Below are 143,380 nucleotides of genomic sequence, written 5' to 3' on the forward strand. Positions count from 1 at the left end.
CTTGGGAGCCCTCTGGGCTGAGAACTAACAGGATGGTGAAGAGCGCAAGCCCCTTTCTCCAGCCTCCTGAATCTGCTCCTGGTTCGGTATTACCAAGCCCTGACGGAATCCGGGAGCTGCCTCTCCAGGGGACAAACATAAATGAATCGTGTTCTGCCGGATGACAGTGTGAAGAGTGACAAGCCGGATCTCCTTGGAGTAACCTCCTGAGGACTGAATAGAAATGAAACCACTCAGTTGTGTTCTGAGGTGAAGCTGGGCCAAAAGAAGGCTCAGCCAGGACCTGTCACACCCTGCTGACAGCTCAGTTGGGGCTCTGCGAGGATTGAGCCGCCCTGTCAGACACAAGCTTCCAGTCAGGCCATGGGCAGGACATGCTGGTCCTGTTGGTGTTCAGAGTTTGAGGAAGGGAGGCGAGGAGAAGGGCACATGGGGCGAGTGGTGCTGAACCTCCCTTGCTCCTGTGGCCCGCTTCTCAGTGGCCCCTCAGAAGGAGGATGACACGGCCTCCATTGAGAGAGCAAACCCCACTTCGAGCCTGCCAATCCTGTCAAAGTGCCTGGAAGCCATGTTCTTCTCACACTTCCTGCCCATTGTGGGGCCTCATCCTGGGACTGTGCTTGCTTTGATGACTGTCACAGTCCCTGAAGCAGGATGACAAACAGGCAACAAGAGCCATAATTGGTATGGAACCTGCAAGGGGCAGTGATGACAATGGCGATGGTGACAATGGCTGAAATTAACCGAGTGCCTCTCTACACCCGGCACAATTGCAGGTCCTTTACATCACTTGCAATTCACTCTGCTCTCAACACCCTTGCGTGGTAGTCCCGCGATCTTGTCGATTTCACAGATGTGGGGACAGGGGCACAGATTAAGCCAAACATGTCTGAGACCACAAAACTAGAGCTCAGATTTGAACCCCAGTGTTCATTTCACTCCTCCGGTTGAGAGCCCACTTTGTCAAGTGCCAAATGATTTCCATTTCTTTGAATAAAACAGGAATCTTTACAAGGGCCTCAGCTTTGGCTTGGGAAGTCATCGGCTTCTGAGAATTTGCTACATGTCTATGCTGGACCTACAGATCTAGGCAGGAAGGCCTTGGTGATTGCTGGAGAATGTGAGGGGCTGGCAGGTTAGAGTTTTGGGCTCAGTGGCTTGGTGTGGAGAGAACTCTGACCCATGCAGGAATCCTCCGAGGAGGTGCAGGTTGACTGGGTTGAGCACACTTCTCTGGCCATTGCTCTGGTTTCTGAAGGAAGCAGGAAGGGCCTGGTCCTCACTGCCTGTTCACTTCTGAACCCAGCACTCGGGAGGACTGAGTAGCCAGCAGGGACTTCCAGGCCACCTCGGGCAGAGGTAACACAGCAGAGTTCCCTTCTGTCCTGTAATGTGGAGCCAAGAGGGAGCCCTGAAGCAAAGTGGAGAGAATAACACAAGGGGGGCAAGGGGAAGTGCAGGAAAGAGAGTGGTGGCAGGGGAACCGGGCAAGGAGGGAGAGGAGAGATGTGGGCTCTGCCGTGTGGATTCCTGCCAAGGAGAAGAGTTGCCTTGGATGAAGCCCAGGGAGTGCAGCCCTGGGGCCCAGGCAGAGGAGGGACTTGCCCAGGACCAGGCCTGGAGGAACACCTTCATATCTGCGAGTGCTTCAGGCTGGCGCCTAGAGGGCTGGCTATTGGCTGCCAGGCCAGGAAGCAGGAGGCTGGGCTGACCTCCACCAGGCCTCCTCCTCCAGGAAGCAGGTGGGTTCTTTGGTTGTGTCCTGCCTGTGTGCAGCTCTAATTTATTTCAAGATTTTCCTTGTCTGAATCAGAGATGGTTTTTCTTGGCAGATTGCAACTTTTTCGGAAAGCAAAAATGCAGTCTCCTCGTAGTCTGGGTCAGTGTAATCCCTTGTTTGTTTATGCAGGCTCAGTGTGTTTGAGGCCAGAGCCAGAGTCAGTCAGGGGTGAGGGTCTGGCCCAGCCTAGACAGCTTTATAGCTGGATTTGTAAACTGCAGTAGACTCCAGCTCTGGATCCTTCTGATCCTTGGGATAGGGTGGCCGGGTGCTGGGGCTCCCTGTGTGCCCTTGCTTTGGAGTTATTCTTTGGTGAGCTCTTTTTCTGCTTCCTGGGATCTTTATTTCAGAATATGAGTGAAATAAAAGCCTGACTCAGATATCAATTTGTGAGAAAATCTAGATCAATCCAGAATTCCTCTATCTTCATTTTTTTTCCCCAATGAATGGGCCCATCTGAGTAGAGTTTTTTAGTATCACATATCTTCTGAGGCTGAATAGTTAAATCATGTGATTTATGTTTGTTCTTATTTTCTACCTTTATCATAAGTTCTCTGAAGGTGAGTCAGGAAAATGTGCCTCTCCAACCCCCAGGTATCAGACAGAGGGGGCCAGGAGATGGAGTGGACAGCAGATGGAGTCTCTGCACCAGAGGGACGAGCCTTGGGAGCCCTCAAGAAGACCTCTCCTGGGAACTGGGGCAGCAAGCTCATGAAGGGCACAGGAAGAGACCCTCTTAAGGTAGCGTCTCCTGGCTTTGTGGAGATTGGGTAGAATCTGCCACATGGGAGGCCCCCTTGAGATTCCATGCTGATCTGTTCCAGGAAGCATGGGGGAGGCCAGATGGGGCTTGCTGAATATTTCCTCTTCCCTCTGCTGCCCCATCCCATTTTAGTTTGAGTACTGTGGAGCAGCTCTAATATACATGGCTGCCGTTTACTAGGTGTTAACAATGCATCGGGCACTGTGCTAAGTGGACTATAGACATCTCTCCCCAGCCCTCACGACCAGTCCATAGAAGGACATTATTCTTTTTTTTTTTTTTTCCCCCCCACAGATGAGGAAACTGAAGCTCAGAAAGATTGGGTGACTTGCTTAAGTTCACACAACAAATAAGTAGTAGGGCTGGGATTTGAAATTCTAGTCTATCTGATGCTAAAAGACTTGTTCATAAATATTGTTTGGCCACAGAGATGTCTGAGAAACTGAGTGCTTTCCAGGACATTGGGGTATTTATTTTAGACAGATATTCTGGAAGCCGTGTGAGAGAAAGGCCGGGGACCAAGGAAGCCGGAGGATTGAATCTTGGAGACTCTTTGGGAATCTGTACAAGTCAGGGAAGAGCGTCTTGAATCTGGATTACACACAGGTGGGACTGGGAACTCGGACGGGCCTGTGTCTTAGTGGGGATGTGGAAACAGCATCCTGAGGTGTCAGGCTGGTGAAGGAGGAGAGAAGCCGTCTTACAAGGAGGCCTCTTTCTGGCTTCTGGGCTAGGCTGAGCCCAGTGCCTTTTCTGGTAGTTCAGGCTGGGTCTCACACAGAACCTGATAAATTCGGCTCCTCACCGGTGGAGACGCTACTCCTATGGAGATGGGGACAAGGCCAGCAGGAGCGGCCTTGAACTGCAGATCTACCGTGGGGACAGCCTGCAAGCCCCATGCGTGCTTCTGTGGACTGTTTCTGGATCATTCCTTGCTCTGTTCCATCCTTAGCTTGCATTTTCCCTCATCTCGGTGAATGTACCTGACGTGTCCCTGCAGTAGGAGACACTCCTGATGTCCATCCTTTCTACGCCTTGGGGCCCTTGAATCAGTACCGGATCCCTCACTTGAGAGGTCCGTGGACTAGTTGGCTGTGCCCAATCCATTTCTGAGGCCAGAAGGATGTGCTTTTGGGGCAAAGTGAGGTACTGGCTCCTCTCTTGTGGGACATGGCGTTCAAATCACCTGAATCTGTATCAAACTGGCTGTGGGGAAGGCCTCTTTTTCTCCTTGGCACATGAGTGGGTGCAGGGTCACACGGCCAGTTCCAGCTGCTTTTTCTGCGTGGGTGACAGCAGCCTGGTCCCGGGCTGGATTTTTGGGCACCCCTGGGGACATTAGAGAAAGGATGAGGGAGCAAGGGTTGCTGAGTCCCTGGGTCTGAGATGGCCTGAGAGGAGCCCGCCTCCAGAGAGCAACCCCTGAGACTCATTCCCTAGGCAAGGACTCTTCTCCCCAGGGCCTGAACTGCACTCAGCCCTGAGTGGGAACTCAGGAGGCGACGCAATTCCGTCAAATTTACTGAAACAGGCTGGAACCGCGTGACATTTGTTCTTTTCCTCTAAACCATCTCCTACACTGATGCTTTCTTTCCCTTGCCGCTGCTGCGGGGAGTGCAGGTCCATCAGCATTTTGTGTTTGGAGTTGGGCCAGCACCTCTTCACTGTCTGTTTTGTGCTTCTTCTTTTCCCCTTCCAGCCAGTTTTATCCCTGTGTCCAGAGTAAGTAGCAGAAAACACCAGTTTTGTGAAGTGGCTTCCTACTCTGACCTCCCTAGGAGGCTGCTGTCTTGAGGGGCGCTGCTGACAGACATGGCGCAGTCACGCTGACCTCCCTGCAGCTCCCTGGGCACGCAGGCCACTTTGCGTGAGGTGATCTCCCCTCTCACACTCTGTCCTCTCCACGAAGAACCCACGGCAGCTCTCCCTCCAGGAGCCGTTCCCATGCCACTCCTTCCTGCTGGCTGCTCAGCCTCAGCACCGCCTTCTCCAAGACTTAAAACCTCCTGGGCCTTTGGGCAGCTGCATGATGTGGCGGGCAGCTCATGGCTCCAGGGCGTTGGGTCTTTCCTCCTTGACCAGAGCATTGGCTTCTGGAAGGAAGCGGCCAGGTCATGTTTTTGGCAGCCAGGCCAGGACCTGGGTCAGACCTCGTGGGTACTCAAGAAAAAATTGTTGAAATGGTCGACAAGAAATAAACTTAAATTTCAGTATGGAGAACTTACATGAGATGCAGGGAAAGATTTGTAGCGAGTACTCGGCTGTTAGAAGGGACCACTGTGGCAGTGCTAGGTTTTGTGTTGCTTGTGAAGATCAGGTCCAGTTCTCCTGAGCAGTGCTACCAGGGGTCAGGACAACAGTGGGGGAGGCAGATGGTTTATGAGGAAAGGTGGGGGAAGGAGAGAAAGAACTGGCTGAATTCTGACATCTAGTTTAAGGACTCCAGATTTTCAGCTGGAATCTGCCTTTCTACTGGTGATTCTTTTCATTGGTGCAGGGTGTTCTCTTCTTTTTTCTCTTGTTATGAAGCTTAAATCAGGCTAAAAGCCAGGGGTGGGAAGAGAGAGGAAACATGGGTCAAGGGGCAGCCTTATCAGGGCCTTAGCCATGGAGCCATTGCCCCGTTCTGGAAGGCCCCAACTGGAGTGGCTCTGCCATCCCGTTACCTAAAACCTCAGCTGTTCCTCAGCTCACTGGTAGCTGCAGTGGGCTGTGGGAGACTGCTCAAAGACTGTAAACATGCTTCCCACAGGCGTGGTGGTGCCGGCCTGTAATCCCCACTGCTCTGGAGGCTGATCCAGAAGGATGCATGTTGAAGGGCATCCTGGGAAACATTGCAGTAGAGCTCTTACCTAGCACGCACGAGGCCCTGTGTTCAATCCCTAAAATTGCAAACAGTGACAGCCGCAGCAATAAAACAAGTTCATCAGATGTGTGCCTAGAGATGGGGAGCCCAGGTGTACCTTTTGAGCAGGCCCAGCTGCCCAAAGGGCCCACTGCAGGGAGCGGTGGACCCGTGGTTTGTTGGTAAGTGCAGGTGTGCTTTGCAGTGGAAGGCATGCTGGTGACACCCAGGCGAGGGCCCCTCGCTGTCCCGCGTACTTCCACAGATTTTCTGAGCAGCCCCACCTACCTTCGCCGTCTTCCTGGAGGTGGGAATGTGAGTGAAGGGGGCGAAAGGGGCGGTAGAAGTGGGGAGCAAAGACCTCACAAAGGAGTTCCGAGGACAGGGGGCAGTGGAGCCAGAGGGACCTGGCGGTGCCCATTTGGGTTTCAGATGTGGCATTGTTCCTCTAGGTGCAGCCCTGTCCCCTGCTCAATGGCCGGATTAGGCACATTCAGTCTTTGTTCTGACACCACAGCAGAGGCTCTTGCTCTATTCATTCAAAGGCGGCTTTGTGGGCCTGGGGATCACCCTATGATGGAAGAGGGAGAGACACAGGCGGGACAGTGGCAGCCTCTCCCCCTCCCGGCAACCGCTTCCTGTGATGGGCTGAGTGGGAGCCAGGGAGCAGAGGCTGCACTGCAGGGCTGAAAGTATTTGGAGGATGGTGGCACCAAGTCTTCCTCTGTCACCTCCAGCCACCCCATGAGTCCTAACTGAGCAATTTTGAGATAAGATATACAAGGCTAAACCAGCTTAGGGCAGAAGTTATCAAACTTCTTGAAGATATGGTACCCTTCTGATGTCAAATCAAATTTAATTCTCAGAGATGAGACACTGGAAGGGTTTTAATGATTAGTAGGAGTGCCAGGTGTGGTGAAGCACGCCTGAAATCCCAGCACTGAAGAAGCTGAGGCAGGAGGATGCTGGCAGTTTGAGGCCAGCATGGGGTTAAGTTCAAGGCCAGCCTGAACTATACAATGAGACCCTGTCTCAAAAGCAAACAAACAAAAAAAGATTAATGGGTGTCAGGTGACCCACACATTATGGTACGCAAAGCAAAACTTTTGAGATGGTTTTCTAGGTTTTACCCATAGCATAGCACGGGTTAGAGGGGTAAAATTTTGTTGTAAAATTCATTGTTAAGATACAATTTTTGTATTGTTTTTTTTTACTTTAAGCCAATGACACACATTAAAAAAATCAGCATTTAAGGTAGTAATAGGTACTTACTATAAGATTTGGTTGGCAATTATAGAGCTGAAATGAGGTGGTTTTTCCACTTAAAAAGTCATTATTATCATCTCTGCAAAACAAAAGCTGTTTTTCACTATAGTCAGTAACGATTGTACTTATAAAAATTTAAAATCTTTTGGAACTTAAAATATTTTCCACTTCTTTTTGCATGGTTCTTCATATTGCTGTGGGTAGAAAAAAACCACTGTCCTATGAATTAGAAAGAAATGCACTCACGTAAATGTGAAATGCCATACAAAGAAAACTAGATATTTCACGATATAACCAATGTTCAGCCTTGTTGGCAAACCAATTCCTAGAATCTCTGCTGTCTTCAGTGAGACTGTGTTGAATGACTGAACAGTTTGAAGAACTCCATTTAGTTGACAACAGTGATAATAATACAGTAACAGCTAAGATTTATCAGACACTTGTGATGTGCCAACCTACTCTTTTGTCTTCAGAACTACCATCCATGCTAGAACTGCTATACTTCTTTGCCTTAATGGGCGAGGAAACTGAGGCTCATAAGGGGAAGTGCCCTGGTCAAGGTCCACTGGCTAAGGACCCGATCCCAGTCTGCCTCACTAAAACTCATGCTTTCAACACCTGCCTAGCATGTTCTGCCCAGCACAGAGGACATTGCCGAGCCCTGCTGCATTCTCTGCTGTATCCTGTCAAAGGATCAGATCTGGTTTCTATTAACTATGGTGTAGCACATTGACAATTGGGCATGGAATTAGTCTGCTCCCACCCCATTGATACATGAGGGCAGTCCTTTCCCTAGCCTGGGAAACAGAGTGGCAGATTGGATTCTGAACTTTGCTACCTGTGTTCTCACCTTGCCGTCTTCAGGGAGCGGGGAGATCCCAGCCAGGCAGGGTAAGGAGGGTGGAGAGGAGCTGAGTCACAGGGCCAGAGTGTTGGGGTCTTGGAAAGTTACTTGGAAAGTTAAAGCTTCTATGGCCCAAGGACTCAGAATTGTTTTCATCACGTTCTTTCTCCACTGTCACCCCCTTTTTGTACTAGGGATTGAACCAAGGGCTTTTACTAAAGCTATATCCCTTACATCCCCATCCCTTTTAAAACTATTTTATTTTGAGAGGTTCTCATTAAGTCACTAAGTTGCCCAGACTGGGCTCAAACTTGTGATCCTCCTACCTCAGCCTCCAAGAGTGCTAGGATTATAGGAATGTGCCACTGTACCCAGATTTTGTTCCATCTTTTTAAAGAGGATGACTGGGAGGAAGTGAGAATGTGGTTGGTAGGGTTATTAGGAATCAACCATTTCTTTACTCAATTTTTCAAGAACAGCCACATCAGACTGAAGTTTTTCACTTGCTGAGCCTTACATAGTCCCAGGCTGGGCTATGGGTTCATCTCTTTTGAATTCACGTGATTCTTTGGTCCTTGATATCATGTTATAATGGGGTCATAGATCTCTCTTTAACTCCTCTGAGCCTCACTCTTTCCATCTGCAAAGTGAGATATAAAATATTATCTTATGGGTTCTTGTCAGTACCTGTTGCATTATTTATTGAAAATATCCAGCCCCGGGCCTGGCATATAGAAACCATACTGTAAAAGGGAACCTCCTGAACGTTTATTTCTACTGTGGCCCTTTCCTTTCTAACTCTCTTCAAGAATGCTTTGAAAGTTTAAAAGTGCAATCAGTTGTTTTATAATCTAGGCCAGATAAATACAGTATCCTTTCTAGGAGCTTCTGCATTGAAATATAATGATATGGGCAGATTTCTGCTGGATGATGAGACCCCCATGGTTTGAGATCTGGCACGCAGAGTCTACTCCTATTAAAGCCAAGCACAATCTATTTTAAGCATCATCTTCAGGGATGCTTTGAAGTGCATCAGGCCTAGGGAGGGAGGATGTATTCTATTGAGTCAAAAGAAGCATTTTTAAGACGGTCTTTTCTGTTTTGCTAGAAGGATAGTTTCTTATACAAGGCCAAGTGCTCCAGCACACATTACCTGGAGCCCTGCCAGGGCTGCAGTGGGAGGTGGTCAGCCCTGTCTCTCAACACAGCCTCAGGACTCTGATGAGCCTGAGCAACCCTTGGAGTTGTCCCCAACCCCCAGCATTACCTCCAACCATTTTTGTCGGTTCTCTTTAGAACCCATCTGTTCTTTTGGTAGGGATGGTTGGGTGTGGGAAGAGCTGTGTGCTAAGTAAGACCTAGAAAGACCTGTCCCAGGGAGTTTGCTATGCATGGGTGCTGCTGACTCTGTAGCTTAGTGGCATCAAGGACCCAGGACAAGGTCTTCTGCATGTGAAATATGATGTGAGGATTATGCAGACTTGTTACAGCTCTTGAGGCCTTGAGGGCTCCTGGCCGGGCAGCTGGTACCCAGCACAGCTCCTGGCCTGCAAGGGGAGCTTAAGAAATATTTATTAAATGAATGAATGGAGAAAATTGTAGAGTTAGGATGTGAAATTACCTTGCAGATTTTGGATTATTTTGTAAGGAAGTAAATGCAAGGGAATTTTTATTCCAAGGGTGTCTTTCAGGAGTGGTGGGGAGCAGATAGCCCTCTGCTTCTCTCCCATTCTGGGGGCTGGAGCTGCTTATCCTCTGAGGTCTTGATTTTCATTATCCCCTCATTCCCTTGGTTGATGACATTTTCACAACACGTCACCACCCTGTAGTCTGACAGCAGATACCAGGCACCTGTGCGAGGCTGCCTATTGTAACACTGCTCTGGACCAGGCAGTTAGAAGCTGTCCTGACTGAGACTCAGAGATGCTCCTGAGGGGACCTTGTGGGGAAGAGCTTGTGCCTGGACAAATGCTGCCCGATGGAGCACCTGGGCCCACAGAGCTCACTTGGGAGAGGTGCGGTGTGTCTGTGCCAACTTCATGAGAGCTCTGTGTGTGATGCACTAGAGCAGGAAACAGGCTCAGACTTCTGGAGATGCATCCTTCCAGCCCACTTCACATTTGGAAAGCATCTTCCAGTCCCTGGACTTGGCTGTGATCCTGATGAGGTGACACCAGATTTTAGGGTTGAACTTTGGGTGTGACCTTGCTTTAGATGCTAGTCTGGGTCATTCAGTTTGGAGTTTTTTGTGTGGGCCCCTCACCTTCATCTTTTTACAGCCGACAAAGTATAGGAAACTAAAGAAAAGTACAAAGAAAAATGCCAAGTCCGTCTATCATCCATTTGTATTCTTACCAGGTAGAGATAGGACTGTTAACATTTGCGTGTATCCCCTATCTTTAGTCTTTCTCTGTCCCTGGCTGGGAAGGGAGACATACATGTGAATATATGTGTACTTACATGCATGTTTCATGTAAGTATATATCTTATATGTACGATATTCTGCTTTTGTTTTGATACTTTAAGCCGTGGGCATTTCTGTGGCCAGTAGAGAATCTTGAGAACCCCTTTGGAGGCTGGGCTGAGAGCCTTTCACACTCAGCTTTTGAGACACTGCACTGGTTTCAGGAACCTGTGGATTCTGGGTGAGGGAATTCTTGTTCCTGGGAGTGGGCAGCCTTGCTTGGTGTCCCCACGGGGCCTCCTGAGCAGCTTCAGCCCACCCTTGTCATCCCTGCTTGACAGATGGGACCTGCTAAGTGCGGAGCGAAGTATCCTTTCTTTCTTTTCTTTTAAATTTTGGTACCGGGATCAAACTCAGGACCTTACGCTCGTGAGACAGGTGTGGTGCCAATGAGCTAAGTCCCCGGCCCAGGTATCCTTTCTATCAGATCACCTAATCCCATATTTGAGGGCATCCTGAACCTCAGGCTTAGAAATGTCTGCACTAAGAAAAAAAGATCCTTAAAAATCAAATATATCATCTTCAAGGAAAGATGATCCCTCTGCTTAGGAACTAAAAGGGTTAGAACATGGAAGAATCATTCTTTTTCTCCCCCAAGAGTGGATTTGCTTTGGTTTTTCCCCTGGTCTTCTATTCCTGCCTGTAGAATTTGAGGTGGTTTTATTTACTTTTCCTTGGCTCTGCTTGGGTCAACAGGGTTCTCTCCTACTCAGAACAGCCTTGCAGTTGTGTAAAGGAGCCGAGCCTGGGCTCTGGACCTAATCAATCCTTGTCTGAGTAACGCAGTGGGAGTTTTGAGTCAGAGACAGTCCGAGAGCATAGGTTTTCTGTGGCAAACGCAGTTCCACACAGGCCAAACTATTTCTTCTCTTGTCTCTAAGTGGCTTGGAAGGCACTTTGGGTGTTTGTGTGTGCATGTGTGCATGCTCACGTGTATGTACGTACATGCTTGTGTTTGGCAACCCGAAGTCAGGCAGTAGTACAGCAAGATCTTGAGGTGACAGTGGTAATTGCAATAAAAGGAAACACATGATTTAAACACACATGGCCCCAACAGAATGCCATGATATGGCAAGACTGGGATTTCCTCTCCTGATTGTTTTCATCTGCACTTGCTCAGGGCTCAGGGCTGTAAGGGAGTGGATTTCCTCAAGTGCTGTGGATAAAGCATTTCCTCCTCTGTTATCTCCCTTGTAGGTGGAAATTGCTCCACTGTGCAAATGAACCAAAGATGAGCTTCTCCATGTACCATAGCTCTTGTCTGAGTGAGAGGGGCATGCACATTGAGAGCATACCAGCTTTTCTGTGTTGTTATTTTAGGGCTGTAGAATCATTTCTGGGAACTGGGAGGGTGCACCACTTTCTGCCTTTCACTACTTTCTCTGTTTGGAGTTTGTCTTTTACCGTGGGTGGGCAATGGTGAGGCCACGTTGGGCCCCTTTGAATGGGTAAGGAGGACTGTAAGCCTTAGAAACAGGAGCATTCCCCACATGGCACATGAGGGCAAAGATATTTTCCAAGGCCAGAAAGCTTAACAACAGCACCGCCAAGAATCTCAAGAAGCAAACTTGCGAGGGCTAAAAGCTGTCCTTTGGCAGGGTGAGAAAGGAGGTTCAGGCAGGTGAATGCCCATCTCTCCGTGTGAATGGCTCAGATCTGAGGGGCCTGTTGGGTCTCTCTCCTGCTCAGGAGGTTGTCAAATTGTGGCTGTGTTGGGGGCTCACCTGGCTTCCTGAAGGAGAGACTAGAAGTGTCCAGGGCTTCTGTGGCTGGTGGGAGGTTTCACTAGGTAGGGTCTGCACTCACCTCCCTGGGGGACCAGATGGCAATATTAAATACACAGCACACAGACAAGAGGAGAGGAAAGCAGAGACTTCCAGGGCCTCTATTTTTGCAAGCATCTTGGTCTCTCCAAAGATTATTTCCTAAGGGCTCTGCAGAGCTGGCTCTTCTGAATGTGTGCCTGCGTACGTGTCACCCATGCCCAGCTCATGAACAGGTTCGGCAGACTGATCCTTGAATACGGAGAACTATCCAACACCCACTGCCTCCCAACTTTCCCCTTGACTCTGGACCAAGTGTTATTAGCTTGATTTTAGCCCCACTGTGAGTTAGAGGCATTTTGTGGACCAGCCTGGGAGCCTAAAACTGTTTCCAGCATAGTCCTAATGGAAAGTCAGTTTCTGTATCCACAACTGCCTCTGCAAGTTCTCTCCAAGTCCAAGGCTGCCTATTTGACCCCCACAGCTGCTGAGGACCTGGCTCCCAATAACTGGCTCTTATAGCTACCTGCCACTTCCATGCATTTTCTCTCTGTGGTTCCAAGATGATGCCATTTACATTTGCTCCCAGGTTACAGTGTCTGTAAGACCCTCATCTGTCCTAGCAGTAATCCCCCAGTCCCTACTTTGGGGTGCCTTAAACAATTCCACAAATTAGTCACATGTTTACCCTGTGCCCGAGGAAACTCGGTGCTGGCAGTGTCTGCATGAGAGAGAGAGAGAGAGAGAGAGAGAGAGAGGGAGAGAGAGGGAGAGAGAGTGCATGCAGGTCTGGGCCCCAGGCAGCTGCCTCCAGCTGCTGCCAAAGCTGTCAGTCCAGGTGCCAGAGTAGGGCTGGGCTCTGCCTCATTTGTGTGTGTGTCTTTGTCGTCCACACCCTGAAATAACTCTCCGCGAGTTCGTAGAATCTCTCAGAGGGGTCTTGAATCTCTTGACTACCCTTTTGGTTTCTACACCTTCCGTTTTGCCCAGAATCTTATCAAGTTTCCCGTGAAATCAATCCCGTCTCTTTCAGGAGTGCGTCTTTCCAAGCAGAGGGGCTGTCACTGCCCAGGAGCCAGCTGGACTGGGACCAACCCCAGTCACGCCCACCATAGTTGTTACTCATGACTAGCCATCCCCTTTTGTCCCCCACTTGTGGGAAAACATCACATGTCACTGGGAGCAAAATGCTGCTAGTGATGGTGGGACAGACTATGGAAGAGCAGGGACAGATGGTGCAGACTGGCATCTGGGTCCTGCAGCCATCCGCCAGGATGCTCAGAGAAATGTTACTCATTTCTGTCTTAGGAGTGCTTAGAGAAATCTTGGAGCATGGTGCTGGGCAGAGCTGGCAGGCATGTGTGGGAGCGCTTTGTAAGGAGCACTAGCCTTGGCTGAATATGTTGCTCCTGCCAGTCAGAGAGACAGTGCCATTTTAGCTGTCCCTCCTTACCAGGCATGTATGTCGTGGAAACAGTAGGTGGGGCATCGAGAACCAAACGGCCATGCTGAAGCAACTCCTCTGCCCTCTGTCTCTGCATACTCACAGGTCCAAGGCCTCACTTATGCCATCCACAGTCTCTTAGATGCATCCAGGTACACGACCCCTTTGTTGCTCCTTGGTCTGATCATCACCTTTACCTTTATTTCCCCCAGTGCTAGTGGACAGTGAAGATTGGAAGAATTTAGGGCCTGAGTTCTGGAGATCCTTGTGTTTTCTGATCTGGAGTGAGAGGAGTTTTAGCTCACACTGGTGGGGAGAGTTTGAGAATGCGGGGTGGGGGTGGGAGGGTACATGGCTTTCCCCCAGCTCTTGCTTCCTGACTTTTGTTGACTATTTAGTGACTGGGGCAAGCAGGAAATAAACAAAACAAACATACCTGCTTCCACCTGTGGTTGAAAGGTTTGCTATCCTGTGGATGCTTGCAGATATTAAAGGATATTTGAGCTGCGGGACTCTGCTCCTTCAATGAGATGGATGCTTACTGACATTCTAGCTTTTCCTTCCTGTTATTTGGGAACCCTCACGAGGCTGTGATGGCACATCTTCTATGGGGCAGCAGTCCCATTTCCTACGGGGTCAGCTGTTTGTTTCTTTGTGCTCTTAGTTCATGTGGTGGATTCATACTCTACCTGGTGCATTTGCTTTTTGGCCTGGGATAACCAGCTCCCGTAGAGAAGGTAGGGTTTCAGGTGAAGGAATGCAACGTGCATCAGGCCTCAGTTGTCACTTCCCTGTGGTGCGGCTGCAGCTCTTGGGGCAGCTGGTGGGTTTTGGTTTGCTAAACTCATGGCCTACAGTGCGGCCATGCTTTTTACCTGGGACACAGCCACTTCCTTTGTCCAACACTACCCCTGTTTTCCTTTCTTCTGCTTCCTTATTCAGGCGTAGGATACTTCTACTCCGCAATTCTGTTGTCTTTCATGTTTCTGCTGGAGATTTCTAGAGCTCAGGTCTGCCCTTGTTCTTTACTTCCTACACTGGCTGCCAATTCTTTAAAAAGCAAAACAAAACAACAACAAAACAGCTGTGGGGTTTTCAAAATGCTTCGTAATCCCACCTGCAACCTGGCTCCAGAGCCTTAGTTCTTGCATACATGGTCACGTCTAAAGTCTACTTTGAAATTGGTCCATTCTTCTACTTCTGTGTTCTTGTTACTACAGTCTATAATTCCCTTTAGACATCTCTTTCTGCTTGTAGAAATCTTTCATGGTTCAGCTTATGGCTCCTTCCTTGAGAAATACTCCTACTTAGAATTAGCCTCTTGCTCTGACCCTCAGAAAACGGTCAGCCACCATGTCCCCAGCACTCTTCACAACCCTGGGCCATAACAGGTGCTCGGCGGTACCTTGCTAAGTAGATGCCTGCTTTCCTCCTTGTCCCTCCCTTCCATCCTCATTCTTTGGAAGAGTTCCCTGTGCACATCTTACCTCTCAGACTTTCTAACAACCCATTTTCACATCTTCTATCCTTTCACGTGTTCGAGACTTAGGCGTTGCTTCCTGGTTGTCGGTTTCAAGAGTGCAGTCCGCATGGTGTTAGCTGCACCCGCGTCGGTCTTTGCAACTAGATCAGCTTTGGGGGAGAAGCCTGAGGTTTTGTTTATTTTCATAGTCCTCAATACACCTAGCATGATGCTATGTAATTGAAGGCAATAGAGGAAAAGATCTCTTAAAACCTCTCTGAATGCCTTTGGGGAATCTGATGGGCCCTTCAAAACAAACATTCTTGGGAAGTATTGTTATTCTTTTTTAGTTTTGTGTTTTGTTTTTCACTTTTCTGTCTATTGAGATATAATTTAGATACAGTACTGTTCCCTATTTTAGGTATGCACTTTTGTGAATTTTAACAATTTTATAGCGCTTGAATAACCACTGCCACAATCAAGGTATAGAGTATTTCCATTACCCCCAAACATTTTCTCATGCCTCCCCTACTTTCAGTCCCTGGTGACCTCTGATCTGAGTTCTCTTTGTTTAGTTTGGACTTTTCTAGAATGTCATAGAAATGGAATCATTTACCATAGTTTTCTGAGGCTGGCTTCTTTCACTTAGAAGAATGCTTCATTTTTTGTTTTCCTGGGCTCTGGCCCATACTTTATGTTCATCCGCCTTTCTAGAAGGCTGGCATGGGGTTAGGTTTGAGGGTAGAGTCATGGTCAGTGTAAATTCCTTTGTGTTTTTCTTTTTTTTCCTTTTTTTGTGTCAGGGATCGAACTCAGGACCTTGGGCTTGCAAGGCAGGCACAACATCACTGAACTAAATCCTCAGCCCTGGTCAGTGTAAATTAAAGCATGGGGTCTCTTTAGACTTAGGGTCTCAGCTACTTTCTCAAACTCCCTGGGCCCCTCGCCTTCCCCACAGTGGCACCTGGTAAAAGACAACCTTTACTCCTGGGTTTTGACCAGTCACTCCCATGCTGGGCGGGGGTGCGCGCCTTGTTGGAGGGAAGCTGGCTGGGTGGGTGAAGTGACCACTAAATTCCTCCCCTGGAGAGGGAGGTGATGGGGTGAGGAAGGTCAGGCCTCTCCTGGCTAAAACAACAGAAGTAGTTCCAGCTGCCCCACAGCTGGGGCGGGTGTCTGCTTTCTCTCAGCAGTGTGAAAAGCCCTTTAATTGGGGTGTGCTGCTGTCAGGCAACAGTGGAGGTGCGCAGAGGAAGAGCAGACGCAGGGCTGCCAGGCCCCCTTCCCTTTGACCTCCTTATCTCCCCTCCTCCATCTCTGAGTCCTACTCTGAAGCCGCCGGCTGAGGCCTCCTCTGCACCTGTGTAAATGCAGTGACCTCGGGGTCAGGGAAGGGTGAGTGAGAGCTGGCCCCAGTGGGTATGTGGATTTTCAGTGGGGATGATGGATTTGACGACAGTGGATGGGTAAGTGATGTTTTCATGAAAAACTGCTCTTTGGTCCCAAAGATGTGGCCTAGGAGAGAAGGGCCGAGGTCTGCCATTGTAGATGGTACAATAAAGCTAGAGGCAAGACGTGGACAAGTCTTGTGCCGGTGGCTGAGCTGCAGCCAGATGTCTGGAATGCTGCGCTCCACCTTTTGGTGCAGGCATTGGCTAGGGAAGGGCCATTTTCCCCTTTCAATAGTGGATTTGCCCCCCGGAAAGGCAAACTTGCGTTAGACTTTAAGAAAACAACCCCTGTCTTTGCTTCTGGAGCCCTTCTCTTCTCCTGGTGACCTGAGGGGACACTGTCAGGGATCCCAGCAACTGTTTCCAGAGCTATGAGCAAAGTGCCCTGGCCCTTAGCTACCCTCTGGGTCTCAGGGCTTGATGTCCCCACGTGGAGGGAGGCAGGAGTGTGGTAGGAAGAATTGGGGCCTAATGTCGCGCCTAGAGTGCTCCACCCCGAAGTGGCTTGACCTTGCCAAGCCTTGGCTGGCTTTCTCCTCGGTCATCTGAGCCAGAAGTGTTTATGAAGATGCACTTTAGGCACGACCTCTGCTGGCCACCGAGTGTCCAACAGCGTCACACCCAGATCTTGGGTCCTGTCCACAGGGAGCTTTCGGCCTAGAGGGGAGGATGGGAAGGGAATATTTAACTAATCAGTTGCTCACTTAGTCATGATTGTGGCATTGGCCACAGGGGAAGGTAAGAGGATGCAATGGGGCCTCTCCACGGGGCCCCCAACCTTCTTGGATAGTCAGATGCCCCCAGGAAGCATGGACTTAAAATAGGAGTCTGTGAGCTGGAAGTGTATTTCAGGAGAGCAGCCAGCACATGCAGAGTTCTGGGCAGGAGGGAGCAGCTGGACGGGGCTAAGATTCTACTGTGCTTCTTACTCACCCAGCTGGTAAGTGGGTAGGGAATTGTTTACTTTCCTTTTCTTCCAAGTAGGCATTTACAGATTGGGTGTTTGCAGGTGTAAAAAACACACTGTTATTTACAACAATGAATCTGTGGGAAAAATGAATTCAGGATGTCAAAAAACTGACTTATACTTGACTCCATTTCATCACCTGGCTGCTGTTCTCACTCAAGTGCACGCATTTGGTAGCTGCTGGGGAAGGCAGAGTGCTAATCGCATTGGCTGTTCAACGGTTAGAGTTTTGGGCTTTGACATGCACGTTTCAGGCTAGAGGCCGAGGTGTTTCAGATACTGCCTGACTACTGGGTGAGGTGCCTCTTCTTCCAGGGGTGGTAAGCTTCCTGCGGGGCCATGTGAAGCCGCTAAAGCCAGGCTAACCAAGAACAAATTCCACCATCACCTAGTTACAAGCAACCTAGGTGGATGGGTTCTGTCTCAGCCACACTGGCTCCTTTTCAGTGACTTGGGTTTTGTTTTTGTTTTTGTTCTTTTCCTTTAATTCAAGGGGAAAACACTGCATTTGGTGCATGATATTCCTCATCTAACAGATGTTCTTTAAAGGAAGAGAAAGGTGCAAACAAATTCTGTCACACTGTACATTTGAGAACTTTAAGCTTTCGATGATGGTTGAATAAAGACCACCCCTTTTCACAGTAAGTGATAGAAAAGCAACAGAAAAAGGATCTGTTCATCCATTGTATGTGTTAGGAGTGGTCTTCATACCCATTTAGTCATTTTTCACATTTGTGCTCCACAACTGCTTTGGGTTGTTAACTGTGTTAAGCACTATGTATATAAAAAGGAATAGGATACAGTCTTTTATAGACATGAAAACATACATAATCATGCTGTATGTTGAGGGTTTTGATAGAACTATGAACACAACAAGGAAGCTAATGGTGGTATTTAAATAGGAAAGCATTTGCTTTTAGGATGATAACCTCAGTCAGTGGCAATGTGGAATTTGAACTTGGATGGGGAGGAAAGTCAGGTGGCAAAGAATCAAACATTTGGGGGAGTAGGGGAGGGAAATGAGGAGAGAGAAGTAAATGAAATCATTGTGGATGAGAGAGGAGAGCCAACTGGAGACAAAGGCCCAGTGGGCCCTCAGCCATCCTGGCCACCCCGACTGAAACATGACAGTGAAATCACAGCACCGGTCAAGCTCCTGGCTGAATGCAGGCAAATGTGTTACCCCAGCCACCACCTCGTGGGGCAGAAGAGCCTCCAGCTGAGCCTTACCAGCCCACAGAATTATGAGAAATGACAAGTCGCCATTAAAAGCCAGTAAGCTTAGAAGTGGCTTGCTTTGCAGCCATAGACTAGTGAAACAGAGGTCAAGTGACTACTTAAAGGTGTGTTGCCTGTGAATTTTTCAACAAAAATCTACAAGTTTGTTTGAGTTTGGCCTGTACTCTGAGTATGATATTGTAAAGAGTTCTTGCTGTGAACTTCACTCTTCAAGATGCTGACTGGGTTGGCTCTTGTCCCTTCTTCTATACCTGGGAGAAAGAGCAAGCTGTGGATATTAGCAGAAACACACTGGTGTAGAGTTTTAGCTCCTAGTTAAATCAGCATGGTGCTAACAGGTGGAAGTAAAGTTAGAACAGCTCTTTATTAGAAAGAATTGAACATCTTCCAGATGGAGTTTAGGCTGGCTCTGTTGTTCCTTCATTGTCACGGAAACTTGGCAGCTCATCAAGCCCGATAAAACTTGTGGTGTTGGGGTGGTCTCCCTGGGCAAGAGCTTTGGCAGGGTTTGCTTTCTACTCTGCTGGAGGCTGAAGGGCAGGAACCAATGTGTATGTATTTCAGATGGAGGGCATTATTGGTCTATCCTTGATTTTGTTTACCCTGATCTCTCCCATGGCTCAGGCAGCCCCTGTTTAGTAGCTTAATTTCCCAATAAGAAGGATAACTTGTTTATATGCAATCAACTGTCTGTCATACTTCACCAGGGTGAGCACAACACAAAATGTTTGGAGTCATCTCCCCAGGGAGGAGGGGTGGGAGAGACAACTGCAGATGCACAGTGATCCCAGCCCCTTTGGTCTGGTTTTCATATTAGACAGTCATTTAATGTTATTATTTTATTGTCTTTTAGGAAGAGGAAGGAAATCTATGTGAGAATTTCTGTGAACATGAAATTTGGGAAATGGCTCAGCACTGACTTGTGAGGGAGACTACTTGCCTCTGCCCAACACCAAAAATTTCTGTCAATCATGATCATTCTCGAGGCCACAGCCATGAACTCATTCCCCCAGGGGTTTATGTCCCAGTGGTGTGACTCTAATTCTTTGAGTTTTGTATGTGTGGTGAAAGAACTGACCACAGCCATAGCCTCATACTGAGGACTTCTAGCCTGTATGTCTAGTCCTCTGCAAAAAGAAAAGAAAGAGCCACCCTAATGACTTCATTTGTACTGTGACAAATTCCCAGGATATCCTAGCAGTTGACCCATAAATAGTGAACTGATTTACTGTCTCATTTCCAGATGTAGAGATTATTCTCAGAATCTGCCTCTTTTTTCCTTTTGTCCAATCAGTCAGCCTGGATCAACTAGGAAAAGTTTAATTGAGAACCACCATCTCTCCCCTCTTGGTTTGTATACTTTACAGATGGGGTTTGCATGTGGTAGCCACTAGCCATATGTGGCTATTTAAATTAAAATCAACAGAAATTAAACACAAGTAAATGTTTGGTTCCTCAGGTGCATTTGATTTATTTCAGTGCTTAATGTGGTCAGTGGCTACCATATGGGACAGAGTGGCTATAGACCATTTCCATCCACAGGGAAATTTCTATCGAATAGTGTGGCTTTGTCCTGTTGCAGAGTCCCTAGGATCCTGTCCTCTCTTAGCACCTCTGTGGTTTCCTGCTGACATGCTGTGTGGCATCTGCATGCTTCATGTGTCTACCTTAGAAGGTGAGCTAATGGAGGACAGGGACCACTCTGGCTGTGTGTTGCTTCCTAAGACTGGGCAGGTCTGGCTCCCTGTTGTTGCTCGCTTGTTGGGTACCAAGTCCATGAGTAGATGGGTGGACAGATTGGAGGACTGCATTGTCCTCGGTGTCTGCGGACCTAGAGTCATCTCTTGATGAGTGCATAGTCACTCTATTAAAGCCCCATCTTATAGACCCCATTGCCTAGTTTTAAAAATAATCACAAATACACACAGACCCAAACAGATGAAAATGAAACACTCCCGTTAGTTGAAAATGCTCTTTAGCCATGCCCCTGTGTTGTCTTACAATGTGTTACAGAGCCCAATGGCCCAGAAATCCTTCAGGAGCTCTTCTGAAGCGGAGAACTATCTCTGTGGTTTGGGCTAGATGGGGCTTGGGAGGCTCTTTAACTTCATGTTTGCAGACAGTGTTCCTCTTGTTGTTAAGCAGGTCTTGGGCACAGCCTCTATGGTGTCTCTGTTGGTATGGAGAAAACCGTTTCCAAACTGAACGTGTAACCTGGAGTTCATTGCTACCTGTGATGCCTGTAGCTCCTCACTTTTGTGAGCTGCAGACCAGAAGCAACCTCTGTAGGTTTGAAAAAACAAAAACAAAAGCAAAACCTTGTCTTTCTCCCTCTTTTCTTGGAGTGGTCTCTTAAAAAAAAAAAAAAAAAAAAAAAAAAAAAAAAAAAAAAAAAAAAAAAAAAAAAAAAAAAAAAAAAAAAAGAAAGAAAAGAAGAAAGAAAACAGCAATAACAAAAAATCATTCTCCCATTTAAATTCCAAAGGAAGAAGATGGGCAAGAACTTACACATAACTTACGAAATGTTGACTAGTCGGAGCTCCTTCACAATAGCCCTACGAGGCAGGGTATATTAGTACCCTTGTTTTGCAGACGAGAAGACTAAAGCCTGGGGAAACCAGGCAACCTCGCCAAGATGACACAACATGTAGTTCTGCGCAGGGGTCCATACCAAGGCCTCTGTGCAGAGCCATGTTTCCCACTGCTGCCCCTCATTGTCTTTCATCACGGCAGAGCCACACTATGAGCGGGAACACTGAACAGCTGTGAAAGCGAATCCACAAAGTCAGAAGCTGTTTGCTGGGAGCCCACTGCCTCCCACACACCAAAGGAGGACCCTCCAGGCGCTTCAGGCCCTCCGTGAGACACTGCTGATGGCTGTTCCTGTTCTGAGGTGTGCAGGAACGGGAAGCTCAGCTACCTCTGCCTACGGAGCCATGCAGTAGGGCCGGTGGAGGGGAGGACATAGCTGGAGAAGGGCACTGGAGGAAAGGACGGCCCAGGGACGCCCTAGGAAGGCAGGAGCCTGGGAGATGAAATGTTATCCTCCCTGAGAGCCCATTGTTAACCAAACTGCACAAATTAATTCATCAGCACAAACTGTGAAAAGCCATTAAGAAAGAATGAGCTGTGAGAAAGGATTCCAGGGACCCATCCTCTCCTGTGAGGATCCAGGGAAAATTCCTAGAAGAGGAATTGGTTATAAACCCAAATCTGGAGTGGGGTGAGGGGGACTGAAGGAGGAATAGTGCGTCTGAGGACCTGGGCAGCTACGTGGAGAGATGGAAAGCAGGCTGGAGTGGTGACTGACTGTCAGAGAGCAAGGGAGGCAGAGAAGTCAGAACAGAGGCCTGGGAGGGGACCCTGGGTCAGATTCTACTGGGGGGGGCACTGTGTGATGGTCCCAGGAGCAGTGGCACACCACTCAAGGGTTTTAAGCAGGGGCAGCTGGAGGGGAGTTGAAACCAAGGAGATGTGCGGGGGTCATTGGGTTGTTGCCCATCTGTCTGTGTGGTAACTGGGAAGGCTGTGGGCTGCCTTTGCGTCTGACTTCCTAGTCACTTTCTTTTAACTGCAGAACCCTAGTCTCTATCCAATGCTGTGCTCGTGAGACATGCTCAGGATATTTTGCTTTGTGCTTTGGTGGGACTCAGGGCTAACCTGTGAGCATGATGAGAGTGCCCAACTGCATGGTCCGTCCTGGCAAAGGCCCATGCTGTGGGCTGAGCCTTCACCTACTGCCTCTCTGTGGTGAGCAGCCAGCGCCCAGGCATGAGGTCAAGGTAGCAGGTGGGACCACACCACACTTCAGTGGAGTGCTCCCTACCCCGACCCAAGTACTCTGTTGAAAAGTGTAGTATGGTGCGACCTTTGGATCTTTCTGTACTATTGTGGAAAGGGATCAACAACTTCTCATCTATTTGTGTCACACTGTGACACAAAGTACAGCTGAAGCAGGGCTGTAGTCATACCTCTCCTATACCTCTGAGCCAGATGTGATTATAAAGTCAGCTCCAGCATCAATGAGGGCCACAGGTGCACTTGTGACATTGCAAGGTGTCACTGTCCAGCCCTGCCGAGTGGCCTTCAGTGTCCCCAGGGCTCTACTGTAAGGAATAGATGAGAGCAGACCTCAGGTTCACTCACAAAGAGGTTCATGTTCAATAGGTTTGGAAGCTGTATCATCATACATGTGTCTTGACCTGATCATTGGTTGCTGTGCAGCTTGTGAGCACAAAACTTAATGCAGTAGATCAGTATTATCCCTCACAGTTCTCTGGGCTGACTGGGCTCTGCTGGGTGATTCTTGCCAGGGGGTCTGCATGCCATTACTTATTTTCTTTGCTATAAGTTGCATTTAGTTGACAGGTGGGCTGGATTCATCTGAAGGCTTCTTCACGCTCACGTCTCTGCTGGAGTTGGTTGGGCATTTCTCTGTCTGGGTGGTTTTGACCCATGCTGTTATGGCTTTCCTCATAGTGTGCTGGTTTCAGGGTTGTCAGGCATCTTACATGGTGGCTGGTCCCCCCCACCCCAAGTGAGTACTTCAAGAAAGATGCTACAAAGCTCCTCTGACCTTCCTCAGAAGCACACCCCCCCAATGTCATGTCCACAGCATTGTACTGATCAAGCAGGTTCCTGAGGCTGTCCCACATTTAGGTTTGGCTCCATAGCTCAGTGGGAGAAGTGGCAAATAATCTACAGCTATCTTTATTGTACTATGCCTCTTGAAGCATCACTGTGTGTAAGAGTGCATCAAAAAGATGTCTGAGAATTCCTGTGCTAAGTGAATCTGTTTAAGTCAGCATTTCCCAAGCTGATTATCACTGCTATTTTTGCTTTGTTTTGTTTTTGGTGCTGGGGATTGAACTCAGCCTTGTGCTTACGAGGCAGGTGCAGTGCCACTGTGCTAAATCCCCAGCCCATCACTGCTATTTTTAAAAATCAGGAAATACCTTTCTCATAGAAAATCACTTGTATTCTGTCGGAGAGCAGTGGGAAGAAATGGAAGGATGGTAGATTTGGGGCTCAATGTTAATATCTAAGAGAGAAAACTTTCTAAAGATGGAATTTGGAGATTGATCAGTGTCTTAATTACTTTTCTCATCACTGAGACAAAATACCTGACACCCAAAGTTATTTTTTTTAATTTAAATTTAAATTTTTTTTCTCATTGAGTTCATTGGGATCTTGTACCTTTATATGACAGGTCTTGGTTCTCATTTTTTCCCCTTGTCCCTGCCCTCCCTTCACCCCCACCCTCCTCTTCCCATTTACAAACATTTTATTTCCATTTTTTCATTTTCTGCTATTTTTTTCCTTTCCCTTATTACCTTTCCCCTACCCTTCCCACTTTCTCTACACTTTTAGCCCTTTCTGACACCCAAAGTTAAAGGAGAGATGGTTTATTTAGCTCACAGTTAATAGAAGTTTCAGTCCATAATTGGCTGCTTGCAAGGCAAGGTGGCATCACAAAGGAGAAACAGTTCATGGTGGGCGGAAGGTAGCAAAGCAACAAGGGATGGACCACAGCTGTGTCTATCCCGTGTATCTTATCCGGGCTACTTAGGACAGATAGCACTCACACTGTTAGTCCTAGTACCCTTGATTCTAGCATTGCACCATGAATCAGTTCTAGCATCACACACTCTCGATCCAGTCATCTGTGAAAAAGCCCCACCTATGACCACATGAGGCTTTGAGGGGACATCTAGACACAAGCCATGGCCATCAGTTCTTCATTTGAGGAAATAATCAAATAGAGGTTGCACAGTCATCTATATGGATGCAGAGACCAAACGTCCTAGAGAGTGAAGCTTTGATTTTATTTCCAGCAGATACAAATTCGGATTCATCTTCTCCTCTTTTTTTTTTCAGCTTTAATTGAGTTTATTGGTACATTTTAGGGATACAGCACAGTTACATTCATTGTTGGGATCTTGTACCTTTACATGACAAGTCTTGGTTCTCACATCTTCTCTTCTTTACAGCTCTGTGACATTGTACCTGTAACTCTCTGGGCTTCAATGTCCTTATCTACAAAATAGACAGTTTCTGTTACACAGAGTTGCTGTGCTGACTAGTGAGATCCTACCAGTGGATTCCATGGTACTGTTCCTGCTCATAGTCAGTAAATATTAAATATCACTGCTCTTATGTATGGAGGAAGCCTTCTTCATTAGACTTGCTTTTGTCCAGTTCCCTTCACTTCTAGGGTTTTATAACTGCTTTTGTTTGAGACTTGCCTATCAAGGCAAACCAGTACTGCAAGTCATAAACTTTCTCCCACTTTTCTTACAAAAGTAACCTCTTCATCCTTTCACTTTCCCCCCCAATCTAGTTTCTCATAAGTGACCGGGACCCCCAGTGTAACCTCCACTGCTCCAGGACTCAGCCCAAGCCCATCTGCGCCTCTGATGGGAGGTCTTACGAGTCCATGTGTGAGTTCCAGCAAGCCAAGTGCCGAGACCCACCCCTGAGTGTGGTCCATCGAGGTCGATGCAAAGGTGAGTGTAAGTCTGTGCCCAGCCCAGGGCAGGCTGCTGGGATACCAGCTCCCTGCACGGTACAGTTACCACAGGGCACTCAGTACGCGTCTGTTCAGTTGGGGTGCTGTCCCGTCTCTGTATTCATTCTGTTGCGTTTATGGGAAGGGGGGCTGATCTACCTGAAGGTATGTGCACTTCCTTGACTTCTGAAAGCCTCCACCAGCCTAGGCCTTAGATGTGCTGCTCTCTGGCTAGTGCTTTGTCATTTGCTTTGGCTTTTGTTTTAAAATAGAGATGGGGCTGGAGATTTAGCTCGGTGGTTCGACGCCTGCCTTGAAAGTGCAAGGTCCCAAGTTCAATCCCTGGTACCCCAAAACAAAAAGCAAAACAAAATAAAAAAACTAAAGTTGTATTTATATAAAAAAATAAAATAAAATAGGGATGCAAGGGACTGTTGCTGGCCCCTAAATAGGGATTCCAAATTGTTGGCCAACAGATGTGTTTGGTTTAATCTGCTATAACACATTAAAAACATTTGATACAATGTTTAAAAACTGATAAAATTCAACGTAAAAATCTGTCTTTGGAACTTTTCTCCCCAAATTGTGAGTTCCTGCCCTCTTTGTTCTCTATTCCTGCAAAACAGCACATGGCAAGAGCAGAGTAGCCTCTGACCCTACAGGTGAGTCTGTTTTCCAGTTTGCCACAGTCCTCAGTGCTCCCTATGGGCTCTCAGGATGGAATACCATTCTTCATGAACAGGTGATCTCACTTGCCCAAGTCATGTAGATATTTGAGTTTGAGATCAGGAATTGCAGAAGGCTGAGCAGGCTGCTTTAGAACCCTTGATTTTCTAAATAGAGTACTAGTGACTCTTGAACCCTAAGGCTGCTGATCTGCTGTCACTAGCCGCTGTCCTCTGGATAGACAGTTTGGTTGTATGTGTGGCTCCCTGAGTGAAGGGGGTTTCTCTCAGCATTCTTGCCTCTGGGCAGCCATTTTGTACCCTGGCTTCCATGAGGAATTCAAGTAAAATACAAAATATGCTCCTCTCCCCTTTTAGATGCTGGCCAGAGCAAGTGTCGCCTGGAGCGGGCCCAAGCCCTGGAGCAAGCCAAGAAGCCTCAGGAAGCAGTGTTTGTTCCAGAGTGTGGCGAGGATGGCTCCTTTACCCAGGTGAGGGCTTGGACTTTTCTCTCGGGCTGCTTATTGAACTGAGGCAGCGGGAGGTGTCTGCAGAGGGTGAGAGCCGCTGGACACCTTCACTGTCTGGGAAAGAGCCAGTGCATGGCTCTTTGACTCCTCTCTGTGCTGCCTTCCCCATCTGGAGTCCTCTGAAACACCTCTTGCCAACTGGCAGTGGGCCCTGACAAGATGCATGGAAGTCCAAGCCAGGAGACTGGTATGGCTTGGTCCTATCCTCCCCGCTGGCCGTCTCTGCTAAGGGCCAGACCTGTGTTTTTCTATTCTGTCCAAAGTGGGCTGATTACTTTTTTTATCCTTGCCAGTTTCCATAGGCAACCTCTGCATTCCCTTCATTGTTTAGTGCTGCCCCTCTGCACCCCCTACCCTTATCCTTGAACAAAGCAGACCAGTCTTGGAGCATGAAGTATGCATGGCTCTTGGAGTTTGTGTGCACGTGCGTGCCTGGGTGTGTGTGCACTCGGATTTTATAATCTTTTTAGGCCATTCCACCTGTCTCATACCCTGCGTGGCCTTCTGATTAGTGCTTTGTGTAAAGATAATGGTGACTGTGTTGGTGTTGGCGCAGACTGTTTCTGGATCACACCGGGGTAAAGGGACAATAAGGCACTCCTTAGGGAAATTTCCAGGTTCCCTCCTACTGCGTTTGTACAGGGACCTGGGGTGAGAGGCAGCAGGCTTCTTTGAGTCAGGATGCCACACAGGAATTGGTACACAGGGTTACCTTGATGAGTTCAGCAAGGACCTGGACAGGGCGAGTGTGGCCTGGTTGGGGATGGTCCCGTGCCTGTGACTTTTCTTGTCCAGTAGAACAGCATTAGGTTGAATCTGTTGTTTCAGCATAGGGAGCAGAGGCTTAGGGAGTTTAAAACCCTCTCTGTAGTTCTGGATTGACAGGGCAGACAGTATAAGCTGAACTTTGGTCCATGGAGTTGCAGGTTTCACTCCTGGGCTGGGTGTAGGAGATTGCTGCTTTCAGACTGACTGCAGGTGGGTAGAAACATGGAAGTATTGTTGGGTAGGGGTTGGTTGTCCATGTTTTAAAAGTTTCCTTGTTGATTTTAACATACACCCAGGCTCAAGAGCATTGGGATGAACTGGACTTGGCTGCTGGCCTGGGGAAGGTGCTTTTTCTTTATATTTTTGGTTTAAATTTTACCACAGGCCCAGAGGTAGGTGTCATTATCCCCATTTACAAATGATGCAGCAGCGTCAGTATGTGCAGACTCCCCCAGAGTCCTCTGCTGTTCAAACGAGGCTCGGAGGGGAGCCCTGGCCGAGGTGGTCTGAATCTGTGGTTAGCAGGCTGTTTCTGGAGCCAGATGGCCTGGGCGCAAGGACAGCCCCACCACTGAGCTTCTTGGGGTCACAGTTTCCTTATCTGAAAAATGTAGGCGATTATCTCCATTATGAGTATATGGTATACGCATGTTGAATGTTAGTATTAACACTGTGTCATATATGTCACACATTACTCATGATACAGTATGATTTACTGCTGTTATCAGCATCACTAGTAGTAATGATGATGATTACTATAGCTTCCTCGTCAGGTTGTGATGAACGTTGAATGAGGGAACATGTGCATTGCTGTTATCAGCATCACTAGTAGTAATGATGATGATGATTACTATAGCTTCCTCGTCAGGTTGTGATGAACGTTGAATGAGGGAACATGTGCAGAACAGCTAGAACATTTGAAGTAAATGTTTGTCACTATCATCACCATGACTCCTGTCCCTCCTGTGATTCTACTGCTGGGATCTCCTTAAGATTTTATGGATGATACCACTGAAGGGAAAACAATCAAAACAAAACAACCCAAAACCTTTTGCTAAAACTCCCCAAGTTTAGAAATTGATTGATGAGCTTTCTCATCGATTTACTATTTATTTTAGTAAAACAAAAGTGGGTGATCTTTGTGCACATTTGACACGGTATTGCTTAGCATCCTGGGGGAAGAAATCAAACCTTTCTCGTATTAGTTTGGGGCTGAGACAGGATAAAGCTGATGGAGGGGAGGGCAGAGTGAACAGAGGTAGTTTTTTCCCCTCCTTGGTGCTTGTGTAATCTGGGTGTGTTGCTTATGAAGATAAAGGACCCCTGTCCTCCCGATTCTGAAGTGCTTGCGGCCTCGTGATGGGCAGCCCACCAGTCAGATTTTGTTTCGGTGAGGCCAGGCTGGGCCAGGTGGCATTTTTTGAAGGAACGGAGCTCACAGATGAGTCCAGGCTGTGTGCTAAGTGAGCGTGCCTCCCCCACCCCCCAAGCTCAGCAGAGGCGGTACCGACAGGCACTCCTCGCTCCTCTGACACTCTAAGCACCGCCGTGTACACGCAGGCTCAGGTGGGCTCACCCTTGTGGGCAGCCAGACAGCCAGACAGCAGCACATCCTGGCTCAAGTGATTGAAATGGACGTGCTTTTCCCTTGATCAAAGATACTGCAGTAACTTTCCCAAATGAGCCTGCCTCTTTGAGTGAGCCTCAGTTACACTGACAGGCTGCTAGAATGCCCAGACAAGGCGCTTGCTTCCTCCTGCCTTCCTCCATCATTACTTAGTGGGACTTTATTTTTCCCCCAAGACCAAAATACACTGCTTTAATATTTCTTAGAATATTGTCATGTAGGTATCCTGGTGCTAATAACATATCTTAGCCCTGGGAATTATTACCCACCCTCTTGAAGTTTGTGGAGGGATGATGGCGCTCTAATGGGATTGGGCTTGTCTGGTATGGGACACAGCTTGAGGCCACATGACTGAGCTGGCTTTAATATGGTTCATGTGCGACTCAATGGCTTCTGTTCTCTTCCTTTTCTTTCCTCCCAAACACATCCATTCTCTGCCACCCTCTTTTCCTTCTCCCAGACCCATGGAGCTCTAAAAGATACAGCCTCTGGGTTCTACTTCCAGAATTTGATCGACTGCTTTGAGATACAGTGTGGGTATCAATGCTAAGAAATCTAACATGGTCTAATATGCAACTTTCGTGTCACTGCTGTGGAAGGAGGTTGAGCCTGTGTGAGTGTGTGAGACAGAGGGGGTGTCGGATGCCACCGTCAGGAAGTGCTGGCTGGGGCTTGTGCCTTACTGGACAACAACGACTCTGTATTGAGTGCTGCCAGGGACTGGCTGGGCAATGACTTTTATAGCCATCATTTGCCATTACAACCTTTTTAATATAGTTACTAATGATATTTCTCTATGTAAAAGAAAACCAAGCTTCAGGGAGGATGAACAGCATTGTGAGATGCCTGAGCTAGAAGGATTTGTACTCAAGAACTCATTCCAGGCCAGTGCTCTGAATGTTTTGTGCTACAAAGTGGCCTTGATGCATATGTATTCCATTTGCATCACCATTGCTGTCCCAGAAGTTCCCTCTCTTGTTGCCCAATCAAATACACATTAAAGAGCCTTTTGACTATGAAAAAATTTAAAAACACAAAAAGTAGGCATAATAATGTAATGAACTCCTTGTACCCATCTCTGGCTTCCACAGTGACTGACACGTGGCCAGTTTTGTTTCATCTTTCCCCGTTTTCATCTCCATCCCAAAATGAATTGCTTCAAAGCAAATCCGCAGACACAATATCTTTTTATCCCAAACAGATGCTTTTGAGTTCCACTGTGTTCTGGGCTGGTTGCTATGGGGGATTTAAAAATGTCATGACCTTCGCCTTCAAGGAATAGTGCTGCTCGGGGAAACTTCCTATAGGAAGATATTAAGACAGAGGATAAAGTAACTATATAAGAGATAATATGTGCATGATTAATATACATATTTTAAAAAACCTATTCCCAAGTCACTTATACAGAGTTCAGAAATGCTCATAGTTATCAAGAAAATGTACAGATTTCAACTTTCTGCTCATAAACACCTTAAAACAAATGAAAACCAAATGGTACACATGAGCCTTGGTGAGAAAGAATTAATCTTATACAAATCACTGCTGCCATTTCAAAAGAATAAGAACCTAGTAGAACAGTGGGCAGGAGATGTCCATAAGTAGATCACACAGTAATAAATTTCCATTAACTGAATATGAATGGTGTTATCTTCCCTGGTAACTAAAGAAATGTAAGTAAAAATGATGATGGATCATTTTGCTTACCAATTTGATAAAGACTGGAAAAGATGGTGATTTTCAGGGTGGGATGGAAGGAAAAATCTACTTCTATCTTATAGTTGGAAAATAAATTGGCCCTGATTTTTCTAATGGGGTAATTTTGTAATATTGTTCAAAAGTCCTCACTGGGCTCACATTTTTGGGCCTGCAATTTCATTTCTAGGAATTTATTTTAAGGAAACAATCTGAAATATGTGAAAATATTTCACAAGAATTTGCATCTAAGTTCTGCTTACAGTAACAAAATATTTGGAAACAATTTATATATCTAACAAGAGACAGTCATTTAAACAAATTATGACAAAGCCACACTAGGCAGCTCCTAAAATGATATATTGTGGAGATTTATGTTACATATGTATGTATGTTTGTACATTAGGGACTTAGGTATCCAAATAATTAAAAGAAAAATATTTTCTTCTTTTCTAATAGAAAAATCTATCACTCTGTAAAAGTAAATTTCAGGTAATATAAAATTATATATGGCAGAAAGATAAAAGTGATTTCATCTTCCTGAGATAACAACAATTAAGTCTACCATGTTCCAGATTTTTTTTCCTTGTGTGTAATTATTATTTGGGATAAAACAGTATAATATAATTTAGTTTTATAGCATTTTAACTATTATATTTTGGGATTGTGGCTTGGTTTTAGGTAAATTACATATAGCTCTACTTCATTAATAAAACATGGCTACATTGTTTTCTATTGGATGAACCCATCACGGATCCTATAAATTTCTAGAAGGCATTATAAAAATGCTTCTAGAAGGCATGTACTTGGTCAAAGGGACATGTTTTTTTTTTTTTAGACAGGGTCTCACTATGTAGTTGAGACTTACCTGAAACTCACTATGTAGTCCAGGGTGGTCTCGAACTCACAGTGATCCTCCTGCCTCAGCCTCCTGAGTGCTGGGATTACAGGCGTGTGCCACCACTCCCAGTTTAGGAACATGTATTTTTTGAAGTATTTGACACACATCTCCAAATTGCTTTCCATAAATGCTGAGCAACAGTGTGGTTGATTGTAGTTGTTATAAGACATATATTTGCAAGGCATTTTAACTTTTTGTGTAGATGGATTATAGTTCCAATAATATAGAACATGAAACTTTCATTATGTAACATCTATGTGAAAAATATGACATTTCTCATCTTTGACCCCCATATTCTAGGAAAAATCTTCATATAGTTCTACAGGTAAACTAACAACTTTTCCCACTTTTACTTATTCTAAACACTGCTTTACATGCACACATTTTTATTTCCTGAAGTCATCTGGTTGCATATAGGGGTCGTGGGAACTGTCCTTTCTTTTTGATGGTGCTTTGTTCTGAAGTTGGAAGCTCAAAAAAACAAAACAAAACAAAACAGTGTGTGTGTGTGTGTGTGTGTGTGTGTGTGTGTGAAAAAGCAGTGGCTCCTTTACCATTTCTCTAATTCTTACCGTTGTATTTCCTAAAATCTGGGAAGATCCAGCGCTTATTTTCTGAGTGCCTGAAGTCAGGCTAAAAATTAGGTCTTGTTCCTTTCGAGCTTTCCCCGACTCACTCCCATAGTACTGAATTGTTCTTCCGGATGTCACCCTATAGACCTGAGTTCTTGTGAGCAGCTCATCTTGGAAGCATCTGGTTTACCATCTAGTTGCCCCCTTCCAGAATCTCAGAAGGACTGAAGGTATCAATGTGTTATATTACAAATGAGCTGTGGTTTGTGTTGACCTAGGCTGATTAAACATTGCACTCTCATAGCGTGGAATGGATTTGTCCAATCTTTGATGAGCCTAGAGGTCTAAGAAGAGTTCAGAGGCAGTGGTCTTGGTTTTGGTCTTAATGTGGAGAAATCTTGCCTAGAGCAATAGTGTGGATCTCTCCTCAGTGTAGAGGACTCTCTAGGTAAAGTACTAAGACCCGGCTTGCATCTGTAAGCTAGGATGTTCGTTAGCTTCTCCTACCTACGTGGTCCCTTTGGATGTCCCAAATAAAATGAATCCTTGTGTTTTAGTGAATGGTGCCCGATGGAGACCTCAGCCTCCTGGGCCATATGCTATGCTAGCTCCCTTCCTCCCTCCGTCCTTCCCTTCTTACCCCTTCCTTTTCCTCTCTCTCCTTCTGTCTTTCCCTCCCTCCGTCCTTCCCTCCTCCCTTCCTTAAGGAGTCATACTTTTGTGCATTTCAGCTCGTCCTTCATGTATAAATGGTACACTGGTCAACAGACTCACTATTGGGCAAGTTGTGCCTTTGCTTTTTCTTTTTTGTTAATTATTCAATAAATATATCATTACTATTCCAATTTGGATACCTGCTATGTTTGGTGCATCTTACTACTTGTTTTACATTTCGTGTAAAATGTATTTTTGTAAATTTGTAAATACAAATGTATTTTTGTGCTTTTCACTGAATACTTTTTGTTTTAAATAGCCGGTTATCACACATGGATAATGTGTACAAAAGTGCTCTTTATTTAGTACAGTTTCTGTTCAATGAATGTGAGGCCTTCTCTCTTTAGGTTTCAGTTTGCTCAACTGTACTATGGGAGAATTGGATTAGCCCAGAGGTTGGCAAGCTGTGGTCCATGGGCTCACTGCCTGTTTTTGTTCTTTAAAAATAAGAGCCCTACTGAGGTATAATTTGCACAGCACATTAAGTGCCCCTTTTAAGTGCCCTAGTGAGCTCACAGAGTTGGAGCACCATCACCACTCTCTAGTGCCAGAACATTTTCATTACCCCAGAAAGAATCCTGTACCCATTAGCAGTCACTCGCCATTATCCCTCTCTTTGGCCCTGGACAGCCACTAATTTACTTTCTATTTCTATGATTTTCTTATTTTGGATATTTCATATAAATGGAATCATGACATGGTCTTTGGGGACTGGCTTTTTAAATTCAGTGCAGGGCTTTCAAGGTTCATCCTTGTAGCATGAATCAGTATCTCATTTTCTTTTTATTCCCCCAAACTATTCCATTTTATGGGTATACCCCATTTTGTTTATCCATTTATCAGCTGACGGATATTTAGTTATTTCCAGGGTTTTTTTTTTTTTTACCATAAGTAATGCTATTGTGAACAATTTAGTGTAGACATATTTTCAGTTCTCTTGGGATAGTTTTAGAAGTAGAACCACTAGGTCATGCAGTAACCTCATGTTTAAGATTTTGAGAAGGTGACAGGCTGTTATTCAAGGTGATTGTACCACTCTGTGTTTCCACCACCAATGAAGGTTCCAGCTTCTCTACCTGTTTGCCGACAGTGGTTATCACCTGCCTTCATTATTATAGCCTTCCTAATGAGCGTGGAATGGTATTTTGTGGTTTTGATTGCATTTCACTAAGGACCAGTGAATAATGTTAAGCATCTTTTCATGTACCTTTTCGCTATTTATATATCTTTGGAGAAATGTCCATTCAAATTGTTTGCCCATTTTAAATTCAGTTATTTGTCTTTTTATTATTGAATTGTAAGAGCGCTTTATATATTCTAGATAGAAGATTCTTATCAGATATATGGTTTACAAATAGTTTCTCCCATCCTTTGAGTTGTTTTTTTCACTTTTTTGACAGTGTTCTTTAAGACTCAAAGGTTTTAATTTTCCTCATTGAGTTTATTGATACTAAGTATACAGTACAGTCACATTCATCATTGGGATCTTGTACCTTTACATGACAGGTCTTGGTTCTCATTTTTTTCCCTTACCCCTGCCCTCCCTTCACCCCTCCCCTTCCCCTATTTACAAAGACTTTATTTCCATTTTTTCCTTTTCTCATATTTTTTTCTTTTCCCTTCTTGCCTTTCCCCTACCATTTCCACTTCCCCTAACCTTTAGCCCTTGACTTCCTATTTCACATTATCAATTATACAATTTGAACCTTATTTACACTTTTAGTTTTTCATACCAGAGAAACTATTCGGTATTTACACAAGTGTCGTATTTATTTCACTTAGGAGTATGGCCTCAATATGCATCCATTTTCCTATGAATGACTCCAGTTTCTTATTCTTTATGGCTGAGTAGTACTCCGTTTTATAGAAAAAACACATCTTCTTTATCCAGTCTCCAACTGATGGGCAATTGGGCTGTTTCCAAGTTTTAGCTATTACAAACTGTGCCACTATAAACATGGGTGCGCATGTATCACCGTGGTATGATTCTTTTAATTCTTTTGGAAAGATATCCAGCAGAGGGATGGCTGGGGCAAATGGAACCTCTAGTCCTAGTTCTTTGAGGTATCTCCATATTGATTTCCACAGTGGGTGCACCAGTCTGCACTCCCACCAATGATGGAGAAGGGTTCCTTTCTCCCCATAGTCCCACCAACATTTGTTATTGGTTGATTTCTTGATAGCAGCCATTCTTTGTGGGGTGAGGTGAAATCTCAGTGTTGTTTTCTTCTGCATCTCTTGAATGACCAGTGATATTGAACATTTTTTCATGTATTTACTTGCTGCTTTTACTTCTTTGTCTGGGAAATATCTGTTCATTTCAGATGCCCATTTTTGAATCGGGTCTTTATATTTGGGGGATCTGAATTTTTTGAGTTCTTTATATATTCTAGATAATAGTCCTTTGTCTGAGGAGCAGCTGGTAAAAATTTTTTCTCACATTCTAGGTTGTCTCTTAGCTCTGTTGATGTTTTCTTTTGCAGTGCGGAAGCTTTTTAATAAGATGAAATCGCAGTTATTGATTCTTTGTGCTAGTTCCTGTGCTACTGAGGATTTGTTCATAAAGTCTTTTCTTATCCCGATACCTTTGAGAGTTCTGCCTAACTTATCTTCAAGCAAGTTTAGTGTTTCTGTTTTAATATTTAAATCTTTAATCCACTTTGATTTTAGTTTAATGCATAGTGAAAGATAGGGGTCTAGTCTTAATCTTTGCCAGGTTGAAGTCCAGTTTTTCCAACATCAAAGGTTTTAATTTGGAGATCTGATTATTTTTTCTTACTACTTATGGTTTTGTTGTCATACCTTAAAATCCATTTCCTAATCCAAGGTAACTGTATTTATTTCTGTATTTTCTTCTAAGAGTTTTAGGATTTTGCCTCTTACATTTCCATCTTTTGTCATCATAAGAGGTAGGGGGTCCAGTTTTTCTCTTTCGCATGTATATAGCCAATTATCTCAGTGTTACTTGTTGAAAAGACAACAGATCGTGCTTGAATTGCCATGGTGCCCTTGTAGAAAATCAGTTGACAGTAAAGGCAAGAGCTTATTTTTGGACTTTCAACTCTATTCTGTTGGTCTCCAGGTCTAGTCTTGTACCAGTGCCACTCTGTCTTGAGTGCCACCATACTTTTGTAGTGAATTTTGAGATCTCCTTCTTTTTCAATAAACACTGAGGTCAGTATTAGTCTGCATCAATATGTGGGGTTGCCAGCAGCTCCTCTCGCAGGGCAGTGCCTCTAGGAGGGGGAATGTCCAGGAACCTGTAGCCTGTGCTGTCATCTGAGGTTTCTTTTTTCTTTTTTTTTTGACAATATCAGTGTCCTTGATTTGATATTTGAAAGGGAAGGAAAGGGAAAGTAGAAAGAGAGGGGTGCAGTTTAGGGGTGGGAAGCTCTAGAATCACCAAATATGAGACTTGTATATTTTCAAGGGTGCTCAATCTTGGACAGGCTAATATTTCTTCTTTGAATCTATGTGCAGAGAAGGGATTTCCTTTTTGCAAATTAGGAAGTGTGTGTCGCAGCGGGCCTTGATGCACTAGAGGAGATCGGTTGTGGCCTGTTCCAGGAGAGTGCTGGGTTTGCACTTGCTTCTCTCCCCTCACACCACACCCTCCGTGCTCTCCAAACTTCCCAGCACACTGGGATCTGCGAGGCTTCGCTCTCTGTCTTCCTATGAGGTCCAGGGGGCACATGATTTGTAATGAGTAAGTAATCAATGCAGCTGCGGAAGCTAATCTTTAATTTGTAAATGATGGTAGGAACAGGGCCTGATCCATGTGTACGGGGAGAACTTGTCTCATCTCTTGCAGGTGGCAGCAGTCACCATGCTCACCTTTTCGGGGGGAGCGTTGGTCCTCCCTGCTCACCGGCCAGGTGCAGGGATGTCCCAAGAGATGCGGGTGACTCTGCGCTCAGACACTATGCTCATTGTCCTCCGTGCCCTCTGCTCTGTCCTGTGCGTCTGTAGCTGGTATCTGTCTGAATGGCCACCGTCCACCTCTCTCAGACTGGCTGGTGTCACTTGCTTTGGAGTAAGAACACAGGCTCTGGGTGCTCCCAACTGGGCATGGGAGCTCCCTGTGGCCCTTGGCTATTCTGTCCCTACCATTTGTTGATTGTGGATATGAAACCAGCGGGCTTCTGTAAGGGGTTGTCTTGGGAGGGAGGGAAAGTGGAAACTGCTTCTCTGGCCTCTCTGCTGCCTGTGGGAGGGAGGAGGCTTTGTGGTGGGAGGTCTCAATTATTCTCTGTGCCATTCTTTTCTTCTCCAGATAATTACAGTCTTAACAGCTGTCACCAGCAGCACCGCTTTCTTACATATCTAGCATTTACAATGTGTCACGCTGTTTTATATGTGCCTGACATACATACACTTATTTACGCCTCATTACAACCTATGAAGCAGGCACTGTTACAGCCTTATTTTATAGATGAGAAAACAAAGCACAGAGAGGCTGAGTAGGTTGCACCGAGTCACCCAGCCTGTAAGAGGTAGATTCGGGATTCAAACCTAAGCAGTCCAACTCTTGAGTTCTCAGTACCAGCCATTGTCATATTGCCTCTCTAATGGACACTGCCATCTTTTAAGGTGGTGTTGCCAAACTAGGGCACGGCCAGGTGGGTGATGGAGCAGCCAGGGAGTCTTGTCACATGAGGAATATTCAGTGGGATAGTCAGAGATATTTGTTATGCAGGTGAGAGGAACAAAGGATGGGGGAAAAGACATGAGTAAAAGGACAGAAGAAAGCCATCATCGCACCCTTTTTTGTGAATAGTAATAGCCTTTTTCCATTTAGCTCTCTGACCTGACCCAGGATCACTGAGTAAAATGTAAAAAGATGAGGATTCTGACGTTAAATAGGGAAGACCTCTCTAGAAGCAAAGCAGTCTACAGGTGGACAACTGACTCAAAGCAGACTTTACTTCCCATCTCGGGGAGTGGACAAGCAGGGACCAAATGGACATCCGCAGGACACAGGGCACCGTGGCGGGCTGGGGAAGTGCTGGAATCGATGACCTGATGAGAAAAGTGCCTCATGTTTTAGGGTTTCTTGAGACAGTAGCTAACATTTGATCAAATATCTAGGCACTCGGTAAGCCTACAGCCAGCATTTATTCAGGAACCTTCCAGGCAGAGCTGCTAGTACCCACACATCTAGGGCCATGGCCATGCCACTGTGGTGCATGACATGCTAGATGGTCAATTAACCCCTTTACAAAACAGAGGGATCCAAAAAATTCATTTTCTATGTTAAAATAGAAAGAAGTCATAGAAATAGAGGTGTGGGGTAGGAAGACAGGGAAACTTAATTAAAAATGAAGTCAGACATGGGAGGAGAAAAAGCACTCTCACTCTTGCAGGTCCCTATGTCCCACCAGCAGCTAGGTTTCTCACAGTTCTGATCCAAACAAAGTTCCTACACACAAGGGACTTTTCAATTGAGTGTTTTGCAAACATGAAAACATATTTGATATTTCTCCAAAAAGGAAAAGTAAGTGAACAAAAGGCACCATACTTGTCATTTACAAATCTAGACATTTCTAGGCATCATTAGAGGGACAGAACTCGAGAAAATTAGGTTCTTTCAGTTGCTGAACCTCCAAGGCTCTGTTTTTTTTTTTTTTTAAAGAATATTTTCTGTGTATGTTGAGGGGGATGCTGTTGAACCTTTTAGGGGAAAAAAAGCTCTTCATCACAGATTAGGATAATCTTAACACTGACAATTGGGTACTAATTTATAAATCTTCACCTTTCTGTTAAGCAACAGAAGCCCAACTCATGGCAGGGTTGTAGAAGTATAGATCTTCTGAGTTAAAGGGGGACTTTATCTTCTTCTCCCTAAATGCCCCAATGCAGGGTCAGGTTCCATTCATAATTGCTTACCAAGCAGTCATCCACCTTCTGTTTGATGGCCACCAGAGACAGGAAACTTCTTCACACAATAGCAAAATCTATAAGGCATTTTAGAACTGTTTTGTTGGAAGACCTTTTTCACACTTATTTGAGATCTGTCTTCCTATGCTTTCTAATAGGTGATTTCATTTTTAGCTATGGGACTTATAGAACCCATAGAAATTTACTTTTTATGGCAAGAGTTGAAGATGGACAACATTCATCTTTGTGAAATCTTCTCTTTTAGCCAACAATGATTTCTTTAGGCCCTGGCCAAAATTCTTAGTTTTGTGGCTTATTCCCATATCATAGGGATTTATGTCTCTTTCTTCTTCCTGCCTTTTTTCTTCTAATGCCAGTTTTCCAAGGGCCTTGGTATAAAGCCCTGTTCCCCAAGCTGGACTCTAGCTATCACATGTGCTCATAAATGGCCTAGGATGGATGGAGTTGTCTAACTAATGTCTACAGCCAGCTATACCATCATCAACTCATAAAAAATGAAGTTGACAAAAGATCCCCATACCTAAGAGGATTTGAAATTAAGGGTCATCTCCTTCTCCTCATCCCCTCTTAAATTCTGAAGAAAAACGTAATTACTCTAAAAGGAAAATTCCTCATTCCCCAACAGACAATCCTCCCTAGACCTGTCATACAGGGACCATGTCTTCAGCCACCGAGAACGGCAGTGCTTTGAGCCTGCGGCATATGTCTTCGCCACAAAAGGGGAGAAAAAAGGGCAGGGACCCAACACTACATAAATGCTTTACGCATCTTACCTCTGTCTTAGTGATGTTCAAAGTGGTGGCTTTATCCCTATTTCATAGATAGGCTCAGAGAAGTCAAGTGCTAAGGAATTTGGACCAACAGACAGATTAAAAAGAAAGAAAACAGTTTCATACTCCCACTGTCAAGAGAGAAGAGAGTTAGGCAAATATTTGCCTGCCTTCTGCTTCTAGTTTAGCTTTTTTCTGTGGGCACGAGTTAGAGTCACTTCCTTACATGCTTGGTGGTTGCTACTGAGAATAACAAATCAAGCCTGTGCCTTTGCATATGGTTCATGTGTTCTGTTTTTACGAAGGAGGTACAAAGGATAGATGGGGGAAATCAGGCCACTGGGTGAGGGGATTCTGTGTGTTGGAGGAGATCCCGATTGTCTTAAGCACTTTCTCATTGCTGGGACACAATACCTGACACCCACAGCTGAGGAGGATGGTTTATTTTGGCATGCTTCTTAATAGTTTCAGTCCATAATCTGCTGGCTCCGAGGAAGGACAGCATGGCAGAAGGGTATAGTCAAAGAAAAGCTGCTCCTGTCATGGCAGCCAGGAAGCAGAGAGTCAAGGAGGAGCATGGAAGAGATGTCCATCACCTCTGACCATGCCTTCCAATGACAAGCCAGCGATGGTGCTTCCATTATCCGATCGCTTTCCAAATGCATGAGCCTTTGGGGCTGTATTTTTGTATGTGTGTATGTATTTGAGAAAGGGTCTTATTGTGTAGTTCACACTGACCTTGATCTCACTCCGGATCCCAGGGTGGCCTAGAACTCTTGGCAGCCCTCTTGCCTCAGCCTCCCAAGTTCTGAGACCACAGGTGTGTGCTACGATGCCTTGCTCTGGGGGTCATTTTAGATCTAAACCTTGATACCAGTTCTCCTTGAGGGTCTGAGGTAATCCAAGATAGATTTCTTAACAGAGATATGGCTTGAAAAATCCTGACAAAAAGAGAGGAGGTGTTGTCCCTGGAGGGTAGTTATTCCAAGCATACAGAACTAGTGAGTGAATTCCTGTCATCTAGACTGTTAGAAAGTAGGACTTGGGCATAGTGAAGAAATAAAGCAAAGCTTGCAGTTCATTATCATCCAGCCCCCGAGTGCATGGCTGACAATACTAGTGCCATCAAGTGTTCCCCACACAAAAATTCAAGGAAATTCCTCTGTTTAAGAAGTTTTCGACTTGCTGCAAATAGGATCTCCCTTTTTAAAAATAAAATCACCTACATCTAGGAGTTCTGCAGTGAGGAAATCGTTTGACTTGGTTGAACCCAGTCTTTCCAGAATTACTTGGCCAGACAACACCACGGTCCCTGGTAATTCCTATTCGTGCCTCAAGGAGAGCAGCTGCCTCAGGCTGAGGTCACCAGGCAGGAGCACAGAGGACACAGAGGGAAGCGGGCATGCCAGGAGATAGTTTCCACCTGGGGATCCCTGGGGAGGTGGGTGCTCAGTAGATCGGAGAAGAGAGCAAAAGGAGAAACACCAGAGAGGCTGCTTTGGGAGGGGAAGTCTGGTGCTGTCAGAGAAACCCCCAAGGAACAGCAAAGGGAGAGCACCTAGCCAGTGAGTGTGGTGGAGGCTCCCAAGCTATTTTACCTAAACCACTCCAAAAAGGCCTCTGGTTTGCACTTGGCAAAAGGTTCTCTTCCAGCTCCTCCTCCGTGAGACTGTTTGCCCCCCTCCCCTTCCCCCAGAAGAGTTCTGTATGATGGAGGCACGAAGACTCGGGCAGTTCCCTCTGACAACAGCACTCAGAACTGCTCCCTTTCTCCTTCTCCCTTGGAGGGTGAGAGGTTTCCATCTGCCAGGACTATGGCCCTGGGTCCATGCTGTTTCTCTGTGTCTGGGCCTCCGTTTCCTCACTTATAAAAACGTTTGGTTAGACTGGTGCTCTCTAAAGCTTTCCTGGCCCTTTGTCAGTTCTAAAATGTTAGAAGCATTTGAATATCAGGATTTTAATTTCTTGGATGTTTATTAACTACCTGTGACGTTTGAATCAATAATGCTGCCCGTCCTGTCCTATAAAGGACTTACACACAAGGTGACTTTGAGCCCTACATGAGGCAATGCAGAGATCATCGAAGGAGATTGAGAAACCATGGTCAAGGTAGAGGGTGGTGTTTTCCGTTTTGGTCATGGCCCTATGGGTGATGTAAACCTTTGGGATTATATGTACAATCTCTCTGCCCCTCTCTTTTTCTTGATACGTTCCAATATTTGTCCCCTGTGAGCTGGTATTTTCTCAGGGCTTCTCTGCTCCCTAGTCACTTGTCCTCCTTTGTTGGGGTGCTGGTCTCCCACATTCTCCTAGGTAGCCAGGGGTTGAGCTAATGTTGAAGGTTAGCAGACTTACAATGATTTCACATTTGTCTTAATTTAGACAGTGGTTGAACTGCAGTATACAACTGGGCTGTTTATGGAAAGGGCCTCTTGCCAATAGTATCCGAGTGTGTGAGTCACAGATGGAACTTCCTTATCTAAGAACAAACTGTTTTACAGTACCCTTAGGAACATCAGTTATATCCAACAGGATAGTTGCAACATAAGAGAGGGTAACCTCACTTGGGTTGGTTAATATGCAAACACACTGTGTCTCTAAAAGAGGACCTGTCCGTTGACACTTTAGCCTTGCTAGGATGTGCCAGTGTGGGTTAGGAACCAGTTCCTTGGTTTGCAATAGTACCTTTCTGAGGCTGGAAAACAGAATTTTGAGAACTGCTCAGCAAGATATTAGAAGTGGCTTCATCAGTTCCTCATTCCTATAGATTAAAGGTGAGAACTGATTCATTGGCTCTGAGGCAACAAAAGGTATTACTTGCTAATTTGAAAGAATCAATTTGGGTAGGAGAAGGATGAACCAGGAAGAATTACATTTTGATTATATATCAACTCTGTAGAATTTCTACCCCAATTGCTCTTCTGCAGGAAGCTTTGCCTCTCTTCTCTGAGAATAATACTACCATTCCTATATAAAAACAAACTTCCTCTTCCTCCTCCCAAACCTTTTCACACATTTTTCTTGTTTCAGACTGCTCTTTTCTGGTCAGAATAGGATGTTCTTTTGTTTCTATCAGATAATCTGGCTCTGGCCTTTTTGAGTGTACAGTTAGTTTGCTACAAAAAAAAAAAATAATGATGACAATAAAAATAAATTGTTAAAATTAACTGGGAACTTATCCTATGAGCTAAGTGCTTTATTTACATTATCTAATTGAACTCTCCCAACAACTGAAATAGTTACTATCATTATCATCATCATCATCTTCCCTTTTAAAATAAATGCAGAGTCCGAGACTTAGTCTGATCAAGAAACTTTCTGAGGCTGCAGTGTGTCTCTAGGTCAGTTCTTTTCTGCAAGAAGACACCTTGAAACCCCGGGTCAATTAAAAAAACACTTCTCAGCTGGGCATGGTAGCGCACATCGGTAATCCCTACACTTGGGAACCTGAGGCACAAGGATCACTATGAGTTTGAGGCCAGCCTGCACTGCAAAATGAGGCCCTATCTCAGAACAGCAACAACAAAAACAAAAACTAAAACGATAACCCAACCGCTCTATTGAGAAGCATGGGCTATATCCATGAAGGGTCCTTCAGGAATGGGGTTTTTTCTTGGTTGCTTCTGCAGTCTGAGAGCCTCCTGGGGTCTCTGTGACTTCACTTGCTCCCAGCTGCCCCCTCCCTTGCAGCACATCTGGGGCAGGTATGCCGCTGCTGTGTACCCCCAGCCTCAGGAACATGACAGCAGTTCCTCAATCAGTTTCAGTTTTGTGGAATTTGGAAGGAGGTCCCAGCCCAATGACTTTGTAATCTGGGGTCTGTTCCTTGGAGGGAAGATGGGGAAATTGCTGAGGGCCCTGGGGAGAAAGGAGCTGTGTTTGGGCCTGTGGGCCAGGCTGGGGGCTGGGAGGCAATGCTCATGCGCCTGCAGGGATACAATGGGCCCACTCAGGGAGAAAGTGGCCCCTGGGACCCACTGATCCCTTAGGTCAGATTATATCCCCTGAAACAAAGCTTTGGGCTCTGCCTTTTCCTTACGAATTTAGTTCTGTCCCCAGTAACCTCAGCTGGACTCTGTGCATGCCCCACTGGAGGAGGCTTTCACATAGGCCAGGTCTTTGCAGCCTGCCTGACTACAGTGCCTGGCACCGTCAGTGCATCCCTGAGCAGAGGCACAGCCACGGGTGTGGCTTGGGGCACAGGCCTTGTGCAGAAAGAGGCCTTCCTTGACCATGGAAGCCAAGGAGCCTGGGAGTGAGTCAGCATGGCTGCCCAGACCCTGGGCTGAGTCCCCAGAGGTGATTATTGGCCAGTGAGGAGATTGTGGCCAGCCAGATCCCATTAAAATGCTGTCCCTGGCTGGGACTTGTGTCTAGAAAATACCCGCTGCAGGGCCAGTGGAATCTGCAGAGGTTGGCTCCAAGTTTCCAACTGCATTTCCCACCCATGCCTTCGGGGAGTACTAGGAGAGCTCTGGCCTAGGAGGAGCCCAATGGTCAGAGCATTCATCAGTCATCACCACAGCTACTCTATCTGGACTTCACCACGTGTGAGGCATTGCACTGCCTCATCAGATCCTCTAGGCTGGACGTTGCTACCAAACACCATCATTTCTCCCAAGACAAGGTGTTTCACCATAATCCTACCCTCAGTTTGGTGTATGGAGGGAGGTCCAAGAGCTCTTACCTGGCTTCCAACTGGCTGGACCAGGATTAAACCCTATTCTGTCTGGAATTTTTCCAGCTCATAATTAGGCCTCCTTAGAAGGTAGCACAACCCAACCTGAGTTGTTGATTTTGAGTACCACAGGTACCACCTGTGGCCAGGGAATATCAACCATAACCATGAATTGAAGTGGGAGTGGAATGTGGTTCTGGGATCAAGGCATTGTATACAACCTCCTTGCAGAAATTGGAGAAGCAAGGGCCTCATTTTGATAGCAGTCATCTTGCTGGTAGGAGCGAGGGGCCCTCTATCTTGTCTTCCCCTGATTTCTGTGGATAGGCTTGTGACGGAACAACTTGTCTTGGGGGAAATTATGATGCCTGGTACCTAAGCAAGAGCAAAAGCGTTTCTGTAGATTTTTCTACCTTAGTGATAACATCTGGGTCTCAGCCTGTCAGATTGCTCTTTTCACTCTGTCTCCTTCTACAACTCCCTACTCAATTTGTATGCAATTACTGTCTAATATCAATTTCAATGTCCTTGGTCCCAAGAGGCACACTTTTTTTTTCCATACTTTAATATCATTGCATTTGGCACACATCTTGTCACTGAGATCTGCGTTTAATGTGGTGCAGCTGTATTGATGTTGCATTTTTAGAATTGATGGAGACTAGGAATTGAGGAAACATGAGAATTCATGCCTTTATGCAAGCCATCAATCGCCTACAATAAAATGTTAGATGTTAATGCTCTACCCTGGGAATGTAAAAATGGCTGTCATGTGTCCTTGAGGTCTAAAGCAGGGAGATGGAGCAGCCAAATCCATAGCTAGAGCTCATGGTGATAAGGGTTCTGCTTTGGGGAAGGATCAGAGGAAGGAGGCAGGGCTGGGAGTTGTGCTAAGAGAGGAGAAGGTGAATGATAAAGGATGGTGGAATGTAGAGAGATTAGGAAAGTGTTGGGAATAGGCTAAAGAATGGTGTTCCAGACAAATTGAATAGCTGCAGCGAATTGAGATTCAGAGTCATGGGAAACTAGGGTGTGTTTGGGACCATCAAAGAGTTCATTGTGGCCAGAGTAGAGGGTGTGTGTGGAGCCGTGGGTGTAGAATGACACTGCAGGAATAGATGGGGTGGGGGGATCTTGACCTTGAGTGCCATGCAAATTAGTTTAATCTCTATCCCAAGTCCAAAGGTGAATCACTGAAGGATCTTAAAGCCAGCGGGATCTGCCTATCTGTGTGTTTAGGAATACCAAAGAGAAAACAAAGGGATGAAGATAATAGGGTGGGAGGAGGTGGGCAGAGTGATAGCTATTGAAAGAGAAAAAAAGTCACTCAGAAGAATGCAAAACAAAAAACAAAAAACCAACACTTGTTGACTATTCTTAGACCTGTTCTTAGAGCTTGAGGAAGATCACCCAGTGGTACAGCTGGGTGTCCTGAAATAGAACCTGCAGGCATAAGGTGCTTTGATCTTGCCTTCACCTCATGATGGGTCCCCTTTTGTCAGGAGAGCCATGTGGTCAATAGATAACGTGACCCGTGAACCAATGCCTGGAGAAGCTGGAACAAGAAGGAAAACTTACTGTTTACTTCTACTTGTTAAAGAAATGTGATGTCAGTCTATAGTGGTGACATTCCAACTTGTACTTGACAAATCAGTTTACTCTTCAGAATCTTCTACAATTGGATGGGAGCATATAATAGCCTTTAGAGAAAAAATACCGGTATTGGGAGGCCTACTGATGCAGGAAAATCACAGTGGACGTGTCTCCGCTTGATATCAGATATTAAATTTTTGGAGTCAAAGAAAGCAGATAAATTGTGGTTGGGTATGTGGGTCATATAGCAAATGTCCTGATGCTGTTGGCTGACTGGTCCACTTGTGAGAGTCACTCTGGAGCAAGGGGTAGGGTGAGAGGTACAAGGAGCACTTCCACTGACTGATGCTTGAAAAGGGGTGAGAGATGACTCTTGATACGGTGACCTAAGACTCCTGATTCTTTTCCTTTCCCACTTCTCTGAACAGGTTCAGTGCCATACCTACACAGGGTACTGCTGGTGTGTCACCCCGGATGGGAAGCCTATCAGTGGTTCTTCTGTGCAGAACAAAACTCCTGTATGTTCAGGTACCGTAGGGAGGGGCGGGAAGAACAAAAGGGGTTGGAGAAAGGTCCCTAGGGGGATCATCTTGTGGGGGAACCTTTGAAAGGTTGGTGGTGGCTATGAGGTCTTTCCTGGTCAGGGAGGACTGCATAGCAACAGACTTGCTCATAGCCAGCTGGGTGAGAAGGGTCAGTATATACCTGTATGTATATGTTTAGCTTTCTGGTTCAATGCTCTTTTCCTAAGCATTGAATGAAACTCCTAGAGCTGGGATAGCGTTTAAATGTGTAGCTTATATGCTGACGGATTGCTATTGAAGTGTGTTATTGGAATGGACTTTGAGACTACATGGATGTTCCACATCAAAGGCCACAGTGATCAATGAGTGATAGCTTTCGTGTGTGCAGGAGAGGACAGTGGTGGCCTCTGTACCATAGATTTGCCTCCCTTGAACAATATAAAGTTGAATAATGGACAGTTTTCCTAACAGTGGCCCTTAAATCTGGCTGATCCTCAGAAGTACATGGGTAATTAAGAAGAACCTAGATGTCGAGGCTTCTTCTTATACATTCTGATCCTGTACATTTGGAGTGAGACTTGCCGTCCTTATTTTTATGATGCTTCTCCTGTGGTTCTGATGATTAGGCAAGTTAGGAACTACTGCTCAATGGTGAGTTGGTGAGTTAGTCCATGGCAGAAATTAAGTCATTACTGTTTCCAACTTGATAAGCACAGAGGAATTCTGTTGTTAGGTCAATTTCATGGGATCATGGATGATGGATTTACACAAGCCCCATGCTGTCTATTTCCATTAATTGGTAAGGAACTCATGAGCCACTCTTAAATTCACCATGTAGCTTAGCCCTTACTAAAAAAAGGCCTGGCTTACCCATCAGCTGCTTTATATTTCCTCTGTATGGAAATGGTTTTATTATTTTTAATTATTTGTGCAAAAAGTATAAATATTTATGGTAAAAACCTATGTGGAATGCTAGCAGTCTTATCTTTAAAAATTTTTTCTTTACAAAATATCTATTTTTCTAAAAGCTTTTCTATACAAAGGGAAAAATAAATGGGAAGGGCAGTAAGACTATGTTAGAATATCAAAATTTGTATACTAAATGGAAGTTTACTTTATTTGTGGTTTATAGGGAAACCAGAAACCTTAAGGTTGAGGTGAGGAGGGGCAGGAATTAGCCTTCTTTGCAAACAACCTGTCAAGTTTCATATAAAGCAAACAAAGGCACTAAAAACAAGCCATGTGGGTCAATATAACAGAAAAACACAAAGCTAGCATTTAGAGAAGGGAATGATACCAATTATAAAAACATAGATTTTCTCTTGTCTTTTGCTGGTGGGACCTCCATGGATTCCTTTCTGTGATGAATGTTTATGCTCTATGTGTACAAAATTGGGAATCATGGAAAACACAGGTGCCATGGGGTTAGGCCTGGAGGATAGGTGTGCATGGCTTCCTAGGATATGTGGGGCAAATGTTTGGACAAATACACGTTACCCCTCCTTGAGGAACAGGAAAATTGTTTCCATGCCTCAGACTATTTTGGCCCATTCAGTACAATTGGACCAACAATTTTCTACTTAATGCAGATGGAAAATCACCAATTTCCTGCCCTAACCAGCAAGGGATGTCAATCATTGCATTTGCAGTAAGAAGGGTCTCTTTTCAGTTGGTTCTGCTGACTTGATATGGGTCAGACATGGAGTCCGTGAGAAGTGGGGGACATGGATATGAATTCAAGGGGCAGGTATTGAAATGGAGAGTTATGCAGATGTGGAATTTCATAAAAACCTAGTCAAGACTAATGCTGGGGAACCTAGAAATCATAGTTCACCTCAAAGCAGTGCTGGGTTATCAGTGACATTGATGTTAAACAAACCACACTCACTGTGTGACTTTGTATATTTGTATATTGTGTCCCCAGATGTGATATATATATATGTATGTGTGTGTGTGTGTGTGTGTGTGTATAAATCTCCATATGCTCATAGCATTGGGCTTTGCCAACTCTTTGAAAGAAACCAAGCGCAGTGCATCTGAATGCCAATGTTTTTGTTTCCCCTCTCATTCAAGGTTCAGTCACCGATAAGCCCTTGAGCCAGGTTAACTCAGGAAAGAAAGGTGAGTAGAGTTTTATGCTTTCTCTAAATGTTTGCATCTCACACTGGCCCATGGAGTTCTTGGATGAGATAGGAGGAGCCTGGGGTGAAAGCTGAAAGTGGCCTACAGAAAGTCTCCTCCATTCTCATTGCCCATTTCCTCCCAGAGGTGTGGAGGTAAGGCACATGTGGCGGTGGCTAACAAGATCCCAGAACTTTCAAAGGTAGTAGAGAGAGAGAATCACAGAGCTGACGGAGACGTTTGTGTGAGCCCTGATAATCTTGGCACCCGAGAAATTCAGTTGATCAGCTACCAGAGAGGCTGGTGTTTCGTCGAAGAGGTTGAGAAAACTGTGTCAATGTCTGTCTTTGGATGTCCTTGTTTTATAAACCTATTTGGGTATTTTTCTCCCTCCTGATTCTCTTTAATCATGAGTTCCAGCACATCTAGACTTCCCTCCTTGAGGCTGGGCTGGCTCCATGGATGTGTGACCTGTGCAGTCGTTCTCTTAAAATTCTGAATAATTGTGTCTTGGGTCTGAAAGAACAGTGACACAGGGCCCATGAGCAGAGAAGATGCACCATGAGCATCGGGTGCTGGGCCTTGTCACCACGGTAGTGCACAGCTCTTGTGACACATGCTGACCTGTTTCTACAGCAGACTTGAGGTTTGAATTTTTCTTTACCTGGTGCAACACTAAATAGCAAATTAAAAACCATCATGCCAAAGTCAAAAGAGAGAGACTACAGAAGAAAGGGTGAAGCTTTACATCTTAGTACCTTTAATGTCTCTTTTCCTGGTTTTTGTACAGGGGGCCATGCAGTGTCCTTTCACATGAGTTACATAGCTGGCATTTGTGTGAATGCTGTATGATGGACCCGCTGGCATGAGGAGTAGCCCTGGGATGTGCCGACCACAGTTTCCAGGGTCAAGGACAGTTTGAGGCCTAAAGTTCACTGCTACCGATTTCCCAGATAGCACACACAAGGAGCTGCTGGTGGCTTGGGAAGCAAGTATCCATTTCATTGAATGTGTGAGCACTGCAGAGCTCCCATATAGCTAGACTTAAGGCTTCGTACCGTATCCAGACCTCAGAGCTGACATGCTCCTAAGCTCCCACATGGAGAGCTGGAGTTGCTGACATTTGGTGGAAGTTCTCAGGCTTGTGCTGTACACGTAGTTAGTGGGAGATCAAGGCCAGGCCCTAGCCCCTGCCCCAGGTGCTTATGCCATGGGGATGGGAAGCAGAGGTAAAGCCACCTGCCCTGAATACAGGAGATAAGAACCCGGAGACCCCACTTCCCTGAACGCAGGTGCTCCAAGACGTGGAAGTGGCACATGGTGCTCCCACCACCCACAGGAAACATGGGTCCGTGGACCAGTTGGGCAACTCCTTTTACCCTGGGCTGGAGTGTGTAAGTGAGTTAAAAGAAGGACACAAGCACTGTTCCAGGTCCTTCTCAGAGTGGGGGAGACAGCCCTGGGTGCAGGTGTTCCTTCCCAGGTGGGCAAATGGAAAGAGGGGAGAAAAGTAGGTCTCAAGATCTGAAGTCACCAGTGCTGCCAGTGGCATGTGTCTGCAGGGTTTGGAAATGGGAGGTGCCTTTAGTTTTGCTTGTTGCAGCTGAAATCTTCATTCTTATTTCTGGGCAGAGGTTGCAGTAGAAGAGGGGAAAATGGCAATCGCGCAAACCTACTGCTCGGATTTTCCCCACCTGGAGCAGATATAATATCTGCACCAGGAAAGGCCAGCTGTGGGATTAGAACCCTTAAACTGAAGAGAGACCTGTTCTCCAGGTTGATGTGGCTTTGCACCCTGGCAGCACCTTTTGTCACATCTTAGTCTTAGGGTGTGCTGCAGAGGAGCCATAGCCTCCAGGGGTGACACAGGGAACAGGGTAGAACCTAAAGCCTCCTCTCAGAGGGAAAGATCGCTGCCAGCTCCCAGCTCTGCTTTCTGCTCTACATGGGTTCCTCCCTCCCAGATAGTTCTTGAAGAGGTTTCTTTGGGGTACAGGTCAGGACAAGAGTGTGTGTGTGTGTGTGTGTGTGTGTGTGTGTGTGTGTGCACGCGCACTGGGGCTCCTCCCCCATGGGGACTCAAATTCTGCCCTGTGGTCTTTCCTTCCCTCTCCTTGGAGGATCAAATTAGGCACTGAATCCTCTTCTCTTTGTGTGTCATGGGCCGAGCCATGAAGAGCAGGTTCAGGCCACCTGTAGGAAGGGCCACCTGAAGTAACACCTGTCCAGGAAGCTGGAGTTTGAATGGGGACAGGGTGCAAGAGAAAGGGCATTCGTAATATCCTGTGTCGACCTGCCAAGGTTCCTCTTTCAGCTGCCACTTAAGAATGGAATGTGCTCTGCAGGGCAGCAGGTGGGAAGACACAAAGGCCCCTTGTCTGAGCTTGTGCCCACACGTGGCTGCCCCGCAGCGTCTCCCTAGAGCCGATTGTCCAGTCTTAGGCAAGCGCAAAGCCATGCTGGCCCAGGCTGCGTGCAAGCTGAGGGTATGGCTGGAAAGGTGAAGCTAGAGGTCTGTGGTGTGTGTGTGTGGGGTGCAGGGTCAGGATGGGACCGAGCCTTCTCTTTCTCTGCCCTCCTGCCTTTTTGAATCTGTCCCACTGACAGGGCTGGGAGGGATCAGTTCTCTTTGCCTGGAAGGAATGAAAAGACGCATTGTGTGACAGCAGAGAGTCTGGTTGCCAGCCAGGAATCAGTCCTCTGAAGGATAGGAGGAGAAAGGCAGAGTGCTAGAAGCTGGGGGAGGAAGCCCAGAGAGATAGCAGGAAGCGGGCAGGCAGGAGGGGGAGGCTGGGTAGTAGCAGGTCTCAGCCGTGTGGCCCGGGCTGGGAGGCCTGGGTTGCTGCTGTCCCTGGGTCCGCAGGTGTGGGGCCCCAAGGGAAGGAGCGGGGAAGGAGGGGGGACTGTTATCTTCCCCAGATGCACGTGCTGCTGCAGGGGAGGAGGGTCAGAACTTCAGACTGTTTACTTAATCCCTTGGAATGTCCTTTTCTCTCTGTTCTTTGGGCGCCTGTGCTTAACGGACTCCTTTACGGGCACATGTGCGGTAATTAACACTTGCAGGGTAGGTCCAGGGCCATGTGCTTGAGTTTCAAATATCCATTGATCTGGGGGATCCCATCCCAACAGCCCCTCCCCTTCTCCTCTGGTCCTCGAGGAGAGCCCAGAAGGGGGATGTGTGCTGGGGCAGTGAGCACATGCACTTCTGTGTTTCATTGATGTGACCAAGGCGTATCTGAAGAGAGAACTCCAGCTCTGAAAAAGTGCCGTAAAAGCAGCTGAAGGCTGCAGAAGGTGAGAGAGAGAGAGAGAGAGAGAGAGAGAGAGAGAGAGAGATATTCATTTGAGGTTTTCTCTGAAGTGGTCTGTGGGAAAGTGGCTGCAAACAAACTGGGTGGCAAGGTGATTAGCTTCCCCTGGGGCTTTGCCTGGCTGTGCCAAGGCCCAGGGCTTTTTCTGAGATGCCTTTTGGTGGAGGTCTTGATGCTAATGCACATAGGTGCGCTTCAGGGGATGGGTCTGGCCTTCTTTCCTTGTGAGGTGCCAGAGGGAAGTCCTCAGCCTCTGAAGGGTGAGAGAATGTGGGAGAGCACTTGGAAGATGATTTCTGGCAGTGCCCTGGGAGCATCTTCCGTGTGAGTGCCCAGAATTACAGGCCCTCAGGCCCATGGTGTGATAAATGGCAAGTGAAAGTTTAAGGTCATCTGGTGTTTTCTGCAATTTACTTAATTTCCCTGTAAGAGAGACAAATGAAAACATTAACAAATGCTGTTTATGTTTTTCTGCCTGGGCTTCTGTATTTATTAAGGCAGTCTTAGAGAAGGGCAGAATTTCCGAAATCCAATCCTCCTTTAATATGCAGAGACTAAAAAAAAAAAAAAAAAAATCCCCCACTGGCTGCTCCACAGTACATGTTCCAAGTAAGGAGTGAGTCACATTCATGTCCCTGAGGTCCCTGTCTGCATCTCTATTTTTAGAATCTCTCCCAGCATGGTCTACAGGTTGTGCCAACTTGGAGACCTTGTCCCCCCAAGTAATGGCTCAAGTGGCCCTGAGGGATGTGCTTTGGGCAGGGTAACAGGACTGATAGATGGAAGGGCCTCAGATAAAGGAGGCTGTGTGTCCTCCAGCCTCACTCTCAGAGGAGGCTAGCGCACCAAAGGGAGGTGTGCCGCTGTGCTCCTAGCCTGCTGACGTGTGCCAGGCTGGCTGTTGAAGGACGTTCCGCATATGGAACATCACCCCTGCTCACCTGGATTTAACCTCTTCCAAGCTGTTTCTCTCTTTTTCCTCCTACCCCAGCACCCAGAGGCAGGATCGGGGGAGGCTGGATCAGTACTGATGCTCTGCCAGCCTGGGCTCCCATCGCTTTTCTTCATAGAGAACCATGCATTCTGATACGTGCCTGATGAAACAGACCTGTGCCCAAGCAGCTCCAAACCCACAGGAGACCGCTCTTTGACTCAGTGTGCCCATTGCTGCTACTTTCTGGTACTCTGACCCACCATGACGAAGCCTGGCACATGTGTACACCAGCTTTGCAGAGGTCACTTTCAGATGGGTATGCGTGAGTGTGCTGGAGCTCTCGGGCACACACCATGCACACATGATGTCTCCCTCCTTCCCATAGTTAATTGTTCCTCAAGCTTGGCTCCCTTCCCAGTCCCCTCCTCTTCACCTTGGCCCTTGTTCCGGATCTCTGCAGGACAGTTTATGTGCGAAGGGTACTAGACTAAGAGGTTGAATCCCTGCCATATCCCCTTCTCTAAGGATTGGAGAGGAAATGGGATTTAGGCATCTGGAAAGGCCATCTAGTCAGATTTATTTGAGTCCCTGGTGGTATTAGTAACCATTTGTGTTTTATAGTTGGTTCTTTTATTCAATAAATATTTATACAGAACTTACTAAGTGCTATGCTTGTTATAGTCACTGAGGATCCAGTGATGAGTGAAACCGACAAGAGCCCTGGCTTCGCCTCCTGGAGCTCACATCCTAATGGTTCTCAGCATTTATTATGGAGGGCTTCAGGTGCATGTGAAGCCTTCTGGGGGAGCAGTAGTTTTCAGGATCCTTGGAAGTTGCCACCTTTGCAGGTGCTTATGAGAAGCATGGCCCATCACCAAGTTCTTACGCACTCTGGCTGGTACCTTCATGGAGCTTCTGAACTCCAGATGAGAGGGCTCAGAGCTATCAGGCCAAATATTGTCAGGCCAAGGGAATATTTGTTCGTTCACTGTTCCTTGCCTGAGTTCAGTTCCCAGTGAGGTACAGCAACTTAGAGAGAATCAGGGGTGTGGACACCTGCATGCACAGCCTCGGCCCACTCTGACCCTTCATCTGTAGGGCCACGGCCTGAGGCCCATGTAGTTCCTGTGTGAAGAAGAGGAACTCTCAGGTCCCATCACATGGCTTCTGTGTCTATAGAAAGAAAGATGTGAGATTCAGGGTCAGTTATTTCTATGGAAAGGCAATGAAACCACAATAACTAAACTAATTTTTTAAGAGAAAAAGAAAATGCAGTATTAGTGCAAGAACAGACACACAAATCAGTGGAGAACAGAGAACCTCAAAACAAACCCAATGGACCTTTGACAAAGAAGCAACAGCATTTCAGTGGAGGAAGGATAGTTCTTCTTAGTAATGCTTCTGTAACAACTGGGCATCTGGAGGACAAACAAGACCAATGAATAAATCCCCAAACCCTCAATCTGAGCCTCACAACTCATGCAAAAATTAAATTGCAAAATGATTATTTCTCTTAGAAGAAAATCTCATTACCAAAAACCTGAGACTTTAAGACCTGGTCTACAAAATATTCTGTTAAGGCAATGAAAAAATTACAGACTGAAAGAAATATTTTAAAAACTGTGTATCTGATATAGGACTTGTACCTAGATTATATGAATTTTGAAAAACTGTTCAGCTAAAAAAATGGGCAAACTATAGGAACATACTTTTCAAGAAGAAGATAAATAGAGGACAAACAAGCATTCTAAAAGTAATTCAACATCATTGGCCACAGAAAATGCAAATGAAGTCCATGATAAGATCCTACTAATAGAATAGCTAAAAAAATTATTTCAATTCCAAATGTTGGTGAGGCTGCATAGAAACTGAATCTCTTATGCATTGATGGTAAGAATATAACATAGTACAGCCCCATGGAAAATACTTTGGGCAGTTTCTTTTAAAAACTGATCATACATGTAACCATAATCTAGCAGTTGTACTCCTGAACATTTATTTTAGAGAAATAAAGACTTGACATCCACACAGAAAACCTGTACCTGAACGAACAACAGCTTTATGTATAATACCTAAAATGGAGAACCCAAATGACTTTCAGTGAATTGGACACACTGTAGCATATCTATACAGTAGAAACAGCCATAAAAAGGAGCAAACTACGGATGCATGCAACAGCAAGTTGGAAGACTGGTGAGGGCATTGTGCAAAAGCCAACTTCAAAAGGCCATACACTGCATGGTTCCATTTATACAATATTCTAGAAGTAAGATTACAGGGCTGGAGAACAGATGAGTGGTTTCCAGGTGTGAGGGACAGAGTGGAGGAAGGAAAGAGGTCGCATGTGGGGTTTCTGCCATGAAGGGGTGGTTCTGTGTTGATTGTGGTGGTGACAAGAATCTACATGCAGATGGATGGCGGCAGAACTGCACACACAAATGAGTGCGCTTATCAAATTGGTAGGTCCTGAATGAGAACCATGGAGTGGGCCAATATCAGTTTGCTGATTTTGATTTTATACTATAATTATGGTACCTATATAATTACAGCTGGGTTTTTTTTGGTATCCATAGGGAATCCAAAACAGCACCCCTCTTCCCCACCAGCAAATACTATACAATGGCATGGTATTTGTGTATACTTATGTACCTTGTTCCATATACTTTAAATCCTCTCTATATTATTTGTATAGCACCTAATATAATGTAAATGCTATTGAGTAGTTGTTATACTGTTTCATTTTTTGACTGTATCATTCTTTTTTGTGGGGAGCGGGTACTGGGGATTGAACTAGGGTCCTTGCGCTTGCAAGGCAGGCCACCGAACCACTGAGCTAAATCTCCGGCCCTATTCTTATTGTTATGTTGTGTTTTTACTGTGATCCACATGCTCCTCCCCTCCGCCCCAAATGCTTTGATCCATGGTTAGCTGAATCCTTAGACACAGAACCTTGGATACAGAGGGCCAGCTGTGTAGGTTACCTATATAATTATGTTAACTGTTAACATTGGGGAAACTGTGTGACAGGTACATGGGACCCCTCTGCATCATCATCATCATTTTCATAGGTACAATATTTATTGGAAATTTATAAGTACAAGGCACTATGATGAAAACTCTATAATCATGGACTCATTTGCTCCTCACAATGGTCCTGTCAAGTGGGCACTACTAAATATACTTCTTATCTTCCCTAACAGTTGAACAAACCTAACAGTAAAGTAAGGTCACACAGCCTCTATGGGCAGAGCTGGGTTAGAACCAAGATAACCCAACTCTTGAACCACTCTTTGTATTTTTGCAACTTCCCTTTGAATCTGCAATTTTAAAATAAAGTTAAAAAAATTATCACAGTCTTCTGAATGAAACTGGCCTCCAGTGGACTCAACTACTGCTGGGTTCCTGCCATCCCTAGTCTACCTCCTTTGCCAACCTCATGGTTTTGTTCTTATTAAGGGAAATGCAGGGCTTGTGCATGTGGGGAACTCCTTGCAAAAAGCCAGCTGCAAGCTTATTTTCACTTGGGGGAGGGAATGTGCAGTTGGGTAAATGATAAAACATGGACCTCTTTGCTTTGGGAAGGACTTGAAATGCTCTGATAAATTTTGTTTTTGCAGGTCAGGAGAGGACAGCTCTATTTCTGAGTCTTGTTGGTCAGGGGACATGCATCTCAGGAAATGCTGAGGCTGACGAGCATTGTGTTCTCCTGGAGTGATTCCGTCTGGGTTCTAGGGACTTTTGCAGGCAGGTGCAATTGTCTCCCTAGGATTCCCACAAGAAGTCATCTTGATCTCCACACTGGGCCAGATTCACATGCTGAGGAGGATGGTGGCTTTGGCATAAAAGTGATCCTTTCAAGCAGGCTTAAGTTTATCTATGTCTTTTTAAACTGGATAGTGAAAGCTTAAAAGAGTATGAGAGAGGGTCACCAGGGATGGACATGGTTAGGAAGGGCCCAAGAATCAAAGGGGACTTAGGATTGTTGAGGAAGCTTCCAAATCCCAGGATGGGGGTGGTGGTTTCTTTTTTCTTCATTCTCTCCTCAGTCTCGAAGACCCCAAGAGATGCCATTAATACAGATTCCTTCTCTGGCCCCTTTGACACACTTGCTTTTGAAGGACCTGGAAGAGAAAGCTCTTTGTATGTGGTCAGAATAAACTCATTGTACACCCAAACAATTAACTCCTCAATGGACTTGCCAGCCCCTTGAAAGGGCCAGCCCAGCTTCCCTGGACCTCTTGGGCTCTATTCAGTCCCTTAAGCACACCAATGTTTTTTGGGGTTTTGTTTGTTTTTGTTTGTTATTCTGAAAAGTCTTTCCTTGAGAATAGTCAGAGCGGATCAACATTGTCCTCAGCCTGGCATTTATCTCCCGTTGCCAGCAAATGTCAATCAGGAATCAAAAAGCCAAACAGAGGAGGCTTTGAACAGTGTCATCGGGGGTCGAAGTGACTTCCAGCTGTCTATGCGTGGGCCAGGCCTTCTTGCAGGGCAAGGAATTGTGCTGTCATACAAACCCAGTTTCTGTATACACTCCCAAAGCCCATGTGGGGGCTGAAACTTTCTGGGGCTGCACCTGCAAGGACAAGGCCTGATTGGAGGCTGGGGAACCTTGGAAGGCCACATGCTATGGCTCTGGGGCTGGGCAGTTTCCAAAGTTGCTGGGCCTTGAGCAAAGCACTTACTTGCATTGAGACTCAATTCTCTTTTAATCTGTCTGGTAACTTCCTGCGCTGGCTGGTTGTAGGAATAGAAGAGGAAAGCAACCTGCCAGAGCATTGCAAAATTCAGTAATACTGTTGATCTTGACATTATCCTTGAGAGTCCCTCATATTTGCCTTATTTGCATATTCAATGTTTTCAAATTTACCTTTTTCCTCCCTCTTGTAAGAAAAATTATTAGTCTTTGAATTAACTTTTTTTTCCCAGGGTTCTATCTTCTTCCCCTTAGTCTGGGAGAATATTATGGTATTAAAGAGAGAGTCTTATTAGTTGAGGTCCAAAAAGTGACCAGGAATAAACTTCAGACTTCAGGTCATCCTATGCACATATGTAAAGTGAGATTCAGGTGTATATTTTAAAATATATGAAAGAGTCTCTGAATTAAGGGCTGGTTATATAATCCAGCTGTGCTGCCTGATGACTTAGCTCAGGTAATTTATACAGTCTCTATTGTTTTAACAGCTTTATTGGAGTATAATTTATATACCAAAAATTTACCTACTGCATTGCACAGTTTAATAAGTATATAGAGTTGTACAATCAACAATAGGAACATTTCTGTCACTCAGAAAAAAAAACAAAAAACAAAAACAAACTTATCTATAATTAAACCTCATTCCCACCCCCATCCCTAGGGAACCATAGATCTTTCTGTCTCTACCGATTTATCTTTGTTAGACATACCATCTGGATGGAATCTGATAATAAGTAGTATTTATATCTGCTGGCTACATTTAGAATAATGCTTTATGAGGTTCTTCATTTATACTGTCACATATATTAGTTATTCATGCATTGACTGGTATTCAGTTAGATGGATATATTGTAATTTATCTGTTCACCATTTGGATTATTCAGATTTGAGACTATGATGAATAATGCTGCTATGAACATTTATGTACATGTCTTTATGTTGGAATATTTTTATTTTTCTTTGATAGATTCATAGGAGTGGAATTTTAGGGTTGAATGCTAGCTTTTGTTTAGCTTTTTTAAAAAATTGCCAAACTTTTTTGCAAAGTTACTGCCCAAAATTTACATTCCCACCAGCAGTGAACAAGTGTTCCAGTTTCTCCACATCCTTGCCAACACTTGGTGTTGTCTTTTTTATTCAGCCATGCTCGTGAGTGGTTGGCGGTATCTCCTGTGGTTGTAATTTGTCCATTCCTAAAGACTAATGGTGTTGAGTGCCTTTTTATGTATTTATTAGACATCCATCTATCTTCTTTAGTGACATGTTTATTAAAATACCTTTTTCGGTTTTAAATAGTTGTCATCTTAGTGAATTACAAGATTTTCCTAATTTAAAAACTTTGATAGGATCTTAGTTTTGTAAAACAAAATTTAAAAGTGAGCAATTGAATATGATGTTGGCCCTCATGGGATTATATATTAGTAGGTCTTTAAGGTTTTTTGCACATGCAGTATCCTGAGGCTTAGCAGGAAGGCATTCTTCATTTTTAGAAGAGGATATTGCTACCCAGAAAAGTAAAGTAGGGGTTCAGCTTAATCAACTTATTGGTTGTAAAGTGGGGATCAGACTGTCTTCCCACATGGGACTGAGAGGCCGAAGACATATTTAGAAAACTTACTCTTTTCACAGGGCCTCATGTGGGGTCTGGTGCTATTCCAAGGCTTGCCCGGAAGCAGGGCTACTGTGGACCTTGGACCAAGGCCTTGGATTTATGTTTGGTAGAAGGGGTGTGCTTATTTGCTGGGTCAGAAGCCAGGTGTCCAGGTGCCCGGAGATGATGGCAAGAAGGTCCTATTGGCTTTGGCTTGGCTTCATGGCCTTTGGGCATGCTGGATTTCACAGGTGGCTCCTGGCATCAGGGTACCTTGTCTTTTCTCACTTCATAAAGATTTCCATTTAGGACCTCCCTTGTAGCACAGCAGCTGTACCTCCTCACCCTTGGTGACCCTACCCTGCAGGAAGATTCACTCTCTACAGTGGCTTTATGTTCCATGGGCTCCTATATCTGCCCCTGATAATCTGTGGAAGTCATCTACCTGAAGAGGTGAAGGTCTTCCCTGGGAAACCTTCCTTGCTCACTGGGGGTGCAGACCGTTTTGCTGATGGCTAGACCAGAGGGGCAGTCCCAGACTTCCTTCTGGATGACAGGAGAAAGAAACAAAATGTTTTCAGTTATCTTGCTCCAACGAGAGGTACAGCTCTTATGATATGGGAGGATTTTATTGTCTATATTGAATATTAAAATATTACATAAGCCCCTTTTCACTCTTATTCTCACTTTTGTCCTGTTGAAACATTTGATCTCTGCCTTTGTTAGCCTGTGAGACTCCTAATATGAAGCCATCCTGTGAGGTGGGGCTGAGCATACTGTGCTGGGCTGTTTACACTGTGAACCCTATGTCCGGCAAAAGCAACCAAATGTGCATTGCAGCTGCCAAAAGACTCCATTCAGTGGCTTATTGAAATCAATGGAAAGAGGTGTTAATAGAGTCAAGGGAAGTGATGCTATGTTTTAAAAAATGACATTGTGTGGCTCTGTTCTGTGTTTATTCTCCTTCAGTGACTTCCAGCTCAAGCTCGCACAGCTTGGCATCAAAAGATGCCTGTTTGGGACCCAGTTGGAGGCAAGTAAGAGATCCAGTGTAGATACTTCTCTCTTCCTGCCACATCACACTTTCTAGGATGATTATCAGATAGTTGAGGACAACTTTCACCCTTGTGAGAGTTGGATTTTGGTGGCAGCACGTGAGAATAATAGCAGGGTCAAGTGTCACATGACCGACAGGTTGCTGGCCTTAGCGTCCATCAAATGTGTGCTTGTATCTCCACAAGTTTGGACTCTTAAGATCCCAAGGGGTAGGGTGTTGACACAGGAAAGAGATCGGAATTATTTTCTCTCTCCTTTTCCTAATAAGATGCAGGCGAGCCAGCCCAAAGTACCGGGAGCTCCAATGGTGAAGCGTTGTTACTGGTGATCTGACCGGCATTTCACGGACTACCTGAGAACTTGCATTTCCATAAATAGTTAATACTCAGAGAATATAGTATTCCATTCTAAAAGATCTCTAGGGGAGTGATGGGTAATCAATCATCAAACCGCCTGGGAAAATAGTGCTTAGCCTTTCTCCTCGCACTGATGGAGAAAACAAAGAAAACTCTCTAAACTACGTATCTTCAAGATGGGCAAAGATAGATACCTGTTCTCAGAGAGCATCAAGTTGTTTCTTGAGGGGTAAAAAAGAAACTCTTTTTACACTTAAAACACAAATATATATGTGGTACATGAACAGAGACACAGTTTATATATGTTGTTAAAATTTTATTAGGGAGGTGATTAGGGGAAAACCGTCTAAAAATGTTCCTTAGTTAGACAGTAGTGGATAAAAGGTTGAGAAACACTTCTCTAAAACTAAAGGTTTTGGGGCCTTGGTGAAAATAACTCTGAGTCCTGGAAGGTAAATAAACAAAGTCTGTACTAGCTCCTGACCTGTGGGGTTAAAAGAGCTGCCATCACTGCTGGAATGAAGAGCTTTAGGACTTTGCTACTGGGAGCTCCTTGCTCCCATCATTAATATTAGAAATCTCCAAGCAAAATTGGGGTGATTTCTGTGATTTTGTTTGACCCCACCTCCTACTGGGGATTGTGGTATGTGCTGTTTCATAGTTAAACGTGTTCTAAGGATACATGATTTTTTTTTTTTTTTTTTTTTTTTTTTTTTTTTTTAGTTTGCTGCTCAGGGAGAATGATTCTTCTTGGCAAGGAATAACATCCAGATCTCTGTTTTTCTTAAGCTTTTCAATCTTGGCTTCTACAAAAAGATTCTCAGTTGGTGCCCTTCACAAGAGGACAGAAACTGAACTGGGGACACCAGCATTTGATGCCATGAGGGCTGCTGACCTTATCCTAACATACTGGCTCAGGTGCTAGAGGAGATGCCTCTTCCCAGCTGTTCTGTACTGAGGAGCAGGGCTGAAAGGGACATGTGGGTATTCTCAGATGTGTGGGAAGGAGTATTCCAAAGCGTGAAGTCTACCCACTTTTGTGAATTCCTTGGGATGGTGAACACATACCTTGATTTGTTTTATTGTTGTCTTTCCCTGGTTCTCTTTTCCTTCTTTGGTCTCTTCTTCTTCTTTTTCTTTTTCTTTGGTCTCTTTATTGGGACTTGGCCGGGCCATGTACAAACCCCAACCATTCAACAGTGCTGGAGAGTAGATAGTATTTACCTCAATAATGGTAGTCTCTTTTCGCTTCTTTTTAACCCTCAATTCAGATGACGGGTTGAAGCCAACACCGACGATGGAGACCCAGCCGTTGTTTGATGGAGATGGTAAGTCCTTGTATTACTTACTTCCAACTCTCATTCTTTCATCAAATTTTAGGCTTGGGAAAGATCTTAACTTCAGGTGTTTGTTTAAGCTTCATTATGATCATTCTCTTTTCTAATTTCTATTTTCCCTAATGTAAGATGGATTGTTTTCACCTTTTAAAAACTGTGAATCTGCTAAGGTCCTGGTATGTTCTCTGCTTCTGGAAAGGGCTTCTGCCTCCCTAGACTTCTTGCCTGTCTCCTGATGGTCAACAAAATGCAGTTGGGACAGACTTTCTGAGCTGTCAAGGCTGGGGAATCATGGCTAAGAAAGTCAGGTCGGCAGTGTCCTTTCCATACTTAGAAGTGCCTGCTCCATGCCTAGCATAGTGCAAGGCCCCTGGTGAAGAGAGGAAGTATATCAGTGTCAGCCTTTGCTCTCAAGACAGCTGCACCCGCTAGAGAGCTTTCTGAGTTAAAATCTGTGGTCTCAATTTTTATGGTAATAGGCATTTTTTGGAGAGAGGTGATAGAAGTTTTTCACAGAAAAACTTCTGTGAAGAGATGCAATTCGAGCTGAATCTTACAAGCAAAAGGGAAGAATTGGGGTGTTCCAGGCATGGAGACTGGCACGTACAAGGAGGAATGTGGGAGGGATGGGACACAGTGAAGGAATAAGCAAGGGAGACTGGTCAATGGGGCTGGTTTGGCTAGGTTGTAGGGACTTGGCTAGTGGAGTCAAGACATTTGGGAGAAGAGGAATTCTAGCTCAAGGGAAATAGAGTCTTATGACAAATTAAAGGCTGGAAGTCCCTGGTGGTATGGGGAGGGGACAGAAGGAGTCTTCTGGGGTGCAGAAGTCTGGGTCTCCATTCAGGATGGAGCTGCTCAGGGCCTCTATTATTCAGGTATTTTACTGAATACTCCAGATTCCCATGAGGAGGAACAGGAAGCTTGGCAGGTTTAGATCTCTAGAACGTTTGTGAGAGATGTTCCTAGCACAGGCTTAGCTCTGGGAAGAAGGAATGAAAGATGAGATTTTATATGCAGTTGGTTCATTTAGTGGAACATACAAGGGGTGATCAAATTATACAGCTAATGCTTACACTGTAAAATATTTATTGCAGTAAAAGGAACACTGCAATTTATCTCCCTCAAAATAACTTTCCCTCACTTCTTTTTTTTCCTTGGTACTGGGGATCAAACTCAGAATCCTGTGCTTGTGAGGCAGGCGGTGGAACCACTGAGCTAAATCCCCGGCCCTTTCCTTCACTTCTGGCACACTTGTCCTGTCATTCTTGTCATTTTTCTGGAGCAGTTTTGGAAGTTCTTTTTTGTGAGTATCTTTGTGAGGTATGATCAAAAATTTCGTGAATCTGCTGCTGAACATCATACAACAGCAAAGCAGGCTTGTAAAAACATTACAATGTGTCCTTAGCCACCTTATTCGCCAGATTTGGCACCTTGAGACTTCTGACTCTTTCCCAAACTCAAAATGACCATGAAAGATAAATGCTTTGATCTTATTTAAGACATCCAGGCAGCAGCAACAGCACAACTAAAGACACTCAGGAAAAGGGGCTTCCAGAACTGCTTTGCAAAGTGCCAAGAACAATGAAATAAGTGTTCAAAGCAAGGAGGAGTATTTTGAGAGGAATAAATGGCAATGTGTATTTTACTGTGATACCTTTAAAAACCTTCAACTGTCGCTCCACGTCTGGTCGGTTCATGCCTAAAAATTCAAAAGTCTCTGTGGGGGAATAGAGATCATGTCACTCTGTAGAAAGTTCAGGGTAACTCAGGGTTCTCACACTGCCATCCACTGGGTGACCCAAGTCCCGAGAGCCAGGAGATACGCTGGAACCCTCTGGATGAAGCCACTGAGCCTGTGCTCAGGCAGCTGTGAGAAAAGAGGGTTGGAGCACATATCAGACCTACTCCTTTCTTCCCTGTATGGAGCAGAGTCTCAGCACCCTGAATCTGCTGTGGCCCAGCTGTTTCCTCTAAAGTGCTCTCTGTGGTTGGTTTGGCATGTGTTTGTTGGTTTATCCCCTTTAAATCTTCTCCTGGGGAAGCTGCTGAGAGGGACTTGGCTTGGCCCATGTTCCTCACCTCCTGGGATAATATTTTTATTCCTGGATGGAGTGGCCCAGTGCCATTGGACTCTGACCACTCTGCCTCCTAGCACAGGATGCCCTGGTTGGCTTTTAAGAGCTGGTGGGGAGAAGGGTTTCCTTGTAAGGAGGGAAGAAGGCATTAGACAAGGTGCATATGTCAGATGGCTTTTTAAATAGAGGTTTTTAAAGTCTAGGATTACACTCCATGTCACATACTTCCCTCTTTTTCTCTTACTTTTCTCTGTTACTTTTTTAAAATCCAGAAATCACAGCTCCCACTCTATGGATTAAGCACTTGGTGATCAAGGACTCCAAACTGAACAACACGAATGTAAGAAATTCAGGTAAATAATTTTCCTTGAATTATATACACACTTTATCCCGGGTTGATTTACAGTTGCTCTTTGACTACCTACTGTGTGGGTTGGACAAGTCATTTAATTTATCTGGTCCTCAATTTCCACAGCTGCAAAATAAGGAGACTACATGGGTTCATTGCTTCCAGCTTTTTTTTTTTTTTATTGAGTTTATTGGTACATTTAGGGATACAGTACAGTTACATTCATTAATATACACACTATCCCTGGTTGATTTACAGTTGCTCTTTGACTACCTACTGTGTGGGTTGGACAAGTCATTTAATTTATCTGGTCCTCAATTTCCACAGCTGCAAAATAAGGAGACTACATGGGTTCATTGCTTCCAGCTCTTTTTTTTTTTTATTGAGTTTATTGGTACATTTAGGGATACAGTACAGTTACATTCATTGTTGGGATCATGTACCTTTACATGGCAAGTCTTGATTCTCATTTTTTTCCCCTTACCTCTGCCCTCCCTTCACCCCCTCCTCCCCTCCCCATCTACAAACACTTTATTTTCATCTTTTCATTCTCTCACATTTTTTTCTTTTCCCTTTTTGTTCTTCCCCTACGTATCACACCTTCCCTACACCTTTAGCTCCTTTCCTCCCATTTCTAAATGTCAGTAATCTTATTAGAATCTTATGCATTGTTGCAGAATATTCACACCAGGGAAACTATTTGGTATTTACACATGTGGGACTTATTTATTTCACTTAGGAGTATATCTTCAATATGTATCCATTTTCCTATGAATGAATCTATTCTCTCGCTCTTTATGGCTGAGTAATATTCCATTTTATAGAAAAACCACATCTTCTTTATCCAGTTTCCAACGGATGGGCAAATAGGTTGTTTCCAAGATTTAGCTATTACAAACTGTGCCGCTATAAACATGGGTGCACATACTTCTCTGTGATATGATTCTTTTAGTTCTCTTGGAAAGATACCCAACAGAGGGATGGCTGGGTCAAATGGAACCTCCAGTCCAAGCTCTTTGAGGTATCTCCATATTGATTTCCATAGTGGTTGCACTAGTCTGCACTCCCACCAACAATGGAGGAGGGTTCCTTTCTCCCCACAACCCCGCCAACATTTGTTATTGTGTGATTTCTTGATAGCAGCCATTCTTTGTGGGGTGAGGTGGAATCTCAGTGTTGTTTTCATCTGCATCTCTCGAATGACCAGTGATGTGGAACATTTTTTCATATATTTTCTTGCTGCTTTCACTTCTTTGTATGAGAAATGTCTGTTCATTTCGGATGCCCATTTTTGGATCGGGTCTTTATATTTGGGGGGACTGATTGTTTTGAGTTCTTTATATATCCTTGATAATAGTCCTTTGTCTGAGGTACAGCTGGTAAAAATTTTTTCCCACATTGTAGATTGTCTCTTAGTTCTGCTAATGGTTTCTTTTGAAGTACAGAAGCTTTTTAGTAAGATGAGATCCCAGTTGTTGATTCTTTCTGCTAGTTCCCGTGCTACTGAGGATTTGTTCATAAAGTCTTTTCCTATACCAATGTCTTCCAGAGTTCTGCCTAACTTACTTTCCAGCAAGTTTAATGTTTCTGTTTTAATATTTAGATCTTTAATCCATTTGGATTTTAATTTAGTGCATGGCGAAAGATAAGGGTCTAATTTTAATCTGTGACAGGTTGATATCCAGTTTTTCCAACACCATTTATTAAAGAGGCTATCTTTCCTCCACTGAGGATGGTGAGCTCCTTTGTCGAAGATGAGGTAGCTGAGTACATCTGCATTTGTTTTTGTGTCTTCCAGTCTGTTCCATTGATCCTCAGGCCTATTTCTTTGCCAGTACCATGCTGATTTTATCACAGTGGCTTTGTAGTATAGTTTCAAATTGGGAATTGTTACACCTGGTGCCATGTGACTGTTGCCTATAATGGCTTTTGCTATTCTAGGTCTCTTGTGGTTCCAAATGAATTTTTGGATTCTTTTTTCTAGTTCTGTGAAATATAGTGTTGGAATTTCAATTGGCATTGCATTGAATGTATATAGCAGTTTCGGTAGTATGGCCATTTTCACTATGTTGATTCTTCCTACCCAGGAGCAGGGGATATCTTTCCATTTTTTTATATCCTCTTCGATTTCTTTTTTCAGAGTGCTGTAGTTTTCAGTGTAGAGATCTTTTGTTTCTTTTGTTAGATTGATTCCTAGATACTTCATTTTTTTGGATGCTATTGTAAAAGGAATTTTTTCCCTTATTTCTCTTTCTGTCTGTCTGTTATTTGTGTATAGAAAGGCTATTGATTTTTGGGTATTCACCTTGTATCCAGATACTTTACTGAATCTGTCAATTAAGTCTAGAAGTTTTTTGGTGGAGTTTTTTGGATCTTCAATGTAGAGTATCATATCATCAGCAAATAATGATAGTTTAACTTCTTCCTTTCCTATCTTTATTGCTTTAATTTCTTTCTCTTGTCTAATTGCTGTGGCTAATGTTTCCAGAACTATATTGAAGAGAAGTGGCGATAGTGGGCATCCTTGTCTTGTTCCTGATTTTAACATGAAGGTTTTCAGTTTTTGGCCATTCAATATGATGTTGGCTGATGGTTTTTCATAAATAGCCTTTATTAAATTGAGGTATAGACCATCTATTCCAATTTTTTGCAGGGTTTTTATCATGAATGGGTGTTGAATTTTATCAAATGCTTTTTCTGCATCTATTGAGAGGATCATATGGTTTTTGTCCTTGACTTTGTTAATATAATGTATTACATTCACTGACTTTCGTATGTTGAACCACCCTTGCATCTCTGGAATAAATCCGACTTGGTCATGATGGATGATCTTCTTAATAATCCTCTGTATTCTGTTTGCTAGTATCTTATTAAGGATTTTTGCATCTATATTCATTAAGGAGATTGGTCTGTAGTTCTCCTTTTTGGTTGTATCTTTCTCTGGTTTGGGAATCAGAGTGATACTTGCTTCCAGGAATGAATTTGGAAGTATAGCTTCTCTTTCAATTTCATTGAAAAGTTTGAAGAGTAATGGTAGTAGTTCTTCTCTAAATGTCTTGTAAAATTCAGCAGTGAATCCATCAGGGCCTGGGCTTTTCTTTGTTGGTAAGTTTTTAATTACATTTTCAATTTCACTGATTGTGATTGGGGTGTTTAAAATGTTTTTATCTTCTTCGTTCAACTTTGGTAATTCATAAGTATCTAGAAATCTGTCCATTTCTTCTGTGTTTTCCATTTTATTAGAGTACAGGTTCTCAAAGTAGGTGTTCATGATCCTCTGGATTTCTTTCGGATCTGTTGTGACTTCGCCTTTTTCATTCCTAATTGCATGGATCTGAGCCTTTTCTTTCCTTTTTTTGATAAGATTAGCTAAGGGTTTGTCAATTTTATTTATTCTTTCAAAAAACCAGCTCTTTGTTTCATTTATTTTTTGTATCGTTTTCTTAATTTCAATTGCATTGATTTCTGCTCGGATCTTTATAATTTCCTCTCTTGTTCGAGCTTTGGGTTTTTCTTGCTCTTGTTTTTCTAGGAGTCTAAGTTTCATCGTTAAGTTGTTTATTTGAGCCCGCTCTGTTTTCCTAGTGTGGGCATTCAATGTTATGAATTTTCCACGTAGAACTGCTTTCATTGTGTCCCAAAGATTCCTGTATGTTGTATTGGCATTCTCATTTATTTGTAAAAACTGTCTAATTTCTTCTTTAATTTCCTCTGTAATCCATTGATTGTTTAGGAGAGTGTTGTTCAGTTTCCATGTGCTTGTGAAGTTTCTATAGTTTCTTGTGCTATTGATGTCTAGTTTGATTGCACTATGATCTGATAATAAACAGGGGATGACTTCAATTTTTTTGCATTTATTTAGACCTGTTTTGTGAGCCAGTATGTGGTCTATTTTGGAGAATGATCCATGTGCAGCCGAAAAGAATGTATATTCTGGTTTTTGGGGGTGGAATACTCTATAAACATCTATTAAGTCCATGTGTTCCAAAGCTTGGTTCAGTTCTATTATTTCATTGTTGATTTTCTGCCTAGTAGATCTGTCAATTTGTGATAGTGGGGTATTTAAATCCCCCACTACAATTGTATTAGTGCTTATTTGGTTTTTCATGTTACTTAATATTTGTTTTATATAGTTGGGGGCATTTATATTTGGTGCATATATGTTTATGATTGTCAGCTCTTCCTCTTGAATTGTTCCCTTTACAAGGATGTAGTGTCCTTCTTTGTCTCTCTTAATGAGTTTTGGTTTGAAATTTACTTTATCTGAGAATAAGATTGCTACCCCTGCTTTTTTCTGGACTCCTGACGCATGGAGAATTGTTTTCCATCCTTTCACTTTCAGTCTATGGACTTCCTTTTGCACTAGGTGTGTTTCTTGTATACAACATATTGTTGGATTTTGCTTCTTAATCCATTCTGCCAATCTGTTTCTCTTGATTGGTGAATTGAGGCCATTAACATTGATGGTTACAACTGATATATTTTGACTTATTCTTGTCATGTTTTTGTCCATTTGTTGACTCTTTTTACTTTTTCTCCCATCTCCTTTTAGTTTCTTGCCTTGCCTATTTGATTTGGTCTGTTGGGCCTCATGTTATTGTGAATTTCGTTGTCCTTTTCTAGGATATTGTTTAGAATTCCTTGCAGTGCTGGTTTGGTGTTCATGAAATTTCTCAGGTGCTCTTTGTCGTGGAAGTATTTTATTTCCCCATCTATTTTGAAAGAGAGTTTTGCAGGATACAAAAGTCTAGGTTGGAGATTCTTTTCTTTTAGGACTTGGAATACCTCACTCCAGGCTCTCCTTGACCTAAGGGTTTGTGTTGAAAAGTCTGCTGTGATTCTAATGGGCTTCCCTTTGCATGTGATTTGTTTCTTTTCTCTTACTGCTTGTAGTATTTTGTTTTTCTGTTGGATTTCTGGAATCTTGATTATTATATGTCTAGGTGTAGATTTTTTTTGATCGTGGCTAGTTGGGGTTCTATATGCCTCACTTATCTGTATGTCTAATTCTTCCCTTCTGTTTGGGAAGTTTTCTGTCATTAATTCTGTGAAGAGCTTTTTTATATCATTTGTGTTTTCTCCTGTTTTTTCATGAATTCCTATCAGTCTTATGTTATTTTTCTTTGTATCGTCTAGGAGTTGTTGGATTGATTTCTCATGATCCCTTACTGTTTTTAATAGACCTCTTTTTTCACGGTCACTGACTGCTATCCTATCTTCTATATCTGAAATTCTATCTTCGCAATCTTTTATTCTGTTTCGTACACTTTCAATAGAGTTTTTAATCTCCTGGATATCTGTTTGAATCTGTTTTATGGATTCCATTTCTTTCCTCTGTTGGGCATTCATTGTTTCCATGTCTTTCTTATGCTGAGTCTTCATGGCTTCTATCACAGTCTTGAGCTCATCTATTTTTTTCTCAGTTTCTGCTCTAGAGTCTCGAATCATGACTTCTATTTTGCTCATCATCTCTCTGGCTAGCTGGGAAATTATTTCTGATTTGAATTTTTCTAGAGCCTGATTGATCAATTTTGTTACCTCCTGTGCTATGGGTCCAGGGAGTCCTGTTGGTTCACTATCAGACTTTTCATCCTCATTTGTCCTACTATTTGCTATTGGTGAACTGGATATTTGTTTTTGTGTCTTGCTTAAGTGTTTTCTCATTTTTATTTTTATTGTTGGGTTGTCCTTCTTTAATTTCTGGGTATTACTTAAATCTTCCTAATATAGTTGCGTTTTAGCTTTTGAGTATCTTATGACTCATAGACATTCTCGTTTTCATAATATCAGAGAAAACAACTCTTTAAATCAATCACCACTCTTTGTCCCAATTGATACATTCAGCAGCCCAATAGGATCAGGCACAGCTTGCCAACTGACCACTTATGGTAGTCATTAATGTATCACCTTTAACTCATGTGAATTAGATTAATTTCAAGAAGCAGCTCATAGTATGTTTGCAGTGAATATTCTTTTCAATATGGCATCTTTACCATTTAGGATGGGGGGTTCGACTTAGAACAAGAGGATTAGATAAGTGAAAGAATTAGAGCAGGTTTGAAGTGAATCCAGAGGTTGTAGAATTACCTTACTATCTTTACAAAGCTATTAAGTTCAGGGGGGATAGAGAGAGTGCAGGAATAAGGACAGGAATATATCCCCTTAACAGTAACAGGCGCTTGCCTTCCCTTGAAGGTACAGAGCCATGAGTGAGGTAAAATGACTGGAGAAAAGAACATAAAGAGAAACCCGTCCTAAAAACAAAAAATAAAAAAAGAAGTCTGAGTTCTTCAGGAACTGGAATAAAAAGGGAGATGAGGGACACTATGGTGGAGCAAGAGACTGAGTTGGAGAGACAGGACAGAAAAAAGAAAGAAATTTTAGGGTGGAAAGAGGAAAAAAGAGACAAGAGAGAGGGAAAGAAAAAGAATTTGAAGGTCCTCTTTCAGGCTATCTCTGATCTCATATTATACCACATGCACAGTCATATGCGGAACCCAATCCCCTGGTTATAGCTAGCCAATGGCTGTTCCTCACGACTGAGACTGAACACAATCTACAAAGCCTAACTTTAGTTTCCTTACCCTCAGGGTTGAACTCCACTCCGTTCTATTACAGGTTTCCCCTGCCCTTTCTTTAAAGATGATCAAAGTTCGGAGCTCAGAAAACTACCCTTCATGGGAACCTATGCCTCTGCAGAGTTGGTCTAAGGACTGGCCCGATCAGGAGTTTTGAGAACGGGGGGGGTGTCGTGTGGGTGTTTCAAGGGCGCCCGCGCGGCTACCTTCCTTCCTGGGTCTGTTGTCGCGCAGGCCGGGAGCTCCCACGCAGGCCGGGAGCTCGCGCGCACGCCGCCGGGTGATCGCAGACAGGCAGGCAGGCAGGCCCATTGCTTCCAGCTTTAATCTTCTTCAGTTATCATCTCCGGGATCATCTTTCATGAGCAGTTAATCCTTTTAGCTAAAACAATTTTGACTGTATACTTTAATATTTTGACTGACTTTCTGTATGCCGTGGAGGAGAATTTGAAAGAAGAAGGGCTGGGTATAATGAAGTTGAACTTCAAGCCTGAAGAGGCTTAGTTCTGTGTTTTTCAGGCTTTAACAGTTGGTTATAATCATGTTGAAAAAAAATTTTTTTGTTTGTTTGGTACCGGAGATCGAACTCGGGTCCTTGTGCTTGAGAGGCAGGCAGCAGAACCACTGAGCTAAATCCCCTGCCCTATAGTCATGTTGTTTTTCTGGTCTGACCTTTCAAAGGTCTTGTAGATGGTCAAGTTTTGGCACTGAATGAAGCCTTTGTAGAAAGGTGATTCTTTTTTTTTTTTTTTTTTTTTTTTGCAGTTTGGTCAGATTTGTAGAGTTTGCTTACCACTAATAAGGATCAGAGTCAATAAAATTCATTTGTCATCAGTAAAGACTAAATGTTCATGAACAGAGAAATATATGAATAAATCAAATACCTTTCTCAGGGAGGATCCCTCTTTGTGAGAAATAGTACTTTCTGGTCGTACTTTATGTCTGGTTGTTGATTATAGCCATGTGACATTTTCCTTATAGGTGGCAAGGACTGTGAACAACTGAAACATGCTTTTGAACAGGCAGAGTTTGACTTAGCTGTTGTCACTAAGTGTGCTGTCATTGGCCCCTGTGTTGTCCTACAGGTGGTCATGTGAGGACTGGCCTGCAGTGAGCACTGAAAATCAACAGATGAACCCACACGGCAATAGCTGATTTTCTGTGTCTTGGGCTGGTCAGCCTCTCTCTGTGAATCTGGTTCAGTCTTTGATAAAAGCTAGAGGTATGGGGTGGTGGGATGGAAGAAGTAGTGTGAATTACCTTGGACTAGAGTCTTTGACAGAATAGTGCAGTGGTTGCAGCACAGACTTTGGAATCAGCAAACCCTGGGCTGACATTCTGACTCTAACAGTTGGTGACTGATCCTCCCAGTCAATTTAAATAATTGCCTTAGGCCTCAGTTCTTATCTGTAGAATAGGATTATGACTCAGAAGACTGGTTAAAGGTTTACTAAACTAATATCTATGGGGTATTTGATGGCTGGAAAAATAATAAGTGTATGACAAATGATATATATTTTTATCATTATCACTGATAGGACTAGTGGGAATATTAATGACAGTGCTTATTGTGAGAATTCTTCAATCAGAAAAGGATTTATGATTGTCACCCTAACTAACGGCATCTATTAGATGAACTTCAAAGGAACTTCCTCCACTCCCCTCTCACTGTTAGGTAAACAGAATAAGTTACAAAGAAGTGAGGTTAGTACCTGTCATGCCAGATGCTAGAAGTAACATTTGTAAATGGTCTGTCTTGTCCCTGAGACCTTAGAAGTTCTGCAAGCTCTCAGTGAGAAGATTAATTCTCATTCCATGACCAAGTGGCCAACAGGAGGCTTAGTTCTCTGAATTATACACCACCTTTTGCCTGAAACATTCACTTGACATTTAGTAATTGCTTTCATGAATTTGTTTTCTGTCTATCAGTCTTTAACTCTGTGAGCACAAGGGCTTTATCACCTGCTTATTCCATCTATTATAGAATCTAACTCAATGCATTCCATTGCTTTGGGGAAGACAGAGGAGAAAGATCATCATCATTATCATCAGGAAAACTGGACTATCACTGTCATGGTGGCTAGCCCTGAAGAACTCCACATTTGTTTGCTCATTTCACCATAACCCTATGAAATAACTGATGTTATTGTGTGTCTATGATCTCTGTCTTGTGGCCACTGTCCGCATAATCAGACAAGAGTTGGAGGCTGAAGAGAGAGTGATAGCTAGTAAGTGCTCGGGCTAGAGAAAACTAGGTTTTTAAGATTACAAAGCCTGTCTCCTTGGGCTATATTCTGAGTGTGATACTGTGATGATGTCAGCTTCTGCTTTCTTTTTATCTGCTCTTTTTCCTTGTAGTTTACTATTAGGGTCTTGTTAAGAAATTATTTCCAGGCAGGTATAACTACCTTACTTTTGTTGGAGTGACCCAGCCACCTTTAACTGTCCTGGTTGGCCCCGGTCGTGTCTGTAAGATCAGTGTGTAGGACAGGATGGTGGTGTGCAAGCTAATAGTTCTCTGGGAGAAACTGAGGCCAAGCATAATTATTAGGTATTAGCATCTTACTAATCTAACCTAAGAAACTGAGACTGTCCATTGTGATCAACTGACGGTACCAACTGAGTGCCTGTCAGTCTTTATATACAGTGGTACTCTGTGCATGAGCATAATTCTTTCCACAATTCTGGTCACAAATCGATTTGGACGAGAACTGAATCAATTTACCCGTAAAGTCAACACTGAACCTAGCCGTTGAATTTGACTCAGTTCTTGTCCAATTTGGTCTGTGGCCAGAATTGTGGAAAGAATTAAGTTCGTGAATGGAAATACCACTGTAATTGTATGTAAAAGACATGTTTCCACAAAGACATATAGCAGGGGGTGGCAAGAGGTCAGCTGACTGTTTTATTGGGACATAGCCACCTTGATTCATTTATTTATCATCTATGACTGTTTTCCTCTACAAGAGCAGACTTGAGTAGCTGTGGTGAGCCTATATAGCCTGCAAAGCCTAAAATATTTTCTGCACAATCTTTATTGTGAGGAAGTTTGCTGGCCACTGGAATATGTGATTGAACAGAAGCAATTGCATGGGAGTGTGTACCTTGGGTTGTGTCAGTTGAGTATTTTAGCCCCTTCCTAGAGCGAGTGGAAGCAGGGGCTGTGGCTCCTGAGATACCCAGGTGGGCCTGCAGCAGCACAGGAACTGTCAAAAGTCTTCATCATCTCCCTGAGCCACTGGCAGGCTTTGCCGTCCTGATCCTGCACATGATTTCACAAATGTTGCCAAGGAGGCATTCCAAGGTTTGCTGTTTATAGGGAGGCGGGTAGGGATTCTTTTGCATTTAGTAGAGATGAACCATGTAATGGGCAAAGCATGGGCTTTTAAATCAGATGAACCTCTAGACCTCACTTCCAATGCTAGCATCCCATTGGGGAGGCTTGTGAGTATGGGAGGCTCACTCAGCTACCCTGAGTCTCGATTTCCTCATATGAAAAAAAAAAAACAAAAACCAAAAACAAAAAACACATTGCAGGATTTTTTGAGGTTTCAACTACAGATGTATAATGCTTGGTAGAGTAAGTACACCATAAATGATAACAAAACAAAATAAAAAACCCTAGCTACTGTGATGAAATATCTTTATGTATTTCTAGCATGTTGTCTCAGTTTAATGAGAAGCCAGGCACACTTTGTCGGTAACTGTCTCTAGGCATCTGGAGAAGACAAGAGCCCTAGGGTTTACATCTAAGACCATTTTCCATTAGAGTTCGATGGAAGAGTCTGGTTTCAGGCGAGCTCCACTCGTATGCCTGGGGAAGTTGCAACAGGCCTCTGAAGCCTGTCTGGGTGAGACCTCTTCTCAGCTATCTCATAGAGGCAAAGACTGTCCCAGTTTCTTTTACACCCCAAACATCCTTTTTTCACACTCAGACCCTGTGACGCCAGGTTTGTTTTCTGGACTGGGGACTGTTGATGTTGGAAGGGTTCCACTGGGCAGCTGAAGTTGTGCAATAACATGAAACACAGGCCTGCAGACATAGCCAGTCTCCCTCGCTCGTCTTGAAGGGCTTGGTCCTTGTTTTGAAGGCTTTGTCATGTGGTCGGTGTGGTCAGTGTTGCTTTTGAGTCCTTGGCAGCTTCCACCTCAACAGATCTGCCTGCTCCTTCTTCTCTTCCATTTTTGCCTCCAGAGCGCCACAGGCTCTTGCTGCACCCAGGAAGATGTACCTGACGGTCAACACCTTGGAACTTGACAGCAACAACATCTGTTTTCTCGTGGCTGAACAGTGGCCAGGGCCTCTGTGCTGCCTTTATAAGGATTCCTTAAAATCAAGAATTAGCTACCAGTGTGTTTCTTACAATGCCTATAGTTTAAAATATCATGTAAACCACTTACATTTTACAAGAGAGTGATGAGATAAAATAAATGTCAATCATTGGGCTTTATTTCTAATTCTTCATTCTACTTCTCATGGCTTCTCATTTGACTATTTTCACATACTTGATAAGTCTTGGTATGGCAAAGCTCTGTGCTTCCTCCTCTGGAAAAGCACAGTCTCTCAGGAAATAGGGTCGTGTGTGCCTTCGCTCTTCTCATTGGGTGCTTCAGTAATGTTCCTGAGGCCCAAGCCTGCTTTCCTCTGCTCTGGGAGCTTCCCTTAACTCTCATGGCCTCCATCGAAGATGATGGACTTCTCTCTGCATCATCCACCTCTTTTGTCCTTTATATTTTCTAGTTAATTCTTTCATGAGCTGATCAGAGACTTTGTGAAGGCCCTAGAACCTGGCCTGTGCGTTACATCCCAAAGGACCATACCTCTCCTCCCTTGCTTCTTTGACCAACAGAGCTTCCTGCTGTTCATCAACTCATGGTGACTCTGCTCCCTGAAAATGGAGCCACCATCAGAGACCCAAGGTAGAAATGTTTGTTTTATAAGTTTTGCCATGAAAACATTGCTCCCATCTCCTTCTATGTGAGAATGTCTAGGTTTGCCCAAGACACTGTCCATGTCACAGTAAGCCATCCACAGGGTCAGAATGTTGCTCTTCCGGCCTGCTTTGGGAACCCAGGCCATACGTTTCACTGCCCTTCCCTCATCCAGTTCCTGCTGGGACCGTTACTTTGGTGGGGACCGCACCTCCTGGCCAAATCCCTTATCCCTTAAGCCTACACACTTGGTCTGCCTAGAAACCGTGGGCTGATGTAATGACCTGAGGCCTGGAAAAATAAACAGCTCACAAGGAAACCAGCGGTAGCCCTTGTAAGCAAATATCCCACAGCCACCTGGAATCTCGCACATGACGTGATTGGAAGGAAGAATGACTAATCTGCTAACGTTAGCAGTCGGGGATGCGTCTGGGCTTATGTGCATTTAAAATTTCTTTGTAAAAACAAACCCTGGATATTTATTTCTATAACTGGCCTTCTCGGTATCTGGCCATCTGTGTCATACAGGTGCCTTGGCCAATTATGGCCGACAAAATTGAGCTAGTTCTGGGGCCAGGTGGTCATCCCTGTGGCTTTCTCCATGGCAACAAAGGCTTTGTTCTTTCTCTCACTTTTCCTGTGCTCAGAGGAGTGCTAATCATGTCTAGAGGCCCCAGAGAGTCTAGCTCCACAGTTCATTTTCACCTTGTTTTAAAATTAGCTCCTTTTCCCCATGTTGACTACTTTGGAACACAGACTGTGGACATGTCCCAAAATTTCCTTTTGGTCTCCGCTGCTAAAAATTGAAATCAGAGATCCTGCCTAGGTACTGTAATTGGCTTATTCCAATTTGCTGAGAAGTCAACAATGGTTATTGCTACAATCTGAAGGTCTTTATTCTGCATTTATTTGTAAAATGTCTTTGGAAGTAGGAAACATATACACCTCATGAACACACAGTATGCAACAGTAATATTTTGGGAAGTAAAGAATGAAGTTATGATCCTTTATTTTTGACAAATTAAAAAATCTCTTTCCTGTCATCCTACTTTGTCCCTTCTCTTCCTTTCTTGCCTGAGTTTTTATTCTAGCACTTGTCCCTTAAAGAAAAGAGCCTATCAAGTCAAGGTCAGTAGAGTTACTGAGGAAAACTAGAAAGAAGACAGCTTACTATTTCTCAGTATTTGTCATTGCAGAGCTACTGAGGCATTTCCCAGCCTTTATGGAGGAAGGGTCAAGTCTGCTCACTTGTGGTATGAGTCAATAGAGACAGGAACTTTTCTAAACTTGAGTAGGTATGAGTCAGTAATACTTTGGGAGGGAGTTAAGAGGAAAAATATCTACTTGCTATATTGGTACAATCCATTTCAGAACAAATTTCCTCTGCAGAATTTATATCTTGTTCTCCCTGCCCCTTGGGAGCTCAGCATCTATCTCTGTGAGAAGGAAACAGGCACTGCTTTAGACCATGGTGAGCTGTGCACGACCATGTTAGGTTCTGCAGAGTGAAAACTATTTAGACAAGGTTTGTAATTTTGCCTTACACCTCCTCAACCATGACTTTTCATCCTAACACCTTGAACTGTTTACATTGCCAATGGCAAACACCCCTGTGAGGAGTGCTCTCAGCCAATGTTGGGCATGTGGAAATGGGCAGTTTTGCTTGGATATGGGGCCTCTGAGATGCAGCAGTTTAGGTGTGACTTGCAGGCCACGTAGTGGTCTTGTGCAAGGGGAACGAGGTACAAGGGAGAATGTGAAAGCACCTAGCAGTCTTGCCCTTGACTCAGACCTTGGGTGTTGCTCAGGTGCCACTGGGATGCAGGGGGGCTGGGATTAGAGCATGCCCCTGAGCTGTGGGAAGGTGCACCTGATCCTGTGTGATTATAAGATCATGGACCATTAGAGTAAGAAGTACCTGTGGGTCATCTAGTCCCATTTCTTCTTATTCAGCAACAGAATGGAAACCCCCACTGAAGGCTTTGTCCATCAGCTATTATGTGCCAAGGTCATCTTAGGAGGAGAGGATAGTGGAAACACAAGGAATAGCAAAGGAAGGAGCTGACCATTGAGCAGTGGCAGAGGTATGGTCCACCTCAGTAGGGAGGGATATTTTATCACTCACATTGTTTTGAGTTTCCAGCTCAGTGATGATAAAAATGAGGCTGACTCTTAATTGCATTATTTTTTTAGTTTACCTACAGTGTGCCCCTTTATTGCTTGAGTGGGCCAGGCTGTCCCATTACCTGACCTTTGGTCAGCCCTTGCAGTCCAGTTGAGGAGACCAGTCCTTCACATGGATAGGCCCAGAAGACCAGGTTTATGCCTCATTGCTGAGGACACTGCCATCAATACTTTACACTACTTTTACGTTTATTTATGTTTTTAAAAATTCTTGCGGAGCTGGGGGTTGAACCCAGACCCTTGTCATGCTGAGCAAACACTCTACTACCACTGAGCTACACCCCCAGCCACCTGTATTATTACATCTGAGCTTCACAAAGATCTTTTGAAACATATGGTAGGGTCACCCTACTTTTCCAGGTAAGGAACCTGGGAATTTAAGAATTTAAGAAAACTGGCCAAGGTCACACAGTAAGAAAGCCAGATCCATTGATCCCGAAGCCAGTGCTCTTGACTGTCAGGTTACGCTGCCTCTGTTCCAGCTGTTTTTGGCTTCTATAGAGGCTTTCAATGTGCCAGTCTCTGGGTGGAGCATGCAGGAGCAGGGGGATGAGCATGAAGAGAAAGCTCAGGTGAAGCATCTTCCCTCTGAGTGCCCCGAGTTTCCAGCAGAGGTTTCATACCACTCCAATGTTTCCATCTGGGGTGGACCTGAAGCTCACCCTTCTCCTGGTTCCTTGGTTGGGGTGGGGACACAGTATGTCTCATCCAGAGGGTTCTCCAGAGCCACTGTAGGTTATGACTGGGGGAAGATGATGTTTTTTATTACCTTTTGCTACTTAGTTTGCAGAGAAAGTGGCTTTTAGTTTAAAGGAGGCGAGGAAACCCATTCCTGTGCAAGTGGTGACTTTATTAAATGTGTGCACGTTCCGTTTCTAATCTTCCCACCCCCACCTCTGATACACACCTGGGCACAGTTCCAGGGGCTGACTTTGCTCTGTTTGCTGGAGACTTTTGCTTGTCCCTGGCCTGGCAGGGCTTCTCCTCTGGGCCTCTCTTTTCCTCAGCCGATTGTCTGCCCTCTGTCCTGAAGGGCAGCCCTGAGCAATGCTTCAGTGGGCTCCCCTTCGCTGCAGGAGTGTTCGGAACTCCTGGGTAACGCTGAGTAACGTGGATGTTGAGGATTGGGATTTGGCTCTGGCCAAGTGGCACTCGGTGACGTGGATGATGGAAAACCCATGGCAAAAGGGCAGGCAGGGCCAGCCCAGCAAATGGCGCTTGGAAAAATGATCCTCTAGAGGCCACTTAGCCCCTCCTGTGAAAAACGCTAAGTCCACAAGTAAGAAAAATAACTTATTCACATAGTTGGCTGGAAACCATAGGTGCTAAGACCCCATGTGGCTAAATAAACAGAAAGGCTCAGTGATGTACCATAAATCATTCCCAAAGACTATTGACTCCAGCCAGCCCCTCCCCTAAGCACAGTCCTGTGCTCCTTCCCAAGCAGCAAACTCACTTCCTGAAAGCCTATAGTACCTTCCCCTCTTTTGCTTCTGTAGTCCTTCCTTGTCCAGTTCTTAGCCACCAAGCAGTTTAGAGTGGACCCCATTTCACCCACTCACATGTTCCCACCAACCTGGAGAATCCGGGGCAAGAGCCACTGAATTCTTCACGGCTCTGAAATCTCATGTTGTGATTTAGAAAGGTTATTTTTAACACATAGCTTGTTATTTTGGGTTATCCTTCAGCATTTTGTTCATTTTTGATAAGAGGCGAGGTGGGTGGTGTATCCAAAGGGGTTTCAGGGTCATTGCAGGCGAGACAGTGCTAGTGTTTTCCTTAATATTCTTGGCCCTGCAGGATCATTCCTTTTGCAATGAAATGTAAGTAAGTACCTCTCATTTTTCAGACTGGATAGCCTGTGATTGATGTTTCCCTCTAAGGAAATCCAGTCTTGATGGTCTGAGGATTGGGTGTAGCATTTCCCAGGATGAGTCAAGAAACAGATATGCTCTTTTTCAGCCCCTGTGGTCTCATCTTCACCATAGGCATTTGTTCCACCGTTGGCAGCCTCATCTCTGGAGCATCAGACTAGAGCAATTTCTTGGACTAACTACTCTTCACGGATTCCTTACTCTAAGGATTCCATGGTTCTCCCCTGAGTGAGGAGCTGGCACCAGGGATAGGGGTGGGGGAAGGTCAGGAAAGACCTGGCTCTCAGGAGCTTACAGTCTAGTGAACACAAGGAGCCAAGCATGCTGGGAGAGGCACAGAAACTCAGCAGGGTCTGCACCGCGCCTCAGCCTTGTTGCAGCAGGGCTGGCAGAGAAATCTTCAGGGATGGAAAACCTCTTGAACAAGGATAAATTAAGATCTCACAGGGCCAGAGATTTAGCTTAGTGGTTCCACCGCCTGCCTCATAAGCACAAGGGCCTGAGTTCGATCCTTGGTACAAAAAAAAAAAAAAAAAAAAAAAAAAAAAAAACTCACGGCTAGTTCTTCTGCATGTTATATCTTACAGAACTCTTCTGGCCTCTTCAGGGCCTGTCATGGCATCCGAATAAGGTATAGACCTATTAGCAGCTTGGGTGAGCTCCTGGGTCCTCCAAGGTTCTGGACCTTTGCACTTTCCTCCTGAGTCCTAATCTCCTTTGCCACTGGGTCCTCTTCTCTGAGGATGTTGTCCTGAGCCATGCTAGAGTCTCACTACCTTTTCTGTAATATAAGCCCTGCAGTCAGGATGCCAACCAGCCTCCTAGAGGAGGAGAGCTGCTGGGCCTGTCAGGAGATGGAATCTTTGGTTGAGGTGTCATCCTAATCCATGGCTTAAAGGCCCGTGACTTCTGGGTGTGGCTGTCTGTAAGGCTGGGCTTTTTCCTTGCATTCCTCTTTCCTATGAGCTTTATGATGATTTATTCTGTACTTGCACTTGGCCAGATTGCTAGGTATCCATGCTTGGTCAAGCACTGCCTAGATGTTGTGGAGAAGGCATTTTGTAGAGGTAGTGAACATTTAGTCATTTGACTTTAATCAGAGAAGATCGCCCTCCATGGTGTGGATGGGACTTTAAATTAAAGAACTTAAAAACATAGACTGAAGTTGCCCAGAGAAGGAGTTCTCCTTCAAGAAGTCCTGCCTGAACATCTAGCCTGTGGGCTTGACCTGTTGGTTTGTAACTCCAGTCTGCTCCATCACTTCTACCTGAATTTCCAGCCTGCTGGTCTCCCACATATTTCAGGCTTGCCAGTCCCCACAATTACATGATCCAAATCCTTAAGATTCCTCTCTTTGATTCTGTGTGTGATGTATGTATGTGCACATGTACAAGGGTATGTGTGTGGGTAGTGTGTGTGTGTGTGTGTGTGTCTTTGGCTTTCTCTGAACCTTGAATGATGCAGAACTTCTCTCTATCCATCTCTCCCACTGGCTCTGCCACCGTGAAATTCCTGTTTTCTTTCTCCAAAAAGCTCACAATGGGGCTGGCCCACTGTCACTGCTGCCTCAGTTATCTGAAGGTGCTTGGGGGTTGGATTATCCACTCTCTTGCCTTTTCTGTCAGTTCCTTCCTTCAGCACTTCCTCCTCTGGAAGGCAGCAGCCAGAAGGACTAGCCCAAGGAACTGAAACTCAGATCTCATGATGTTTATGTTTTTGGCTGGTTTTTGCTTTACAAAAATAAGTAAAGGAGAGAAAACAGAAAGATGATGAAAGAGAAAAGGTTCCCAGGAGGAAAGGATAAACTCTGGGCTCAAATTGAGATTGGGATTAGCTGGGAATGTAGGTTATTCATTCTGGCCTTTGCTCCTAATTACCACTGGTAATTGAGAGCAGGGAGGCATTGTCAGCCTTAGCAGATGGAGCTGTTCTCCTTGCTTATCTGGTCTTGGCAGGACAAGAAGGATCCGGGCCCTGGGCCTGGGCCTGCAGAAGGCTTTATGTTTGTCTGGTTCAACCTGGCCTCCCATCTCCTGTCCCGGTGCTGTCTCATCCACTCCTGCTTTGCTTAGTTCCCTATACTGTGTGTGATCAGTCAGTAGAAGAGGAGGCTGTGGGTTTATTGGAGGCAATGACTGGACTTGGTTTTATTTCTTCTACAGGATGTGTTTTAGTTGTGTCTCTCTTTTTGAGGTTGTCAGAGTTTTCAAGGGAAGCTTTAGCTACTCATTGCCAAGTGAGGAATGACCCAGGTTTCACCTCTCTCCATCACCCTAGGGATGGGATGATTGTTCCCTCTCCCCTCTTCTTTATTATATTTTCCAAGTACACACAGACAGTCCTGGCCTATTCCCATAGTCACTGGGCCAGATTTTCTCATCTTTTCCTCTTTCCCTCCACTTTTTAAAGCAGCAATGGAGTGTTTTAGTACAACAGCGTGTGTCCACTTTGGCGGACAGTGTGTGTCCACTTCTCCTCTCTCTTTGAATCAGTGATGGTGAAGAGACCCTTGAAATCTACCCCATGTCTTGCATTCTAGAAGGGAAAATGGATAGTTGTGAGTTTTGAGATTCACTTGGGAGCTGACTGAAAAGAGCTGGGTGTGACAGTGTTTACTAATCAGCACTTGCATGACTTCTGGAGAAGAACTGAGGGAATAATTTGATTGGTTGATTAGTTGATTGATTGAAGGACTTGCATGTGCTACAAAAATACAGTATAGATTGAGTAAGAGTGAGTCAGTCTCTATGTCTTGATTACCTATTGGCTGTATAAAAACTACTTCCAAAGTTACTGGATTATGATAAAAATTATTCATTCTTGCTAACTTGTGGGTTGACCTGGTGGTTCCTTAACTGGTTTTATCTGAATTCACTTGTGGACTTATCCAGATGAAGGATCAGTGGGGCTGGAGTATCCAAGATGACCTCTCAAAAATGTCTGGTAGTCGTGCTGCCTGTGGGCTGAGCTGCTTCTGTTTCCTCTGTCTCTCCTTCTCCAGGAAGCTAGATGGGCTTCCTTATGTGATGACCTCAGGATAGCTTCCAAGAGAGTGAAGGCCATAGGCCTCTGAAGTCCTTGGCTGGGCCTTTCAGCATCATCCCTCTGCCACACTATTGGTCAAAGGCAATGAGAGTCAGTGTGGATGAGTCCCCATCCACAAGGGCATGAGGACAGGAGGGGGGATTACTGGGAACTGTTTTATAATAAGCTAGTATATAAACTGAGTAAATGAAAGTGCAGGATAGGGTAAAAGTGAGGTTAGCCTGTGGCAATGAAGGATGTTGTTGTAAAGAGATGGAGAACAAAGCTGGGCTAGAATCCCAACTGTAGTTGTTTGCTCTTGATCACATCACCCAGCCAGTCTGTGTTCCTGCATCCTCTTCTGGGGTAGTAACGCCTGTCCTAGAGGCTGGGAGGAGGGTGATATGAGTTCATGCCAAGCTAGGCACATGGTAAACACTGAGGTAGATATTGGCTGCTGTTATTTGTTGTAGTTCTGTAATGGTAGGAAAATTACAAATTTGGTTTTAAGTTTTTTATTGTGAGAAAAGAAAGAAAAATACCACGGAACAAGCTTTGTTGTGTGCTTAAACTGAGAAGATAGTGGTAGTTTGGAAGAAGCTGAGCTCTCTCTTGCACAGTTTGGAACACAGCAGATTTGGAGTCATCCAAAAATCAGTGTGTTTTCCTCCAGGAGCAAGCTGTTAGAGGTAGAATCATCTTGGGATGGCAAGGTCGGCTTGACCATCCGTCGCTGTTACTGGAATCCCCAGCCTTCCTCTTTGCTGGCTGAGGGAACTTGGGAAGATTCTTGAGTCTGTCTGAAGTTCAGCTCCCTTGTCTACAAAGCAGGCATTCTCTTAGTGCTTGCCTCACATGGGTGATGAGGCAGGTAAAGCCCTTTGTCTCTCCCCTGGCCCATTTTACTCAATGCATATTTGCTTTTATTATTGTTAGCTGTAAACATGATTTTGAGGGAGATTTTCTCTTAATAAAAGACAAGCTGTGTACTCTTCACTAATGGATGGTGCTATTATAATAACTGTTCCTGTCTTCCTGGTTAGTGGGCACCAGAACTTGAAGGGACTGTATTAAAGTCATGAATAGGAAAATAATAAATATATAGAGTACTAAGTTCTGAATTTAGACTTCTCTTTTATTCCATGCTATCCATTTTCCCAGAGTAGTGAACTTTATCCTTTTTTGAATTAATTCTCCGCAGAAGCTGACTGTAAACATTTCTGAGCAGCCTTCGAGGACTTTCATAAATCCATCAACAGGGCCCAAACCATGGTGCACACCTCTTCTGACACGGCCACTGTCCACATTTCCATGAGCTTGAGGACTCTCGGGTTCATCCCCTGGAGGGGTGGGGAAAGCCTTCCTTCTTGCCTCCAGTCTGACTTTGGTCTGATTTATGCCTTGAGGAGGTTGGCTGGAGAGCCTTAATTTAAAGCCTCTGTTAAAGGTTGTTACAGAAACATGGTGCCAGTAAAACACTGTTTTCCCTCACTTTGCCTCCTCTATTGCTTCTTTCATGGCATGAAATGTGAGGCAGGAAAATAAGGCTACTAAATGGGAGTTGGGGGAATGGTTGCAAACCTCTTGTAAAATCCTCTTGAAGTTGACTTGGCACCATCCTCTGACAGGGGCTGAAGTCAAAGTTTTGGACCTTTTCGCTAAGTTTCCCAAGCCCCTTCCTCTCCCTACTCAGTTTCAGTCTCTTTCTGAAGTTGTCTCTAGATGCTGTTTTGCAATAGTTGTAAATGGAGGTGCATCTCTAGTCTGGTGTTCTGCAGCTATTTACACTAGCCAAGGAGATTTTCTTTAGCTTTGTTGCATTTGTGTTATGAAAACAATAGTTCTTATTTCATTTTCCAAATCAAAGTTACATTTCTGTGAATATGTCATATATGCCTGCCTCTTAGTCCTCAGATATTTTTAGGCCCCTAAGGAAATATTTTTCTTACTTTGCAGTGAAAATCCCTGGGCTGTTGCTCATCAGGATTTTTCTTAGTAGTGGGACAAAGAAGGATTTTTTTCCTTCATCTGAATCATTTCTCTAAGATGGTGTTGTGTGCACCTAAGGCTCTGTATACACCCATGGCTTATTTGTGCTTTCCCCAAGAGTGTGTCATTTTGAGTAGAGTTGAGTTTCTGTTATTTTGATCATTTGCACAGTGTTTAGTGAGTAGCACGGTTCTTCAGGTTCCTGATACCATATGGCTGTTCTAAGAGTGACGTATCGCACCATATCATAGAAATTCTAGGGGTTGCCCAAGACCTATAGTCCCATGAACTTGTTCAAGAGGAAAGTTATAGAATAGCATTCAAGAGAGAAATGAAGTCATCAGACTAAAGTAAGAGTACTAGTTCATGATGTGATCCCTTGTTTTGTAAAGAAAGAATAGGTGCATGTGTGTGTTTGCATGTGTCTGTGTGCATAGGGAAGATTTAAAGAAAGTGGAGGGTTTAACTTTGATGGGATTATGGGTTTTTAAAATTCCTTTATAAGAGAGAAAAATGCACTACTATTTATTTTTAGTAATTAAAGCCTAAAGAAACAAAAGGCAGAAAGGGGAACCAGGCTGGTTGACCGGATAGAATAGCCAAGTAGTGTAAGGTTCCATATAGGTGGCCCCGCCTGGTACAGGGTCTCCTACACTGACTCCAAGGAAATCTGCTTTGGCTGTTCAGACACAGTCACATGTTTGTGAAGGGGCAGAATGCACACACCTTCCTGGCAGGCTGGTTTTCTCTCCCGTTGCATGGAAGCAGCCTTGTGTGATCCCTTCAAGTCCGTCAGCCTACTTCATCCTGCTGTGTTGGAATGTGGGAAGGAGCTGGGCTTGGCTCTTGCTTCTGTTCCTCTTAGGTGCCAAGCATCACTCTGCATGGGGCTGGTGGCCATGGCTCTGTCCGGCTGTGTCTGGGCTGGGGAGTGTCTACATACACAAGCACTGTTGCACCAGCTTGCAGCCCCTGGCTCCTGTGTAGGCCTCTTCTGGAGCCAGTAGACAGCAAGCACATCAACAGGAATCACTCTGAAAATGGAAGAAATTCCAGCCCTGGTGCATAGTACACCAGGCTGGTTTGTGGCTGCAGCAGAGTTCAGTTGTGGAGAACACTGATGAGCCCTGGCAGTCTGGACCCCCAGCCCCTCACCCTGGGCTGGCGTGCAAGAGACACAGCCTGTCGGTGATGATTCATCTAACAAACCGTTGGTTCCTTGGGCAAGGCCTGGTCCTTGCCGTTTACTTTGGATGCTGATATAGAAGGTGGGAATGACAAATCACAGAAGTGATAGTCACCAGAGGCTGCATCTTCTCTTACAGAGAAAGTACACTCATGTGACCAGGAAAGGCAGAGTGCCCTGGAAGAGGCTCGGCAGAATCCCCGAGAGGGCATTGTCATCCCCGAGTGTGCCCCTGGGGGGCTGTACAAGCCAGTGCAGTGCCACCAGTCCACTGGCTACTGCTGGTGTGTGCTGGTGGACACAGGGCGCCCGCTGCCTGGGACCTCCACACGGTAAGCCCACTCAGGCCTGTCCTGACACAAGTGGACCAATTTATGGGCATCCTGGCATTTCTCAGCTTTACTTCCCTGGCTTGGTAGGAGTTCAGTCACAAGGAGACCAAATTTCCCATTCATGAGCAGATAAAGTTCTGGTAGAAAGACCCCAGGACCTGGAATCTGGTCACAGATCTGTCCCATTCCAGCTGTTCTCTGTGGAAAAGTACTAAATATATCTGAACCTCACTTACCAGATGAGAAGATTGTTGGGCAGCTTGACTTACTAGGTTCTATGGACCAAAAGAGATCCTGTGTGCCGATCTAAAGTGCCATCATTATTATGCTTGAGAGGTTAAAACGATATGCCTGAACATGTCTCAGTGGGCACATTTCTTCTGGATTGCCTTGTAGCTGCTGGACAGTGCAGGGGATATTTTGCTATGAACCCTGAGGACTCTGGGTTTGATGACAACATAGATCATTGCCAGGCAGAAGTGGCTGCAGGAGGCTCAGTTCCAGCTCCTCCCAAGCCCTGTGTCTCTCTCTTCCCAGTTATGTGATGCCCAGCTGCGAGAGTGATGCCAGAGCCAAGAGCGCGGAGGTAGAGGATCCCTTCAAGGACAGGGAGCTGCCAGGTGGGAGACTCTACCTTGTGGCACCTTCATGTCTTCTGTTCCTCTGTCCCCTCGTTGCAGAAGCAGCAGCCTCCTCCTCTGGGTCCCTCCCCACATGCAACATGGAGCATGGGATGCTGGACAGGTGCATTACAGGAGCATGGAGCCAGAGCTGTGGATTCTGTACCCCAGTCTGGGGTTTGTCCCTGATTAAGGACATCACTTCCCCTCGTTCTTGTGTCTATGTATAGAATGTAGTCATTGAGTTAAAACCCTGTCCCTATAATTATGTAATCCATTCCCCATCCTAGTGCAACTGGGGAAATGTTTCTGGGGCTCTGAACCATTTTTTCCAGGGCTGTGAAGAGAAGGCAACTTATAGGAAGGGTCTATCCTGAACAGTCTGGGCAATGCTTGTCACCTGCCTTTCAGAGTTTTTTTGTGGTGACAGAATGACCATGTAGGCAGGGTGAGTGGTGGGAGTGATAGGAGACACACAGGCAGGGGTGCAGAACCTCAAAGTGGCTGCAGTGCTAGTTTCCCTTATTCATCATGAACTCTGCCTGTGTGCTACAGTAAGATTACTAAATATCAGGGTCTTGGAATCCTGAGGACTACTCAGCACAGAGACAGGTGGGAAGTGGGGCCACCTTTCCATGACCCATCAGGGCTCTGAAGTGAAAACTGAAAGCAGAGAGTCTTGAGAGTCAGTGCTTTCCATGGGAGGTAGGTAGAAATCACCCTGTCACAAAAATGGAGTCCTGAGGCTAGTGCACCTTCTTGTAGCCATCCCCTCAACAGAGGAGGATGTAGGATGAGATGAGGGTGTAGCTATGGAGGTTTATTTCTGCTTGAGGTTTTGCTGGAATAATGCACTGAGAAGAAGAAGAACAAAGCATGTGGGAGTATTTACAAGAGAAATTCTACAGTTATGATCTCAACTGGTTGAGGGAGGAGTAAAACAGGAGGAGGTAATTTGGAAAAGTGGTGATCTAAGGCAGCCTGGGCCAGTGAGGATCCCCGCACCCCACAGCACCATGTGCTGCCATAGCCTCTACTTCTCACCCGTAGAGCAGCATTGTCCTCCCTTTAGGGTGACTGCCTGGTCACTGTCTTAAACAGGTCAGCACAGGATATGACAACTTTCACAAGGATAAGGGCCTTCTTGTCTCTCTAGCATTTAAAGTAGCCCATGAGTTCGTACCCAGCAAAAATTGGTGCAATGGGCCTGGGGATTTAGCTCAGTGGCACTGTACCTGCCTTGAAAATGCAAGGTACTGAGTTCAATCCCCAGTACCCCCCCAAAAAAGATTGGTGCAATGGAAGAAAATTGAAGCATTTTTATCCTTTTTGCCTAATGATCCCTTGTGGGCTATGAGGGGAGGGGTGCTGGAGTCTGTGAGAAGCATCTGAGCATGCACACATCCCCCCCTGGACAAGAAGGACTTCACCAAATCTGCGAAAAGATGGTCATTAAAAATACTATTTACCCGTTCATTTACCTGGCATCTGTCTTCAAATCTCATTTTATTTTTTAGGCTGCCCAGAGGGAAAGAAAATGGAGTTTATCACCAGCCTACTGGATGCTCTCACCACTGACATGGTTCAGGCCATTAACTCAGCAGCGCCCACTGGAGGTGGGAGGTGAGAATGTGAGCAGGACGGAGGCCCAGTGGGAATTTGGGGACCTGTACTCTTCAGGTGCTGAGGGAGGGCAGGGAAGGCTTGGGCAGGGCAAGGGCTGGAACTCTGTCCTTCCTGGATCCGCCTACCCATGGCTGTGACCCACCTTCTGAAAAACTCTTCCTACTCCTCACGCTTCCCTAGTTTGTTTGTTTTTCATTAAGTTTATTGGTGCATTTTAGGTACACAGTACAGTTACATTCATCACTGGGGTCTTGTACCTTTACATGACAGGTCTTGGTTCTCATTATTTCCCCATTCCCCTGTCCGCCCTTCACCCCCCCTCCTATTTACAAAGACTTTGCTTCTATTTTTTTCTTTTCTCTTATTTTTTCTTTTCCCTATTGCCTTTCTCCTACCCTTTCCCCTTGCCCCACCCTCTTCCCATTTCACATTGTCAGATATGCAACTTGGATCTTATTTACACTCTTAGTTTTTCATCCCAGAGAACTGTTTGGTATTTACACATGTGTGTCTTATTTATTTCACTTGAGTATGCCTAATATGCATCCATTTTCCTTTGAATGACTCCAATTTCTCATTCTTTGTGGCTGAGTAGTATTCCATTTTATAGAAAAACCACATCTTCTTTATTCAGTCTCCAACTGATGGGCAATTGGGCTGTTTCCAAGTCTTATCTATTACAAACTGTGCCGTGCCACTATAAACACGAGTGTGCATATATCACCGTGGTATGATTTTTTTTTTCAGCTTTAATCGAGTTTATTGGTACATTTTAGGGATACAGTACAGTTACATTCATTGTTGGGATCTTGTACCTCTACATGACAAGTCTTGATTCTCATTTTTTCCTCTTACCCCTGCCCTCCCTTCACCCCCTTGTCCCCTCCCCATCTTGATTTTTAAAATTCTTTTGGAAAGATACCAAGCAGAGGGATAGCTGGGTCAAATGGAACCTTTAGTCCTAGTTCTTTGAGGTATCTCCATATTGCTTTCCACAGTGGTTGCACCAGTCTGCACTCCCACCAACAAGGGAGAAGGATTCCTTTCTCCCCACAGTCCCACCAACATTTGTTATTGGTTGATTTCTTGATAGCAGCCATTCTTTGTGCGGTGAGGTGGAATCTCTGTGTTGTTTTCATCTGTATTTCTCAGATGACCAGTGATGTTGAACATTATTTCACGTGTTTATTTGATGCTTTTATTTCTTTGTCTGAGAAATGTCTGTTCATTTCAGATACCCATTTTTGAATTGAGGCTTTATATTTGGGGGGCCTGATTTTTAAAAGTTCTTTATATATTCTAGATAGTAGTCCTTTGTCTGAGGAATAGCTGATACAATTTTTCCCCACATTGTAGGTTGTCTCTTAGCTGTCTTGGTGGTTTCTTTTGCAGTGCAGAAGCTTTTTAATAAGATGAGATCCCAGTTGTTGATTCTTTGTGCTAGTTCCCATGCTACTGAGGATTTTTCAAAAAGCCTTTTCCTGTGCCAATGTCTTTGAGAGTTCTACTTAACTTATCTGCCAGAAAGGTTAGTGTTTCTGTTTAATATTTAGATCTTTAAACCACTTGGATTTTAGTTTAGTGCATGGTGAAATAGGGGTCTAGTTTTAATCTTTAACAGGTTGAAATCCAGTGTTTTCAACACCATTTATTAAAGAAGCTATCTTTCTTTCAGTGAGGATGGTTGGCCCATTTATCAAAGATGAGGTTAGTGTCCCTAGTTTTTGAGTTACCTGTAGCTTCTAGTTATAGTACCTGGTTTACAGGGCTGCCTGTTTAATCTCAGAAGGGGAGGTATTAGAGTGGCAGAAAGGGTGATGGGCATCTGATGAGGGCAGGCAGGAAACACAAAGCACTTTGTACTTTTCTTCTCTGAGAAGGCAGGCGACTTGTACGTTTTGGCCACCTGATAACCCCAAGGAGCTTTGGGCAATGGAATAGCTACTCTCATAGCCAAGTCTAACTCTGATTAAGAGTTAATATGGTACCTGCAGTAGTCCTGACATGAGGATGACATACACTTGCTTCCTTAGCAGCATCACTGGAGCTCGCTAGTTTGAGCCCCTTGAGTCAGTTGGTTGGAGCAAACCTCTATGTCCATCCATTGAGGACACAAAAAGTCCTGGACCAAGGGCAAAGTGTTCAGGCATATAAGGAATGTCCTTGCCTTCAAAGAGTGCAGCCCAGTAGGGATGCTGGACCATAGAGAGATGCTTACAAACTATAAGGTAAGGGCTAGGAGAGAGGAGGAAGAGAAAGATTAACTCAATGCAGAGGAGTCAGAGAAAGTTTCTTGGAGGAAGCGATAGCTGGGCTGGGCTTTGAAGGATAGGTAGGATTTAACTAGTTAAAGGAGAGAGAAAACTATCCCACCCAAGAAAGAGGAAGGATTACTGTGACTCCAGGAAAGTGTAAGTCTATAGTTTGGTATGGCCAGGCTGAGGCAAGGAGAGGGACAAAGAGGAGGCAGAGGGGAACAAGGATGAAGAGGAGAGAAGGGTAATGACAAAGCAGGCAGGAACCAGATCCCAAAGAGCCTGGGAGAAATACCAAGAGTTCTAGTTAGAAAGCCATACAGGGAGGTGGGGTAGGGGCTGGAGGAAGGGAAGGGAATGGAAGGAGGGACTGTTCAGGCTTCTTATAGCAGGAGAAGAGATATGAGGTACCATGGGCAGCAGAAGGATGGACAGCCCGCCTCCAAGCCTGTGTGCCTCACCGAGGATGCAGAGCTCATTCTGCAGCACCTTCCCAGAAGTGGAGCGTTGTCACTCTGGCAAAAAGTGACATAGTAGGAGGACAGACATAGGCCCTGGGCCCCATAGAAAGAGCAAGGCCAATAAACACGTGAAGAAATGTTCAACATCACTGGCCATTAGAAAAATACGCGTTTGGAAAAATGCCTGCTGTGTCATGCAGAGCCAGGCAGAGGACACAGTAGTCCCCTTATCTGTGGTTTCTCTTTCTGTGGTTTCAGTTGCCTGCTCAAGTGTGGTCTGAAAGTATTAAATGGAAAATTTCAGAGATAAATAGTTTATATGTTTAAATAACTTTTAATATAATGTGTTGTTATAATTGTTCTTTTTATTATCAGCCGTTGTTAATGTCTTACTGTGCCTAATTTATAAATTAAACTATCTTATATATGTTAGGAAAAACATAGTATACATAGGGTTTCATACTATCCATGCTTTCAAGGGTCTTAGAATGCATCCTGCCTGGATAAGGGGAGAGTATTGTACTTATGTTGATTAGGAGAGAGGGAAAAGGAGGAAAGCAGGAGGGTGCATGGGCTGAGAAATCCTAGTTCTGGGTGGTCCCAGCCCTTAATCTCTGAAGCTCTGGGCTCTGACCACCAGCTCAGGGACCCTGTCTGGCCACTGTGCTTTTGTCCTGGAGAGAGGAGACTCCAAGCTCCACCCTGTTGTTCCTCGATAGAGCTGCAGCCCTGGGTGGCTGCAAGGTCTTGGCACAGAAACCCAGAAGTTAGGGTTGGTGTCTTATCCTCTAGTCACAGGCCCATGGGATTTTTACAGAAAATGAAAACTAGAAAATGTATAATTTTTTTTTTAATACCAGTGTGTCCTTAGGGAAGAGTTTCTTTTTTCTTTTTAATTTTATTTTAACCACTGCTTTTAAGTGTAATTTATATTTGGGAGAAGTTTTCTTAAAAAAAAAAGACTTTCTAAAACATGTTTTTCATTTAAAGCTCATGTTAGCCTGACATGCTTGGTTTTGGTAGGTGAACTGTTTCGGGTAGTTGTATTACTTAGAGCTTGATTTTTTAATCAGCAGACACATTGGATGGACCAAGAAACAGTTTAGAAATCAAGGAAGGTGGTGAGGAGAATGGGAAAGAGAGAGAAAAACAGTCAGACAGAGAGGTAACTGGCCAGGGTTGCCTGCTTTCCCGGGTTTCAAGCCTCCCAGATCTTCCCATCACACTGAGCATCAGCCTGATGCTAAGTCTTGCTGGCCCTTCCAGTGTATTCCCCCCCACCTCCCACCACTGTGTTGGAGACTCTGGTCCTCCTTGCTTCCTTTGGCAGGGCAAGCTCTTGACTGCCCGGGGACTCCATCCCAGTCACTCCTTCAGCCCAGCTTGGCCCTCGCTTATTCTCTTAGACATCACCTTCTCAGAGACCACCTAGCCTAAAGGAGCTGCTTGGTGGCCTGGCTCTTCTCTCCTCTGATGTTTTGCTGGCTCTTATATGTAGGGTCCGTTTCACCTCACCCACAATGGAGACAGTGGGAAGAAGGGACAGGGCCATGTGAGGGTGGTACAGTAAAGCAGGTGTCTTCTTCCATACCTACCACCTCTCAGGTGTGGTGATTTTGTCTCCGCATCAACTCTCAGAATTAAGCTGATGCTTAATTCTAGGAACATTTGGGGAAAAGGGCACCACAGTCCCTGGCCTGGAAAAGATACATACATATATATACATATATATATACATATATATATGTATATATACATATATATATGTATATATATGTATATGTATGTATGTATATATCCATAGGGCTGATCGGAGTGTCTGTGATCATTTGCTGGGTCTGCGGGGAGGAAGAGTGGTTATTTTCTCCGCATCAACTCTCAGAATTAAGCTGATGCTTAATTCTAGGAACATTTGGGGAAAAGGGCACCACAGTCCCTGGCCTGGAAAAGATACATACATATACATATATATATATGTATATATATGTATATGTATGTATGTATATATCCATAGGGCTGATCGGAGTGTCTGTGATCATTTGCTGGGTCTGCGGGGAGGAAGGTTTGTGAGGGCCATCTTGACATAGAAGGTGACATTTGAACCACATCTTTGCTCACACATGGGAACAGGCACCCACATAGATGGATGAGGGCTAAGGACATCATATATATATATGTATATATATGTATATGTATGTATGTATATATCCATAGGGCTGATCGGAGTGTCTGTGATCATTTGCTGGGTCTGCGGGGAGGAAGGTTTGTGAGGGCCATCTTGACATAGAAGGTGACATTTGAACCACATCTTTGCTCACACATGGGAACAGGCACCCACATAGATGGATGAGGGCTAAGGACATCCCAGCAGAGAGCATTTATGGGTAGGCAGGGGTGAATGGGGGCTGGTGGAAAGCATCGTGGTCGAGTTTGGTTGGCAGGCAGGAGATGAGGCTGCAGTGCCGGGCAGAGTTGGGCACCAGCCGGAGCTAGGTCTCATGAGTCATGCATGCCACAGGGCAGCAGGGACCCCAGGAGTAGATGGGCTTTCTGAACAGTTATCCTGATAATGCTGGGCGAATGGGCCTGGAGGGAGGTAAGAAGAGAGGAAGGAAGGTTACAGCAGTGGCCACCTCTGGGTAGGGATGGTGATGGGGGAAGGGATGACTCAATGAGGCATTTGTAACGAAATCTATAGCACTGCAAGACTGGGTGGATGGAGGGCAGAGGAGAGAAGGAGGTGCTGACTCCCTTCTCTGGACTCCTAGCTAGATCCAGTGGTAAGAAGTAGTGTTGCCTAAAAACAGACCAACTAGAATGGGGTGTCTATGGAAATGTCTACGTCTGGTGGGTTGGGGGGACACCTGCCCATATCACTGGGTGACAGCTGTCCTCAGTGAAGCTTGCTGGATGGCTGAGCTACCCCTTGGTCTCCCCGCCAGGGCTCCAGAAGGCAGACCGTGCCCCACCCCAGATCCACCCTCCCATGTCCAGAAGGAAGATTTCTGAAGTCTCCTAGAGCAGAGGAACCCACTCCTCACTCCACCCCGCCCCAGGCAAAGCCAACCTTGAGGGCAGTGGGAGGGGCTGTGGGAGCCTCCTGGCCCTTCCCAAGCCCATAGTTCCGGGAGAGGCTGCCTGCCTGCGCTGTGGCTCTGTCCTCTTGCATGATGCCCTTGGCTTTGATGGCTGGAATGTGGCTGACTTGGCATTTTCCAGCTTCCCCAGCACAGCTGGTGGGGCCTGGACCCAGCTCCAGATGGTGCTCACTTGGTCTACTTGGCTTGGCTCGTGCCTCAGGCCGTCCTGCCTTACTTTCTCTAAAACTGCTTAGGACAGCAGGACGGCCCTAAGAGCTCACCAAAGCAGGTCCTGGTAAACAGGGCTGGCTCTCCAGCTGTGCATTGCAGCCAAGGCCAGGTAGGGCTGAGGCTGCAGAAACAAAACTGAAAGTGCCACAAGCGAAGTAACCCTCACCCCAATTGGGAGAAGGCTCAGCAGGAACCTGGCTCCACTGGGTTCCCCATTCCCGGAGGAGTCATTAAAACAGATCAGAGGCAGGGCAGACACCAGTGTTGCACCAAATAGCAGTCTTCCATAATCTGGAATTTGGTGTCATTGGAGTATATTCTTCTACACTGTTTCTGGCGTTTGACCTACCTAGTGGGCCCTATGGAAGGGTCACAGTATAGACTAGAAAATGCAGTTATGGTGAGCACCCTCTCATTTGGGGTCCCAGCCCTAGCCTGACGAATAGTTCCAGACCCTCAGTGGGTGTGTCAATGTGCAGATGCGAGAGTGCGGTCTGGAGTCTGATGCCAGTGTCAGCCAGTAGTAGCAACTGTGAGCTGCAGGTGTTTTAAAAGCCCATGTCCAACAGGTTGAAAAAGCTAAAGGGGTTAATGGGGTATGGCTTTGAGGTCAAGGTGTAAGTGGACAGCAGTCAGTGATGGAAAGAACTCTACAAAGATGGCTTAAGAAACTCCTTCAAAATCTGGAAGAGACCTCCCATATCCAGCACTCCCCAAAGAAGAATCTCAGAATTTTCTCAGTTAACAAAGGCCCCTGAGAGACATAAATCCCAGAAAGCTTTATGGGGTGTTGAGGGAGGGGAGATCTCTGTCTTTGATAACTTCTTCAAGCTGGAAAGGGCTATAGATCCTATCCATTAGGGATTATGTGCTCTCCAACTACCTTCGGATATTATGGCTCACTAGCTGGGCTGAGAGAAGAAAAAACTGTCAGAAAATAATGAGAAAAAAGTTAGTGACCATCAAGCTGCCTGTTTGGAGAAAGAGACTTTACTATTAGCCCAAATGCGAGGAGCCTTATGGTTTTTGTGTTTCCTGTAGAGAAGAATGTGTGTTAGAGAAGTTTGTCCAATACATTATCAAGACTGAGAATCATGGCCTTAGCAAGATCTTGTACACTTATTGTGTACACACGTGTTCACTCATTGCTTGGCTATTCCAGGACTCCTGATAGAGCTCAATCTTAGCAGGAGCTTATGTAAACCAAGGCTGTCAATTTGTTTGTGACTGAAGGCTATTGCCAAGCTGGAAACTTGATCTGCTGAATTTTAAATCAGATACCTTCAGTAGTTTTTTAAAAAAATAAATTCTGTTTTATTAAAAATATGGCAACTATCCCAAGTCCTTCCCAGCAACTGTCTTCTGTCTTACTCCCCAATCTTTCAGAAGCATCATGCTTAAATATTCTGGAACTGTGGCTGAGAGTTACATCGCTCTTGATGGAAGGTTCTTTATCTGAGCCTGTGGACTTTGGGTGGGCAGTAGGTTGTCCATTAATACCCTAAAATCTGCAGACTCCTGTGTGTTTTTCTAGAGGCAGGTCCTATAGCTGTGTTGTTTTCTCAGATGGGTAATGATCATCACCCAGGTACCTAAAGGTGAGAAGTTCTTGGTAGAAAGGCATTTGGAATTTGACCTAGTGCTCAAGTAATCCCTGCACTAGCTGGGAAGAAAGGATAAGGAGGCAGGACTCTCCAGCCTGATGAGACAGGCTGTGGGTGTGGCTTAGAGACTGAGGAAGTGGGCCTGCACATCTCACCTGCAGTCTGGTTAGTGGCCCAGCAGGGCTGGGTGTGCAGGCCAGCAGTGGCATATCCAGGCTGTTCTGCGCTGTGAGGTCCTGATGGGCAGGAAGAGAGCGAGGCTGTGGTTCTGAGAAGGGAGGCAGGCAGAAAGGGCCAGTCAGAGTCCAGGGAGGGAAAGGGAGCAGGGGCCAGGTGATGATCACTCTTTGGCATGGAAGGAAACTCCTAGGGGTTCTAGTTAGGAAGAAGTGCGTCTTGTTGCAAAATAACCCCAAGGAAGGTGGGTATGGGGGGAGCTCTATCAATGGAATTGCTGAAGACTGAATGCCAGAGCCCAGGGAACATGTGTTGGAGGGAGCGGGCCTTCGCTGGCAGGGCCTCTGGGTCTGATGACCTCATCCCTTCCCGTCTCAGCGACTAAGGCTTTATTATTCCAGCCTCTAGTTAGACATTACGCTATGCCCAACCTAAAGGTTAAAGGAAGAGCTGCATTTGCCTTTGCCTTGGGGCTCCCATGGCTCTCTGGCAGGGGAGAAAGGAGGGACAAATCCCTGACTGCCTCCTGCAACTGCCAGAGAACCCCTTCTTAGAGTCCCCTTAGTGTCCTTCCAACTCCTCTGAAGTGGAGTCCTCCCTGGTGTCAGGGACAGCTGACACCGGTAGGGCGCTCCCCTTCCTGCACACTGAGCATCCCTGCCACCTATGTGGAGTTCCCTGCAGGGGTAGTCTTGAGAGTGGATGTTGCAGGTAAATAGAGGAAGAATAAAAACCCTAAAATACTGACAGCAATAGAATCTGAACTCTTTAGGGGACAGCTTCACACATTTCAAAGACATCCCGCACCTGGTCTTCATGACAGATTCCCCAAGAGTCCCAGGCCAGGGCAGCTCTGTGTGGCTCCCTCACATTGTCTCCCAGGTACTCCCTGGGGGAAGCCTGTCAGGATGAAGTCCCACTGGCCCCCTTCTAACTGTGCCCTCTTGGAATCAATCCATGATGCCTAGGGGCACCTGTCCAAGACCTAAATCCACCCAGTTATGAATGCGCGCCTAGCAGGAATGGCTGGATTTCTTCTTCTTCTTCTTCTTCTTCTTCTTCTTCTTCTTCTTCTTCTTCTTCTTCTTCTTCGTCTTCTTCTTCTTCTGCTTCTTCTTCTTCTTCGTCTTCTTCTTCTTCTGCTTCTTCTTCTTCTTCGTCTTCTTCTTCTTCTGCTTCTTCTTCTTCTTCGTCTTCTTCTTCTTCTGCTTCTTCTTCTTCTTCGTCTTCTTCTTCTTCTGCTTCTTCTTCTTCTTCGTCTTCTTCTTCTTCTGCTTCTTCTTCTTCTTCGTCTTCTTCTTCTTCTGCTTCTTCTTCTTCTTCGTCTTCTTCTTCTTCTGCTTCTTCTTCTTCTTCCTCTTCCTCTTCCTCCTCCTCCTCCTCCTTCTTTCTTCTTCTGCTCCTCCTTCTTCTTCCTCTTCCTCATCCTCTTCCTCTTCTTCCTTCTCCTTCTCCCTCTTCCTCTTCCTCCTCCTCCTCCTCCTCCTCCTCCTTGTCCTCCTCATCCTCCTCCTTCAATAAAACTTCTTTTTCTTTGAACATTGTAGTCACTTGGGGGGTATGAAGTGGGGAGAGAATTCACTGGCTTGTTCACAGGGGAAAGATATGGTCTCCTCTTTTCTGGAAAACTCAACAAATGAGAGGGTGGCATCAGCAAAGTGCCTTGTGCATTTTCCTTATCAGGAAAGCTTCCAGATCCACTACACAGACCTTGATCCCCTGGCCTAGGATCCCTGCTTAACAATCTCTCGCCATCACATACTCTGTCCTGGTGCCCCACACACTAAATCTCTGAATGCAGAGCACTCACAATTTTAGCCTCCTTCCCTTTCCAGGCCTTGCCCATATTTACTGAGTGCCAAAGCTTAGGACCAGGAGCTGGGGACTCACGTGTCTCTGTTCTGGCCAGAGACTCCAGCCACATCCTCTGGAATAGAGCCATCTATTTAAAAATATTACTTATTAGTTATCACCCTGACTTGCTCTTTTGAGAAAAGACAGAGGCATAGATTGATGGATAGATAGAGACAGACAGACAGATAAATCAGTGCACGAAGTTATACAAATAGACTTTGGCTTTGCAATTTCATAGTCATCAGAGATATGTGGGCTGTGCTAGATGTGGTCACCACTGTTCCTCTGGACACCATGGTATGTTCCTGGTCACTCTAAGACAGTGTTCCTGGTTAACATGTGGTCTTGACCCACCTTGGATCCCCCGACTGAAACCTTGGGTTGGAGAGGCCTTAGATCTGCGTATAGACTCTCATCTGTACCAATTGCCCTCTCTCGATTCCTGCTGTACTTTGTCCCCAGCAGTGATGGACTCTGGGAACATCCCACTTCCCATTGAATTGTCATGCCCGTGTTCACAGTTTTGGCTCTGCCTCACTGAAGCAGCAAGCAGCTTCACATGAGGGTTACACTTCCCTCTCTGGAGACTTTCCGAAGACCTGGCTCAGTGCTGGGTGTGTGGTGGGTGTTCAGAGCATGGGTTCCCATAGTGGAGCCTATCTGTGAACAGATGGATGTGAGAAGAGTATCTTGTCTGAAAGTGAGCTCTAGGTCAGGAGAAGGACAGTTTAGATCTGAGCTGTGCTTCACTCAGGTAGATTGAATCCAGCCAGTTTGTCTTGAGCACCGATCTTGTACAAGGAAATTCCTGTCGCACATGGTGAGACAGGTTCATATAACAAAGATCACCTACTTGGGTAACCCTACGGGAAGCAACCTGTCCGGTCTTGAGTCTCACGTTGGAGAGGATGGCTGAAGCTGCCATAGGCTGCATGGCTCTGGGAGATCTGTGGCTTGAAGGAAGTGTTGCTACCTGGTTGCTGGCAGCCCAGCATGAGTACTGCTTTTTGTTTAGTATGTTTCTATTGCTGTGACAAAATTCTTGAAACTGTGTTATTTATAAAGAAAGGATAGGGCTGGGGATGTAGTTCAGTGGTACCGTGCCCTGCTTTGCAAGCATAAGGTCTTGAATTCCATCCCCAGTACCAAAAAAAAAAAAAGATTTTTTTTTTTTGGCTTATGGTTGAGGAAGTCCAAGAACATGGTGCCATTATCTTCTGGGCTTTTGATGAGGGCTTCATTCAGCTGCAACCCATGACAAAAAGTATGAGGGAAGTAGTCACATGTAAAGAGGAGGGACTGGAGTGGGGAGCAGATGTTTTATAGGAACCCACTCGCAGGGGCTAACCTGATCCTACAAGAACTATCCCAGTTTCTTGTGAAAGGCAATGATCCCTCTGAAAGTCCTTTCTTCACCTCCCAGTACAGCTACACTGACAACCAGTTTCAACCTGAGTTTCGGTGGGGACAAAACACATTCCAACCACAGCGAGCACCTTGACATTGTCCACTCCTCAGAGTCACAGTGGGGCCGTTGGCTCCTGCAAGATCCTGAGTGGTGTTCTCTGGGTTGGGGGTGTCTTCCGCCATGCAGGTTCTCAGAGCCAGACCCCAGCCACACCCTGGAGGAGCGTGTGGTGCACTGGTACTTCAGCCAGCTGGACAGCAACAGCAGCAATGACATCAACAAGCGGGAGATGAAACCCTTCAAGCGCTATGTAAAAAAGAAAGCCAAGCCCAAGAAATGCGCCCGACGTTTCACTGACTACTGTGACCTGAATAAGGACAAGGTCATCTCACTGCCTGAGCTGAAGGGCTGCCTGGGTGTCAGCAAGGAAGGTGAGTACTCTCCCCTGTGCTCCTTCTCCACCAAGACACAGAGACTAGCGGCTGTCCCAGGAAATGTGATGCCAGGTACTTGGTATTCAACAGCAAGTTCCTTGGAGACTTTATGCTAGATGCCTGCTACGGTGGTGGAAATGACTGAGAAAGCCCTTGTCCTTACATAACCCACTGAGGAGACAGATATTAGATAAGCATCCACATATGTTGCGATAAGTGCTGTGAAGATGTGCGGTGTTTGCTAGGGTAGGCAACACTAACGAATAGGAAGGCCTCTACTCGGGGCTCAACACAGTGGAAGATGTTTGTGTTGCCCATGGAACAATGAAATATGGTTGCAGGTTGTGGTGGAAGGAGGCAGAGGGGTGAGGAGCAGGACTAGGGATTGCTCTGCGGACCCAGTCTGGGATGTAGGCTGAGAGTGAGTCGGCCATCTTTATCATGTGACCTCCAAGGTCACCTCAGGGTCATCTCTATCCCCAGTCAACCAGGTGAAATTAATGTAGAGCAGCACGCGAGGTAGTTTCATGGGACAATCCCAGAAGGGACACACACATTACTTCTCACCTTTCACTGGCTGGAACTCCGTCACTAGACCATATCAGTAGTAGGGAGTTGTGACAAAAGGCAGAAAGAGGTTGAAGAACCTTTTAATGCAGCTGAAAGGCTTTATAAGTGCAGTGCAAAGTCGTTGGAGGGGTTCAGTTGGAGAAATGAGAGGATCGGTTTTGCTTTAGAAAACTCTTCTGGATGTAGCATGGGAAACGGCTTGGAAATGTGCAAGGCAGAGTTGCCCAAGAACAGATGTAGTATAGTCCAGGCATGAAGTGATAGAGGAACAAGTTATGGAAATGCGGGGGATGAGGGGAAGTGGATGAGTTGGGGCGGGACATTCACTGAGATAAGCAGCGTGGGAGGAAGAGCAGACATGCACGAGGGATGGGAGAGGAAATGAGGGTGGTTTGGACAGGTCAGGCTAGAAGCACCTGTGGGCTGCGTAGGGCTGTAGAGCAGGGGGAGGTCTGGGCTGAAGATGCCAATTTGGCTGATGCTGACTTATGGGAAATAGAAGCTTTGGAAAAGTTGAGATTACTTAGGAGAGTTAGCCTAAGAGACAGAAGGGCTTGTCCTTGCTCCTCGGCTGTCAGTGTAAACCCACCCATGGAGGGTGGAGGTGAACGTGTCACCATGGGAGCCCAGTCTTGGCAACTACCCCTCTGCACGAAGCTGGGTTCTGCTATGGTTCTCAGGCTGACTGGCACATGGCCCCGGCTGAGCGGTCTGGCTAATGAGGGTGTCTCGCTGGCTTCCGCGGGTCTCCGAGTCTCCCACACACAGTGCAACGTGCTGGCTCCAGCCCCACCTCTGCCACAGACCAGCTCTGTCACTGTATGTGCATCGCTCAGCTGTTCTGTGTTCGGCTTCTTCGTCTGTAAAATGGGAGCAATGATAATGTCTTCCTCACAGGGCTATTGTGCTGACTAAATGAGACAATGAGAGCCTTTATCGTAGTGATGCCATGTGAGGGATAGCGTTTAACATTGTCTCATATTTATCAATGAGACAATGAGAGGACTCAGTCGAGGCTCAATAATGCGACTTTTCGTATGGTTATTGCGTCTTTCAACAGCACTTACCACACTGTATTGAAATTTACTTTCCTAATTCCTCCTTGAAGCCCTGGATGCTATGTACTCAACTCTTTAACATCTAGCACGCGGCAGCTAGTAGCAGCTCAGGAAATCCTTGTCAGGTGACTAAATGGGTGAGGCGGGGCTGCTGCATGTAGCAACGTCAAGGTCAGACACACTTGGGATCTGTGCTCACTCTGCAGAGCAGAGGCAGAGGCTTGGAAAGAGATGGGGCTTCGGGTGAGAGCTCTTCTCCCAGCTCTGCCACTTCCTAGCCTTGTAATCCTTGACAAGTTACCTGGATTCTCTGAGCCTGTTTCCTCACCTGCAAAATGGAGGTAACAGTACCCAGCTCGTAGACCTGGTGTGAGCCTGACAAGATGATGCATGTGAAGAACTCAGCCCAGTACCTAGTGCTAGTGAGCTCCCAGGAGAAATTAGTAGCAGTAGAATAGCCTGCCCCTGGGCAGCCTCTCTCGGTCTCTCTGCTTTGGGGGCACAGCAGAAAAGCCACACGGCTCCATAGCATGCAGCTACTCCAGGGAGGGGAGCCCATGCGTGGGTCATCTGGTGTCACATGGTGCCCTCTGGTGGGCCTAGAGGGGCTTGCGAGCTAGGTGGGGGCCCAAGGGGGCTGGAGGAAGATGAGGAGCTGGGGCATGAGGACAGCTTTACACCCGATGAACCAACATTTTGGAAATTCCATGTGCACACAACTGTTTTTACCAGCGAGACCTCTCAATAGAGAAGTCAATTTCTGCCCAGAATGAAAAGCCAGACATCTCCTGAGCTGAGCTCTGTCTTGACTGGCATTTCCCAGTTTATAATGCACCTTTATCAGGATGATAAAGCCGGTGAGGCAGGCGGAGGGGACTAGTGCCTCTAAGTTTCTGAAATGCCAACTTTTGCTTTCCGTTGAGATACTGCCTGCCCCGGGGCTCAGCCTTTTTCTCCCCCTGCCCTCTCTTGAAGGTCCAGAGTGTGGTGCTGGAAGCTGAGAGCAAGGTCTGAATTTGCTTCCACACATGCAAGCTATGCCATCCTGGGAAAGCTACTCAAAGCATTTCATAGCCTCAGTTTTATCATCATAAGATGGGGATCAGTTTATCACTGTCCTATGGGGATGCCCTGAGGATCCAGCAACATCCCTGTTTCCTGCTCTGGGCTACTCATTTGTTTCCTGAGTCTCAGCTGGATGGGCAGGACTGCTGTTGGCCTCCTCTCCTTATGTGGAGCTCTTTCTATTTACCCCTGAAAGGAGCAGCTGTGGGTGGAGCAGAGGAAGGATGGGATTTCAGGTTGGGAAGCCTGGGTCTGGCCCTTCCCGACTGCCTGCTTTGGGCCTGTCCCTCTCTTTGAGTTCACATCCTCATCTGCAAAATTGGATATTTCAATATCTACCCAGTGTTCACCTCGTGTTCCGTCTCTCTCTGGCCCTAAGGAATGTGGGGGATGCTAGTTGTGAAGTCACATGGCCGTGGATGGGCTTGGATTCCACAGCACTGTGCCTTCTCATAGCCCCTTTTCCTCCATGAATTCACTTGATCCTCAGAATAATCCTGTGAAAGGAGCAGAAGGGAAGCCGTGCAGCTGTGGCCCTAATCCCCATCCTCTGGAGCAACCCAGAGGGGCTCAAGGAGGTGGCCCAGCTCAAATACAGTGCTCCCCAGTCCAGCCCTCCTTTAGAAAACCAGGGTCCGCAGGAGCCAGCATGGTCATTCTTCAGAAGTGCCCCACCCACTGTGGGGAGGAGTGTGCCTTGAGCCTCCTGTTAGTCACTCAGCTGCTCTGAGCCTGTGCCTCCTTGTCTATGAAGGGTGAGATTCCTCCTATCTCTGACATTCCATCATTCAGAAAGCCAAGACCAAGAAGTTATGCAAATGCTCATCAGCACCAGAGCCCTTCTTGGCTAGTATCTGTGGGGATTTGAAAGAGCCATCCTAGCAGGGACCTGGCTGCATGGAAAATGGGTTTTATTTAGAGGGGCCAGCTGTTGGCAAAGGGTTCTCCCAGGCAGAAGGAGGCCACAGACATCCAGAGTAGGAAGCATGGCTTCACAGCTTCTGGCTCCTTCCCAAGTCCCCCCTTCATTCTGGGGGCTAGAACGGGTGGGAACCCAAATATAGGAGAACCTTTACCTATTCCTTGGGTCAGGGCCGGTCAAGTGTCATGTGTTCCTATTTATTGCAGGTGGTAGCCTTGGCAGCTTCCCCCAGGGAAAACGAGCAGGCACAAACCCATTCAGTAAGTTACCTTCTTTCTGGGCTCCCCTCTTTCCCCTGTGAATCCCCTGATGGAGTTTCGGCAGTGCATCATGGGTGACGCAACTGTCCATGTTACTTAGATGTCCATTTTCAGTGTGCTTTGCTGAGGACACAAGAAAAAGATGGAGTTCATGCTAAGGGACTCTGCCATCCGTGCCTGTCAAGGAGTATGTGCCATTTCCTCCCCAGCCCAGGCTGAAAGGCTGGCATCTGGGAGTAAAGTGACTTATGCAGAGCACTCCTCACCCTGTGCTTGCTGGGCAAAGCCTAGGTCTCTGGAGGGCCAAACTATCTCCAGGGGCAACTGAGCTGCTCAGCATGGTAAAGGGTGGACTGGTAAAGTGCACTTACCTGCAAGTCTATGCAAACTGCCCACCTGGCCCATATCTAACAGCAGGATGAAAAGGCTGCTCTTTGAGGGGAACTAATTTGTGTGGCTGGATTTGTCATATGCCCAACTCTTCTTAGTTATACCTTTCTTCCCTTTTCACTCTCCTTCTCTCAGTAGGACGTCTCGTCTAAGGAGCAGAAAATCCTTGGAAAGTCCAAGGAGACAGGATGGACCGTCAGACACCAGCCTTCCGTGCTGCCCATGACTCAGCCACATCCCGTGTAACATAAGTGGTGCCCACCGAGTTTGCACTTTTAATAACTCTCCTTTGTGTGTTTTGTTTCTGGTTTCACTTTTAAACACCAGTGTCTAATGCCACAGCAGGAAAAGGAAAAGGAAGAAAGACTTTGTTCTCTCTCATATTGTAAGTTTTTGGATCTGCTACTGACAACTTTTAGGATATTTTGGGGGAGGGGTATTGGTGGGGTTGAGAAGAAAGAGATTTATATACTGTATATAAATATATATGTAAATTGTATAGTTCTTTTGTACAGGTGTTTGCATTGCTATTTGTTCTCTCCCCTCCCTCTCCCTGCTGTGGGTTGTGAGCACTCTGGACTCATGTTCCAGCTTTCTAGAACCTTTTCTCCATCCAGCCTACCTGCACACCACCTGGAGGCCGACCTCTGTGTGTGTATCAGTGGGAACCCTGTGTCTGCATTGCAGACTCCACTGGCTCTCCTCCAGTGGAGGAGAGCACTGCCCCAGAACACTGGCTTTCACAGATAGCAAGTCATTTGGGGCCTTGGCCTTCAAAGAAGTTGGGTTGATGAGAGTTGGACATTGCCCCTGGAGAAAAGCAGAGTCCAGATCATAGATAGGCTCCAGTTTTCAAATGGCTCTGGGGTTCCTCCTATCAAGACCCCCCCAAGGGGCCCGGGGCTGGTGGGTACCCCAGTATCTTAGTGACTTATGAGACCATTATCCTCAAAGGATTTCCATAAGATCAGTTTAAACATTTTCATCCATGTTTGGCATCTACAGGGTATGAGAAGGGAGGCAGAGAAGAAAGACACACCATGGGGGCCCTTCAGTCAATTTGATAATCTAGGCAGCACATGGAAGACAGAAAGCCTGGCCCAAAGAGAAAAGTGCTAGCCCTCTGCAAGCTATCAGTGAGATTCCCTAAGTGTCACTATCTCAGAACTGGGGTAGACTGTGTTTTTACTTCCTCTTCTCCATCTCCCACTCCTGTATTCAGTAGCCACCACGAGCCTGAGGGAGGAGTGGAGTCAGTCACCTTGTTGGTAACTCAGCAGTTGTATCATTATTTTAAAGCCCAATACCAGGTTTCTCTTGTTCCTTCAACTTTTCTTATGGACTTTCAGACCTAAAGCCCAATTCCAGAAGTAAAACTGATCTTGGATTTTCTATTTCTACCCTCGCAGAAGGACAGGAATTATGACTTATCTCTGGGGAAATCCAGGCCTAGCTTTCCACAGGGAATTACTGACATTTCAGTGTGGGCTGCCCAGCTTTTGGGAAAGATGTGCATCTTCCTCTGCTCAGGTGACATGCTCATCCAGATGGCCCTCAGAGGACACTAAGTGCCTCTTTCTGTGGGCAGCCATGGTGACAGTGAGGGAAGTCGGTCAGCCCAGGACTGGTGCCCTTGCCAGTTACTTGTGGCAATCTAGCCTCAGCTTGTATTCCGCTCCAGTATCCCCATATGTCCATCTACCTTTGGCAAGTAGGATTCCAGTTTGGGTCTGGGGGTATTGGCCCCATAAGCATTGCCCTAGTGGGAGGGCCTTCTCAGGACTTGACCTGCTGGAGTCTCAGGTTAGAGAAGGTTCCTGCTGTCCCGGAGAAAGTCACAGAGGTTGAATTGAAGATGACTGGTGGACCCACATGACATGCTGAGGTAGAATGGAAGCCCTCTCCCATTATCCTCCACCAGAAAATGCCACATGCTGGAGCTGGATGGACTTTGCAGGAGACCCCAGCCCCACTTTCTGGCCTGGAGGAAGCGTGTACACACAGAAATAACTTCCTTGGAGGATTTCACATCTTCCCCAGCCATCTTCTCCCTCACATATGTGTGTGGGCTGTGTTGTGTGGTTTTTCCTTTGGGAAGGAGGGAGGGAGAGAAGGATACTATTTGTAGCTTGTTTTATAAGAAATAAAGATGGGTAAACCTTGGCAGCTGTTACCTCTTTCTTTGTGTGGCTTCTATAGAAGGCTTCATTTCCTAGAAGGTTTCATTGCTTCCCAGGCCTGGATGCTGTCAGAGATCCTGCAAAGTCCAGATTGCTGTTAATAAGGCACCAGCAGGGAGCCCCGAGTGGCCACCAGGTGGTGTGTGCTTTGTGCAAAGATGTGCCAGAGGAGATCCTTGTGGTGCTAGGGGGCCTGCGTGTGTTCTCTGTAATGCTTCTCTAACCCCCACCCATGCAGCTGTCCTCTGGGACATCTCCTCCTGCTCCCCAGCACTGGACTATGTGGAATGCTGCTGGCAGAAGCTTTGGGGGCAGTACTAGGGCTCAGCCTACTCCACAGCTTCAGGCCGGTGAGAGTGGGCCCTTTGGTTGTCGTCCGAACGACAAGACCCCTAGCAGGGGCTGCAGGTGGGAACCTCAGTGGGGTTTGTGCAGTCTGTACCTTAGTTCTTGGGCATACGTGTTCAGGCTGAGGCCACTGGTCTGATTTGCAGAGTGGAGGACTTCAAGATAGGACCAACAGAAGGACTGGGGGACCTAGATTTTCTTCTGTGTGATTGGCATTGTTTCCTCTTGCCCTTTTTCCAAACACAGCTGTCCCTGGAAATGACTGCCACTTGCAGACCTTTTCCAGATTCCTTCTGCCATACTCTGGACCTTTGTCCTCCCTTTGCAAAACTCTTCAGTCTTTTCTCTGGTTGACCACTCCAGGGAAAGGGTCTAAGCCCTGCATGTGTTCACAAAGGCTCTCCTCTCTCAGTGCTGGTCATAACCTCGCTGCATACTGCATAAGTGTCAGGTCATATGTAATATCACAACCCAGGGTCTCAGGAGTCCTGGTCCCCATTTCCTGTGTGTGGATTGAGACCTGGGAGTTCAGTGACTTGCTAGGGACCCTCCATGTAGGAAAAGCAGAGCCTGAGTCACCCTCAGATATTCTGACCCAGCCTGGGGGCTCTGCCCATACACTGCTCTCTGTGAGGGGCCAGAGTAGCACCTTCTCTGTCTTGTGCAGCTCGGACTTGGGGCTGCATCAGCAGGGAGAGTAGCTGTACTCTAAGAGGTTAAGGGCCTTATTAAAGCCACTTTATTTATTTATTTTTATGTATTGGGAATTGAACCCAGGACCTTGCACTTGCCAGGCAGGTGTGGCACCACTAAACTGTATCCCTGGGCTTCAAAGCCACTTCTTTGCAGAGGCCCATCATCCCAGGCTTCCGTGACTGGGGAGTAAGAAATAAGGAAGGCAATTTCTCCTACAAGACCACCCTGAGAGATTTAGGTTGGCCTTTCTCCAAGACAGCAGGACTAAGAGTCAGGGGAAAAGCACAAGACAGATCCACTCTGTTTCTTCCTTACTGTAAGCTACACTACCTCTGCGGGGAAGGGAAGACTGGGGACATTTTCAGTGGGGATGTTGAGAGGTGACTGATTCTGGGGCCAGATGACTTCAGGGCCCTTGTGATGCTGACAGAAGAGAAACCCTAGATCAGTTTCCAACTGGATCTAAGTGGGGTGGGAAGCTGCTAGTATCCACTTTTTTATAGAGAAACAAAAGCAGAGAAATAGAGATGGCAAGGCCAGGCATCTGGCCACGTTTCCCCAAGTTCCTGAATGACCTGCGAGACCACAGGGCTACTCACCAAGGAGGCTGAAGACCTTCCCAGGCACCCTGACTTTATAGTCTGTGGCATTTGGCTTTTTCCTGCTGTAGAGGTGGGGACAGGCAAACTTGATGTTTTCATGCTATGCTACCAAATCAAGCCTGCATCCCTAGGGCCTTGATGACTGTTACCCTTTGTGCAATTCCATGAATCGATAAGGAGAAGGGCATGACCTCAGTTACTGGCCTGACCATTCCTAATCAGTGCCCATGCGAGGTATGTGGCCTAAGTGTCTTGTCTTTTTTGTCAAATCTGGGTGGAGCACTCTAGCCATTCCTTCTACTCTATGCCACCCCCAAGTGACGCCTCATCAGTGTAACCTCAGCACCCTTTCCTGCTCTGAGCTACCTTTTATCTTAATAGGGTGCGCACCTATTCACCTAAGTGCTGACTAGCTCAAGCTCAGTGATCCTGTATGTGACAGACCAGGCCTGTCTTCAAGCCCAAGGTCACTCTGATAATCAATGTGCTTGATGGTAGAAGGGTACGCTGCATGTCTGTAGGGGGCCTTTTTGCAAGATGACGGCCGATTACCAAATTATTAATAGTCAATACCAGGATAAACTGCAGTAACATATACACCGTCTTCTGTGACTTGACACACAAAGCTACAACCTAGCCACTGTGTGTCAGCTGGGCACTTCTCTATGTTTTCCTCACTCAGGGAGGTTTCAACCTCCACAATGCGGAGGCAGAAAAAGGAAACATGGTCAGTTGCAACCTAGTTTCCATCCGGAAGTGACATATGTCATGTTACTCATATTTCAGTGACTAAAGCAAATCACATGGGCCCATCTAACTTCACGGCAGCTGACGAGTGCCCAGAAATAGATTCAGAAGTATTTCGTGAACAACCCTGTGACTATTACGCCATGGATCGTCTTTGTGTTTTCTTTTCTATCTTGATTTAAAATTTGCAGTTCTTACATTGTGTAAGAATAAAGGGGTTTGCCGGTCCCAGTTTACATGGTGCATTTTATGCACGTGATTTCTGGCAGCTCTATTACTTTGATGATAAATATTATTTCCCCATTCTCAGCAAAAAGTTCAAGGTGAATTCACCCCTCCCCTCCTGTGAGATTTCTGTCTCCTGCCTGGAAACCACCTCTTAGATCTCTGAGCCCCCGTAGGAATTCTGCTCCTCATAGTGTGAAAAACTTGGAGAAGGAAGGGGAGGCCCAAGTAACTCCAGTGAAGAGTAGTCAGCACCCAGTTGAGTGAGGAATTTCAAAGCCCTGGGTGAAATTGATTTCTTCTGCAATCGTTACTTTCACCTCTGCCCTGTTGAATTATCCTTCTACTGTGCAGCAGATGCCTTCATGACAACCCAGGCTGTTCGCATAATTTCCTGGTCACTTCACTTACTTACAAAGCTCAGTTCCAACCCATTACAAAACTTCAACTTCCAATTTGGTTTTGATCTTTCTCGGCCCTCCCTGCCTTGGCCCCGTCTTGCGCTGGTTCCATGATTGCTAGGAAGAGAACAGCAGAGCTATGATCAGGCTCTGAGTCAATTCTGCCTCTCCTTTACCACAACTTGGCTCTTCTGGTGATGGGTCAGGAAGAAAGAAAGGAAAACCTCTCTGCTCATTGTAGCACTTCTCAGATTCTCACTGCCTTTTATTTTATTTATTTTTTTTTTTTTTTAGCCTGTGTCAGGTGCCCATGTGCTGGTCCTGTTGGGGCATATGTGAGGTCCTGGGGTGCAGCCCCAGTTGTTCTGGGCCTTGATGTGGGCAGTCTTCTGGCTTGACCTCTTCCATACTTCCTCCCAACAGTATGCCCTGCATATTGTTCTAGGGACTTAGTCTTTGTTTTTATACAGAAAGTATGGCTATGCCTGGTCTCCTTTGGGAGACCAAACACATCCTTGCCATCCAAATAGCTCCTCTCTTGGCTCTGCGTGTCTCTCTCCCTCTCTCTTTCCTTGCTTCAAGAGATAGAAAAGGCTGATCAGCAAGCCTGCTGCCTTGTTGGTGTCCAGTTGGGAAACAAGATGCTGTGGTTGTGGCCAACCTGAATCCCTAGGAGCAACACTCACAGAGTGTCCTAACTTGTTTGGCTTTCTCAAGCCAGCAGTCTTGCTCTTATTTCTAGATTTTGCAGAGGCCAGGGAGAGTCTCCACAGGCCCACTTCATATACCTATGCAAGGACTTTGAAGAGGTGAATGTTCAAAGGAGTTATAGCAAAACTTCATAGGTCAGCTCAGCCCCACATGGCTCCTCCCTGGGGTCTCTAGAGTGTCACTGCAGGAAATTCTCGTTAAGCAGGGAGGTGGTATAAACACTGGGTGGTAAGGAGGATGAGAGGAATGGGAAGATTGGAGCCTCCACGTCACATCTCTAAACACTGTCCTCTGAAAGCCTCGCCTCTCTCCAATGTGCCAACACTGCAAAGGGTTGTAGTATAATGGAAATTAGCCATGGGGATTTACAGGACCGGCTGTACATACCTTCGGAGTGGAGGTGAGTAGGTCCCCAGGGATCCTGCCTGGTCCTGGGAAGATGTGTTATGTTCTGTTGGGACCTCCAATAGAACTCCAGTTCATTTGTCTGGGGTAGGACCATTAGAGTTCTGAGTGTCAGGAGCCTGGAGTTCCTGGGCCTGGGGTTGAATCTCCCAAGGGTTCTATGGGTTCAGGATGAAGCAGACTGCTTTTCATGATAGGGCAGGGGTTTTTCTCTGAGATCAGCCTTTTACTTGCATCCATTACTAACTCCACCATAACAGTACTTTGATGCAGGATATTTTCTGTTTCCCAAAATTGGTGACAATGGCCCCAAACTGAAACTATAGAGAAGCTAAATTTCCCATATCCTAAAGAGCAATGGTTGGGGTCTGACACCCTAACCCAAAGGTAACTCACACTGTATTTAATTAACTCTGCAACTGGTCACTTTCCCCCCATCCCAATCTATAAAAAAGTTGGGAGAGGAAGAGAGTGAAGAATCACCGGATGCTTTTTCTCTTCCCCTCTAAAGCCAAATAAGTGGGGAGACTCTGTGAGTATTGCTCCTAGGGATTCAGGTTGGCCAGAAGCCTGGCATCTTGTTTCCCAATTGGACACTTGAGGATCTATCAGGTCTCCTTGGAAAGCCTGTTAAACACAGATTGCTAGAACCTCTTGCCAGAGAGCTAATGTGGAGTGTGGAGTGGTGTCTGGGAATGTGCATTTCTAATACATTCCTATGTGTAGCTGAAGTATAGAGATCTTGTTTTGAGAATTACAGTCACTGGGGTTAGAGTTTGGCTTCCAGTGTCAGACAAATCCAAGTACACATTCTGGTGTACTAAGATGTAGTTTTGTGGGCTCTTGGAAAATCGCTCGTCTGCTGTGAGTCTCAGCATCACTATCTGTAAAATGAGGACAATCCTTTCTTGTAGGGTGGCCATGGTGGTTCAGTGAGATAATCACGGGGTACTTCTTGGCACAGTGCCTGGTGCAAAGCTGGGGACTATTTCCTGAGAGTCACCATCCTCTCCCTCCTGTATGTCCATGGTGAACTTTGGTAACAGGAAGAGCCTAAAAACCCACCTATCATAATGTTTTTAATTTGCTTATTTAGTTTTCCAGGGCTGGGAATTAAGCCCAGGGCCTCATGCATGCTAAGCAAGCAGGCTGTCATATTACTCAGGTACACTCCCCAGCATGCTTATTCTGATTTTTATGCAAAAAAATTCCAAATCTCAGCAAGCAGAGGGACTTTCTCTGGGTCAACAACTTAGCTCATAGTAGAGCCAGAGTTCAAATCCACTTTTTTCAGCCCTGAATTTGGTGTTTTTAATAGCACTCAATTTGCTCTGTACTGAAAGAGGGCTATGCTGCATATGAAGTTCATGAAATGTGAAACAAAGAGTTTATCTGTTGAGATCTTGAAAAGTGCACCACGTCAGCATCTAAACAGTGAGGTGTTTAGGAGAAGCTATAGTGAAATACATCTGCTAAGGCAGTGAAATGAAGCAGAGATGGAATGATGAGCTGCACGTGCCATTGCCAAAAGGTAAGACGAGGGGCTGTGTCACAGAGACACACTTGCTGGACGAGAAGCCAAGGGTGAAGGGACCACTTAACATCTGTAGCAAAGCTGCCTGGTAGAGCAGGGCGGTGTTAGTGGGGAAAACACTGCCTTATAGGAGTCCCCATCCTGGCTTGGCTATGAACTAGCTACGTATCTTTGAGCAGTCGGCTTCACCTCTCTGGAGCTCAGTGTTTTCACCTGAGAGTTCTTACTACGCTTAGCCCTCCTTATATGCAGTCTCCACACCCACGGATTCAACAAACCACGGATGAAAATCTGCTGAAAAAATTTTATGTCTGTACTGAAGATATACAAGCATTTTTCCTTGTCATTATTCCCTAAATAATATACGTACTATAGCAATCATTTACATTTCATTGAGTATTGCAGGTAATGTAGAGATGACTTGAGGATGTGTTTAAGTTATATGCAAATATGGACTTTTATGTGAGGTTCTTGAACATCCATAGATTTTGGTCCATAGAGGGGAAGTCCTGGGATCAGTCCACCTCAGATGCCAAGACGCAACTGTGTATACCAGGCACTCTTCTAATGCTGTTGTTTTCCAAGTCATCGCAGCAACTCTGTGTGGTGTGCCAAGTGTCCCTTGCCTGCTTCTCTGGATCCGCTCTTCTCTCTTCTCCACATGCTGCCTCCTTGCCGCAGGAGACTGACTTGTCTGCATTGCATCAATTGAGCTTCTGTGCCCTTTATTCTAGCAAAAGAAGTGAGTTTTGGAGGGAAAGGAAAACAGGATATTTATTTCCTGATTCTTTCCTGTGAAATTGCCTTAAGCTGACTGTTTTCAACTGAAAAGTGTTGCTCCTCTCTAGCTTACCTACTTTCCTTTCTCTTCTCAGTTCTAAAAGCCTCTCTTCTGCAGCTTGGGCCTAGGGGTGATAACAGCTCCATTGTTGCTAGCCTTGGATTTCCAACACTCTGTTCATACCTTACAATATCCTGCTTTGAATGTTCCATTTGCTGTCCTTGGGATTTTGACAAATCCATTAACGTTGCTAGAAAGGGCCCCAGGAAATAAGCTCATAAAATGAGACTCTGAGTTTGGGTTGGTCAAGCGTTGAAGAGTTCAAGGATAAATTTCTTGATGAGGGAAAATGGGACCCAGGTGGATCGTGAAAGACAGTGATATTACACATGATCATGCAAATCACAACCACAGATGGTATGGAATAAAGTGGAGAGCAGTTGTTGGGCAATCAAGTGGTTCTAGCACAGAGTCAGTAGGACAAAAAAACAGTGATTACAAAAATTATGAGTCAGCTGATTCTTTGTGTGGCCTTAGACATCATACAGTGGTTGAGGGTGGGGGAGATAATTAAAAGCTGTGAGTATATATCCGTGTTGAGAACTGGTAGTCCGTCCAGGTAACTTTAAAGGAGCCCTCTTTCCTATAGCCACAGAGAAGATAGGAATATGGACCTTCCACTAGTCCAAGTCCAAGCTGCAGCATGAATGAAACAGCATGAATGAGGCGCAGCATGAATGAAACCTCATTAGGAGTCCTTAGGACTTTGGTGGGGTAGGATTGAAACCAGATGACACACAGAACTGTGTGCCTTAGTCAGAAAATTACAAACCTGGACTTAGGCAGTGGCATTCCATTATGACATGGATTAGATATACAGAGAACCCAGTGCAATCAGATTGAGAAGGCACAGGTATCTTATATAAACAGGTGGCTTGGATGCCTCTGGTAGCTGTTACCTACAGCCTTGCTGCCCCTCCATCAGCCACACTTTCACTTCACAGGAAATTGCCTGTGATCACTTTGTAAAGTGAGAAAAAACGTGACTTTAATTCCAGAATGCATCATCTGCACAGTGTGCCAGCATCATCCAGAAGTGGACAGGACCATGCCAGAGCTCTACATGGAGAAGACCCTCACAGACTATAAGGCAGAACTTCAGGCAGTAGGTCTTCGTGTACACTTTGGCCTGAATTATGGATTGACACAGAATCATACTGAAGAGTTGAAAAGAAGCTAACTGGCAGCAAAGTAGTATGGCCTGGGTGTTTCTTCCCTCCAAAACCCACATGGAAATATAATCTTCAAAGTCATGCATTAATGGTATTTGGAAGTGTGGCCTTTGGGAGGTGACTAGATAAGACCGTGAAGATGGAGTGTCCATGACCGCATTGGTAGCTATATCAGAACAGGAAGAGAGACACAAGTTAGTAAACTTGCTCTGTTTTTCCTGTGATGACCTGTGCCACCTTGGAATTCTGCAGAGTGTTCCAACCAACAAGAAGTCTCTCACCAGATGTGATCCCTTAACCTTGGTCTTCCCAGAATCTAGAGCTGTAAGAAATAAATTTATTTTCTTTATATATTACCCACTTTGGAACATCAAGTTATAACAATAGAAAATGGACCAAGATATAAGGAAATTTGGGAAATGTGTGGAAAGAGGTCCATTGTATGAAGATATTAGTGTCTCATATAAATGCCTACCAGAGTACAAGCATGGTGGTCAGTGTTCTGAGTAATCAGAGGGACTGTATGACTCATGTCACGAATATTAGTAGGCCTTCTTCTGATGCTTGTTCAGTGGCTCCACATATAAATCAGCAACAGAGATGGAGCTGTCAGCATGGGTGTCTCCTCATCCAAGTTCATAATGAGTATATGTCCTTCTAACAGCAGAAGCAACAAATGAGCCACTGATATGACAATATCTCCCAGGAGGACCGGCTGATTACCTAGTGTTAGGTTGATTATATTGGACCACTCCTATCATGGAAGAGGTGGAAGTCAGGCTTCATAGGGGAGAGGCCCATATTCTGGGTAGCGATATTAGCCTTTTTCACTCATAGTATTTCAGCTAGTATTTCCTCCTATAGACTAAGAAGGCCTTATCAACTACCATGGTATTTTTCACAATGCTGTCTCCAATCAGGGCACTGGTCTTACTATCATTGCTATTGCCCAAAGATGGCTTGACATAATAGTGGGCTAGCCCAATGCAGGCTCAATTACTGAACCAGCTAGGAGATAGCACCCTGTGATATCGTGATGTTATCTTACCAAATACAGTTTATGCTTTAATTGGGGACAAATATTTAGTGCTGTCTGTTTCTATATAAGAATTCAAATGTCTGCATGTCAAGGGGTGATTCCTACAGTATTATGTATTATATAATAATATTATAATATTATAATAATAGTATTATAATCCCTTTGAAGAATTTGGATTTATGTTTCTATATCTTTGGGCTCAGTAGGTGTGACGATCATAATGTTAAAGGGATACATATGTCCACCAAGGAACGTAATTATGGTTCTGATGAAAAAGAAGCTGAGCCTTTCCCTTAACCCTTTTGGGTTAATTGAACTAGATGAAGTGATCGTCCCTTGGGAAATTGAGTTGCTGCTATACAATGAGAGTTAGAAGGGCTGCCCTTGAAACTTGGGGATTCATTTGGTGTACCTTTTCAAACTCTTGTGCCTGAATGTACTGGTCATTGAAAATCTGAGTAATGTGCCAAGAATTCAATTTTTTTAGGGAATTATGATTTGGATTAATCCAGCAGGTCAAGAATCTCATGAAGCTGAGATATTTGCTAACAGCAAAAGGGCATGGACTAGTTGGAAAAGACGACAGCATGGTCTAACAGAAGGTGCATGTACAGAGTCTACCATTACTAACTATGTCAGACTCATACTATTTGAAAGTAAGCAGCCATTCTAGCTTCTCAGGACCAAGGGATGCAAGACTTTTAGTGCTAAAACTGGAAAAGTCATGGGTAAACCAAGACAATTCACATTGTTACAATCCTTATTTTCTTCTTAAGTACTATGACAGGAAATGATGACTGTCTTACACCCCTGACTGGTGCACGCAGCAATTACTTTGGAGTCCGGTGGGCCTAGGTATTAAGTATAGCTCTGCTACGTACTTGTGAAATGACTTTGGACAGATTGCTCACTTTCTCCCAAGGAGGCTTTACCTCCTTCTTAAAGCCCACAGTTGTTCTGCCCACCATTACCTACCCTACTTATTAACATGCCAGACCTAATATGGCCTGCTGGCCATTTTTGTGTTACCCAAATTTGTCTTTCTTTTCTACTGTACTTAGAGACTTGTCTGATTTAGGAGCCCTGGTGGCCACTGGCCATTTCTCCCAGTATTAACTTCCTAACCTAACGTTACTATGGAGAGTAGATGCTGTGAGCTATGGGAATTGACTTGAAAATTACTTATGTAATCTTTGCAACACTGTATTTTTGGATTGGAAACTGAGGCTGAAGGAAGTCCTCACTTTTTTAAAATTCCACATGATGGGCCTGGTATTCAAACTCCACTGAGTGATGGAGGCAAGCACCAATACGTGAAAGACCAAAATACCCCATAGCTTGATCCTGTAACAAGTGTCACATGTACTAATGGCTACTGGGCCAGTTAGGTCATTTAAATGAGCTATGGCTTGGGTAAGAGCTCTAGAGAACTCACAGGATGCACCCCGTGCACACAGGTAACTGACAGGCTAGAACTTCTGTAGGTGGGGTAGCCACTTATCAACCGCATTGGATTGTTTCCATGCAGAAATGCCCAGCCAGTGTGGTCTGAGAAGTGAAATTCTAGAACCAGTATAAAATGTTTGCAACCATTTGTGTTTTTGAAAAAGCACTGGATGGATCAAATGTATCAAATTTGCTGGTCACTAGATTTTTAACTTCTTATTCACAGTCATGGAAAGAGAAAATGATTGAATGAGGACCCAGACACAGGTGCTGAGCAGAGCAAAGAAATGAGTACTTAATACACAGTCTAGAAGCTACTCCACTGAGGTAACGTGCAGTGGTAATACAGAGAGCAGAGTGACAACTAGCTCCTGTTGTGTTTCCACTGAGGTAGAGGCTATGAAGAATTTGAAATACAATATAAAGGACTAAGATTAGAACTAGAAACCCAATATAAGGCATTAGAATAATTTAGCTCAGTTCAACTCCTTTTCAGATTTTTAAGAAGGAATGATCCAATCCCACTTCTAGATATATATCAACCCAGAAATGTAAACAGTATCCAAAAGAGATATCTGTGTACCCATGTTCATTACATTATTTACAATAGCTAAAACAACCCCAGTGTCTATTAACAGATGAATAGGTAAATTGTGGTATATATCTCTCTGCTTCAAGAAAGAAAGAAAGAAATCCTGCCACTTGTACAATGTGAGTGAAGGTAACTCAAGATATTATGTTAAGTGAAATGAGCCAGGCACAGAAAGATAAATGCTACATGATTTCACTTTCATGAGGAATCTGGAAAAGTCTTATCCATAGAGCAGAGAGTAGAAGGGTGGTTGGTTACCAGGGTTGGGGTTGAGGAAATGGAGAAGTGTTTCAAGGTAATAAACTTATAGTTTTAGGATAAGATAAGGTCTGGAGTCCTAGTATACAGCATGATGCCTACTATGGTCACTAATAATGGATAGTATACATACTTGAAATTTGCTAAGACATTACATTTTAAACATTCTCAGCACATGAAAAAGGTAATTGAGGTGATAGGTATGTTAATTATCTTAATTATGGTAATCATTTCACAGTGTATACATTACTAAAAATACTGCATTGTACACTCTGAAGTCATAATTTTTGTCTACTAAACTTTACTTTTTTTTTCCGTACTGGAGATTGAACTCAGGACCTTGCACTTGCAAGGCAGGCATGGTGCCACTGAGCTAAATCCCCAGCCCTAAACTTCAATTAATATGTAATGAAAAGAAAGAATGATTGATTACATTTAAATTTATGAGTAAAGGCTAATCCCACTTTTAATGAAGTCAGTATGATTGCCCCCTTGCTGTGATTTGCATGTGGCTTGTCTCTGCCAAGTCTTATGTTGAGGCTTGGTTCCTAGTGTAATGGTGTTGGCAATTGGCAGTGCAGTGCCTTTAAGAGGTAATTAGGTTATGGGTGCTCCACCCTCACGAAAAGCTTAATGCAGCGCTTGTGAGAATGAGGTAGTTTTTGTGAGAGTAGGTTGTACAAAGAGGGTTGGCTTCTTTGCTCCTATTCTCTCTCATCCATGCTTATTCCTTGCACATATGCCCACTTCTTTTTCCATTTCTTGGCCATGTTCTGATGCCACACAAGACTTCAGTAGAGGCTAAACAAGTGCCAGTGCCATGATCTTGGACCTCTAGAACTGTGAGCTAAATAAACTTTAAAAATAAATATAAAGTATCAGGCCTCCAGTATTTTGTTACGGCAGCACAAAATGGACTAAGACACTAACCCCCAACCATGTTCCCTTCCAAAAATTCTGTACCACATAACATGGGAGTCTTTTTTTTTTGGCTATTCTTGCCCAAGAAGATGTCTTTTGAATCATCCCTCCTGGGGGCCAGATGATGTTCCATCATTAATTCTCAGTAATTAGATTCCTCAATCCAAATCATTTTATCACAAGGAAGTGTTCCCAGTCTTTCCTTGGCTCTTAATGATACATCAGCCCATCTATGTGCCCCGACAGGAAAGTTCCTCACTCAGTGAAGATAGAGGCAAACCAGTGGCAAGGGGATCCGTTGGAGAATGAGAAAACAGTTGCTAGCTGGATTCTTCTACCTTCCCTTCCCAGACCCTGGCGGCCTCTCTGTGGGAGTCTTTCGTGGACTAGACCCAGGCCCTGAAATCCCAGCCTGCGCTCATTGCATGTTTTGGCGTTTGTCACAAGAGGTCACGATACTCTGGGGTAAGCACTCTGAGCAGAATTTGGAATCAGAAGACCTGCAGTTGTGCCTGACACTTTCTGTTCACTCCTGGGCAATCATCTAACTTCTCAAAACTTCAGTGGTAAAATGATAATATCTACCTCTTGTGGTGCTTATCAAACACCTGTACATCAAAGGTTTTGAAAAACCATGTAGACACAGGTCAGTTTGCTCTTGGTCACTGATATTAAAATATCAATTCTGAACCACAAAGGGCTCACGGCACAAGCATCTCTAAAACATTCATTCTTAGTTTTGGTATACAGTGGTCGTTGGGGAGGGAGGGGCTGCCCAGGTAAGAGCTATATTTTCATTTCTTTGCATTTGGGTGGGTTAGAGACCAGGTTTTACTAACAGAATATGAGCAAAAGGGGTGAGTATTACTTTGAAGTCAAGACTGTTAGAAATTCTTGCACCTTCTCCAATTTTCTTCCTGTCTGCTGCTCCAGGAAGTGGTAGTTACAAAATCGAAAGAAGCTGAGTTTCTGAATCAAGTAAAAGAGAGTCAGAACATTTTTACTGAATTATTGCATAAGTGAGAAATAAACTTTTATCTTGCTAATCCAATGAAATATTGGGATTGTTTTATTATAGCATCTAATATTGCCCTAAGAATAAGTGAGACAAAAGAACAGGAATATTGTGGCTCAGTTAGTAGCAGGTGCTGAAATTAAATATATATGGGCTGTAAGTGACACTAAACAGAGGAAGCCCCTTGGGAAACAAAGGCAATGGCTGGCAATGTCTTTTCATACTGACTAATACACAGGCCATAGGGCCAAAGCACCGCAAAGGGACATCTGCAATGGTAGGTCAGTCAAGGTTGTCAGGCAGTTTGATCGTGTGACCATGTGCAAATACGCATGAACACACATACACACAATTTGAGTATGTATTCTAGAGTCTCAACGTTAAAGTGGGACATAGTTCGCTTCCAAGGCTATCACTGTGATCCAGCAGAAGGATCTGCTCAAGACCACAGAAGTAGTTGTTGTTGGTGGCATCTAGAACGTACTCAGATCTTCAGGTTCCTAGGCTGCTGCTTTCAGTCTCCTCCCCATTCTCTGTGGTTCATCCCGATTTTCTCTTGATAATGCCCGGCATCTGGATAGTCTAGAAATGAGTCTGAGAAGGGGAGAGTTGGGCACAAGTGGATTTCTTGATTTGACATCTATCATTTAATCAACTAAAAGGCATTTTCTCATTTTCAACTTGGTTGCTGGCAGGAGAAAAAGGAAGAGCCTTGAGCCAAGGCCTTCTTCCTACCTGCTCTTTTATGTTGTTTTGCTTTCCTCATCAATCCTGTTGCTCTCTAGTTAAAAACACTTCCGATGCAGTACTTCTTATTCCTGGTGCTGCTTTCTCAACCTAATTTTTGGCCAGAGGTTTAAGCCCAGGCAGAAACTAAAAACCCAGAGTCTAGAGAGAAAAAGTAGAAAAACACCTTCAATATAAGCCAATAACCATTGCGTAGCCTAAAACTTCTCAGACATCCAAGTGGACCGTAGTGCAGATCCACTTACTTTTCCCTCTTGAACTCTGTACTCCAGCAGTGCCGACTGCTGTCACTCTGTGACCCACCATATCCAGTTTCACCCTGAGCCTTTGAGCATGCCATCCCTTCCATGGCTGTCCTTCAACATCAAGCCCTTTCACCAAAGGAAATCACTGTTCATTTGCCCTTCAAGACCCAACTTGAGCTACTTGCTTTGTAAGGACTTTCTCAGTTTGCTTTGCTTTCCATTGTATTACCGTGGCCACTCCTAGAGCACTGATGACAGAGCACTTCTGCTTGTAGCTTGGTGTTTGTAAGCTCTTTTACAACTTCCTCCCCATTATTTAGTGTTGGGAAGCAGCACCATCCATACAATGTGACCCCCCACTCTCCTTTCCTTACTCAAGTTCTTTGACTCAGTAGTAGATACTTAAAGCACAACAAACAATCCATAGGCACCTAGCCACCAAGACCACCTCCTACAAAGACTTTTGTTTTCTGCAACTGGCCCTCTGGGAATAGGGAATTGGCTGTATTTTCTCAATTGAGAATATACATTCAGACAAAAAATAAAAAATAAAAAGGAAGTTCCAGTTAGGTGTGAGGAGTGGAGTTGTGAGCTCATGGATGGGCATCAGGGCTGGTGACTGCCGGGCTACAAATGAAATACCACAGAGGAAATCCCTTGGGAAACAAAGGCAAGGATGGGAAAAACAACATGGTTTCAGGGAGGCGGGGATGGTCTTGGCTCCCGAGGGCTTTCAGACCCCTGTGCCGGATTTCCCTGTCAGGCCATCACAGTACCGCCCCCTCATTTTTCAACTGCTTTAATTGGTTTGTCTCTTATATCTCAAACAGCACTGATTAAAACAAGTTTTACCCCTCCACACACACACACCAGGAATTTCTGGTGGTCAAGAACTATATCTTATTCTTGTTTGTGTTACCAGAATGCAGCTCAATACCTACAAGGTGTGCAAAACATGGTTGCTAAATGAATGGTAGATGTTGAACACATGTTTCTTGTAAATAATTGTGAACACTGTTTTCCTAGCTGGAATCCCATTCCATTCTTCCTTTCTAAAACAAAAAGCTCCTTCCTCTTTATCATCTGAGCTCTTACCACTCATATACTCGAGATTCTTAAAGTCCAGGTTTTGTTAGGTGGCATTTCCCTGAAATATTTTTGTTTAAAAAAGTACCATGTCTGGTTCACTGGTGCCTGAGTGTGAAAGGAAATTGCACCTTCTCTTCAGTCACATCTGCTTCAGAAGAGACCAGGCTAGAATCTTGGACCATTTACTGAAGAAACACAGAGAAAAGCAACCTGTATGTAGAGAGATATAAGTAGAGCTTTTATTTTTTTTTTTAAACCAACCCAATATTTCCACTGGCAACTGCCAACATAACTTGACACGAACACTGTTTCTTTTTTAGTTCATTTTTCTTAAAAAAATGTGTTTAAAATTAAACAGGTTATTTTTTATTTTTCCCCTTAGAAAATGTATTCATGTCAATGCAGAAAGCCTAAAATTCTGTGGGCAGTTGTGTGGTGATGTCATACGTGTGTTTATTTGTGTTTGTGTGTTTTAAAGCCAGATCCTTTCAAAATCCACTGGGAAAAGGTCCATAGGGCATGTCAGTCTCCTTGTCTATAAACCTACAGTCCATGGGATCACAGTGACTAAGATTCTTCTTGCCGGGGGGGCAGGGGGGACGACACCCCACAAGCTGGAAATCAGGAGCTTCATGAGGTTTAAAAACAAGCAGGAACATGGGAGAAATGAGGAGTTCCAGTTCCTATCTTGTGAAAATTCTTTCAAGTTTGGCTCAAGGACCAGGAGAGGTGGAAGAATCCCCTTATTCTTGAATAAATCTCTAAATGCTTGCAATATTTCAAGAAATATAGTCAGCCCTCTTAGTGTAGTGCATAAGGAAACAAGGGGGTGGTACAGCTGACATTTTGCAGAAACACTGACATTTGCAAAGCTGTATAATTTTTTCCCTTAAAGATCTCACTGATTGGACACCTCTTCTCTCCTGCCTCACGAGCAAAGCCAAAGACATTTGAGAAGGCATGTGTATCCCCTTTGTTTGCCCAGCTCCTCTTTGCCATCATATACTATATCAACGTTTGTCCCACAAGCACCCATTTGGTGGGGCTTTCTGCAGGATGATGCACATGAAACACTGAAACAAGACCTGTACAATGGAAAGATGTGGACAAGGAGGACAACTGCTTGTTTTGACTTGATTTCATTGCAAGCAAATAAAGCTCCTCTTGCTCCCCAAGTTGAGCTTACTTCACCCAAGTGTCATCTGTTCTCCAAAAAGCTCAGAGAATAAAGGAGATAGGGGATAGGATCTTATTGAGCCATGCCATGGCTGTGACCTCTTAAGAGTGACAGAGTGTGTCCCTGAAAACCCATGCCTCCATCTGCAGGTGCAGACTTGGAGCTCCTTCATGGCTCCTTTGTCCCTAACTTCAGAAAGAAAATCTTGTGGAAAAACAAAAGCAATCACGATAATGATTACAATGAAAGTGAGAACCCCAAACCAGCCGCATGGGTAGGATTCATTTTCACGCCTTGCCAAGCTGAATGAGAGAATCATATCACATAGGACAGATGGTAGAAGCCCTGCCCCCAAGAAAACAGAGGCAAAGGAACAACTGGAAGGCAAAATAGGAGGAAGAAGGGTCTGACCTTTGCTGTGGGTTTGGGACATGTGCAGGAGGATGGGGTAGAGGTGGATTTGTTGCTGCTGTTGATTTGTATTTAAGGAAATACTTTGGAAGGTGGATGTCTCCTCCATTCTGACTGATTAGGACTTTTTCCAGTGCACTGCCAGGGTCAGGTGAAGTTCCTGGGGTTTGAGCCCTGATGTTCCCTCTCCAGGGCTGCTCAACCTGGAAAGGTCACTGGTGGGGAAATGCCCTTCTCCTAGGAAAAGTCCGAGGCCTGTCCCACTGGAGACTTTGTTCTGCGGCTCAGAACCCCTTGATGTAGCAATAGGCCTCCAGTGTGGCAAAGAGTATGTAGAGGAGCCACAGGCTCACGAAGAGCCACGTTGTGGCAATCTTGCAACCACGAGGGCCACCAAGCTCCCCGCCTAGGTGTGGCCGTCGCCGGTACAAGAGCACACTGATGCATACAAATGCAAAGATGGTGAAAAGCGTGACTGAGAAGGCTAGCGTGCCCGCTGACACATGGAACTCCTGTCCCTGCAGGGCCCAGTAGATGGCGGCCACGGACCAGGCCAGGCCAATACCCAGGAAGACATTGACGGCGTTGCTGCCTGTAACATTGCCAATGGAGGCGTCTGCGTACACATCCTGGAGGGCAGCAGCTTTGCTGGCAAATGTATCTGGAAAAAACAGAGACAAATGGGAGCTGGCGGGAGGCCGAGGTGTGGAGGGTGCATCTTCACATACGACCCAAAGGCAGCTTAGTATAAGAGCTAGAGGCCACTACCAACTCTGCCACTGATGAGCGGTGCCATGTTGGGCACCCACATTATCGGTCGGGGCTTCTTGTTTCTCATTTACAGGAATCCGGAAGATCCCTAAGAGCCATTTTGGTCCAGATACTTAATGAGTGGGTTTATTGTTTTGTTTTGACTATTGTTTCAGTAAGGGAGTTTGCCATTTCATGGTTTCTCCCCAGGGAACTCCGACATCCGTGGAAGCGGCTTAGAGTGGATGCCTAATCGTAGCTGTTGAGTGGCACATGTCCTCACAACACGGACAGTGACTGAGCAGTACCTGTGGACTCAGGGCTGGGCGTTGATGTCTGAGGACAGAGGAAACGCTAGAGAACCAGCATGGGGACATGTAGGGTGAGCTCACTGCAGTCAGTATTGGGATCATGGGACCTTGAAGGATATTTGACATTAGATCCTCGTATAGATTATAGAAATAGGGTTACCACCAGGGATACCCAGCTCAAGCTTTTTATTTCACAGGTCAGGAAAATAAGGACCACGGAATCTATCCAAGGTCACAAAGGAAGTTGGAAAAAGACTTAATCCTAAAACCTTATATAAATTTTCTTCTATAACCACTGACCTACATCCAGAGAGCTTCAGCCAAAGCTATGACAACAGATGCACAGACCATAGCTTAACCTTCCTAAATCCCCAAATGCTGTCAGTTGTTTTCTGAACCAATTGGTAGGACTTGGATATTTTCCAAGCCAACTCCTTTCCCAGCTTGTCTTGACTTACCTCGTCACTGCCAATTTTCTCAGATCTCCTGAGAAAACCACCCTTCCTTGCTTATGACGTTGCATTTTTGCTTCTGATCCTCTGTTATTTCTTTCCACATTTATTCTTTCCCCATATGGGCTCCTTTCTTCTAATGGTTCGGAGAACAGTGATCATCGGGCATCACATCCACCAAACCTTCCCTACATCACCCACCTAATTAATCATCTGACTCCTTTCTACGTGTGCTGAACCTCTCGCAACCCTAATGTACGTAAAATCCCACCTGCACTAGGGTTTTGGGAAAATGTTTCCTTAGAGTGGGACACAGATTCAGTCACTGTCCAGGAGGTATGTGTTCTTGTTACAGGAAGGGATTCCCTTGGTCCAGCCAACATACTCCTCCCTCACCTCCCACGAAAGTTGCCCTTTTGCTTCTCCCTAGGGCAGATGGAGCTGGTGGGAGTTCAGGTCTTAGATGCACTGGAGACAACAAGTGAATTAAGCAAGGAACCTGTTGAGAACCTCTCTGTACCTGCTAACTCCAGTTTGTCATTCAGGCCTGGCTTTCATATAACTTCTCTCAGAAGTCATCCCTGACCCCAGCCTTGCCCCATCTTCCTGTTTTAAAGTTTTTCTTCATCAAGATGAAGAAATCAGAATCATCAAGATGAGTTTAATTAAAGCATCCAAGTGTGCTCTCCTAGATTATAAACTTGGGGTCCAGAAGGAAACATGTCTGTCTTGCTTCTCAGAATAATCCTAGCAACTAACATAATACTGTATGAGACCTAAGTGGAGCTCAGTAAATGTTTGCCATAAATTAATTAATTAGTGGCCACACCTTTTGTCTCTGGGTGCTTATGAGAAAATAAAAAGTAGGTAATGCATCATAGGAAAGGACAAGGCTCACTAAGCTTTCTCTGCCCATCCTGCTAGGAGACACATTGTTCTCACGGGTATCCACACAAGTGGAGGAGGCCAAGAATGCTTGTAGTATTTCTGCAGTGACATCTACAAGCAGGCTAATCTTTAGCCTCTCAGAGATTGCCAGTAATAAGTGGAAAAACAGTATTCATATATTTTGTCCCATCAATTAACATAATGCATAGATTGAGAAATTGGACCACTGACTGGGAAGGTAGTTTAGCCTCTGTGGACCTGAGTTTTTCATCTGTCGTGTAGGGATAATGACTTCCCCTATTTAATAGAACTTGAGTGAGTATCGAAGGGATCAAACATGTAAGCTGTTCAGCATACACAGTGTCTGTCACATAAATGCATCCAGGAAATGTTGGATAGCAATATTAATACCAGTAATCTCTTTGACTTTTGTTCACTGTAAGAGCAGAGGTTCTCTTCAGTGCAAACTGAGATGATGAAGAAGATGAGGAAGAGTGAAGGGATCATTTTAACCGGGTAATATGCTTTTTACAAGATAGAGCACCTCCCACTCTCACCTGGCACAGAGGTGCCAAATGCTACGAAAACAACAGCGGTGACGGAATCCTTGAGACCAATGGTGCAGCCGAAGTGGGAGGCCAGGTCTCCGATGATGGCGGTGAGCATGCCAATGATGAGGATGGAGACAACGAAGCAGGCCCAGCCATGGCAGTACTCTGTAGGGGGCACACAGGCAAACAGCACCTTCCAGAAGACAGTCAGGAAATGCATGACATAGTCAAAGCAGGATGGCAGCCTCTCCTCCCCTGATTCATCTTCATCCTCATCCCCTGCTGGAGATAAAATAAAAAGACCGAGGAAGAACAGCAACATCAGATCCTCCTCAAGCACAAGAAAGTCAAGTCTATGCCAATGTGCAGACATTACGGCCCCCAGCTCACTCTCGGCAACCGATAAGGCACAGGGCATGGGTACTAAAAAAAGAGCTGGGAAATGGGAAACGATCTGACTATTGGCCAGTCTGAATGCAGGGCACCAAGTGAGTATGAGAAAGAGAGGGCAGGAAAACAAGGTAGAGAGACAGAGGTTAAGCGATGGGCAAGAGAACATACAAAAGACAGATAGTGGAGGAGAAAGGAAGGAGGCCAGAGCAAGCTGTATATTATTGCCTAGGTAACAAAGAAAAACAAAACCCCCCAAATTGCCTATGTGCTTCTTTTTCATTGGGTGTCAACAGGGCTCCTCTTGAATTTTATGACCTGGTGCTGCAATACCATCCCGATTTTGGTCATTATCCATCCCCAGAGGGATGGCTGTCTCCCAGACCCTGCAGGAGTTAGCGCCATCCTCCAAATCTCCCACAAGACACAGTGGGGCTTGGACCTGACTCCCTGCCAGGCAACACTGGCAGAGGTGCCCATTCAGTGGCCCAGAAGAAAGGCTGTGCAGAGGCTCCCTGGTACACTGTCAAGGGCAACCTCTGTGGTGCTTTGCCATAAAGAAGCTGGTTGCGAAAGGGCCGAAGTCAGGAATCTGAGTTCTAATTCCAACTTCGATATTTAGAAAATTTGTAACTGGGGTACATTTTTCTATTGTTTCTCAGCCTTAGTTCCCTTATTTCTAAAAGGAGTTTGTTAGGTTATGTGGCCTACATTCCGTTTACTGTCCCTTGAGAGACAGTTTCAGGTCATCGCAGGGGTCTAGAAGGACTGATGTGAAAGTGGGGTGGCAGCAGTGGCAGCAGCGAACCTTTCCTCCTGACTGTACTTTGCTCTGGCTCTGGGGCATTGGGGATGTGACCCTGTGGGTTGCTATGACAACAAAACCTTATGAAAGAAACACAAGGCCAGTAGTGCTCAGCAGTACAAGGGGGCCTCGGTGTTGCTGATGGGTAATATAAGAGGGACCATTCAGTCCCATTCCAATATATCTGCAGGCCTCTGGGACCTACCCTGTGCTGTGGGTCACTGTGGAGAGACTTGTGTCATAAGAGAGATTTGGAATTATCCAGGGCAGAGATTTGTCAGAGTCAGTGCAAATCATTTTGCAAATTCCTGGCCCCCAAAACTCTAAATCAGAATCCCCCCATTTTAAAGAAGAAAGAGACCAAGTTAATGAGAGACAGGAATGATGGAGACCAGAATTTATTGCATACATATTTTACACCTGACTGTACCTTTCTACTTTTCTAAGAAAGCTAGCTGTAGCTCCCATTCTGGATAAGGGCATGGGGAATAGAGAAGATAATTGCTCCAGTACACACAGCAGAACCAGGACTTGGAGCCAGACATATGCACAAGTAAACCACAATTCTTTTGTTAATCCACAAGTCTCTTCCAATGTGACCTAGTGAAATAGTTGAACATCTAGTACTAGAGCCAGGAAGACTGGACGTGGAGCTCTCCCAGGAATGGAGCCCTGATAGGCCCCTGCTCTTCCCTCTTGGGGACTGCCTGCTTTTCCTGGCAAAGCCATCTTGAGACTCTTCTTACCTGCACTCACAGTGATTGCCGCCATGAACTGGTCCCTCCAGGAATGGGTCCCTACAACCATGGCCAGGTTTGTCTTCTTGATCAGTTTGTCCACTGTAGTCTGTCAGGGAAAGAAAAGCTTGGAATCATGGGGTTAGAATGCTCAGAACCAATGAAGAGTCTGGTGCTTCAAAGGAATGAATGGTACCCTGGATTCCAAGGGTTCTGAAATTTATGCTATGCTCTGGGACAATCTCACTTCTTTGGTTGTAGTACATGACCTTGGATATTGAGAGTAACAAAACAGAGAATAAGGATACGATGTCAATAATCCTTGCTTTGCAGTAGTCAGTTTTAGTATATTTGTCTTTAAAATGCAGTTAAAAATTGTGATGATACATCTAGGGTACCCTATATTATTTTTCTTCATAATATCTCTAGCATACAAATGGCCAGCACTATTTGTAACATGTTACAAGTGGGGAAACTGAGACCTGGGGTGGGTAGGTGATTTCTTCAGTTTTGACTTCACATATTCAGTGATGAACCTGAATAAAACCTCAGGTTTTCTGGCCCCATCATGCTAATTAGTCTATTATTCAATTAGATCTCACTAGAGGCCTGACCTTGAACTCATAGGATTCTTCAATGATGACCTCTAGTTTGGGGTGTTCACCCAATACTGGCTTTCCCATTTCTGCTATCCTCTTGGCCTCCTCTTCCTCCACAGTCAGCTTCCTGTCTGTAACTTCTGCAACAAAAGAAAGTCAGACTAGCTTTAGTACCATTTCCATTCCCTAGAAATACAAAGCTCTGGTTGTCAGACACAGGCAATGGATACAAAGCTAACATCTTGGGAATGAAGATCCCGTGTGTTATTTGGTGCCGCTTATATGGCATAGTGAATACTTTATGAAACTTAGACCTGGAGAGGGTCCTTGTAGGCCTGGACAAGCATTCTTTTTTTCTGTTGTTTACCTGCATGGGAAACCCAACCCAAAGACCCCCTCAAGAAACTGCAGCACCAAGTGAAGTTCACAAACCATTCAGTGAGATATTGGGCAGCTATTAAGAAAAGCCAACTCTCTTGACTTTAACTGTTTTGAACTGTTGGATCCGATTGGTTGTCCAACCATTTTATGTAATAGTTTTTGGAGGAACATTTATCTAAAAGGAATGTCTACTGCTGCATATTAACATTTGTTTCCAACACTGTTGGTGCTATTTTCTCTATAAAGGAGGAAAAGGGATATCTATATTTCATACAAGTGAATATAATCCTCACAGCGAGAAACTTGGAAGATTTCCCCAAGAAACTTCATGATGTACCAACAAGAGATCTCAGGATTTCTGTAAAACTCAGGTACATTTCTTCTGCAGCACAAATACTTGTTCAAAAACCAAAATAAAAGAGAGTTCTTCCTTTACTTTCTTCTGAGGCATTATCTCTGTCCTTCAGCATCATGCCAGTGGCCCTTTCTCATGTTGAACAGACAGACAGATACTTTTTCTGCTTCAGCTGGTGAGTCCATTTTAAGACCACTTTGCTGTGAGACATGTTTTCTGGATTAGAGTGAAATAGATATTGAATCTTTTTATTCCCCTTTGATTAGAAAATCGCTTTTGGCAGGCTGTTTCTTTCAGAGCTCATTTAAACATCTTCCCATCCAAGTCCACATTCTCCCATGCAATTAATTCTTTTATTCGACTCCTTAATTGCTTTCATTCCACACAGTAAACCTCCCAGAGGATTCCTCTAGTCCTTGGATCATCTCAAGGACAAAATGGGTCAGAGGCCAAGAAGGTCTTCTTTCCTTCCTACCAGGGAGATTAGTGAAGTGAGGGGAGGGCTGAGACTCAAGCTCTTGAGGTTGCAAAGAAAGGAATTCACTGAAAAGTCTGTAATCCAAGGGTGTGAGTTACAAGACAGCGAATCTTCTGTATTATACAATGATTTTCTCAGTTGAGCTGAATGAAAATGGGATGAGAATGTACAGACTCTGAGCTCACTGTTTTTTTCTCAGTGTTTCTGGCACCAAGCGAAGGAGGCAATCCCAAACGGGTGGGGAGCTGTCCGTGGTGCTACTCCTCTTCAGCATTGGTGGCCACTTTTGGAAACAACTATTTCTCAAGGTCAGCGGATACCCTCTAGCAGCCTAACTTCATTTAGTTCATTGACTCTGATTCTCTGATTAGTTAGTTCTTTTTGTTTGTTTTGGTACCAGGCATCGAGCTCAGGTCCTTGTGTTTGCCGAGGCTGGTGGTGGAACCACTGAACTAAATCCCGGTCTCCCGATTAATCAGTTCTTAATATAAATCTGAGTGCATCTACGGTTCTGGCTATGTATGAAGCCAGCAAACCTAGAAACCAGGCTGCAAGGCACTCTGGGAAAAAGCCCTTAGAAAAAGATGCAGAGATTCCTTAAAAGAATGGGGTAATCTTTTCCTCTACATGCAGGTTTTGGCACCATAACAATGCCCATCTTAGCAGTGACAGTGTCATTCCACTCTTCCTTCCCTGGCTCCCCCTCTGTCATACTTTACATGTGTCACAAGAACCTTATCCAATATAATGAGCTCTCCAGTGACATATAAATGTACCAGTCTAACCTTTTGACTAGCTATCAATCTAGCACTATATCCATCTGGCAGGATATTGATCTACCTACTGACCTGTCCACCCCTGTGGTGACAGTCAGTTTTCCATCTAGCTTCCTGCAAAAATCTCTTTGACAAATAACCAATCTTTGGGTTTCCCACAGTCTCACAGAGGCACTCTGTATATATATGCTAATTCACCGATTTCACATGCTTTTACATAAACTCTGATTTAATGTCTTAGTTTGGCAGGAACTCCTGCCTTTTTCTATTTTTGTCATACTGGTGGATTTAAATTCAGATTGAGTTAATTTCTTGAAAGAACATTATATCTCAAATTTAAAACTATGGTGACTCTGATCATGTGACTCCTTAGAATTGCAAGAAGAGAAAAAAATGACAGGTGATCTTGACATGACTGACTAAACAAACTCTCAGTTCAAGGACTAGGGAGGGAGGAAAAGGGGGAGGGGGAGAGAGAGAGAGAAAGAGAATATGGATAGAGTGGAAGGCTGAATAAATACTGGAAGAACAAAGCGCTTGCCAGGCCTGACGGGCTATGTTGTGAATGCCTGCAGGCAGCCTCACGAAGAGGTGGGATGATGCATCCGGGGTTCTCATGCCAAAGCCCCTGAACTTGGTTGGGTTGCTCAGCAGAAATGCATTTATTTTATGTCTTTTAATACCATGTGTTGTTAGTTATGTCCTCCTAGCCTCCTAGTAAAGTTAAGATAAAGATTGGAGATTCCCAGTAGAATTAAAACCTAATCAAGTTCTCCTAAATTAAAGATTTACAGATTGAAAGATCTAGAAAAACACAACCCTCACTTTATGTGAAAATGATAAAGAAGCTTAAATTGAATCACAACCTTTTTTGGTGTGGTGGTGGTGGTGGTGGTGGTGTGTGTGTGTGTGTGTGTGTGTGTGTGTGTGATGACTGAATACCAATGAACTCTGTAAGAGATTTTCCTGTTCAATGACCTTAAAGTTTTTTTTCTATGTTGAAAGAACTGATGAAATGTAAGATATTCTTTTAAAATATACTGAAACTGTCCTGTAGCCCCTGCTCTGTCTGCATCAAGAGTGATAGTATTGTCAGATATGGGGAAATGCTTTCCCATCTGCTCATGAAGTTGGATACTGTTGGTGATTGGTTTCTATGAATGCAAACATACTCTCAAAGTAGGTGTATATGCTACACAGAATCTAGATTCTGCATGAGAATCTCTCTAAAACAAATTCTCTAAAATGTCTATTTCCAGCCAGAACCTTGCCTTCACCTCCCTTCTTGTTGTTCATGGCATATGTGCCTTTAAGAATCAGTGGCAAATGAACTAAAATTATAGCACTTTAGGTTTCATCTGTGATGAGATAGAAGATCTCCAGAAGCAGTAAAGTTCCAGATTCTTTAAAAATTGCTTTTCATGTTCTTACAGCAGTGCTTGTTATTATTTACCCCTGGATTTCCTGAGATCAGTATATTCTTGTAGATCTCATCACTATCCTGTTAAAAGATTCCAGATCTGGCTGTCACTCTTTTCCCCAAAGCATAAGATGCAGATGAATTAAAATGAAGTTCTTAATTCTATGTCTTATGCAGGTCTTAAGTCTATGACCCACCAGTTTCTTGATAAGTTTCATTTATCTTCTTGGTCCCTGATCCTAGAAAGGATCAGCTATATATCTCAGAAATACCCAGTCAGAGAAATGACATTCAAGTTGTCTATTTCCTGACAATTAGTTCATGTGGGGGATACAAGTCTCCCAGTCTTTGGGAGAACTTGTCAGGTTAACTTGAACCTACAGTAATTATTAAGTAATTTAAGGGACATTGATCTTAAGCCACACAATAGAACTGGCAAGAACTGGAAAAGAGGGGAGACACCTCTTACCTGGAGATAACAGGAGCGCTGTTTGCAAATGGATACCAGACAAGGGGAAGAGAAAAGGAAAGAACATTAAGGTCCCATCTTGAAAGTGTCTCCAGGATTTGTGGTTGCTGACACAGAAAGACAGCAGGGAGCTTAGTAGGTGAGAATTCAGAAAAACATGCAAAAAGCAGCATTTGTAGCATGCATAGTAGTGGAAGCAACAAGATGTGTAAGCAGCTGGCAAGGCCACTGAGCAGTTAGGAGAGTTATTATCATACCTTCCTTGTAACCACACAAGCAAGGGTGGAGGAATGAGGATAGGGGAACCAAGGGGGTGGGACAGAGACTGAGTTGGTCTCTCATGATTCATTCTGGTAAGGAGTGAGAATCCACTTGTCAGAAGACTACGGAAGTTGCAGCTCTACTAGAGTAATTGGCTTATCAGTGGCAAAGCATGACCATAGGGTTTGAATGGGAGTGCAGGGCACCAGGTAGTAGTGTGCAGGAGTGGAGTTCATGACTCCTATTCCTAACTTCACAATCAAATGGTGCTCTGCTTCCCAGTGCCCATGTTTCCATGGCTACAAATGGTGTCCTCACTGCCACTCTGGTCAGAACTTTGATTTCCCTTAAAGGAATGATTTAGAGAAAAGGGAGGATCTGCAGAGTGTTTGCCTTGAATGGTCTCTGTCATTTTTGTAGATATTTCCCAGAGTCCAAAACCATGGACTCCTACTGTTTCCTGTCACCAGTCCCTTGCAACTTCAGAGTGCTGAATGAAGGTTGTTTTTGTTGTTGGTGGTTTTTTTGTTTTGTTTTGTATTTTTTGCTATTTATTTTGGCAATTGTCTTTCTGTAGACCTTATAATGTTGCATCTCTGGGTGGTGGTCTTTTTGTTCCAGAAAGGGCAAGCATAATCAGAATTCAGATACAATGGAATGGAAAGACTGTTACACCAAGAGCAATACAGAGATGAGAGATGACAGATGCAAGATCTCTAAATGGATGGACTGGAAAATTGAGTCAAAGATGAACTCAACACAGGTTATCCATGGCCCCTGAATTTGTATTTATGCTAAACTCTTTTAGACTTCAGGGTTAAAAAGAGTTCTTTTGACATACCATATTTTCATATTCATTGCATTAGTATAGCCTCTCACTCCTTAGCATTCTGGAAATACTTTGCTATATAGTCCTGCTATCATTGGTAAAAGGTGGGGATTGACAAGGAGAGAGTATGGGTATATGAGTATGGGATGTCTGTGATTTTTTTTCTTGGAATCTCTAGGAATACAATTTAGGCCTAGGTTCCATCATCTCATATTCATGGCCACTGAAGATGCTTGTGGATCCAGAATCTTTGTGGTACATAAGCAGGTGGTCAGCACTTGATTTCTTCTGGTATCTTCTATCTAGAATTCCAAGGAGGAGATGGGTCAGTGTATCTCTTCGCTACATTGAGATAGATGATAGACAGATAGATAGATAGACAGACAGGCAGACAGACAGAGAGATAGGCAAATAGTGCATCAGTGGCAAGAGAGCTCATTCAGCCTTCTCCTATGGGTCTGCATGGCAAGTTCTTTCTTGGCCCCCAGGACCAGTTGAGACTGGAGATCCCAACAGATTAGTGCACTATGGCCAAACGAGGTCAGCTGTTCCAAAAATGTCCAGATGCCCTGGTTTTCACTTGGCTTATGCCCAGAACAGTGAGAAGGCCTGCTGTCAGCTAGAATTGCATCATTCTCTGGTCACCATCTCCATGAACCTGAGGTTTCTTTCCTGCTATACAGTTATATACTGGTCTGTGAGATCCAGGAAGGCCAACAGAGTGCCACAATACCTCGAGGGTGTTTTTTGTTTGTTTGTTTGTTTTTTTTTTTTCCTGCTGCTGCTGCTGCTAAGGGAAGCCAGAGCGGAACTTTCCCCTGTATTGATCTGGGTCAGATGAGAGTCATTTATCCCTGTTTCTATACTCCAGGGGCAAGCAGGAAAGAATATAACTATGAATAATAAGAAAGTACCTAGAACTTGTAAGGATGAGCTCCTGGATGTGGACAGAGAATAAAATACATTATTTTAGTAATAGAATTTCCCTTTCCCAACTAAAGATTTCCAGCATCCAGGGCCAGACCTAACAGCCCAACATCACTGCTCTCAGAAATCTACTTTAAGGCTCCTGGACTTACTCCACTCTGGGACAACTATATTTTCCATTCATTATTCTCCTTTTTCCCTACCTCAGATTGTCCAGAGCTGTCATATCACCTCTGAAGTCTGTTTTGTTTGCCAAGAATAGAGTTTCCTATTCCAAATCCAGTCTTTTTAAAAAATACAATTGTCATTTTGACCATGCAGAGACTGTTTTGTTCTGAATGCTTAAGACTCTCCCATATAGCAGTGATAATGAAAAACAATTTCCACAGTACTGTCTCTCACTCTGAGAACAGCAGGGAATTCTGCAAATCAGGATGTGTTTTCATTTGATTCTGAGTCTAGACAATCAGGTTTTATGACCTTTTACCTTATGGTCTGATGTCAATTCCTGGGAAGAATTGCAGAAACTAAAAATTAACCCTCTAGACCACAGAGCAGGAAGAAAATTAACAGATTTCTTATTGGTGGTTTCCATCTTGATTCTTGCAGAAGATATGGGATTATATTATACAGAAAGCATGCTGAAATCCTTGTGTTCTCATCTACTTTCTCCCACAGGACTAGGCTCACCAGGGATTTGCTAACATCTGCTTGGACAAATAATTCATCTCAAATAACGGAAGGTCTCCTCAAAAGGGGTATTCAAAATTGACCAGGTCTCTTGAAGAGCACAAGGCTTATGTGAGGTTGCTCTCTGTCCTGATGCTTTGGGAGGGGTTTAGGAGATGCAGAAAAGACCCCTTTCACTAGTAGAATAAAAGCATGTATGGACTTCTAATTGATTTCTCCCATCTTTGCAGCACTTTCATCTGCACCTAAGTAGTGGGGATCATGGAATTGATAATGCTAGCTTCCAGTGGTCTCCTCTTGCCAACCATTCATGAAGATACAGAGTAAATGCACAAGCAAGGTGGGACAGGTAGCTAAGGTGGGGCAGGTGCTAAGACAAATTCTGAGAATATTCGTGGTGGCAGGAACTGGAAGATTGGCCGGAATACAATTTGAGAAGAAATGGGACAAGAAATACTCTCTTCTGAGATTCTTTAGTCATCAGGCTGATGGCAACATCTGATTAAGTAGCCAAGAAGAAGAGGAGCAATGGAAAATAGAGTTTCTGCCCTTCAAACAGCAGATGTACTCAAACCAGTGTGGGAAGAGAATGGCTCCGCTCTGAAGGTAGTCTCCAGCAGATGATGAAAACTGGCCAATCAGACAAATCAAAGAAGACCTGCAGAGGAGCCTTGAAGTGTCATTGAGGGACCTGTTAGATCTGCCAGCCTTAGGCTGCTTCCTGCCATGTGAGTGCAAAGCAGTTGTAGAACTATCACTCTTGTAGATAAACAGGTAGATTTCACCACTTTGTTCTCCATGAGGCTCTCAGCAGTGTCTCTCTCCTGACAAAGAGCATGAAGGTCCTCCTTTTCATATATCCCAAGAGCAGTCTCTCCCATTGCCGTATCTGTTTTTCCAACACTTTCAAATTAGTGGTTTCTAATAATTCTCTTCAGGAGAAGAAATCCTTCCTCACTTATACCCTGGTTGCAAAATAATCAGTACCTTAGGGATGAACACTGATAGCTATGTTGAGATGCATGCCCTAAGGAAGGAGGAGAGGAGGCCACTTCTCTAGTCTGGAAGGAGGGGCGTCTTGGGCTCCGAGCAGTATCTTCACTTGGAGATGCTGAGCAAAGGCAAGTGCCATGAACCATCAGTCAGCTGCCTCCGATAGCTGTCTCTCAGTGACCAGCACCGACTACACCTTGCAGAGGCATTTCCACTGGAAAGCTCACGAGGCAATACTCTGGGCCTGTCCAGCATCAGTCTTTCTTTCTTTTTTCTCCCAGTGCCCACCATCCAGAGGAATTCCTGTAGTTGGCATTACTTCTTTCCTCTTGCAGACTCTCACTGTGGAGGTTGCATTATCTCAAAGTAACCTGAATAAGGTACTTTGCCTTGGACCATGAAGAAGGGCAGGATGGGGTCGATGAGATGCTAAGGGGAAGATGAGCAGCTCAGGGCTCCAGGTTGCAGGACTCCCTTCAGGAGACTGCCCTCTCTTGGAGAGCTCTCAGAAGCTGTGGCCTCTGACAACTGGCTGACATTCCTCCTCATGCGTGGTCTCTTCAACTGGGAAGTAGCTGGATGATACACTTACCTCCACGAAGGGCAGAGGAGCCTATGGGTCACTCTGCAAGTGAATAGCTTTCCAAGCATTCAAGAGAGGTTGAGGAATGCAGTGGAAAACCGTCAAAGCATTGTAGCAACATGGGTCCCCCCTCCATCCCCAATCCTTCCACATTTAATCCCAGCTAGAGAATGAGGAGTTGCAGGGAACAAAGGCAGAGAAGGGGCACAGGCATGCAACTCATCACATTCCTTTCTTTTTCTTCTCCTCCCCAACCACTAGGGAGTTTTCACATTTATAAACTGCTGCAGGGGGCATACAGGGTAGGGGAAAGTGCAGAGGAGAGTAGTAATTGGACAATTGTAGTGCAACACAGAAGTAACCATTGGGGTAACAAGGAATCAAGGTTACAGTGCAGGAAAAGGAGGAATTTGGAAATAAACTATGACTAAAAAGGCAGAGATGATACCGAAACAGGGTGAGAGCGAGAATACAGGGGGGAAGAATAAAAAAGTTGGTTGGTCAAAAGGAGAAAGGAGGAGAAGGAGAAGAAAAGCGGGGGAGAGAAATAATAGAGTTGCCTTTTAAAAAAATTATTTTCCAGTTTATAATTTTTTTCTTTCTTTCTCTTTTCTTTGGCTTGTTGTTTTGTTTTTAAAGAATCTCACACCTGATATTCCACGTTCCATCCATTTCGGTTCACCAAGGACAATGAAGAAATTCTCTTGCCTTTCGTATTCCTCCTCATCTACTATTTTAACCCTTATGGTTTTCCTGTAGGGACAACAAGAGAGAGAGTGTGTCGACTGGGTAGGCAGGTTGGTTGGTACCCTGGAGCACAACCTTTGAAATCATTCCTCACCACACGTGGCACATGCAGCCCCATCCCACAATGGGGGCCTTTGACAGGACTATGGTGGATTGTGTTGTTCTGTATGAAAAATAGTCTTCGCTTTTCTGGTCTCCTTGGCCATCGGTGTTCTTATAGGTGAGGGGGAAAGGGAGCCAGGAAGTAAGGACAGGTGGGCAAAGGAAGGGAGGCAGGAGGACAGGAAGGACTTGGGAAGGAAGATTGGGGTGATGTAGGGAGGAGTTATTTTAGATCCTGCTGTTGGTCAGTAAGAAGTAAGTCAGGCAGCACACTCCACTGGGTGTCACATGGTAACAGTAGCATTTCTTTGAGCAACAGGTAAACCGTCTACTCACTGGGAATGACCCAGAGCCCTTCTGAACAGGAAATGTATCAGTGGAACACAGGGCTTGAGTGCCTTCTTTGTGTCTGTACCCACTTCTCACACAAACCTCATAAAGAAAATTAAATGGAAATCATTTATGAGGAAGGAAATCTGGAGAGATAAAGAGAGAGAGGAGGAAAGAAGAAGAGAGGCAGAATTCCATTATTTTTCTCATGCTTTGTCTCGTAGGGGGCTTCAGTGGTGGCAGTAAGTATTAATCATCTGTCCCCTGCTGGCTTCCTAAATGCTGGTTCCCCTGGGCTTGGGGCACCGTGATGGAGGTCGCTGCTCATCTTAACAGAACACTGTTTTTTCCAAACAGATCACCCAAGGAGGTAGTTTTTTTGAAAGTCACTCCTCTCCAAGGCCTGGCTGGCTGTTGGCTCAGGCTACAGCCACATGGAGGGGATGCTGTGTGGTGACTCCTCCTGGTCCATCATGCAGTGGTGGCCGGCAGGTCCTAGGAGGGAGTGAGCTGGGGTTGTTTTCTGGTGTGTGTGTGTGTGTGTGTGTGTGTGTGTGAAAAACTCTCAAAGAACCAAGTGCATGAACAGATGGCTTCCTCAGATGCTTTGATTTTTGCTGCATCATTCTGGAGACGAGTCCTGCTTTGCCATCAATAAAGTAGTAAACTGACCTGAACTGGTTTGTTTGGCACAGTTCTTGTGCATTTGTGGTGTGTGTGTGTGTGTGTGTGTGTGTGTATGTGTGTGTGTGTGTGTGTGTATTTTACAAGTACTTTTTTTGGCCACCTTTTGAATGCTTCTTGGACACGTTTTATACCCTGCTTAGTAAACAGAATTCTGCCTCCCTTCCTCCCTCACTGATTTCTGAGGCTCTAGATATGGGACACTGGAGATGTCTACAATATATGACACAGGGACTCTGCAGTGGAATGGGAACAGGTTTCTCCAAACCCATGCATGGCCCTGGACTAGAGGGACATGACTGATGGCTCAGCCAAGGGAATGTGCCTCCAAACTAGCAGCACCCTAAACAGGATGGTCTCTCTGTGGGGTGAACAAGGCCACTTACATTGAAGGCACCACCTCTGTCCACTCTGAGAAGTCCTATGGACTTGCTGGAAAGCTGGCCTCGAGGTCAGAGTCTTCTCTCCTACTATCCTAATTCTGCCCCCACACCCTGTGAAGGTGCTCTTTATAAGGACAGTAGAGTAAGACAGGCAGGTCTTTGACTGGGACCTAGAGCTCAAACCTGTATTTTCAGTTGTCAAGGCCTGGGACAGAAATAAGCCTTGATAAAGTAGGGATGTGTATAAGATGGCCCCTGAGGCCTGATTTTGAGAGAGGGATGAACCATGATTCAAATACATTGATTTTCAACTTCATGGGACTGTAAGTTTATCCCTGGGAATAACTGCCCCATGGAAATCTGCACTTGATCTATTCTCTAGTGCTGCCTTCTGTCTGGTTCTATGTTAGCTGGCTTTTTCTCTTCTGTGTACAAAGCTGAGAGTTTCATGTTCCATACTCTAGGTTGTAGCCTCTCTCTCTCTCTCTCTCTCTCTCTCTCTCTAACTCTTCACTCCCCAAAACACTGCCATTGGTTCTTGAGCATCCCTCATGGATACCATGTGACAGGTTGGCAGGTGTTAGGACAGAGCTGGGAGCAGAGATTGGAGAAAGGAGAAGGAGAAATAAAAGAAAGCAAGAGGAAAAGAGAACAGAAAAAGTGGATCAGAGAGGTAGAAGACAAAAGGAGTAGAGAGAAGCAGATTGGAGAAAGAAGGAAACAGAAGAGGAAAAAAGAATGTTAATGTTAGTGTGGAGGACAGGGTACTACACCTTTCTGAAAACTCATATCCACCATGCGGGGGCCCATCATCTCAATGAAGTAATTCTTGTTTTTCTTATACTCCTCATCATCAATTACCTTGATGTGAACTGTTTTGCTGTGGATGGAAAAATAAGTATCATAAGCAAGAAGCCGAGTAGGGACAAGCTAGCTGGGAGAAGGAACAGGAAGAAAAGCCAACAGCGGAGATCTAGCGAGGCCCAAGGGTGCCCTGTAGCACATGGGCATGGAGGAGAGTGGCTGCCCAGGCCCCCTCCAGTCTCAGTGGCCTCCTCCTGGGCTTCGTGTGGCTTCTTGGCAGGGCCGTACTTGAAGGCTGGAGAGAGATGAGGCTTCACAGTCCAAGACTCAAGGTTCTAATCGTGGACTGCCGTGTGCTCTTGCACAAATAATTTAACTGATACACAAATAGAATGGATAATGCTTTCACCATCTCAGGGTAGTTATGAGGGCAATCAAACAATGCACAGTCCCCGCTTATCCATGACAGATACGTTATAAGACCTCAGGGGAAAATACATGCTCTATTTTTTCCTACATGCACCCATGAAAATGTTTAATTTTATATTAGTCACAATAAGACATTAACAACAACCAATAATAAAATAGGACAATTCTAACATACTACAATAAAAGTTATTTAAAACTTATAAGTTGTTTATTTCTGGAGTCCTCTCTTTGCCATGGGCAACCAGAACAGTTGATAAGGGAATATTACTGTACACATGTCAAAGCTCAGGGCTTAAGGCCCACCCATAATGTTTGAGTCCTTCTCCTTTGCTTTTAAGACAAGGAAGAATTTTTTTACTCTCAGTCAGCTGATGTTGATTTAAAACACTTAAATAAGGATCGAAATGTATAATTGATAATGTGAAATAGGAAGAAAAGGTCTAAAGGGGCAGAAGGAATGGGAGAGGTCGGGGAAAGGAAAGAAGGGAAAAGAAAAAATGTGAGAAAAGGAAAAAATGGAAACAAAGTCTCTGTAAATAGGGAGGGGTGAAGGGGGTGAAGGGAGAGCAGGGGAATCGGGAAAAAATAACCAAGATACGTCATGTAAGGGTACAAGTTCCCAATGATGACTATAACTGTAACTGTATTGTCTGCCTAAAATGTACCAATAAACTTAATGAAAAAAAAAAAACTTATGTTCTGAAAGGGACAGAAAGAGAGGGACACATGGGCCTATGGGAATCTCGCCCAGAAACAGCAGAATTTGTCTCTTTCTGTATGGCAGGGGAGCCAGGAGGACTGCTCAACTCCTGTCACACATTCTGCTAGTTCAGGAGAGGCCTCAAAGACAGCTGACACTGTTTCCAAACAAGCTTTTGCCATCATGGTGCACACTGGGGGACCACATTAACTTTAGTGCACTTGGGACCGTGATTGTTTCCAAGCCCTGTAGTGATTTCAGCGATTTCAAATGTGTCACTTTGTGCGTTGAAAAGTATTATTTTGTTAAACTCAATGAGGAAAAAGAAGTATTATTTTGTTAATGTAAATACTTGAAAATAGAAACTGACTAAAGTAATCCCATTTTGTCTTTCTTCTTTTTAAAAAATATTAATAGCCAAGAGAAGGAAGGGAGAGGGAAAGCAAAAAGGATCAAGATGTGACGTGAATGTATCAATTCCCCAGTATGAATGAATGTATGATGTATTGCAAACACATACTTCAAAAGAATTCTACTAGTTGCTTTAAAAACAGAAGCAGACCCAGGCCTCTCTCCAATTTTTGCTTAACTGGAGGACCTCCCGGGGCCTGACCCCAGCCAAGATGTTGTGGCCTCTCCTGGGGAGTGACGGAAGGGTGTGCAGCTGAACCTTCTGCAGCAATGGGCATGAGGAGACCCAGTGGCAGCCCTGGTCTGCACCGCCAGGCGTTCCCTGTCCACACTCCACTCCCGAGTCCTTTGTAGGGTAGACTGAGGCCTTCAGCTCTTCTTTGTAATGCAGGAATATCTTTACAGTATAACTTGGGGTAGCCTCTCTGCTCTCCTACACAGTTCTGGCCGGACATCTACAGAGCCTTCGTCGTCCACGTCATCCACACTGCAAATCCCGCCGAATCAGACCTGATTCATCGCTTCTGAAGTGAATGTAACACAGTTACATACTAGCACACCCTGGTCCCCACTGTCTGACTGATTACAGAAACAAAGACTCCACCCTCATCCCTTCCCAGACCCATCCTGGTCACAGAAAGCCCTGGCTGGGCACCACGGGCAGCATGACTGTGCATCCGGGAAAGCCACGGCACTTTGGCTTTCCTTCCTCTGAATGGAGACTGAAATCTCTCCTCTACCCCTCTCCAACTGTGAGACCATGGGCAGCTTGCTAAAGTTCTCCAAGTCTCCTATAAAATGGAACAGTAATATCCACTTCATGGTGTTCTTAAGCTGAGATAAGGCATAGATATCCCTTAGCAGGATGTGTAACCTCTTTTAAGTGTTTAAAAAATAGCAACCATTACTACTAAGAGTAATAACCACCCCAGTGTGGTAGTTTGAGAGTAGTACGTAATAGAACCTTATCTCCAGCCAGTAAGTCAGAAAATCAGGGGAAATCCATAAATAAAATCGGTGACTCAGGAGGCAGTATAGGCTAGAAACAGAAGGGTTCAAGAAAGGGCTGGATAAAACAGGATGACAGATCCCAAGGAGGTCATCAGAGGGCTTGGAGTGTTAGGAGTGGTGATAGGCCGTGCCTCTCTCTCCTTCTCAAATTCTGGCCTCTGCTTCTGTCAGTGACCAGCTTAAGCCGCAGAGACCATGTGTCAGATGACACAGCAGGGTTGGGGCTTCTTTTGGTGTTCAGTGAACATCTTAGTTGAGGAGGAGAGACACAGGACAGGCATGAATCACAGCAATGGGATTCAGGTGGGCCAGGGGACGTGCCTGTGGGGTGAGCGGGGCAGACATAGTGTGGGATTCCCCCACTGAGGTTGTTCACAGCCAAGGGTCACATCTGTCTGGACTTAAGGTGTTACCCTGCCTGGAAGCTGAAGAAATTCCTTCCAACTCCTAAAAACTGGGGAAGTTCTCACTTCTGCTGAAGTCCCTGCCGCAAAGAGGCTGTACTAACATTTAAATTGAGTACAAGTCACACTAGTCAGTCTTGAGTTCCCTTTCCAAGCCCATTCTCCCCATTTCAGTCAACAGCACCGGCATCGACCAAACAGCTCAAAGCCCTAAATGGTGAATGACTCCGATTCCTCTCTTTCCCTCATCTGTCCTCCTCTCCTTCCCGCTTGGCCCCCAGCCTGTCACGTTCCCCTCTTCGACCGAGGTCAGAGCACCACTGCCTCTCACGTGAACTGCTGCAGCTCCCTAAAAGGTTTTGCTCTCGTTCTTCAATCCCTGTCCTACATCGCAGCCAGTGTTGTGGATGAAAAGCGCAGCCTAGGTCCTGCCACGCTCCTGCAGTGGGGATGGATGCTGAGCCCTCACCACGGCCGGGGGAGCTTGCGTGGATCGGCTGCTCTTGACCTCTTTCATCTCTTTCACCATGAGCTCTCCTTGCTCTGGGTCCCAGGCAGTGAATTTCCTGTGCCTCCGGTCAGGGGCTTCTCCATTCAAGGGTGCTGCTATTGCTGTTTCCTCGGCCTGGGATGCTATTCAGCCAATTCTGCACTTATCCTCATCCGTTGGACCCTCTCATAAACATCTACTCAGAGAAGACTTCTACGGCCACCTTACCTCAAGGACACCCTTCCCCAGCATAGGCCATGTTCTATTACCTTACTCCATCTGCTCGCAACTGGTCCACTAACCATGCTTGAAGTTAGCTGAGGAGTAACCTAGTTACTATCTGCCCCCTTTTTTGTCTAAACCCCACAAGGACAGGGGACATGTCTGTCTTGTCACTGCAGCCCTAGTGCCCAGCATAGTGTTTGGCACAAAGGAGGCCCTCAGTTCAGGACTTGCTGAGTGACTACTGGTGAATTTCTAACATACCTGGGGCTTCTGAAATGAATCTATTCTTTTTTGCAGCAAAAATATGTTATGAGGGACAAACTATTTTGAAGGCTACTTTGATGATATTATGGATTCTCAGGGAGAACAAACTGGCTGGACGCTTGCTATCAACCAACCTAGGCCCGCAGCTTACTTAATGTACTACATTTGTCTCCTCTGTGTAAGATCATTCCAACAGGCAGGAACTAACTCGCTCGCTGTCTCAGGTGAGGATTCGCGAATTCTACAGCCTCTATTCTCAATGCCTCCTTTCAGCTCAGTGG

General features: G+C 45.0%; 2 protein-coding genes across 9 annotated transcripts in view; one reads left to right on the forward strand and one right to left on the reverse strand.

Moving 5' to 3' along the window:
• Window positions 1–2,401: 2,401 nt before the first annotated feature.
• On the forward strand, window positions 2,402–105,820 carry Smoc1 (SPARC related modular calcium binding 1). 3 transcript variants are annotated; one of them, XM_010645371.3, is made up of 13 exons: window positions 2,402–2,521; window positions 24,629–24,794; window positions 25,840–25,952; window positions 45,630–45,729; window positions 47,799–47,846; window positions 61,029–61,118; window positions 63,478–63,558; window positions 85,461–85,653; window positions 86,191–86,273; window positions 87,791–87,896; window positions 99,156–99,400; window positions 103,225–103,278; window positions 103,804–105,820. In XM_010645371.3, the coding sequence occupies exons 1-13, from the start codon at window positions 2,492–2,494 to the stop codon at window positions 103,818–103,820; spliced, it is 1,326 nt and encodes a 441-aa protein (XP_010643673.1). In that variant the 5' UTR covers window positions 2,402–2,491; the 3' UTR covers window positions 103,821–105,820. The 3 variants fall into 3 exon arrangements, with proteins under 3 accessions (XP_010643673.1, XP_010643674.1, XP_010643675.1); XM_010645372.3 differs by having other exon boundaries at window positions 103,807–105,820; XM_010645373.3 differs by having other exon boundaries at window positions 61,062–61,118.
• Window positions 105,821–120,503: 14,683 nt separating this feature from the next.
• The window catches only part of Slc8a3 (solute carrier family 8 member A3), a 151,948-nt gene continuing 129,071 nt past the window's right edge, over window positions 120,504–143,380 (reverse strand). For 4 of the 6 annotated variants that reach the window (XM_033766782.1, XM_033766784.1, XM_033766783.1 and 1 more), the window contains 6 exons: window positions 139,135–139,241; window positions 131,833–131,850; window positions 127,969–128,093; window positions 127,364–127,463; window positions 125,429–125,704; window positions 120,504–123,131 (listed from right to left, as the gene is read on the reverse strand). In XM_033766782.1, coding sequence (XP_033622673.1) covers window positions 122,755–123,131; window positions 125,429–125,704; window positions 127,364–127,463; window positions 127,969–128,093; window positions 131,833–131,850; window positions 139,135–139,241 — 1,003 coding nt within the window. In that variant the 3' untranslated portion in view covers window positions 120,504–122,754. Of the gene's footprint in view, window positions 123,132–125,428; window positions 125,705–127,363; window positions 127,464–127,968; window positions 128,094–131,832; window positions 131,851–136,764; window positions 136,869–139,134; window positions 139,242–143,380 lie in introns of all 6 variants that reach the window. The other 2 variants (XM_010645375.3, XM_033766785.1) reach the window with 2 other exon arrangements.

This window comes from Fukomys damarensis, unplaced genomic scaffold, assembly GCF_012274545.1.
Source record: "Fukomys damarensis isolate Sample0158 unplaced genomic scaffold, DMR_v1.0_HiC HiC_scaffold_21, whole genome shotgun sequence".
Classification (NCBI taxonomy): Eukaryota; Metazoa; Chordata; class Mammalia; order Rodentia; family Bathyergidae; genus Fukomys; species Fukomys damarensis.

Coding starts and splice junctions, on each gene's coding strand:
- Smoc1 (XM_010645371.3), top strand. CDS start 2,492: ATGAAGGGCACAGGAAGAGACCCTCTTAAG. Junction 47,847..61,028: donor GGTTAACTCAGGAAAGAAAG/GTGAGTAGAGTT, acceptor CAATAATGGTAG/TCTCTTTTCGCTTCTTTTTA. Junction 87,897..99,155: donor GCGCCCACTGGAGGTGGGAG/GTGAGAATGTGA, acceptor TCCGCCATGCAG/GTTCTCAGAGCCAGACCCCA.